This window comes from Bicyclus anynana, chromosome 9 (genome assembly GCF_947172395.1).
Source record: "Bicyclus anynana chromosome 9, ilBicAnyn1.1, whole genome shotgun sequence".
NCBI lineage: Eukaryota > Metazoa > Arthropoda > Insecta > Lepidoptera > Nymphalidae > Bicyclus > Bicyclus anynana.
In genome coordinates this window covers 16,800,365-16,944,543 of record NC_069091.1, presented here as the reverse complement: position 1 = coordinate 16,944,543, position 144,179 = coordinate 16,800,365, and the positions used below count along the sequence as shown (strand labels likewise).

The following is a 144,179-nucleotide window of genomic DNA, read 5'->3' as shown; positions in this document are numbered from 1 at the left end:
TACATCTTCATGCAAATCGTAGCAAAACTTGGGTGGTTTACTATACATTCACGGCCTGAGTGGCGTAGTAGTATGCGCGGTTTACAAGACAGAGGTCCTGGGTTCGGTTTCCGATTGGGCGGATAGAGGTTTTCTTAGTTGGTCCAAGTATGGTTGGTGAGAGACTTCGGCCGTTGCTGGTTACCACCCTATCGGCAAAGACGTACCGTCAAGCGATTTAGCGTTCCGGTGCGATGTCGTGTAGATACCGAAAGGGGTGTGAATTTCCATCCTCCACAGCCCACTTCCATCTTAGAGTGCATCACCAATTACCATCAGGTGAGATTGTAGTCAAGGGCGAACTTGAAAATAATAAAAAAGTAAACAAAAATCAAATTGAATACTATTATACAAACAATAATTATCAGTCAAATGAATACCACACTATCAGATACACAACACAAGACTTATCGTCCTTACTATATATAAGGCATCAGACGAAAGTTATTGGAAGTCATATTTTCAGCGATTGATTCGCAGAAAGAAAAGCTATCATGAAGAAAAAAAAATCTTCAGATTTTGAGAACGCCCATTTTACAATTTTGGCAATTCTTTACGACACAGATAACGGTGATTGTTAAGTTTAAGAATGTTTTGACAAAATGTACCTACTACAAAGTAACCAGGCCACTCTAAATGAGAGTTGCTACAAATATATTTGTTTAATATGGTATCTACATACACGAAGTCGCGCGAAAAGGGAATTATTAGTGGATACAATTATTGTTATTATATTTGGTTAACGAAATCCAACGTTCAAGTTTCATGTTTTGTGGATTTTCCCTTCAAATAGATTTGTTAAATAATAGACGAAACATTCAAATAGAAAATACTAAAAATCATAATAATTAAGATAGCAATCTTAAATATTATGAATTTCATTATTTTCTATTTTAATTTTTTCTATTATTTTCTATTTGAATATTTTATTATTTTCTATTTGAATGTATAGGTAACATTCACCTAGTTAAGTGGTGATACATTGTGATAACGACCGGTATATCCAAGTCAAAAAAGAAAAAATAAATTGCCATGTTCCTATTTGACATCGTTATTTTACGTGTCCTTCGTTTTCGCTTTCCACTGTTTATTTACAATGATGTAATTTTTCACGTTCACCGAAGCATGGTCCTGTTATAACTACCTTACTTCATTTAATTTTACAGTGTTAAACTGCAGTGAAGTGCAACAGATGGTGCGCAGAAGATAGCCGAGTCAGTTGCTTCTTAGAATCTTTGTCACTTCCATATACATATGCGTCTACCGTTTCTTTTAGTCAGTGAAGTATAAAAGTTTATTATATTTGCTCCACCAAGCGTGGACACTTGGTAAATTGGATTTAGATGTTATTATATTACGAGTACTCGGTAAGAGTTTAAACGTCTTTGCGTTATTGAGTGGAACGGCTAAACGGTTTAGGCCGCGAGTATTAAGGAATGTTATTTTAAGAAATAACTGACGCTCCCCGGCTCTGTCGTAACAGCAAATTTTTGAATATTTTTCATGTACAATATAATTGAAAAATTACCAAAATTACCTAAAATGTATAATCGAATATCAATCCCTAATTATGTGAAGCAATATCGTTCTCAATTTCATAATATGTAGTTTGCTTGCTCTCTGTGCTACCGCGCTGCCACAGTATTTAAAAGAAAGACTTTGCCACAATATTTAAAACAAAGATTTACGAATGTTATAAGAAATAACATTCTAAAATTTTGAAAAACCCCAAATGTCACGAAACTATTAATTATACTCTCGATCAATCTCTTAAGTGAGCGTTTTCATCTGAGAAATCACTCGAGTATATTTGCAGACATTCGGCTATTCTTCCCTTATTTCACCGACCGATGCCTACCACCAGACCAGGCCCGCGCCAATTTAGAAAATATAAAATCCTAAACTGATCCGAGCTAGGAATGGAACCCAGGACCTCTTTGTTGGAAACCACAGCACTATCAATTGCGTCAGAGAAGTCGTCAAAATATTTTCGACACATTTCACTAACGCATTTTAAAATATATTATGTTTATAATAATTTTTTTGAACAAGTAATTTTTATAGCTGAAATATCACATCACATCACACTAACTTGACACTACCACACTAATATTTTAAAGGCGAAAGTTTGTGTGTGTGTGTGTATGTTTGTACCTAATTTAAGCTGCGGCTACTGAAGCGATTTGGCTGAAATTTGGAATGGATATAGCTTTTACTCTGGATTAACACATAGGATACTTTCATCCCGGAAAAGTTTATGGTTTCCGCTGGATTCGTGAAAAACTGGATTCCACGCAGACAAAGTAGCGGGCGTCCGCTAGTATTTAGATATAATTTAAGTGTGGGTTCTGATTAAATTGAAATGTGAAAGAAGGACATGTTGCAATTGCATACACACATACAAACACTCACACTCGCACATAAACACACTCATCTGTACATTCAAAGGAAAGAATCTTTCGATCTCGCATCTAATCCAACTCCGCATCTATCTAAGGAAATTGAAATACGATATACAGGGTGATTTTACAGAAAGGGTCATATTAAATATGCACGATGTGTGCTCTAGCTTAGCGGTGTATTTGTCCATATGGAGTTTGTATCAAGGTTCAACTCTCGTTGTTTTATTTTTATAAATTTATTAATGTTAGCAAATCATATGGTGATAATGCATCTAAGATGGTAGGGCATTAACGTGAAATTTTGAGTGGTAATTAATTAAATATGACTAAAGGTATTTGAGACAGCTGTGCTATATTTTATTGCAATGAGTTAAATTGCCATAATTTTCTTTTAAATTTCACCACAATTTTGTTACAATTCATCTATAAAAAGTGCAATGCAAAATTATTAAAAAGTGGATTGCGAGGGGTTGGAATCCAAAAACTCTTGGATTTTCCTATCTTAAAGCTTACAATTGTTAAGGCCTGTCCTTAAAATTCACCCTATATAAGTTGTTCGCTGAATAGCCTCTACGCCCACCTGCAGCGCAATCTCGACCTGGAAATGTTGCAGTTTTGCGATATTGAATCTTGTATTTTATTTATCTTCAAAAACGTATAACTATTATATTCCAAACTTTTTAATGGCAGCTTTTTGACAATGGCAGCGAGGAGTTCTGATCTGATGCTTCTAAAGTTAAGTATCTTCTTCTGATATGTATTGGTATTCTTCAGAAAGTGTCCGTTTATGGCAGGCGTCCACAGATCTGCATCGTACGGATCAAACGCATTGTATTAAACGAATTAGTATTCTTTGTATAGAAACTCATATAAATGCATCCACATACATCCACATTCTCAAACGATCAAGGCTTACTATATTTAAAACTCTTTTACATGGCACAACAATACATGCACAGATTTTGTTTGTGTGGTGTATATGAATGAACGCAAAGTATGACTGAAAGACTGAATGATGTGTGAGGTGGAGAGTTTTTGCTGTAAAGATATTACATTATTACAGTGTGTGTATAAGATTACAGGCAAAAGTATTTTACGTATACTTTCTACTATCTCTTTTTTTCTCACCTATATTCATTTTAGGTACTTGAGTCTGAAAATGTAATAATTCAGTAGGTACATACGCGTTCTAAAATGCCTACAAAAGAGTTGTTTTCTATCGCGAGTCGAGTAAATAGCTAGAATGTCGCAGCAAAATATTCATGGCTCGAATATTCAGTGTACAAGCCACTTCTTTAAGCCCGTTTAAGCCTTTAAGCCGCGGTTTATTACTCCAGTAACGCTGGTAGCGCTAAGAAGGTCGCATTTTAAAGTTCAATCCCTGAACTTTGACTTGTAAATTGTTTATATTTCATGGCAGCTGCTTTACAAATATTTACGTTTAAAGTGTATTGCAGCTCGATTGAATCGATTTTGATGGGTTTCTTTGTTTACTTATAAGTAAGGCATTTTACCAAGAGTCAAACAAAGCTTTTTGGAAAGCTTAGGGTAGCACCCTAATTCACCACCATTAAAACAGCGTGGTAGGCTCAAGTCTGGTCTGGTACCAGACATCGGCCGTACCTACTACGCTAGCATACCATGTTACCGGCAAAGACGTACCGTTAAGCGTTTTAGCGTTCCGGTACGATGTTTCGTAACCGTCACAGGTATGAATAGAATAAACTTGTACTTTTTCCAAGTAAGCACGCTTCCATCTTAGACTTTGTCACTTGATATCAGGTGAGATCGCAGGCAAGGGTTAACTTGTCATTAAAAACAAAAAGCTCCATCAAAGCATTTATCATCGCCAGAGCTCGCCTCAGACATTGCGTGTGTAAATAATTGTACGAGTCTCGCCGTTCGGTTTTCATGGCGACTCTCTCTCGTAAAAACGGTACAGTGATTTGTTCGTAACTCGCAGCCACGCTTGTGATTCTCACCCGAGCACTGTTTACGAAGCGCAGGTACAATATCTCACTTCTGACTTTGCAGAGTTATGTGTGTTTCAGGCAATTAAATATCGGTTCTAACAGTTACACAAAACATCGTAAGGAAACCTGCTTGTCAGTTAAATCTCCACAATATCCTTAACGTGAAGCTTTTTTTATATGAAAATAGTTGACGCCACACGTGTAGTTCCCGTTCTCGTATAGGAATACGGGGATAATATATAGTCTATAGCCTTCCTCGATAAATGGGCTATCTAACACTGAAAGAATTTTACAAATCGAAACTGTAGTTCCTGAGATTAGCGCGATCAAACAAACAAACAAACTCTTCAGCTTTATAATATTAGTTAGTATAGATAGGCTCTCACCTGACGGTAAGTGTAGATGTGGTCAAGGTAGAACGCGCTTGCCTAGAAGATGCCAGTCTTACTCTTCTTACATTTGTTTTCTGTGCTCTTGTCTTGCCAAGGTTGTAAGAATTAGGAAACACAAAGGAGAGTCATGCGTGTAAGAAATGAAGAAGCAAAATGCTTTGTACGAGTGGACCATGGCCTTCCTCTTATGAATTATATGAATGTTCTCTTAAAATAACCAAAAATAAACTGAGGTGATGATACGTTGAAAATATAAATTTAAATGTAATACAATACAATACGAGTATATCTAAGAAGCCAGGGGCAATTTTCAGAAATATTATTATATTACGAGTAAATGCTTAGTTTTCTTTGAAAAGGTCTCTGGTTTAAGATTACCAGATGTCATTGACATCGACGAGCGAATTTTTACGGAGATAAATAAGTTTACACTTTACTGTAAGGTTGACCACACATTGGGTTATTTTATCGATTATAAACAGAATAGTTATTTTTATAACGATCAAGGGTCACGGTCCTGTAGCCAATTGGCACGTCGACTCTCTTTCTACAGACTCTAACGCTTCGAAAACTAAAAAAATATAGTTATGGGAATGACAGATCCGATTGATAAGATGGTCGTGAGACCTGTCGATAGCATTTGTCATTCCCATTTTTTTTGAATTTCCGAAGCGTTGGCGATTGTAGAAAGAGAATCGACGTGCCATATGCTACAGCCCCAGGATCTGAATGAGGAAAGTGGTCTTTTGACTTCGAGGCAAAAGACGCACGTGTCGGGAACAAAAAATACATTATAACAAATATTTTTGAATCAATATCAATGTATTATAATAATCAAATAACAATAATCAATAGAAGCTCACGTTACTTTGCGAAAGCTCATTATTAGTAATACTAAGCCAATTAAAGCTTACAAGTTACGAGGTATTATCACAGGGGACGTTATCTACCTTTCTAATAATAATACAGCATAGGTTAATATTATTAATAACCGGTAAATGGCACAAGCATATGCTTCTCTGATTGAGAGTTACATAATATTTGTTTCTTTGGCCGTAGGGACTCTCGGGCCATGGAGTCGCAGTGCCAAAAATTCCTTCGAATGAAAAATCCTTCCTGGCTTATTTTTTGCGCAAAAGATCAGCCTGGCAGACCAGGGCGGAAATGCAGCCAGTATATTTGTCACCATTCTACGTTGGCATGATTCGTATAGTTATTAGGACATGTTAGCTTAAGTTCCTTATTGTATTCTTTCTCAATTAAAAAGAAAACATTTATATAAAACCCTAAATTGACCCGAGCCGAGAATCGAACCCAGTCTCTTTTGAAAACCGCACCGTCCATGAGGTCGACCAAATCTATGAGAATTTATTTCAAGCGACTCTCAGTTTATATTAAGCTAATGTGCGACAACCTTTCGCTTTTAATAAAGAAACTCATTTAAATTTTGTCAAAAACAAATGAATGAATAAAAAAACTGGTTAGAGGGCGAATTCTTTATGATTCCTTTTAAAAGTAAAAGTGGGTATAAAAAATCCAATTACTTTGAACAGCTAGTCAAGTACTTAGTCTTTGATGGAATCTTTTTAAGGTGTAAGATAATAATTTTCAAGTTAATAGCTTTATCCTCTTATAGCAAACTTTCTGGCTGCATAAACAAGTGGTCTAGGCGCTTGTAAAAGCCAGATCTTCGACAATTTATACAGGGTGTCCCGTAAATATTACGACATACTTTACAGGGTGATAGCTGACATCAAGGTCCATTTTTGTATTTTGTACAAAAACCAATATAACAAAACAAAACAAAAAATTTCGACAAGCATTTATTGCGTTATTTAAGTAGGTGTTGATGTCTTCTATAACCCTGTAAAGTATGCCGTAATATTAACGGGACATCCTGTATAAGCTGATAGTTCGTCGACTAAGATTCTCATCATAGTTGGTATGCAACTGTAGAGCTTAAGCCACAGAACATAAAGAGTGTGGTTTGGTGGTGGTTTAAACCGTATATTTGGCTGTGTAATTGTATACTAAATTTCAGAGTATGGACTATTTTAGATTAGGTTAACGAAGGTTAAACAAACAAAGGCTAGGCTGGTTTAAAAAGGGCAACAGCATTGAACAGTCAAAGACTGCCTCATCTGGCCTCGGCAGAAATCTCCTATAGAAACACGTATATAAAGACATTGTTGAACATGTTTTTTGGACAACATTATCACCATCGCCAACTCTTATGGGAGCAGAGTGGTGGGCCCCTTTACTACGGTGGAAGGAACCTAGCATTCTTTAAATAGGTTGATATTAATGGTGACAATTCCACACTAGTAGAAAATGTAATGTGTTGCATGCTAAGTTTAAAAATTCCAATAAATATTGTCGATAAAGTTTTATATAAGTAAGTTAATGTTAAAGCTTAAATTAATTTCAAAGATAAAGATCGATTATTTGCAGTGGCGGAGAATGGGAAATTTAGATTGCTTTTGTTTGAAATTTAAAGTTTGCAGAATAATTTGTTGTTCGTGCATATGCGCATCCCGACTAAAGTTTCAGACTTGTAATACACTTGAAATGAAAAACCAACTTCAATAAACTTTACGACATTTATTAGGACTTGAAATCTTCACTGATTTATTTTAATAATGGCACTTTATTATATTAAAATACAAAAAAACCTATACCAAATTAATTAAATAATATACACTTTAATTCTGTATTCTAACATAACAGTAGAACAAGATTAGAAACGGGTGAACAAAGCATGAAGATAGTTACTTACAAATTGTGGTCTAATCGCTGAGTAGCGAATTTTTTCGAGGCAACCTTAGTTTTAGGAAAAAAATAATTGTAGTGAGCTGTGTTTTTTCTGATTGTGTATTATATAATTGTGTATTATATAAGAAGTGTATTGTCTTTTATTTAATAAAAAATTGGGATTTTACAGGAAAGTCGATCGAAATACGAGGAGCACAGAATGACTGCCAAAGTCTAGTCCTAGAGGGACTGTTAGGGTTAATGTTTATGTCTATGATAAATTCCCTTGATGATAAACGAGAATACACGAGATTTTTATTTATCTACTTCGTCCGCGTAATATTCAGTTTATCACAAACCCCACTAGAACTTTCGATTCGATTTTGGATTTTTCGAGGCTAAAAAGTGGACTATATATTGATCGATAACCTCCTGTATCTTCAGTGAAAGTCCCATTAAAATCGGTTAAGCCCTTCCAGAGATTGAAACTGGCACTGACTGACTTGAGAATAAAAATTTTAATAAAAAAAATACAACAGACTTCAAAACCTAAAAACGTACCCACTAAACTAAAAAGCGAAAAATAACATCATAATATGTTCTACCTGCTGATCAGTATGAAAGCGGTGCTAAGCCGGTGATGTATTAATTCAAGCCATGTGAGAATATCTTATAGATTTAGATTTTGCAGACAGCACCGCCTTCATACTGATCAGCAGGTAGAACATATTATGATGTTATTTTTCGCTTTTTAGTTTAGTGGGTACGTTTTTAGGTTTTGAAGTCGGTTGTATTTTTTTTATTAAAATTTTTATTATTTTTCCATTTTTAGTGTAAAATTTTATCTCAAACGAATACATCAGACGCCTAATGACAGTCACAACCCATCTTGGTACAAAATTCTCAGCAATACAAATTAATCAAGCCCAAGCACAAGGTAGCTACCGTAAACCGTTAAGGGGTTCCCTTAATTGACCTTGGTCTTCATCATCAGATCCCTAATAACAGACACAACTCATCTAGGTAGAAAGTTCTCAGCAATACGAATTAATCAAAGCCAAACACAAGGTAGTTATTGTAAACTGTTAAGGAGTTCCCTTAATTGTCCTTGGTCTTCAATACCAAACCCCTAAATGACAGTCACAACCTAGCTATGTGGAAAGTTCTCATTAATACAAATAAATCAAGCCCAAACACAAGGCAACTGCTGTAAATCGCCGAGGAGTTCCCTCGTCTGTTTTATGGCTCCATCATCAGATCGATTTTAGACCTTCATGAAATTGTAGTGCTTAAAAGTACTAAATGGAAAAATTTACGAACACACTAGACACCCATATAATTTTTGAAAGTTCCCCTCAATTTCTCCAGGATCCCATCATCAGATCTTGACATGATGGCAATGGGACCAAATGGGGACTATACCGTTTCAAACAAAAAAAGAATTTTTGAAATCGGTCCACGCGTCTATGAGTAATCGGTGTACATACATAAAAAAAAAAAAAAATACCGACCGAATTGAGAACCTCCTCCTTTTTGAAGTCGGTTAAAAACACAGTATTATTTACTAGCCGACGCTCCGCGGTTTCACCCGCATAGCTCCTAAGAAGTCACAAATAACATGCCATTGTAGTGGTAAAAAAAAAACATTCAAAATCAGCTACCCCTACAACACCACAAATAGTACCTTTTTATAATATTAGTATTTATTATTTGTATGTAATGTATAAGCAGCAGGTGACGTTGATTTCAAGAGTATCTCTAATATAGAACTCACAATACCAGTGTAGATGTATCACATAGCATCGTAGCTTCGGCTCCACAGTTGAGGGATAGTAAAGCGGCGTCGAATTAATTTCACTAAGGAGATTACAGCGCCGAGGAAATTGACGTCCTCTGTGGCGCAGCCTGCTCTAAACGTTTGTCTGTACATCACATGTAGCACTAGTCCGGACAGATTACTATCTCCTTTCAATGTATTACTTTGCTGTAGGAATATCTTAACAATCTACTATAACGAAAGGAGAAAATCTAAAAAGAACTCGCCTCAGTAAGTCTTTTAAACTAAACAATTTTTTTTTTGTTTTTTTTTTTTGTTCGATTATTCGCGAAGTTGTGCTTCTTTGTATTTTTTAACTATGAGTAGACATAATCCATTTTATTTATAAGATCATAACACAATAATTTGGATTTTAATTCAAGTTAAAGTTTGTATCTGACCTCTATGCCTAAAAAACTGTTGAATCTTTAATTATAATTTTCCAATTGTTATTACAATCATTTTAAAATAATTAATCGACGATTCAAAATAAACTTTCAGTGCTTTTGTTAAGTAAAATTTATTTAAACATGAATTTGAATTTAAAAATGTAAAGGTTAGACTACTGAACGTGCAAATCTACTTTTTTGAAACGTCAGCAAGCAGTACTTCAAACATTTACATAAGAGCGTCAACTTACAAGCCTTATTCACGTCCAGAGGAAATTTACTTACAGCATTTAGAATTTAAATAGCACTTTCGGAGTCCGGCGTCTCCTTGCCATTCACGTGCACTTTCTTATTTATATGCACTGAATAAGCTCGGCTACATTCATGAATGTTGAACGCGGCACTTGTTAAGTACAATTATTGTATTTTACATGACTAGAAACATACTAGAACCTTTAATCGTAACGTTCCACCGTGTTTACCGTTTTACTTAATAGCGATTCGCTTGTAAACGGGTCGAAGAACACACAAAGGTGATGTACTTTTTCTTAATTAATAACAACATAAAAACAATGGCCGACTTTCGTGGTCTTCTTATACTTATCTTAAATGCATTAGCAAAACTGAATCCCTATATTTTGCACACAAAACTCTAGCGCTTGTACTAATTTAAACTTGGATTAGTACTTGAAGATATGAAAAGTGAACTTTAAGTCCTTCACTTACGAGTATATATGTGTTTTATTGTAAGTAAAAAGTAAAACCAGAACAAGTAACTTGTAGGTATTTCACACATATATTGACCTTAGTGGTTTTATTATTGTCCGTTGAGGAGTGACGTGGCGTCTTTTTAATGTGCATGCAACATTTCAAATGCATGTTTCTACATTGAAACGTTAAGGAGTGTGTAAATGTTTGAATTATTTCAACTCCGTGCCTGTAACTGCAGTAACTCAGGTGTTAAGGCTTTTAATTTAAAATGTAATTTCTTTACATTTTTATTAAAAATTTTAAAACCGACTGATGGAACAAACTGTGTTTTTCACCATTTATATTATAGGATATAGGATATTATAGGAATAGGATAACATACTCGTAGATTTTCGATTGTTATTCAGATAATTGTTATTTATCCCACTAGTGAATAATGGATTTATTTTGCTATGTAGTAATAAAAAGTAAGTGAAGGAAAAACATCGCGAGGAAACCTGCATACCAGAGAATTTTCTTAATTCTCTGCGTGTGTGAAGTCTGCCAATCCGCTTTGGGCCAGCGTGGTGGACTATTGGCCTAACCCCTCTCATTCTGAGAGGAGACTCGAGCTCAGCAGTGAGCCGAATATGGGTTGACAATGATTATGATGATGATGATGATGATGATGATGATGATGATCTTTGAAGTCGGTAAATTTTTTTGTTAAATAGATTTTATAAAGGGATACTTTTTTCTACTAATATTATAAACGCGAAAGTTTGTTTTGATGTTTGTTACTCTGTGACGCCGCAACTACTGCACCGATTTGGCTGAAATTTGGAATGGAAATAGATTTTGTTCTAAATCAACACATAGGCTACCTACTTTTCAATTCATAAAAATCCATTGTTCCCGAGGGATTTGTGAAAAACTAAATTCCACTATATAAATTCCGTATTCCGGCGTGACATAAATTGCAAGTATTTTTTGAAGTAGAAAGTTGTCGAGTATTGCAAAACTCCATCAGACTACGAAGTAGGTCGCCGCTAACTTCTGGAGTCAAACTTCTGCTTCGAACTATCGCCACGTTGAAGACATAAGGTAATTAACGTAGCTTATAATTATTATGAATACTGTTTATACTATATCATCGAAGATGACTTTATAGTTAATCTCATGAGGGGGCTCCACAGGTGTTCAATGACGTATTATAAATGTAGGTAAGACTTTTCTTTACAAGTTGACTACGATCTCACCTGAGCGTAAGTGTTGATGCAATCTAAGATGGAAACGGACTTACTTGGGAGGATGAAGACCTGGACCAATTAAGAAAACCTCAATCGGCTCAGCCGGAGATCGAACCCAGGACCTCCGTCTTGTATGTCCACTGCGCATACCACTGCGTCACGGAGGCCTCAAACTTGGAAACACATTATTGTGTTTGGTATATAGAATATGAATATTCTTAGTTTAACTTTATGAAAAATAGAAATTTATCGCATTCAAAACAGATTATTATAAAAAAGAATTACAGCAAAAATATCTAAACATGCAAAAGCGTCCTTACTACTGAAAATATTATTATCCTTACTTAAAGAAACTAATAAAAAGTAAGTAATGGTATACAAACTACAACGTATTGGATGTTTGATTAGTCTAAATGTTTAGGCAATAGGGAAACTTTCTTATTCTATCACAAATAGTGAAACGATATGCTTCATAATGCGTTTCCATTTTTCTATCAACCTTAAAAAAATATTTGATTGCATAACTAAAAAGTTAAAAAGTTAGCTTGATATGAACATTGAACATGTTATATGGAGGAATGAAAATAATATTACCAAAATATGTTGAAAATGTTAAGACACAAGACGAGAGGAAGACGTTACGTAGAGTTAATTGGATTGTGTGAAAAAGCATAATATGTAGGAAGACTAGAGTAAATTAGATTGTGTGAAAGAGGATATGAAGATGAGTAGATGATAGTAGTTTGACTAATGATAAAAGAGATTATCTTATTTTACCGACTCTACTTATGTGTGTTAAAGACAAGATGCTAATAAGGAAACAGGCCAGTTTTTCAGTATTTAATAAGATATATTTTTAAGAGTGTGCTCAGGAAATATTCGACATCTACCACCATCGCCTTTTTACCATCACACCGCAAGACAGCGGGTGGGTTTTCATCCCTATGTTGTAGATGTCCCTAGAACTCGTGCATAACGCTTTGCGTCTTCTTTTCTCACACTCACGGCTAGGGTTTGGAACACCCTTCCCAAGTCTCTGTTTCCTGAATCTTATAACTTGGGTATCTTCAAAACAAGAGTAAATTTTCTAGGCAAGCGTGTCCCGTAATAGACTGTATCTACACTTACCATCAGGTTTGATCATGGTCCTATGGAGCCTTTTGCCTAAAAAAGCAAAGTTAATGGTAGTACCTACTACTGAGATATCAGAGTCAAATATTATTAACTTATTTATTTCTTATTGTGTGCCGAAACGACATTTCAATCGTATTTTATTAGTTACCTTGATCTAATTAGAATAAATCTTTCATTTGGAAATAATCCACAAAACTTTACAACGTTAATACTGAATGAATATTCGCTTTGTAACGGTAACGTGGCCGGATAGACGCTTAATAAAGCAAAATACACTTTTAATCTCCTTTTACTGGTTTAGCCGGAATATTTATCAGTCTCGAGCGGACGAAATGAGTTAGAAAATTTAATAAAGGATCCGATGATGCTGCTGATTTTTTACGTGAAACTGAAACCTTGGCGCCCGGCGTCTTGTTAATCTCTTATTTATTTATGTTCCCTTTGATATTGTGTTTTTAATCATGTTTACAGTTTGACCTCAAAAACAAATTAGGTTCTGACGCTCGAGAAAAATAGTGAAAGTCGATCCACGTGCCAAGTGAAAAAGCGTAATTTTTTGACTAGAAAGCAATTTTTGATGCTTGTTTTTGAGTTAGGTAATTTATATTTCAGTCATTTTAATATTAATTTGCCTCGTTAGTCCACTACAGATCATGAGGCCCTGGATTTCAGTCTGCGTCAGGTAATAAAAAAGTTGGGATTTTCTCTGTCAATATCTCCGAAATTATAAAGTTGTTGGTGTTACATACACCCCGCACCCGTGCACATTGACGATCTTTACAGAGACAATAGATACGTAGATACGTAGATACGTAATAGAGACGTGATAGCCCAGTGGATATGACCTCTGCCTTAAATTCCGGAGGGTGTGGCTTCGAATCCGGTCCGGGGCATGCACCTCCAACTTTTCAGTTCTGTGCATTTTAAGAAATTAAATATCACGTGTCTCAAACGGTGAAAACGTCGTGAGGTAACCTGCACGCCAGAGAATTTCTTAATTGTCTGCGTGTGTGATGTCTGCCAATCCGCATTGGGCCAGCGTGGTGGACTATTGGCCTAACCCCTCTCATTCTGAGAGGAGACTCTAGCTCAAACAGATAAAATAATTATAGTTATAAGCCTGCCAATCCGCCTTGGAACAATTTTAAAGGGTCAGCTCCAAACTCTCTAGAAGAATGTAGGCCTACATGTCTTGTGTCACATAAAAATATACCGTTAAAAACATACCGATCAAATTGAAAACCTCCTCCTTTATGGAGTCAGTTAAAAATAAATTAAATATGATTATGAAATAATAACTTCTCTTGAACATTTAACCAAAATATGGGTAACCATATACAAGGTTGGCGACACTTCAAAATAATTATCTTAGAAAGTCGCTCCCCACAACTTATTTCTCGGACATTCAGGTCACGTCGAAGTATTACGAAGTGTCATCAAGTTTAACTTTACAATTTTCCTCATTAACTTTTGAAATTTGTTTTGAAGTCTTTTGATGACCGAAATTAAATTTTGTTTTGAGGGAAGACGTTGGGATCCATTTTCTTTCTATTTAACCTCCACGTTTCGAAATCTGGAAAAGCGATCGTGGAGGAAAAAATATGTTATTTTTGATGACAAAGAAAAAGTTTTTAATACGGTTACTCGTCTTCCTTGATAAAAGATACAACCAAAGATGAATGATAATGTTTTACGTCATGAATTTAAATTTTCCTCATTTCTATTTATGATATAAAATACATAACAAGGAATAAATAGCGTAGATATTTATAAACACTGCTTCGTTGTTCAAGTGGTTAGTCTATGTTGCTTCAGTCACCAAGTCTTGGGTTCCAGTCCTAAGTCGTCTTATTAAGTATTGAGATGTGTAGTCTAAGAAATTGTCAGTAAAATACCTCAGCCTGATGTTGATAATGAGGTTAAGCCATCAATCCCGGTTTTAATTATCATTAACACCTAAATATGAATTAAAATAATTTTCATCTTAAGCCCGCAAACGCGCATTAAATCAGTATGGCGCGCCTGATCTCTATATCCCCTCTCCCACAAGAACACGCAACCAAAGTCTATTCTAACGGCCCAGGACAAGTCCTGTAGTGCTAACTTGCGACCAAGTGAAGAACAATAGACAAAATTCGGCGGCGGAGTCGTCTCAGTCCCATCTCTTTCGTCCCAATGCTTTCATTGCGTTAGGATGAAAGAGATGTGAGATACTATAGCAGTATCTCGTTGATCGCATGTTAACACTACTGTAGGCCTAAGATGCAACCCACGACATAATCTCGCTAAGACAAGTCGATCAATAGCGTCGAATCAGTTTCTCTTCCGTTGCGTTGGCGAGAGTGAGGGATATTTCCGGTCAAGCGCTAGTGGTCGATTTGTCTTCACTAGATATTATGTCGTGGCACGCATGTTAGGCTTGCGGGGCCGTTAAAGAAATTATTATTAATTATTATTATTATATCAAAATTGAAATTAAATATCAAGTATTTTAAAGGGTGAAAGAAAAACATCGTGAAAAAACCTGCATACCTGAGAATTTTCTTAATGCTCTACGTGTTTCAAGTCTACCAATCTGCATTGGGTCAGCTTGGTGGTCCAGCCCTGCTCATTCTGATAGGAGACTCGTGCTCAACAGTGAGCCGAATATCAGTTGTTAGTGATGATCATGAATTATTGAAAGATACTATTGTACAAAAAAAAAAACTGCACTATAAGTACCAAAAGATAATAAAATGTGATAGTCATATGGAACAAAAATAACTCGCATTAAAACCAAATAAGTCTGTCATTGTAGAATTGTAGCTCAAAATGGGGAACACGTAGAAAAGCTTCCATTGTTTCAAAAATATAACATGAAGTTCAGTATTAAAATGGACAATTTGCATAATACTTAACGGAATACCGAAATACAAAAGTGGTTTTAAAAGGTTCTCTGCTCAGGCAAATATATTTTATAACATGATAAAAATAAAATAAACAAATTATATTTTCACTAGTAAACGCTCGCAAGTCCGTTCACGTGGAATTTCATTTTAAACTTCACAGGAACTGCTCCTGTAGCCAAGTGGCATGTCGATTCTCTTTCTACAATCGCAAACGCTTCGAAAACTAGAAAAAGTTATGGGAATGACAGATCTTGATCACGTGACCTGTCGGTAGCAAATGTCATTCCTATACATTTTTCTGGCTGTCGAAGCGTTTGCAATCGTAGAAAGAGAATCGACGTGCCACTTGGCTACAGTGGCTGAATTATTTCCCTGTATAATATTTTTAAATAATTTTTTAACTGGTCAAAAATTTTAAATTAAGTTTAGTATTTGAGAAAGCGAAACAAACATACAAACTGATATTCGTATTTGTAATAATTATTATTTAGGATTATTGAGTCCGTATTGAATATTAGAGAATATTGGTCTATCTGTCTTTGTGTTCGTCCGATGGTTAGCCTATGTGGTTTAAGACCGTGAGGTCCTGGGTTCGAATCCTATTATGATATTGAGTTTTTCTTTCATCTATGAAATTTTCAGTTAAATTCTCGGCCCGGAATAGGGAAGTTAGTGGTGTTACACCATCAGCCTCTGACAACACTATAAGCCGTCAGACCCAACTAGTAGGTTTCATTAACATACTGATTATGGTCGTTAATGAAATATTATCACCATTAAGCAGCATGGTGGTCTAAGCTCCATATCCTCTTTCCTATAACTGAGGCATAGCCTTGTACTGGGCCAAATAGGCTTAGGATGATGACAACGATGATCTTCTTCGGTCAATGCTTACCCCAATCTGAAGCCGTGTGCACGCCACTGGGTTTTGATAACGAATATTAAAAAATCCCAAATCAACACTGGCAGACCGCAAATTAAAGTATACGGGATTAACAAACAGTCAAGATTAGCAGAATAATGAACGCGAGACAAAAGCGCCGACCCCGACCCGCCGCTGACTAAATTAATGGACATTTTGGGAATTTTAACCCAACCTTTTATTTAACGACAGATATGAGGGTCCGTCGCCTTGTGGAATCCCTAAAATGATAACTGCCGAACATTATATTAACAATAAGCTCCTGTGAAACTCAATCGACGAAAACAAAATGTATATTACTTACCAACATAATAAATAAAAAAAAAAAAACATCGTCATTATACTATTTTAACGGTACACTAAAGGGCTGGGCCTCCCCCATTATAGGAGGGAATGTATATAAAATTTTCCTTTTAACATACATAGTATACACGTATTAAAGTAAACGGTTTCTTCTAAGCAGAACCAGCCTTCCGACTCGAAATCAGGACCTCGTGATGCACATAGGCTGATCACAGACTGAACCAACAAGGTAATCATTTAACATATATTATTACCAACAAGTAAACATAAAATTGATAAAAAAAAAGAAAATGTATGTATAAAGGAAATACGCGGAAGACATTTTCGATTTTCAAATGTTGTTTTCATTTCGCAGTTCAATTTCCAGAACAAAATATGTTACAACAGTGATGGTATAAATAAGAGGGTATTTGATGATTCTTTGTTAGGCTGTTTTTTGTTAGGCAGCGTAACTGGCGTCACGCTGCTAGTCGCGTTAGTGATTTTGCGCGATAATGTTTTGTGTAATTATTGATCAAATATTGTTTAGTGTGCATGAAGAACATGCATTCTGATAGGATCCTTTAAATCTACACTCAAGGTCACTAGTCCTGAGACCTGCTTGATGTGTTTTCTCTAGCACAAAATGATGGTGCAGTCACTATTTTAACGACACACTACAGGCCTTTATAGATCTTCAATCCACAACGCAGTTTTTTAGCTGCTTAGTATCATTTTAAATCTGCCCAACCCCGGATAGAGAAGTTTTACTGAGAATTTCTAGGAAGAAACTCAATATAACCTATCCCGGCTAAATGAACGCAGGACCACAAACTCTGAAGTCAAATAAGCTTACCACTGAACCAAGCAGGCAGTTCCCTGCGAGAGTAACCGGCAATTTATTTTTATGTAGAAGATAAAAGCTCCGTCTACAACGTAGCAAATACATTTAATATTACCAAACCGCCGCTAGCTGGGATTCCCGAAAGCCAATTTCATACTTTTAATCCGTCTGTTGTCATTTTTTATCCTGTCAATCCTGTGTTTATTTTTGTCTTGTCTCATTGGTATGGATAAAGTGGTTAGCCTGTGAAGCTTCGGACCACTAAATCCGGGATTCTTGTTCTACTTCAGGCTATGAAGTAATGAGCTTTTTCCTTCTAAGAATCAGTAAAAATTCACAGTCAGGAGTTGAGGAGTGCCATGCCACAGTGCGACGCCATTTCAAACGTCTACGTGGTATGCGTCTTCTTCAGAGAGTCCCAGTTCTTTAAGATCCTTTTGTACCGTAGTCAGCCAAGTAGTCAGAGGTCTACTCTACCTCTTTTACCCGTGGCAAAGAAAAGACTCTTGTTAACCATAATATAGCCGTCAGGTCTACGTACGACGTGGCCGTACCATTTTAGTCTGCTTTCTAAAATTTCATTAACATCTGATAATGAATCATCATCATCATCATCATCATATCAGCCGATGGATGTCCACTGCAGGACATAGGCCTTTTGTAGGGACTTCCAAACATCACGATACTGAGCCGCCTGCATCCAGCGAATCCCTGCGACTCGCTTAATGTCGTCAGTCCACCTGGTGGGGGGTCGGCCAACACTGCGCTTACTAGTGCGGGGTCGCCATTCCAGCACTTTGGGACCCCAACGTCCATCGGCTCTTCGAACTATGTGCCCCGCCCATTGCCACTTCAGCTTCGCAACTCGTTGAGCTATGTCGGTGACTTTGGTTCTTCTGCGGATCTCCTCTTTTCTGATTCGATCACGCAGAGATACTCCTAACATGGCTCGTTCCATCGCCCGCTGTGTGACTCTGAACCTTCTTATGAGGCCCATAGTTAACGACCAAGTCTCGGAACCATAGGTCATCACTGGCAACACGCACTGTTCGAAGACTTTTGTCTTCAGGCACTGAGGAATTTCGGACGAAAAGATGTCGCGAAGCTTCCCGAATGCAGCCCAGCCGAGCTGGATTCGACGGTTCACCTCTTTCTCGAAATTGGACCTACCTAACTGGATCATATGTCCTAGGTATATGTATTCGTCTACAATTTCGAGTGCAGCGTTCTCAACTATAACTGGGTGGAGCGATACATGAGCATTACACATTATTTTCGTTTTGGCCATGTTCATTTTTAGGCCCACCTGTTGAGAAACTCTGCTGAGGTCATTGAGCATGGTACTAAGGTCATCCAGAGTCTCTGCCATGATGACTACATCATCCGCGAACCGCAGTTGAGTGATGTACTCGCCATTGATGTTGATGCCAAGTCCGCCCCAGTCCAGAAGCTTAAAGACGTCTTCCAATGCGGCGGTAAATGGCTTCGGAGAGATCACATCTCCCTGACGCACTCCTCGCTGCAACTGGATTGGCCTCGTAGTCTGATCCTGAATACGGACTGACATAGTGGCGTTTTCGTACAAGCACTTCAACGCTTGGATTTACCTGTAATCAATTCGGCATCTCTGCAATGACCTTAGCACAGCCCAGGTTTCCACCGAATCGAAGGCTTTCTCATAGTCCACAAACGCTAAGCAAAGTGGCTGGTTATACTCGTGAGTCTTCTGTATAACCTGCCGCAGCGTATGGATGTGGTCTATGGTGCTAAAGCCTTTTCGGAAACCGGCTTGTTCGGGAGGCTGGAAGTCGTCAAACCTATTAGCGAGACGATTCGTAATGACTCTCGAGAACAATTTGTAAACATGGCTTAGCAGCGAGATGGGTCTGTAATTCTTCAGCAAGGTGTTGTCACCTTTTTTGAAGAACGTTCTGTTCACCACGCTCCTATGCCACGCCTCAGGCGTCGTGCCCTAATGAATATTGAAACATTATTATCTTATGCCCTATCCTAAAGCAGCGTGGTGGGTCTAACCTCCATACTCCCTTTCCTATAAGGAAGGAGGTCTGGCCTTTCTTAGTCGTTAGTGGGCTCTTCAAATAAGCCAATGATAATTAATAAGTGGTTACTAGAAAATATGTCCCAAATAGAAAACAATATCTTTCTGATCACTGGGCTTATAACCTACATGCCCTCAAAATCAGCGTGATATATTAACGCAGTGACGTCACATGGAAAAAGTAACTAATGATAAAAATTCAACCACAGTGTACGAACAGGCATGTAATTAATTAAAACACATCTCATTATTAAAACTGGTATTTTTTTAATAAAAACACAAGCTCAATGGCGGAGCGAACACGTTGCAATTGAGCCGGCAAATGTTGCCAGCACAAAAATATGTTGAATCATTAAACTAACGGCCAGACGCGGCTCTAAATGAATTTGTTAGTGTGTAGTCAGTGGTCTCTCATTAACGGGCGCGTTTTATATCGTACGATATGATGTCTTATACTATAATATACTTATTATGAAAATAGGAACGATTTGATTGTTTGTTTGCATTTATTGGAGTTTACTCCTTAAAAATTGATTTTTCGATATATAGCCTCCGGTATGAAAAAATATGGAAAGTAAAATTCGATGAACGAATGACAGCGTTACGTTTTATGTGCGCAACCTATTCTGCGCACCACCTTTCACCACGCGCTGCCACTTCAACAGCGTGCACATGCTGCGCGGACTGCTGCTCATCCACTTTTCAGGCGTGGGTATTGAGACGCACATGGTGTATGCTACGGGGCAACATACACCTTGTTAAACAGTCGATCTGAAAGAGTAAACTCCATTCATGCGTCGGAGCTGACACACTTTTTTCACACTAAACATTATCATAGCGTAGTGTTCTGCGTTAATCCTAGTCTCTGCAAGCCCTACATCTTAGTCACAATGTAGACTTGGTCGTTTCTTGGATTTGCAACCAAATGACACCCCTCATCAATATTAGGTACGTGCACATAAATGATTGAATGACACTTTCTAATAGGTCCTGGAGTAGCGAGGCAGTCAATTCACACACACACACATATACACACACATACATTGTGGTTAATGTAGGGTTTATAGAGTACTTAAGACTTGACGCAAAACACTACGCTATAATATAGTTAAAGAGTGTTGGGAAAGGGCGTATAGATTTGGCTCTCCATGGGGTCTGATAACTTTTTTACAAAGCGAGTAATCGATAAACATTCGCCTTAATTTCCATGAAAATGTTTTTGGTGGAATATATTTTTCTTTATAGCATTCCAAATAGAACAAGCGAGATTTTGTCATAATATCTATAAAGAGAGCCGTGATAGGCCAGTGGATATGACATCTGCCTCCGATTCCGGAGGATGTGCACTTTAAGAAATTAGTCTCTGACATTTCAGTTGTGTGTTTTAAGAAATTAAATATCACGTGTCTCAAACGGTGAAGAAAAACGTCGTAAGGAAACCTGTATACCAGAGAATTTTCTTAATTCTCTGCGTGTGTGAAGTCTGCCAATCAAAATTTGGCCATCGTGGTAGACTATTGGCTTAACCCATCTCATTCTGAGAGGCGACGCGAGCTCAGCAGTGAACCGAATATAGGCTGATAATGATGATAATTGTTAAATAATTCAACTTATTGGCCAGACTATTTAGATTATATGTTTAGCAGCAAGATAGTTTGGCAGCCGGGTTACAAATCTGAAGTCGTTTGCTGTAAATAGCTTAGATGGTGATGCAGATAGGGGGTTCAACGAACTGACTGGTTTGTGTTAAAAAATATACACAGTGTTGTCCGCGAATGCAGTTAGAATTACTAACTCTTCTAAATTAAATGTACCTACACGTACATGCATATGTTAAACCTCAAATTGTGTTTGTAATAACATTACTTACATTTACATTTGATTAAATGATAATGTGAAATATTAAACTTATTCTTTTAAACCGCATCACAGCAGTATACGAAGAAGCACGTCATTTACTCTTCGATGGACCATTTTGTCGTCACAAAATGGTTTACTTTTACTACAATACAAGTTAATGCCTGATATTTAGGCTGCTTGCCTTACAAGCAGATCGCGGTTCCACCTGCTTAGTTCCCGTTTCTGTGAGAATACGGGGATAAAATAAAGACTATGTTACTCACTGATAATGTAGCTTTCCATTAGTCAAATCGGTTCGGCGTGTAAACGAATTATACAAACTCACATTAGCATTCACAATATTAGTTAGGGATTTTATATTGCTTGAACTCTCTTTGATAACTCTCCGTGCCTGTAAGGAGAGAGATATAAATGATTGGCGCTCGCGTGTACTCCTCCAATCCATTGCAGCTATGAGCCCAATTAATTCTTATAAGCTAATGCTTGAAGCAGTCTCTTTGACAAATAGCTTAGGCTTAGGCTTGCGAGCGTTCGTAAGTTAAGTGCATCGTTCTTTTGCATAAACTAAAGAAATTGTCTTACTTATTATAGAGGTAGTCGTTTTATAAATAATTTAGTAGCAGGGTTCTTTGTTTGTTTATGGAAATACTGCCGCTATGTAGTACATCATTCTACGGTAGCGTTCTACTATCAAGTAGCAACTGTATATTGTACTAGTAACTTCAACTGATCACACATACAACTACCAAAAATGTGTCACAAATCACCGGCAATTAGAGTTCGCGTAAGATAACTTAGCGCGTGACCAAAATCAGAACTAATCAAATTCCGCCATCGTCTATCTCTCTATCTATCTCTAGACGGGAAAAGGAGACCAGTGAAGTTGGCAACTTATCTTGCACGCACTCTATGTAACTAATCTAAATCTAAGAGCCTCAATAGCTCAACGGTAAGAGCGGTCAGACTCACCACCGAAGGGTGGTGGTTCGATCCCCGCCCCGTTGGTCTATTGTCGTACCCACTCCTAATACAGTCTTTCCCGACTAGTTGGAGGGGAATGGGAATATTGGTCATATCTAAAAATATGGCAAATATTCTTTTTAAAAAAAAAAAAAAAAATCGTAATAGTATACCTACTATATGATTGTTGACCTACTTGCCACACTAGATTTGAGATTATGGATGGTTGTTATTTGAAAAATGTCATAATCGGAAGCTCAACATCGATGTTCGATATTCATCACAAACCGAACATCGATTTTGGTTAATATCGATAATTTTATACTTATTGCAATAAAATACAATGAAATCGCTCGAAATGTATTAAATACAGATTTGTTTATTAATAAATAAACCTATATTTGTGAATCGAATCATCGATGTTAAAACATCGATGTTTTTCCTTTCAACATCGATGTTCATCGAGTATCCCTATTTGAGATACACTAGAAAAAACACCGTATGTGACAGGTTCTTAACGTATTTAATTATTTAACGTGTTCTTATTATAAAAAAAATATATTAAAATGATGTTTTGTTTAGGCTCAGACCAACTATTGTACAGGACCTGCCTCGCTATATGTTAATTTTCTGTTAAAGTAAATGATCAACGATCTAATGCGATTATAAAAACTGTCTCTATATCATCGATGTTTCATAGTTGTAATCGTATTCGTCGGTTAAAGAGCTCCGTAAAAATACCTTTTTGTGTAGTTGAATAATATAAAAAAACGGGCAAAAACTTATAGTTTAGTAAAAGATATATACCAAATCTAAGCTCGTTTTCCTTAGAAAATGACAGAAAATTTCGTTTGTGAATATGGGTGCGATACTGGTCCTTCTATTATTGGTCTGAGTGTTTAGGTGACCTTACCGATACAAAAATGGTTGAATGCGTAAAAAAATGCGAACCTCGTTACGCACGTAGACAATGCACGTTTCTTTTTTCAAATCGCTTCAAAAAAGGCAAAGTTTAGAACAAAATCCAATTTTGACTGTACGCTATCTATTCCCGCAGCTCATTTGGAAGTAACACGCGTCCGCGTTGATTCAGATAAATGGCGTCCATTTATCTTGCGAATATTTTGGAACCAATTTAAAAAGGCGGAAACGCGAGTGTTGTGTACATTTTTTAACAGTGACGACTTCTTTTGTTGCCCAAGGGATTGGTTGCTGATAAGGGCGCCTTTGTGTGCTTTTTTTTACTATATTTTATTTGCTATCCGTCTTTTGTATTTTTTTGATTATGAAAACATTATCATTATTTTCTTTTTGTATATTCACTGTTTGTATGCATAGACCGAGAGCTATAGGCTATAGCTATAAATATCTTACTTTATGGTTTTAATAAAATTCAAATCAATTATACTTAAAATGAGAGAACACAAACATTGTCTTTCCCTTTCTTCTGTTCTGTTCCTGTTCCTGTCCGTGAGTAATAGGGGGATAAAATAATATTCGTCGTTATCAACCCATATTCGGCTCTCTGCTGAGCTCGAGTCTCCTCTCAGAATGAGACCCTGGTATGCAGGTTTCTTCACGATGTTTTCCTTTACCGTTTGAGACACATGATATTTAATTTCTTAAAATGCACACAACTGAAAAGTTGGAGGTGCATGCCCCGGACCGGATTCGAACCCACACCCTCCGGAATCGGAGGCAGGGATCAAATCCACTGGACTATCACGGCTAAAATAATATTATTCACAAATAAGGTGGCTTAATAATGGTAAAAGAAATTTCAAAATCTATTCAGTACATCCTGAGATTAACATAAACTATCCCTCTTTGAATTATTAATATAGATTTATTATTAAATATAATGTTAAGCCGAAACTTTTCTATTACTTGAGTACGTCTTTATCTATTTAGCAGACCGTCTTTATTAGCAAATGTCTTACGTCAGCGAGTAAGGAATAGTTGTTACTTGGAAAGTTTGCTTCTAAGAAGTTAGAGGTAGTTTGATGGAGTTAGGATGTTCACGTATCCGCCACTAACTCGATAACGTCTTATGTATTAGAGGGGGGTTCAGGCATGTCAAGGCCAGGCTTTTCCGTGCTTCGAGGCCGTCAGGTAACTATACCTATATCAGGTCTTATCACACTAATCACACTATCAAATTAATATTATAAAGCCGAAAGTTTGTGTGTAAGTGTGAAAGTGTGAAAGTATGTTTGTTCTTTTACGCTGCGGCTACTGAAGCGATTTGGCTGAAATTTGGAATGGAAATAGATTTTACTCTAGATTAACACATACCTACTTTTTATACGAATACTCCATGGTTCCCGTGGGATTTGTGAAAAACTAAATTCCACGCGGACGAAGTTGGCGTCCGCTAGTACTTTATATATACAGATACTAATAGTATAAAGTACAGTTCGTTTATTTATTTGAATGCGCTAATCTCAGGTATTACTAGTTCAAATAAAAAAAAATGTACTTTTTCATAGTTCATTTGTCGAGGATGATTATAGGCTATATAACATAACGCTACAACTAATAGGATTTGCCACAAAAATTTGGCAAATACTGGAAAACATGTTTTGGGTGTCCGTTGTGTGCACAGAGTGCCTAGTGGGAGTTTTCAATATTTTTCATACTGTGACTATCGCGTTAACGTAAACGCGAATTTATAAGGAATTGAAACAGTTTTGCAGTAGTGACACGAGATGGCGCTGTTTCAATTCCTTAGAAATTCACGTTTACGTTAACGCGATCGTCACAGTGTCAAACTGCCACTAGGCCCTCTGTGTACACGCTGAGTAGGAAACGCACGCAACGTAAATATTATGTATGACGGAATAGTTGAATGATTGATTTTGCCACGTGACATGGTATGATAAAGTAACCAAATGCATTTTGTAAAGTCAGCTGCAAAATAACCTGGATATCGACAACACGCATAATTCTCTCACCATAACACATACGGCAATATAGGCTGATGATAATGATGATGATTATATATTACAATCTCCAGGTTTCGCAATACAGTACCCAGCAATACTTTATCAGTGTTTGTTCACGGCTCATTTGCCTGTAATCGCATATAGAATGTAAACAGGCCCACTCGTCGCCTTCCCCGTTGACATATAAAAGGGCCTTTAGCGAGCTATTTGGTGAATAAATAAATTGAATTGGATGCCGTCGCTCGGCGCGGGCCGCGTCTGCCGAGATCTAAATCTACGGGTACACAAACTTATATTTTACCATTTGCAACCAGTGGTGGAGTCATTACTAACGGACTTTGACAAATCTAAATAAATAAAATTAAAAATATACTTATCCGTTATTGTTACTGTAAGATATAAATTGAGGTTACCACACAATTGATGATTGAGTTTTAGAGGCAATTATATCCATAGATTTAAGAGTCGGTACGAAGGTACATTGTAACTCTATGATTGTATCACACAAGTAACTAAAACATACAATTTATTTTACTTTCACACAGGAAATCAAAGAAATTGTAATGAATTCGTCGTCAATTCTCTTTCTACAAACGCTAACGCTAACAAATCTGACGGATAATGTGACCTATCCTATATATAACAAATGTCATTCCCATACATTTTTTAATTTTCAAAACGTTTGCGATAATTGTAGAAAGAGAATCCACGTGCTTTTTAATTATGCTTTTGAACCATTTAAAATAAATAATTTTTCACTTTCTTAACTATTACAATTTGACGGACGCCATGTCTGATTTCTGATAATGAAAACAATAGATATAAATTCCTAAGACAGTGACTATTTTAAATTGTAAGAGCCCTCGCAAATACAACGAATTTCTATGGTACCGCGCAAATAGCTAAAAGTTAAATCACATTAAAATTATTATCTTTTACTCAAAGACTTTTTTCTATTAAAAGGAGTCTGGAGCTCTCAAAGATCTTATTTTAAGTTTGTATGATTACTCGTATTATTTATACATTTAATTATACATTACGGACTAAGTGGCTGCCTCATTCATACCTTTTTTCAAGGCTGAAAGTTTGCTCCTATCATAGGAACGATAATCATTCATGATCCAAATAATTATTATCACAATAAAATTACCTGTCAATTAAGTTTTTAACAGTTTATTTTTACACTATAATTGAATATCCATAATTTGGATTCAGTCTAAAAAAGACCATAACAAAGTTAGCCAGGCACAGAACAAAAGCCTATTAAAGTCAGAGTTCTTTGACTTGGGCATATAAAGTGTCCTTTAGCGTCCTATTTGCTGTATAAATAAATTGAATTGGATTCCGCCGATGCTCGGGGGCCGCGTCTGCACCGAGATCTAAATCTATACAAATTGATGCGATATTTCAACTTTAGTACGGGAACATACGGGAATTATTTGTTAGATCGTTCTCTCGGAGGCGACGCTATACGTATACGTCAAAGCAGCTATTGAGAACTCTTTCAGTTCTGTTTCAATAGCCTGCATACGAGTATAATGGTGATATGAACTTGGATTTTATTACATTTTATATAATATTGCCACTCTTTTATATAGCGAGATATGGTAAAAAGAATGATGTCGACTGAAAGATGAGATGAGTGTGGGGATAACAAAGAATGTTTCAATGTCATGAGAGCTTTTCATCTCATGATTTTCATCATTTAATTTTGAACCGTGATGCCTCAACAGTTCTTTATGGTTATGATGCTGAACTTTAATCTAAAAGTTAGTAAAAGTGGGTAGTCAAAAGTATTTGACTACCCACCTGTTGAACTATTTCGTTCCTACTCACAGCACAATCTTCGCTTCGCAAAAGGAAAGGGGCTTGATCATGTTTACAATATATGGCTAATATTCAAAACTAGGTAATACATGACATATTTTATTTATGTACGTGCTATGTACCTATATATACTGCTTTGGACTGTCATTATTAAATGAATGTAAAGCAAACTTAGTACCAACTTGGACTAAAATGTGCATAGGTAGGTTTCTCCGATAAGAAGGAAGGCTTAGCCTTGTATTGGAGCGTTAAAATAAATTGATAATAGAATAAAATTAAAAGAATCTCAGCCATATCTTTCCCCCTTCTTTCTCCAATTAATCGAAAACCGTGTGCTAACGATAATTCAACGAAAGGGAATTAAATCTAAGGTACTAGATTGTGGCCTCAACCTCTATGCTTTTGAGGTTTAAAGTTGCTGTTAAGATGAGCCAGTTAAGAGCACCGAAGTTTACATCGCCGTATATCCGCCCCGACAATGGCGCAGCACCGTGAATGGTGTCAAATGAAGCGGTGCTCACTGCTCACTGCTCATATTAACTTCGTAAGTTCGAAGACACGTTCCAATGACGTGCGTGCTGCAAAACGTGGTATCTCACGAATAATTTTGTATAATGGGGTAGATTTTTTGGCTATATAACAGGATTTGGATGTATCATCATCATCAATATTTTTAGTTACTTTACAAGTTAGCCCTTGACTGCAGTCTCACCTGATGGTAAGTGATGATGTAATTTAAGATGGAAGCGGGCTAGCTTGTTAGGAGGAGGATGCAAATCCACACTCCTTTCGGTTTCTACACGGCATCGTACCGGATCGCTAAATCGCTTGGCGGTACGTCATTGCCGGTAGAGTGGTAACTAGCCACGGCCAAAACCTCCCACCAGCCAAACCTGGACCAAGAAAATCTTAAAATCAGGAGCTCCGTCTTGTAAATCCACCGCGCATACCACTGCGCCACGGAGGCGGAGCTCAACTCTCCTCTCAGAATGAGAGGGGAGTTGAGTATACAAACAAATAGTCCACCTGCACGCTGTCCTAATGCGGATTGGCCCAAATATTACAAAACTCTATGGAGCTGTTTTGGATGTATATGGCTAGAGTAATGGGCAGCTCAGCAATCAATCAACAATTAATAGTTCTTTAGATGGGAAGCGTAACAAATAAACTCACTTTCAACAGAGAGGTCCAGCCCCTGTAGCCAAGTGGCACGTCGATTCTCTTTCTACGATTGCAAACGCTTCGAAAAATAAAAAAATGTATGGGAATGACATTTGCTATCGACAGCTCACGTGATCAATATCTGTCATTCCCATACATTTTTCAGTAGTGGGTCAGTTTAGGATTTAATGTTTTTTAAATTGGCTCAGATCTGTTGGTAGACATCGGCCTTGGCTAGTTACTTAAGACGTACCAAGCGATTCAGTGTTATATTTGACTTTATACCGTACCAAATAAATACAATGCAGTTTTCCAATGCCCAGTTATTTGTTTGAGGCAAACAAAATCCCCCGACTCCAGCGCTTCTTTTACGTGACACGAGTTACATAAACAGTCATTAGGTATGTAACATAGCGGCGTTACAAAATGAAACGTAATACACGTAGGCGCTGAATTTGCAAAATGAATTTCCACCCTCGCCATGCCGAAAAGTCTAGACTCAGGTTAAACAAAACAAGTTTGTGTTTCCTAAGCGAATGTGGAAGTTATAGGTCAGGAGCCGGTGCAAACTTTTGAGTTGATGCTTGTGTTATAAATATTTCTGCCGCCAAACAGCTTTCAACTTGACTTCATTTTGCTCCAGATAAGTATGGTTGTTGATGCAATTACAAGTACATGAGGAAGTAACGTATGCATAGGTTGAAGAACCTGCTTTGTAGGAAGGTAGTTTAAATTTAGGGTCACAAATTATAGGGCTTTTATCTTGTAACTTTTCCTGCTTGATAATGTTAAAAATAAGTGATAGTATTTCATCAGATGAGCATGTTCTTGTTTTGTCGACTGTAAGAACAAACAGTAAGTATATCATGTGTGTTAAAACTTTGTTTTCTCTCTTAATCAATCAATACTGCTAATTAATGATATTAGAAATAATTAATAAATTTATGGAGAAGGGGAAGCTACCTTAATGGTAGTTTAAATTAACTTAATTTCTAGGTAAAAAATATTTTTAAGCACCTCATAAAAGTGTTTCTATCTCTTTGTCTATAAGTACCGTCTCGTCCTATTCCCCCATTGTAGCCACCCTAATCTGACGGAGCTTCGCCTCGGACGTTTTAATCATGGGTACAGTCGGGTGGCCATGTTACTTATAATTTTTTTTACTATTCCACGAGTAACTACATACCCACTGTCTTGGAATGAAAGTTACTCTTTTGTGATACGACCAACCTTAATGATGCGTATTTAGGCAAATAAGGCACCTAATACACTAGGCGGCCACGATAACAAACAGTGACTACAACGACCAGGTACACTGAAGTAACCATAAACATCGCGCACTTGGCCGCAAACCGGGCCGGTACGTTTAGTCGTGAAGACCAAGCTATACGTAACTTGCGCGACAAAATCGACAAATGGTCGCTTTACGACCGATTAACCATGGTCAACGACTAGTCGTGGCTGTGGCCGCCTAGGTTAGGTTGGTATACGATCACCAATATTGTTTACTTAGCCCTAAGCACAATTAATTGGCAATTTTCTTATGCAAATGACGTTGCCCTAACACAATCCACGTACTAAATTACATTTATATGTATAAAAATATTTAAAAATAAAAGCATTAAAACGATAGATTTGTATTTACCCTACCTATTTACCTATTGAAATTAATTTGAAGGAGCGATTAGCTCCTTCAAATTATTTGAACTATACTCAATTTATTTGAATCATCTTACGCCACTTTTGTATACAAGCTCTATAAGAGATGACGGTAGGTGAGAAAAATGCAATTATGAACACAAAAACGCGGGAATTTTCAGTTTCGAGTGCACGAAATTGCACGTTCCATATTCCTATTACAGTAGCTAGCTGCACATCCGAGTGTCCCATAAAAAGGCTGAAATATGGTCGCCTCAACGTCGCATCGCACCGAATATAATGACCCCTACGCTAACATCGTTACTGTGTGCGTGTGTGTATGTGTGTGCCAATAAAATCGCATTTTGTACGCCTGGCGAGGGCCGGACGACTATGGCCGTAAATTAATATGACTCAATAGAATTTGATGGTGGCTTGTTGATGCTTTCTTTTTTCTTGGCATGTAATGGACACAAATAAAGGATGAATTTTCGTTCGGCTACAATGGCTGGTAAATGACGTTTCAGGAAAGATGCCTTTTTAGAGTTCCGTACTTTAAAAGGAAATAAACAAAACCGTAGTAGGAACACTTTTTTACCTGTCTTTATATTGTTGTTGTTGTATAATATTGTTATTGTTTGTATGTCTGTCTGTCAAGAACTTTTATCTCAGTAAGGCGGGGAGGTAATGCGAGCCCTTTGAAGCTCTAAAAATCAATCAATCAATTTATCTATTTGCATATACATACATGATATATATACAGGTGGTCGGTAGATGTAGATGGTAAATGTATCTTGCCAATTTGGCATGCAAATTATTTATTAAGTATGTGTACCTATGACAATTTCATCACTTAAAATTTACATGTTTACAATAATTTTTTAAGTAAACATTTTAATCAAACTTCCAAGTAAACAAAAGATACAGGTTTACCGCAAAATATAAAATATTTTGATAGTTAAAGTAATCAAAATTAGGATTTCAATTTTTTGGGTTCCTGCTGAATTTGTGAAAAAAACATTTCACGTGAACGGAGTTACGAGCGACCCTTATAGTATTTTCTAAATTCAGATAAAACTTACATCTAAGTTTAAAAACAAATACCTATCTGAGAATTAAGCCCAAAGTTATTCATTTATAAACCAACATAAATATACAAATCCGTTTATGGAAAGGAAAAGTCGAGAGGTATTGGTAAATTGATTATGTTAAAACCAATAAAGCGAGAGGGAATTAAAAGATTTTTAATATCAATGAAATGTATCCATTCTACGTAATGCACTCTCAATAAAATGTGTTTATGTTATGTGTTAATTTTTAATTACATTTACGCAGCCCAGCAGTGGCATGTGTGTGAATGTTTTATTATCTTGGCTTGTTTTGTTGCGTTTATACATGGGCTTAAACCCGATTTAAGTGCTTCGTATACGAGTAAAAAACCTCAATGAATACTTAAAACGTAGAAAACCAGTTATTTGTAGTATAGTTTTACTGCTGTCTCTATTGATATATTTAATCCTACTAATATTATAAACGCCAAATTTTGTATGGATGTTTGTTTGTTTGGATGTTTGAGATGTTTGTTACCCCGCTACTACTAAAGCGATTTGGCTGAAATTTAGAATGGATATAAATTTTACTCTGGATTAACATATACCTACGCTACTTTTTATCCCGAAACAATCCATGAAACCTGATGATTTTTGTTACTCTTTCACGGATTAGCTACTGAACCGAATCACCTGAAATTTGAAGTAGAAATAGATTATAGTCTGGATTACCACATAGGCTACTTTTTATCCCGGAAAAATCCATGGTTTCCGAGAGATTTGTGCAAAACCAAATTCCACGCTGACGAAATCGCGGGCGGGCGGGCGTATTCTTAGTCCTTTATAAATTCGGATCCTCTACTATTAGATATTTTTTTGCAAACACCAGTACCTGTATGTACCAGTAAACCATCATGAAAATCGGTCACAAATGTTGCCGTTAACAGCGACAATTTTTAAATTAAATACATTGCCAATTGGTTGCCTAAAAAACACAGTTTGTAACTCAGTCACTAGTTTAGCTAAACTTTTTTTTTTTTAATATTAGTTAGAGAAAAGGTAGTCTTTTAATGCTCGTCGTCGTTATCAACCCATATACGGCTCACTGCTGAGCTCGAGTCTCCTCTCAGAATGAGAGGGGTCAGGCCAATAGTCCACCACGCTGGCCCAATGCGGATTGGCAGACTTCACACACGCAGAGAATTAAGAAATTCTCTGGTATGCAGGTTTCCTCACGATGTTTTCCTTCACCGATTGAGACACGTGATAAATAATTTCTTAAAATGCACACAACTGAAAAGTTGGAGGTGCATGCCCCGGACCGGATTCGAACCCACACCCTCCGAAATCGGAGGCAGAGGTCATATCCACTGGGCTATCACGGCTCTTTTAATACTAAAAGTATATTTTTTTCAAAATCACTTGTTATGAATTTATGAATCGGACAAAAGCAACAATATTTTTATTTACTATATAGTCTGTTCTTAATTAAAGAGCTTTCAAAGTGTTTTCTCACAAATAAAACTGTAACTAGCCGTATTTATAAAACCTAATCTACAATGCAATGTCTGGATCTAATTTATTTTGTTGTGAGTGCTTTTATGCAGCGAAAGTGGTTTTCTTTGCTTTGGACTTTTTGTGACTTCATCAAACAGAACCAATATCAATTTTGTTAAAAACCTTTAGATTAGAAGAATTGGTATCGCTCCGTTGCGGAAGAGACCTATCCTTAGTCCATTCTACGTACCTGTACATTAAACTATGAAGTTTGAGTATGATATTTGATATAAAAATCACCTTTAGTAAAGGTAGCGTCAGCTGAGAGATACTTTCCCTATATGTAGGTACTCTATTATTTATACTGCCAAATCGTTGTAATTGTCAGCTTTTAGAGGAATATTAAACCTAGTGAAAAATAATGCATTTAATAACAATTTTTAAATCTGCACTACTATATTATAAAGGGATCTACGCAGGTGAAATCGCGAGATCCTGCTAGTACATTATATAATAAGATCTATACTACAGTATTGTAGAGCTGAAAAGTTTGTTTGTTTGTTAGTTAGTTTGTTTGTTTGATTGAACGCGCCAATCTCAGGAACTACTGTTCCGATTTAAAAAAATATTTTTGAGTTAGATAGCCCATTCATCAAGGAAGGCTATATATTATCCCCGTATTCCTACAAGAACGGGAACCACACGAGTGAAACCACGCGGCGTCAGCTAGTTTAAAATAATTATATTTTCATTTATAATTAGTTTACAAATAACATCAACACGGCATGTGTTTTGACTAAAGACTATAATAAAAGCTTAAATAAGCCAGACCCTGACCAGACGAGATAACAGTTCGTCAGTCGATACTCCTACATTTGGTAGCAATAGTAGCAACTGTCTCATAATAATTATTATGGTGAGGAAAATGTAAAATACATTTCATTTAATAAGAGCTGTCTACATCCAATCATAGAGTCCTGAAAGGATAACATTCGTAGTCTCCAATCGATTCTATTCCTGATTTTATAAGATGCGATCACAATTCGACTGTAGTTCGTAAGCAAGCGCAATCGAATGAAACTTTAGAAATGTTAATTTGATTGCACCGGGGTGTCGAGTTACCGCGGGTGAAACACTGTATCAGACATTAGAGGAAACTTTTAAAAGCCTTCCTTATAGCGATCTTAACGCCTCGAACCGATGTGTTGTAGACCAACTATTGAGATAAGTATTTACGTAACATTCCTAGAACGAAATGGCATTGAAGGAGAAATGGAAAGTATTGTTGTACTGGATATATTTAATACGTGTGTAATGTGTTTGGACTTAACACCGAGTAGTCATGAGTCATCCATAGCCGTTGATATCGTACTCTTTAACCGACTTCCAAAAAGTACGAGGTTCTACGTTCGGCTGTATTTATGTTTTTTTTTTAATACAGTTTTTACCACTAATAACCATTATAAGAAGGCCTCTCTCCAGAGTTTTAACCCACCACGCTGTTACAATGTGGGTTGGCGTGCTTAGCACGATAATATTAATTTTACCCTCATTATTGTATGTTATAAAAAAATACTGAGACCCGTGGTTGTACTCTCCGAAGCATATGGGTGTATCACCAATAACTTGACGTCTATCTGAGAGTTTTTACTGAACACTTCAAGCTCAGGAGGGCTATTCAGTAAAAAAATACCTCGCAAGTGCGAGTGTCGAATTCACCTCTCTCTCTCTCTCTGTCTGACACGATACTATAGAAAGAGAAAGATAGAGGTATAATCGAAACTCGTACTTGCGAGTTATACAAAACATCGTTAGATACAGTATAGCGCTACAGAATTTCATAGCCCTACTCAGGACTCGAGCCCAGTACCCGGTGATCTGAAGCTACATAGTCTAAGCACGGAATCACCGAGACAGATAATAATAATTAAACAAGATAATTCTTTTTACTCCAAATGAAGTCTCATTTGTCTTTTGTTAGTTGTTATCCAAGGTCTCTTTCAACAAATAAAGCAATTTTGTAAATTGGATCTAGTCATTTTAAAGACGACCTGTATTTTCTTTAATCCCACGACAAAAACAAGTCTCTGTGATAGGATTTAAGAAGTTTCCCAATTAGATTCGCCGGGATTGGGTCGTGGAAAACAATAGAAACGCGTATTAGATGCTACCCACTTAGGTATTAATTGAATCGTACGCGGAGCACCTAGCTAACTATTGGCAAAGTTGATTGTTTCACTGAAACTTTGATTAGCAATGATTGCATATTCATCGTCGGCCTAGCCCACTTTGAGGCCCGTGTTTTCTTCTGTAAGAGAAAGAGATTTGAGTCCAATGTATTATGTAGGAGATAGGTAATATTTGGTTTTGTTCAGTCTCATGTGTTAATATAAGTGAGTGAAACAACTTCCGTACAAACATTACCAATTTTTTAACTTCGGAGTCATATTGAGAATTTTTAGAAAGGAGATAAAATAAATATAAAGTCCTAATTTATATGATACTAGCCGACGCCCGCGACTTCGTCTGCGTGAAACTCGATGTAAACTTTCAACTACCCCTATCCTACCCTACCCCTAGCCTACCCCTACCCTAACCCTACTCCTACCTACCCCTACACTACTTTTCTGGTTGTTTTTTTACACCTTGTGTCCGAAAACCTCCAATATCTTACGGAACCCTATTTTTTTTTCAAAATAAAATTTAGCCTATGTTACTTGTGTAGCTTTCGGTGAATGAATTTTTTAAATCGGTCCAGTAGTTTTTGAGCCTATTCATTACAATCAAACAAACATACAAATAAAGTTTTCCTCTTTATAATATTACTATAGATTTAAGTACCATAAATAACTTACCTACTGACTGTATTCTTTATAACTAACAAATGCAAAAAATATTAACACATCGCTTCTACGGCGTAAGCCTTATCCTTTATTATAATATTAAAATATAATTAAACTAAAAAAATATTTAATTTACAATCCAAATATATTTTCCTCTAAAAGGTAGGCTCTTTTCTTAAGGTCTGCCATAAATATAGCCTCCCTCAACCGATCGGCCGATACACACCGCAATATAATTTCAATCAAACCCACCGCTGCGTCGGTCTAATTGCGCTTTTGCTTTGCAGTCTGCATCAGCAAAGATAAGTGGGCAATCCGGGGGAAAAATAGAGTTCCAGTTACCCGCCTGCGCGGCGCCTCCCCCCGACCCCTCACGACCCGCCGCGGCAGTCTGTGCCTACCCTTCACCCGGGGTCCACGATTGCACCCCAAACACGAATGGTTTCGCAAAGCATGCTGTACGATGTGAAAGTGATTTAAAGTGCAAGTGATTGTGTGTGAAAGTGAACTGGATCCTAGCATGCCTTGCACGTAAGTGTATCACTTTAATAAGTAGTTATACATAGACGTAACTTTTCGACCGCTCATGTTTATTAATGCGGTAGCTACTAACTAGATATACAAAATGAATATGTATATATAATATAATATACATGAGTTTATCTATATTTTATTATATCCGTAAAGCTAAGGTTTTTTACGATGATGATGTTTTTAACTATAAAAAGGATCGTATTTGATAATTTGGTGTTAAGTATTATATTTTTATAACTAATCCTCTTAATTTCCCACAATAACCTAAATACATACAAAGTACATACGTGAATAAAAATTAAAATGTTACATGAAATAAGTAGACCACAAAAGGCGCGCATTTTCCGGAGGATATACCTCGCTAGTATATTTACAGCTAAATGTTAAGTTAGTCTGAAATACCTACTTTAATATTATAAAATTCATCAAGATTAATAATCCTAAATCTAAGTACTATTGATTAGCGGAAACTCTGTATTCGGTATAGGAGAAATTCTGTATTTTCACAAAATCCAAAATCCAATCCTGAACCATGTTTTTCGGATAAAAAAGCCGATGTAATTGCATGTGTAATCTATTACAAATTTCACTCAAATTGGTCCTGCATTTGCGACGTAAGGGAGTGATATACACACACATACTGGCATACTTAAACCCTTATTAACCCGAGGGATAGATTAATAAGCTTTGGATGGTCGCCTGGAATTACGTTATTAAACAACATACATTGATACAACCAAAGCCGTGGTAGGACCAAAGGCTAGTTCTTAATAATTACTGTAAATGAAGTGCGTTTATTATTTATTTATACCTTATGTTTCAAGGCTCGGTATGACCCTCTGTATACGCATCTATTCACGTGCATAAAAACCCAATATTTATATAATTCATTATTAACTTAAGCCATTACCCACGAGGGGTCCGGGAAGAGTTTTCTGTTCTGTCTTAGCGTTCGAGTTCCATGGAATCTTATTAGAAGGAAGATAATTATATTATTTTATTATATATTTTGCTTAGGTTGTAGATAATAGTAAGGTGTAGGCGTTTGACAGGCGTGTGTGAAACTCCAGCGGCGTTAGCAAAAAACACGTGTATTTATCATCTGTCTAAAAATGATTGCTAATGGTAGGCGTCCACAGATCACAAAGTACGTATCGGCCGCATCGCATTAAACGGATTTTTAATTTAAGGGTAGAATGTTAATTCGTGCGATCTGTACGATGCTGCTCAGTGGACGCACTTATATGAATTTCTATACAAAGAATACTACGATTCGTTTAATGCGATGCGTCCGATACATACGATCTGTGGACGCTTACCAGTAACGATGGTTTATTTGGTGAATGAGTTTTGATGTAACACTCCTAATCACTACATGCATAATAATCTAATAATATTTTAAGAATGCGATCATGCCGTGCTGACGTTTTTTTAGTTATATAAATCCTATAAACTAGAGGATATATCTACACATAATATAGGTATATATTCAGGTATTATATGTTGGTATCTGCTATTAAATATATTGATTGGTTAGCTTACAACAAACGCGTTTGTCGTGTCACTGTACTAATATATCGTAATAATAATAAATAATAATAATAAATAAATACTAATACCAAACGTATTCTAAAGATATAATATCTATAACATAAAATATTGACATGATTGCTTCCTCTTATTAATGACACAATTAATGAATAACATCCTGTCTATAATACCTATCACATCATTCGATTGCCAATATACTTAATTGATTCGGTATATACAATATATCATATTACAATAGAATGTTATTCTAGCTCCAATAGATTCACTAACTGTCACCAGAGGTCCAGCGGGACTTAGGATTACGAGGTCTTGTGTTGGATTATGAACTATTAAGATTTTCTTTCTTATGATGTTTTTTTTTTAAAACCTCTCAGAGGTAAAAATTGGTGGTGTTTTAACGCAGTATGAGATAATCTCGTGAAGAGATATAGACAAAATTAAACCAATGGCGGCGCAACCGGAAATATCGCTATTTCTTTCATTGCGTTGGTACGAAAGAGACGGGAATGGGACAACTCCGACGCCATTGGATGATATTTCTCTTCACTGAACGAATGTTAGCACCTCTGGTCACCATCATTAATTTTTGATAATGGACTTCAATGAATCTCAACCAAAAGCAGTGTGGTGTGATTTAAGTTACATATGGTAATGATATGACTTAACAAATAACATAATAACGTAGGTCGTAGATCATTCACGTGTATGTTGCAATTAACTAAATAAGTAGGTCCCACGGTTGCATAATTTGATATGATTTTATAAAACGAACAAAGTAAGTTTCATAATAAAGACACGAGAGTTGCTTTCAAAGCTATTCACCGTTTTAAAATTTTCAATTCGAAATTTGTAATTTGAAACTGTAAATAGGCCAATAATATTGTAGGCCCATAGAGCAATTAAATGTATAGAGATCTCCTGACTGCGTAAAAAAAACTAAAACAACGTAACCTACCTTATTATATATATAACTTGTTATTTATTTGACTTGTTCAAACAATATTATTTCTACTCCAACTTAAGGACTCCTATCCTACTAATATTATGAACGCGAAAGTTTGTATGGATGTTTGTTTGGATGTTAGTTACTCTTTAACGCCGCAACTACTGAACCGATTTGTCTGAAATTTGGAATGGAATTAGCTTTTACTCTGGATTAATACATAGGCTACTTTTCATGCACAAAAAATCTATGGTTCCCGAGGGATTTGTGAAAAACCAAATTTCACGCAGACAAAGTCACGGACGTCTGCCGCGAAAAAAAAAATTAGCATTTTCTTCTAAATCTCTGTATGAAAGTGGTTCTCTATTTAAGGAAAAGCATTTCTGCATTTCACAAGAAATCGTATGCGGATGAAATCGCTGGTAACACTCAGTGCTATATAATAAAACGGAGTGTGCGAGGAGCGTCGTATATTTGAGAAACTTATTAGATTAGCAAAGGAAGGTGTAGCTTCACCTTAGCATATTTCTCTTTGCAGCGTATGCACGAGTTGTTTCTGAGTGGCTTCTACGAACGCGTTGCCTTCCTCAAAGTCTCGCTGGAAATATAGGATTTGAGTTTTAAGTAAGTATGAGTGTTATTATATGTTGGTATGCTTCAACTATAAATAAATAATAAATAAAAGTAGTTTATTTCGTCAATATAAATCAGTAACAAATATTTGAAAAATTGTACACTTCTGTGACAGAAGGCTCCGCTCTTCCATAACAAGCCGTAACAATTATGTATTTTTTATTATTGGCTTACTACCCGTTGCCCGCGGCTCCTACTAACTTTAATTTGGCGCTAAAAAGTTGATTTTATATGCAGCAGAGACTAGTGACTTCGTCCGCATAAAAATATGTTTATTTTAAATTCGAAAATCAGACTTTCGTATAGAGTTACCGATTACACTCCTCTTTGTGTCAAAATTTAACTGCTGCTTATAGACGAACTGGATGAAATAAACATTAACATGGTGTCTAGTAAGTTGATCAATGCATTTGACCCAAGAGTTAATGCTTATTTGACCCAAAACACTGAGACTAGCCAGCCATCCTTCTTTATAGGTCCACTTACTTTTTTAAGCAGTTAAAAGTCTTATCTTTTATTTAAATATTTTTTTTTTTGTATATATACAATATATGAAATTGAACGACATTTTAATATATTAAAATCTCGTGTCATGGTGTTTGTAGTTGCACTCCTCCGCAACGGTTTTACCGATTTTAATGTGTTTTTTTAGGTTTTTGTAGGTCTGAGCATAGGACGTAAAGTATAGCAACCACTATTCCAATCGTGATTTTAGTGCTTATTTTTGTATTAACCCCCAACCTCAATTTTAATCGTAATTTCAGTGCTTATTTTTGTATAAACTATACTACAATAACATGACACAATAAGGTTTGGTTTAGCTTTCTATATTAAACATAAATTTACACATCAAAAAATTACTCAGTAAACAACAAAAGCAAAACTGATGCAGTGTTCATGTATATATGACATATTTTTCAACAAGTAACATAATTAATTCAAAGTAAAACACACTCGTAGTGAAAAATACCGAGTGTCACAAACTCGAAACGTTGCATCGCATGAAACGCTTTGACAAGATGTCGCTCTCGTCACAACATCATTAAAATTCGCGTCATTTTCGTCCGTGACCTCCCACTCCTCGGGGTAGTGATAAAAACGTGGCATAAAGCTGTCCATCCACCAGATATTAGTTTTTTTTTCTTATTTTAGAGTTTTATTTTTATAATAATAAAATAACAGACCTTGCAAATGGCTCATCTGATGATAAGTGGGCAAACGACACCTATATTTAAACAGGACAATTGTTTTTTCAGACTGCCCTAAATATACCTAATTTTAATCTAAAATGTTTAAAAGCCACCATACTTGTAAACTAAAAATCTCCCTATGAAAGTAGTAAACAATATAGTTAATAAGTTATGAAAATCGATTCAGTTTATCACATATGTTTGAAACATTTCAACTCGGAAGCTTGTTTAGATTTGAATTATGTAATGACAAGTTGTAACTAACTGTATGAATATGTTATAATTTACAAATACATTCTGTATGTTTCAATTGATTATGGTATGATGTTATGAAATTAATATTACGGTAACTAAAGGGAATTTAGTAAGGAGGAAATTGCTGTTTTTTGACTTACTCGTAGTTCGTAGACGAAGACTTCAAGACTTTTGAAACGTCTAGCGTCTTTTACAGTATAAATTGTCACCGAAGATACCAAAGTAATCCTAATTTTATTTTAATCCAAACATACGTCCAAAAATCCTTATTTAAAGCTAGGTAATTTCCAAGATTACGTAAGTACACATACAAATTAAACAAAAGGTTGTAAAACATACCAAATTACATTACCTAAATACAATATTCATGAATACAACGTACAATAGGTAAACTAAAATACATTATTTACCGCATTCAGGGCGTTGTCAATTAGCCTCTACGCGCAGTGCAAACGCTGCCAAAATTTACGTCGAGTACATTAATTATTCCTGATATGTACTACAAATATTTTAGGTCAAACAATAACTGTTCTCATCCTGTAGTACAGCACTCCAGACTTGGCGTACTACACCACACTTGGCAACTCTCCCGTTCTCCTTTCATGATAACGATCTTTTCAATAAAAAGCGGCATCTTTGACTAAAAGGCGAAACGGGAGCGCTCAATTATATCGCCAAACGCAAGGCTAATTATATTATGACCTAGTAGGTATATACAAATTAATACAATTACGTATATCTTAATACATCGTCCTAAAATGCACATTATGTTCTATGTTTGTTATTAGAGTTTTTGGATATAGTTTACGTTACTTATTCATGTGATCTTTAACGCAGCACCTAACACTACACTATTTACTTATTCGAACTGTTTTGTCCATTTCGGTCATTTAACTAACGACGTTTTTTTACATTTTGTAAGTCAGCGCTTGACTGCAATCATGCCTGATGATATGGTGGAACGAGCTTGTCTAGAAAGTGCTAATTCACTCTAGACTTGAATAAACCCATACCCATATAGTAGGTAGAGAAACAGGGATATCTGGAAGGGCATTCCTTAACATAAATAAGGATCGAAGAGTTTGAGTAAGAGTCCAAGTAGCATCAACTGCGTATCTGGTTGAAGATTAATTACTGCGCCTGGCAGTTCTATGATGATAAAAAGAAGAAAGTAAAAAGAGATCGTAAAGTTCCTGGGCGCATTCACCGAAGTAAATCTCGTAAAAAACCGACAGACATGGAACTTTTCGACAATGTTCCAACGATTTCAATTTTGGGTTAGCTAACGCTTCGGTACCAATGTACGAGACCTATCTAGGTCTGTAATAAATATGTTGTTTGTATAAGTATGCAGAATTCTTTTCATCGCCGAATTCATCATTCGCTTGGTAAAACCTGAATATAATTTTGTATAAAGTTATGGATGAAGGAAAAATAAAAAAAAATAGACGCAAACTAAATAGTATACCGAGCGGAAAGATTAGCAAGTAAAATCAGAGTAACGACCGTCGTAAAACAGATGTGTGGCGGCGGCGGGGACTGAGGGCGCGGTGAGGGGGGTCTTTGGCGACGAAAAACTCCTCGTTCAGGGTTGCCATAGCATTGTTTATTGATATTAATGACTCTATCCACGGAGAGATCCATCATTAACACACAAGAGCTCTTCAATGGCTCTATAATTGAGAGCGACGTTCGCCACGGCCACTGGCAAAGTGGGAGGAAAGAGGCTACGGGGCTGCAGCCCAATGCTTTGGTCTGATCAGATCCGCACCACACTCGACTCCACAGTCTAAAACTGAAAGTCATGGGTGGAGGTGGTCACGACCCTCATATATGAGGAACACGACTGAAGGGCAAAATGCCACCATGATACCTAAAGATATGCCACTGGCACACTGGCACTGTCGCAGAAGTCAGTACGCCTGAACGCTTTCTGTCTACACGGGTTCAAGGGCCTGACTCAATTGCGAGAGTTCTTGGATTAGCTTGGGTTGCAGCAAAGCTTCGAAATTGTATCCGACGGGGGATACAATTTCTGATATTTACCCAAGAACTTATAAAAAAAACGCTTTACAAGTGAACACTTTGAGGATTAGCGAAATCATGTTAGCAACGCACGGTGTTGTATTGGCACTACAGGAAATAACATTGTAGGTGCATTAAGAGGTGCATAGACAACTCGAAACGTGAATAAATAAATGCATTTTATTTCTTTTAAAATACAAATAAAGCCTCCAAGAAACTGTAAGGCGACTTTTCCCCAGCCCTGTGTCAGCCCGCACTCAGTCAAAGCCTCCTCACGATAGCGGCCGTGTACGCCGAAACGCTCCGAGGCGAGGGTAGCTCGCAATTTATGGAGAGCGAGTTACGCACAATTCTCACGATTCTTACAATTCTCGAGTAATAAATTTTATTGTTCCTTTTCGCATTGCGTCGCGGAATTGGTTTTACATTTGTTACGCAATCTCACTGAAGCACTTAGGGATAGGTTTTAGTAGGTAACCTTTTTTACCAGATTACGGATGGGATCAGATTGCTAGTCCTACCCACACTTTGCGTTTGCTAGCTCTGTGAGATTTTTCCTTCAGATAAATCGGAACTTACTTTTTAACTTGTGTTGGCGTAGCATGGTGGCTCTAAGCTATAATCTATACTAATATTATAAAGAGATGTTTGTAAGGTTCAACTGGGTAACCTCTAGGAGCCACGATTTCTTGGTTTATTATATTTTGGTGACAGTTTCTAATTTTTTTTTATGATAAGTTTTAATGTACCATAAAATCCTTACTGGGTTTCAATATCACACTTAACTTTACCTTGATATTATAGAGGCTTTATGATAATTTTTCAGACATTTTTGCTTCAGTTTTTTACATTTACTGTAAAAAGACCACTACCGTTAGTTTCTTATTGATTTTTCTATACCGAATTTCAATCTTACACTCACACAAATTTCAACTTTCTAGTGACAAATCTCACAATGCCGTTCCTTTCAACCTGAAGCATAAACTTAGTAAATCTCATGTAATAACTTGATGCTGCTTTAGTAACATAACTTCTGTTTGATGTTTGACAAATAAAGCAGTAATAAAGTAATAGGTATACTTTTGAAGCACACACGGTTCTTCGAAAACTTTAGAATTACTTATTCACGAGACCTACTGGAAATTAAATTATGTGAGACAAGCTTTCTGACTCGATTTCTACAAATATTTGTTGATCTTTTCCTTTAAGAATAATATGTAGTATGTTTAGAAATGTAAACGTACGTTTTGGGATGGTTCCAATATATAGTGCTATGTAAACATAGTAGGTACTTTATGAAATAAATATTTTTGTAATGTAATATATATATAAACCTGTACCGTAATATGACGAAACAGGCACAGGCAATCAATTCTACTTTTGGAGAAATGCCAATAACTCTTGCCTACCTACCACAAAATCAGCACCCTTAGTACGAAATTATAAAGCTAACAAACATTAATTTCGATACTTGAGAAACGTTAAATTTCCTGTCTCCATTCCACGTGGACGTGATTTGTATTTCAGATAAGACAATTTAATAAGTTGCTTGTTATATTTTTATTTTCATTCAAAATATTCAGGTCTTCGTATTTGCATTGCGGAGTTTATGAGTTTAATAGTGAAGTCTGTAATGAAGCTGTAACCAGATCATATATACAACTGAAAAACAAAAAAAGTCATTAGAAAATAAAAAAAAAATTTATAACAAAGAGATCGACCGAGATTGAGAGATCGAGATTTATGTATTTTTAGTACAATTTAAAATATTAAGCAAAATTCGTGTGTTTGTTTTTTTAGCCTTAATAATGATAATATTATTTATTTAAAGGTAAAGATTATTTATATAATGTTTGACTTTTTCCTTTTGACTTTTAAAACAATTTTGCTACTATATTATTTCAATGATAATAAATAAAAAACAAAACGAAATTTCAATATGAGCTTTGATAGTCCGGTGTATACCTCCACTTTTGCAGCCGAATCCGGTTAGGGGCATGCTCCAACTTTTTAGTTATGTGCATTTTAAGAAATTAAATGTCACGTGTCTCCAACGGTGAAGGAAAAGCATCGTGACGAAACCTGCATACTTGAGAATTTTCTTGATTCTCTGCGTGTGTAAAGTCTGCCGATCTACATTCGGCCAGCGTGGTGGCCTAACTCCCCTCCTTTTGAGAGGTGACTTGTGCTCAGCAGTGAGCCGAATATAGGTTAATAATAAAGTATGGTGATTATTTCAATACTTACTACGAAACTGTACTACAAACGACTTATCGTATGTTACTCGTACTACTGACACTGGACGTCCCGAGCATTAACCCCTCCACGGACGTTAGTAAACAAGGTTACTCAGCACAGGCGGATTTGCCAAGTGCGGATTTGCCGCAGTCCGGCGGATTTCGACGAAATACGCTTAAATAACATTTCAGCTATTTAGGTTAGCATTTGACGCTGCGTCAAAACTCATTAGTATTTAATTAACTATAAAATGCTATATATAAGATTAGATTAAGGTTAACGCACGTTCAATTGCAGGCGTTTTTTAACAATAATTCATGTAGACACATATTTTCTGTCTGTGTTATATGTTGATGTCTATATTTATCATGATCAGCATCTTTTGATAATCCGTTATAGGTCACAGAGCTCTCTTTTTCTGGAAAATTTGAAGCTTAGATGCTCCAAAGCTGTTTTCAAGCAGTGTGGTGTGTTAGTGCCAATGTTAGATCACTATCAGATTCTGATGATAGTAACTGAGACCCAAGTCAATCACAAAAAGTCAGTATGTAACAGAATTGTGTTAAAATAATATATTTTGATATGTCACTCTGATAAATCAAGTAGTTTTATTTAGTGACACGTAAGGTGACACTGCGAGCTCATCTTTTTTTATAATGATGATTGCAGTGTAGTGTAAAGTAAGCTTTTAATATATTTTGATAAAATATAACTAAGTTAAGGACCATTTTTTTTATAAAAAAAAATACAATCTTTATATTGAAATAATGTATGCAAGACCTTTAAAAGAAAACGAAGGTAAAAGAAACACATGCAACGGTAGTGTAAAAAACATAGCAGTTCGAGCGGAATTCCCGCAACCCGCATCATTTTAGTTGAACCAAATAGAGCGGATTTGGATTCGGATGAAATATTTTACAAAGCAAATCGTTCGCAATAAAATTGAAACGCTGGTGTACGTTTGATTTAGGTATTGTTAGATTGCCCCACTAATAAATAATGCGGGAAGCAGAAATTGAATGGTTTATTGATTGTGCAAATAATTGATGTTACAGCCATAAACGTTAGTTTACAATTCGGGATCATCCACCTTGGTCGGTTGACATTGGGAAGCTAATCTGAATTGGTTGAAATCTATTGTTTCGTTTAACTTGGTGGTCCGATAATAATTTATGATATTTATTGGATGGATAAAGTAGATTTATTGTACAAAATGATTGCCTCATTGACTTAATTAAATGATATTCTGGGTTTATTTCGAGCCTATCAAAATAAGATTATTGGATTTTTTTCCGTTTTGATGGCCTTCGGGGCGCAGTGGTATGCGCGGTGGATTTACAAGTCGGAAGTCCTAGGCTCGATCCCCAGCTGGATCGATTGAGGTTTTCTTAATTGGTCCAGGTCTGGCTGGCAAGAGACTTCGGCCGTGACTAGTTACCACCCTACCGACAAAGACTTACCGCCAAGCGATTTAGCGTTCCGGTACGACATCGTGTAGAAACCGAAAGGAGTGTAAATTTCATCCTACGACTAACAAGTTCCTTCTTAGATTGCATCTCACTTACCATCAGGTGAGATTGTAGAGAATAAAAAAAAGACTTCTACGCAATTATCATGTCACGTATGGAAAGTCCTTCATTTCTAGAGTTACAGTTTTAAAAGTTTGTTTCTAAATAATAAAAAAATACGAATTTTAATGTGATTTATGATTTTGTTTAAATTCAACCCCTAAAGTGATGAAATAGGGGTTGAAAGTTTACACTGATTTCCACGCGGACGAAGTCGCGGGCGTCCGCTAGTTTCTTTATATTTCTTTCGTGTGACTGGCATATTTTTATCATTTCATATCTTTCTGATATTCTCAGAATTCCCCAGACAATATTCCGTCTCTTGGAAACCATTCGATTATTTTCTTTTGAATGAATGAATGATGAATGAATGAATGAATGATATTTTATTCATGAAAATGTAGGTTTAACATGATGGTACATATTATACAATTGAGCCTTTATACATTTTACCATAACTGGTGTATGAATTATCTTAAATAATTAAATACATTTGAATGAAGAAAAAAAAAGAATCTAAATTAATACAATGTCACAATTAGAAAATAATAAGTTAGAAAATGTCCATGTCCATAAAATAATCTTGAATGTCATAATAACTTTTTTTTAATAATAATTTATAAATTTTACATTTAAATATTGACCAGGGCATCTCTTTTAGACTATGAGGAAGTTTATTATATATTTTTATTGCCATACAAAAAGAACTCTTGGAATATATTGTCAATCTTGTGGGAGGTCTAACCAATTTATTTTTGCGGCATGTTCTCAGATTTGCGTTGTTGGTGTGAATAGAGAATAGACTAGGGTTTTTTTTTACAAAAAGAAGCATTTGATATATGTACTGACTAGGTAATGGAAGAATTTCAAGTTTTTTAAATAAGGGTTTGCAGCTATCCAAAAAGTGCGCTCCGTACATAGACCGAATACATGCTTTCTGACGTATAAATGCTCGATTAGCATCTACTGAATTGCCCCACAAGATTAATCCATATTGCAGTATGGACGATACATAACCATGATACGCTAGTAAGGCAGTCTTTAAATTTGAGGTTCGACTAAGCCGTCTCAGGACATAGGTGAATCGGTCTAATTTTATACATAGTTTGTCCACATGGTCCTTCCAATTACAGTGTTTGTCTAATAAGAGGCCGAGGAATGATACAGTATCTACTTCTTCTATTGGCATTTGATCATATACAATACATAGATTTGATGGAGTACTATTGTAGGTCAGAAATTGAACACATTTAGTTTTTGTTGTATTAACTGATAGGTTATTAGCTTCCAGCCAATCCTTAGTTTTCTGTAATGTGGTGTTAATTTCGTTTTGAAGCATGTTTTTGTCTTTGCATTTAATTGTAATTGTAGTATCATCTGCGTATAGAATGCAGTCATGAGGGATGTGTTCTGGTAAATCGTTGATATAAATTATAAATAATAGCGGTCCTAAGACACTCCCTTGAGGTACACCGTAAGGGTTTAGATTACTATAGCAGCAACAAAACCTTTTACAATGACTATTTGAAGTTTGTTGGATTTCGACACATTGCTCACGCTGGCCTAAGTAGCTTGTTAGCCACTGGAGCCCTTTTCCTCTTACCCCATAACGTTCCAACTTTCTCAGTAGTGTCTTGTGACAAACTAAGTCGAAAGCTTTCGACATATCAAGGAATACTGAAGCCATGTTCATTTTTTCATTTAACCCTTCTGTTATAGTTTTATTTAGTGCGAAACACGCCAATGTTGTACTCCTATTTCTCCTAAAACCATATTGCTGTGATTTTAATATTTTATTACTCTCTAAAAAAGCAGTTATCTTGTTACACACTATTTTTTCGAATATTTTAGACAAGATAGGGACTAGTGTTATGGGTCTGTAATTACTAATATTATTTTTATCGCCTTTTTTAAATATGGGTTTTACTATAGAATACTTCAATTTATTGGGGAATATACCATTCAAGAAAGAAGTGTTTATGATGTGGCTTAACGGAGTCGTCAAATAATCAGCACATAGTTTAATAACTTCAGTATTCAAGCCATCATAACCCGTTGACTTGGAATTTTTCAGTTCTATAATAGTTTTCCGCACGTCATACTCGTTTACAGGATGAAAGAAGAAAGTGTTGGTGTTATTTTAATCTTTCAATCCGACTGCTGCCCGTGGGAGAGACTCTACCGATGCCTACCCACTGATGAGTCAACATAAAAATAATGATAATATTGACATTTTCGATCTGAGGTTCCGTATAATATATTGTATTTTATGATAAGAATTATTGCTTTGATTGTTTTGAGGCTACAGGATTTAAAAACGTGTTTGTCTATGTAAGTTAAAGGAACGTGAACAAAATAGAAACTATTTTTAAATAACTTAGTGTGATACAGTTTGAATTTGAACGTTTCATTTTTATTAACTGAAATAAAAAGAAGTTACATACTTTAGTATACAATTTAGAATTACTAACGCTTCTTCAGTTTCAGACATCTCGTCAGTCTGTCTTGTATTACTAAATACTGCTACAAGTAAAGCTAAGCCCTCAGAAAACAGAACATCTATTTACTAGTAAAGCTATTGTTTGTAATACATGTACTCGTACTCATCACACACATGCACCACCCTAAAATCCTTTGAACAAAGCTTTGGAGCCTTTGTAGCTTCGGATTAGTAGCTTAGTAGGTCCTGAATTTGAGTCCTGTGCCGCTAACATGCGACTAACGAGACAATCTCGTGAAGAGAAATATACAAAACTCAACCAATGGCGCTGAGACGAAAGATAGGACTGGGAGAACTCCGCCGCCATTACTCACGTGGTCAAATGTTAGCGCCTCTGGGTCGATCTGTGAAATACTGAACTGTCTTTCTTCTCATCTTTAATTTTAATACTTCTATAGTATTGATTAGAAAGCACTTAGCATCAAAGTACCAAACACATGTATTATTTTTCACTCCACAACAACCGTTCTCTGATTAAATAAGAGAGAGAGAGAAAGTTCTTGAGAGAACTTCTTGGAATTTCAAACGTTCGCGTGTATCAGCTTGACCTTTCGTGGCAAAAGTGTTAGTGGAACTGACTGTGAACTAGAAAAGATTTCTAAAGGTTATTTTCTCATTTAAAAGAATTGTATAAAGTGTGACACTATTGCGGAAATTATAGAAAAACTTTGTCAGTTAGGTGTGAGAATTTCTGCTACATTTTCCGATTGTACGTTTATTGTATCCTATAAAAACTATACAATGATGTTTTGATAGAACTCTTACTACTAGTTTCCGAGAATTTTAGTTAAAATTAGACCCTTTAACTCATACCAAGTATTTATTTAAATAGTCGTTTATTTTTTTTAATATATATGCAACTGCTAAAATTAAATTTATTGTAGCCTGTGATACTCACAAAAGAATTTTCAAAATCATTTCAGTAGATCCAGAAATAACTTTTTTTATTCTTTACAAGTTAGCCCTTGACTACAATCTCACCTGGTGGTAAGTGAGGATGCAGTCTAAGATGGAAGCGGGCTAACTTGTCAGGAGGGGGATGAAAATCCACACACCTTTCAATTTGTACACGACTTCGTATCGGAACGCTAAATCGCATGGCGTCTTTGTCGGTAGGTTGGTAAGTAGCTACTGCCAAAGCCTCCTACCAGCCAACTTTTTTTTTTTTTATTATTATTCTTTACAAGTTAGCCCTTGACTACAATCTCACCTGATGGTAAGTGATGATATAATCTAAGATAAAAGCGGGCTAACTTGTTAGGAGGAGGATGAAAATCCACACCCCTTCCGGTTTCTACGCGACATCCTGCCAGACCTGGACCAATTAAGAAAACCTCAATCAGCCCAGCTGGAGATCGAACCCAGTACCTCCGTCTTGTATATCCACCACACATACCACTGCGCCACGGAGGTCGTCAACAACGAGTACAACGCCACAAACTTTATCTCTTTATAAATGATAAATAGATGAAGATAGATAGATTATATAGATTCGATGATAAACTAAATCAAAGTGCGCTAACCGGTAATAACTGGTTAGCATACTCGTATACATTCGGAAGTCGCCAATACAAACCGAAGCACCGCAACACGGAGGCTCTAACATGCACTAGCGCTTCTGCCTGTGACATGCAAACGAGGTTATATGTCCCGGCGGATTTGCCGCACGCCGCATGATTTTATGAAACTTAGGCAACGTTTATATTTGACGTGGGGTCATGTCAGCCGGTGACTGGAAACGGGTTTCATTTTCAGCCTTTTTGGACAGAGAGCCTGCGATAGTGAGACTTACCACTTTTTATGGAGAATGGCAGTTACTTAGCATATGTTAAGTATAGAGTTTGGGCTGTGGTTGCTAAGAAAACTATTACTTTCAAAGGTACCAGATAACCGTTCAAGTATTAAGCGTATTTTGTTTATATCTTCCTAATAATAATATAAACATTATAAAGTAATCAATTGTTGAATGATTAACATATAACAATCTCCTGCACTTTAAATTCTACTCGAGTACTTAAAGAAATATAGTCGAATTAGTAAATTAAATTTCGTAAAGGAGTTGAAACGCAGATTCCAACTCTGCTGGGCGTTAGAGAAACTTCGCGATATTTTATCGTCCAAGATTCTCAGTGTTTAATACGATAATTAAGATTTATCGTTCTGAAATATTGTCCCTAATATTATTATGGACCTCACATAAAAGCTCAGAATCACTCAACGGGCGATAGAGTAATCTGTGCCCGGAGTATCTTTACGTGGTTTAATCAGATATGAGGAGATATTCAATTAAAACCACCGTCATTGGTCAACTAACTCAATGCATTAATTAGTAAAACGGCCGGACGGATTTTGACGGCCTCCGTGGCGCAGTGGTGTGCGCGGTGGATTTACAAAACGGAGGTCCTGGGGTCGATCCCCGGCTGGGCCGATTGAGGTTTTCTTAATTGGTCCATTTCTGGCTGGTGGGAGGCTTCGGCCGTGGCTAGTTACCACCCTACCGGCAAAGACGTTCCGCCAAGCGATTTAGCGTTCCGGTACGATGCCGTGTTGAAACCGAAAGGAGTGTCGATTTTCATCCTCCTCCTTACAAGTTAGCCCGCTTCCATCTTAGATTGCATCATCACTTACCATCAGGTGAGATTGTAGTCAAGGTAACTTGTAATGAATAAAAAAAAGACAAAGAAGTTATAAAATTAACAGAAGCAGTAAACCCCATAACACCGACCACAATTCCTAGCGTATTTAAGCCATATGTGGACACCTTAAAATAGTATACAGTACAGTGGATTTGGATCTGTGACGTAGCTAAGCCGCAAAGCGAATCGGTAGCGATAAACTTTATGATGATATTGTGGTTAGCGCTATACGATTATGTGGACTGAATAATTCGCACCAGAATAATATTCAAATATGAAACACATAGTTATTTTGAAGAGCTTTCTGGTAAACAATGTCGCCATATAACTGGATGGTTCTAGGTTCGATTCCCATTTCAAGTGTGTGGGTAAGCGAGCTTCGTTTGTGGGCGTAGTGGGTGGTTTTTCCTGGTTATCAGATTTGTGCGGGACGTCCTAATTTTGACAGGAACAACTACTCAATTTTTTTTAAATATTTTTTACTATTAAAACTAAATATCCGATTTTTTTACATATTTTGCAAAGTAATTCAATATATTTAGATATATCTATAATTATCAAATAACATACATACAGCCGAACGTAGAACCTCCTCCTTTTTGAAAGTCGGTTAAAAATGAACGGCCAATCTTTGAACTTTTCATAAAATAATTGTCTAAACAGGTATATCTTGACAAGGAAAAAAATCTCGATGTTATTGATGATGTGAAAAAAATAAATGATTAGTGTCGACAATTTTGGATATTATCATTATAAATTATCCCTGCTATTTTTCTAATAAAATCGTAGACATAACAAAAACTGAACATAGAGTAGAAAAACCTTTTTGTTTATAGTTCAATAAAAAAAATGGAATATTACCAGCAAGCTCGATACCTACTGACCATTATTTATACCGGGTCGTGCCCGCATCCATCCCTCTTTAAAGCACGTTCCAATACCAATTTTAGGAGGCTTATGAAAGCTGAGTTATAGCGGCCTTCTGTACGAGCCTTTAATGGCCTTCGTTTCATGACCTCTCTATTCTTTAGTACATACTCGTAGTAATTGCAACATACTTATAAACTTGTAAGCTTTTTACAAAATGCAATTTTTGTTAAAAAAAATCTATTTTATATGATATTGGATTTTTTTTTCACATTAAACACAAAATGCGTCTATTAAAATCTCCGTCATGACAATTTGTTAACGTTAACTTTTACGAGTTGCTCCGGCTACAGACCTTTAGTTTTAACTGCGTAGTTTTTACTAATTGAAGTTTCTATTTAAATCATTAGGAAAAACTGTACAATTAAAACTGACGGACGCTATAGGTATACGGACGATTTAACTAAACAGTTCGACTTTACGGATAAAACTGCACAGTTAAATCTGAAGGTCTGATATAGCTCGAAGTTATAAACAGAACTCAATATTTAAAATGTAGGTTTCCGTAGATTAAGTTAGCACTGTAATCCGTAATGTAAAGCACAAAAATACCCCATGCTACGGTAAAGCCGAAAAAAAATCATCCTGACTTTGTCATATAATTTAATATAAATACCTGTGCCAATTTTCAGATGTCTAGTTCTAACAGACTTTGAATTATTTTACTGACAACTTTAATTAAATTAACAACGGAATTTGTATACAATTTTCTTGCTCCGAGTACGTTTTTTAAATTGGTCGGCTGTAACTCTTTAAATGTCAATGGCTTCTTAGATGTTTGGTTTTTCTTTTAATTTAATTATAAATATTTATATTTAGTATCTATAAGCAACCGTTTAGCTAGTAGAGGGTGGGGACACTGGACTTTAATAAAAATTAGCACTTAAAACATTAATATTTCACAAACGAATCCCTTAATGGAAAAATAATGTTAGCAAGCCCCTCACATATTTCAAATACCTATTAAATGATGTCCCCCACTATGAGATAAACGAATAAAAGAAAATCATCTCCACTTTACATGATGAGGAGGAGGGATGTATCGTGAGAAAAAATATTTTTCAAGAGTTCATTTTACGACTTCATTGACATTTTTATTGTAGGTACATACTTATGCTCCAGCTTTCTAGTAGCTAGTAATAGTCTTGGAGTTAACAGACAGACAAACAGAAATGCGACGACAAAAATATAGGCGAAACTATAAGGGACAAAGGAACCCTAAAAATGATTCACTACATTTTAAATAAATATTCGATTAAAAAATATTCTCTTTTGAGGACTTATTACGGCATTTTGTGTGACATTATAGGCACAATTAAATTCTTGGCAGTTTTATCCCCAGATATTATAAACGCGAAAGTTTGTATGGATGTTTGGATGTATGTTTGGATGTTTGTTCCTCTTTAACACTACTTCCATTCCAAATTTCAGCCAAATTGGCAACTAGTCAGCCAATTTAACTTTTTTGAAATTTGGAATGGAAATAGATTTTACTCTTGATTAACACATAGGCTACTTTTTATCCCAAAAAAATCCTTGGATTTACGAGATTTGCGAAAACTGTATAATTTTGATGGTATGAATGTTTGTTACTCTTTCACGCTTCGGCTACAGAACCGAATCACCTGAAATTTGTAGTAGAGATAGATTTTAGTCTGGATTATCACATAGGCTACTTTTGATCCCGGAAAAATCGATGGAACCCGAGGGATTTGTGAAAAAGTAAATTCCACGCGGACGAATTCGCGGGCGTTCGCTAGTAGGGAATACTTTATTTAGTAGTTTTATCTAAATCACTATTTATAGTTTAGATTGTTTTTTATTTAATAAAATATTAGGAATAATTATTTCCACTATGATTTGTAGCTAAACTACGTTAATATGTATTAAATTGGCCATTACGCTTTGCCCAGTATTTTCCTCAAAGGGCGTAGAAACTTTGATCGAACGGTTTTAGTTCCGGCAAACAGTTACCTGATAGAGGTCGAACGAAATCCTTCCCATTATAATTTTAATTCTACCCAATTTTCGGTAGTAACTTCCATTATAAGTTTTAATTAAAATACTGCTGACACTGGTTTAAAAGCAATTTGCGACTATACATGTGTGGGATAGGTCAGTGAAGCAAATACAAAATACCTTATATTTTCTCGTAAACGCCTGATCTCTTTATTTGTTCTACAAATTTAGATTTTTCATTTAATTTCATATTTTACTCTTGACTATTTTACTTCTATAGAATGCATCAGTAACTATAAGCCACCGTGACATAAGCCGCTTACTTTTAGTTGTATCTCCATGAAATAAAACTGTTGTATTAAGATATTTTTAATGTAATTGGAAATCCTTGAAAAGGCTGTTTCAGTGATTAAAAATAAAAATTATAAGCGATAAAATTTAATTATTTATTAGGTACAAAGGGTATTTGGTGGAAATATTAACGAGAACAGACAGAAAAATACGTTTTATTTCTATAATGGTTATTTAACGTTGCCTTTCCATTGTCCGTAATGATATTCACTTGTGGACACTCGATTTTTACTTTTTAGGGTTCAGAACGTAGTACAAAAACGAAACCTTTATAATATCACTCGCGCACAATTTAATGTTTTTTAATTATCTATACTAATATTATAAAGCTGAAGAGTTTGTTTGTTTGCTTGGTTGAACGCGCTAATCTCAGGAACTACCGGTCCGATTAAAAAAATTCTTTCAGTGTTAGATAGCCCATTTATCGAGGAAGGCTATATATTACCCCCATATTCAGGGACAAGAAACATTACATCTTGTGTAGTATGTATGTAACACAAAAATTTTAGTACCAATTTTACTTTGTGGTAAAAGAGTATGCCGCTTATCTAGTGGGCCCCTAAACTACACTCCAAGGCACGCTAGGCCACTACCCGTATTCCTACGGGAACGGGAACCACGCGGATAAAACCGCGTGGCGTCAGCTAGTCTACCTATAAAAATAATGTCTAAGTTAGGACGCATTTTGCTTGAAAATACAAATTCAAAGTAAGGTGAATGTACCAGACAGGAAACACAGACGCCGGATCTTGTCGCCGCTTGACTGCCATGTCACTTAAAATATATAAAAAAGTGACATTATAGCGTTCTACCTTCAGGTTAGCGGGAAATATGTTTGCTTACCGTAGAGCGAAAGCTTATCACGAACAGCAGGGTTATTATGTAACTCGGTGTACCATTCAAGTAAGCAGTCACTACATCGTTTTTCGTCGTATAAATAAACTTGAGATGAAGGGTTTTCATGAGGTTATGATTGAAACTCCGAGTTCTATAGGCTATATTTTATCCCCATATTCTTACGGGAACGGTAACCACGCTGGTGAAACCGCGTGGCATCTGCTAGTTTGTAATACATGACAAAGGTTTGGTCATCAAATGCTTTTAGACTATTAGAACTGCATCGGTAATTAATTATATTGCCTACAAATATACGAAATACTCTTCAAATAATAAAGACAAAATTAAACAGCTTTTCTGTAAATTTCAATGTCTTTTCAACGCTTTATCCTAACTACGCACTTCAAAAGGTCCATAAAACAGTCCCAAGTCACTATGTTTAACCTCTGTTCACTTTATCATTCTTATTTTATGGCTTTTAAAAGTAAATACGAGCTGAATCGTTATAAAAAAGTTCGGCAATAAATTTCCAAGATTATTTATTGCATGAAGCGGAGCTGTATTAATTAATTAATTAATTAAGATTATTGTTATTTTAAGACACTAGCTGACGCCGCGCGGTTCCCGTTCCAGTAGGGTATAAAATATAGCTTATAGCAATCCTCGATAAATGAGCTATCTAGCACTGAAAGCTAAAAAAAATTCAAATCTTACCAGTAGTTCCTGAGATTAGCGCGTTCAATCAAACAAACAAACTCAGCTTTATAATTTTAATATAGATTTTATTCATAACAAACAATCAAATAAAACATGCAAACACGAGCAGATCCAGTACAAATTAAAGATAAAAAGAAGGCTTTGAATTAGTTACCTTTATATAATTCGTTGAAATGTCTCTGTTTTCATAATTTTGTAGCTTAGTAATTATATAGCCTAAATGAATGAATTCATCAAAAAAAGATAAATATAGTACCTGCACAATTTTTTTTTCTTAGAGCCAAGATATTTTTTTATAAAGAATATTTGACCCGAAACTAAAAGGCAAAGACGAGGTTAAACGCCAGTGGCTAATAAAGCCCCAACTCATAACTGTCGTCTATCCCCCGTCTACTTTATCAGTCCTTGCACGGTTTCGTCACAAGAAAGGGCCCGTAAAACTAAAATTCCGTATCAGGTGGCCGCCGTAAAAAGAAAAAGCGGCGAGAAAGCTCCGTACATCCCCTGAAAGTTTCCCATCCCTGCGCTGGGGACAATCAATCATCCCCACGACGTTTATTATGTATTTACGCCGGCTGTAGGTGCGCGAGACGTTTCACGAAGATTTGTACCCGTTTTTTTTTGTTAAATAAAGAAGAACACCGGCGCTAAGTGGAAGATATCTTTTTTTTACGATTTGAGGACCTCTACTCAATTTCGGAGCTTTTTATTACGTGACTACGGAGTGGTTGCGATATTAGCCGGTTATGTTATTTTGTATGTCTATTTTTTGACGACAACAGAGTATGATACGGTTTTATTATGGGGAAGTTAGTAATTTCATGTCAAGCGAAGATTATCTAAATATCGCTTTTTTAGAAGTTGTTCTTTAAAACCAAAAGCCCAAAAAGTCCCTGTTCAATGGATAAGAAGGAGATTAATATTTGAGAGCTGTATTGGATTGTCGCCTGCATTATTGACTTTGTACTCTAAAATTTGGTATAAACTAAAGACTATAAGACTATAATTAAAATTATTTTTTTTACTAGCAGACGCCCGCGACTTGGTCCGCGTGGAATTTAGTTTTTCACAAATTTCGCGGGATCCATGGATTTTTCCGGGATAAAAAGTAGCCTATGTGTTAATTCAGAGTAAAATCTATTAACATTCCAAATTTCTAACAAATCGCTTCTATCGTAGCGGTGTTAAATAGTAACTAACAAACATCCATACAAACTTTCGCGTATATAATAAATAATAGTAAGATTTTTAGGGAACTAGGTATCAAGATTAATTTGAACACATCGCAGATACTGCTTTGTAAGCTGGCAGTAGAGTTATTACTAACCGCCAGACCAAAGTGCTTGCAAAGTTGCACTTGACTAGGCACAATTGCGCCTGATGCAAAACAGTGATGAGGTCTAAGTTGGAGCGCGCTTGCCTCAAAGATGCCTATTCACCCTTGAAGGTGTACAAATCAAAGGTGACGGGAAACAGACGCCGGAAGGGCATTCACACTTTTGAAATATGAGTAGTACTCTTTTTGTGACAGAACTCGTCAAGGGACGCAATATTAAGGGCGATTTGAGACTAGCGTATTTTTTTGGACGTACATGGTCGTTTCAGCATACGCGCGTTACACGCGCGCTACATTACGCGCTTCAAAAAACCGTACTCACGTAAATGGGCATATTTCGGCGAGTTCGCTCGAACCGGTGGTGTTGTGTCACTATCTCTGGGAGATATCTCTTCAATACCTAAGCGCGAGCTGCGACAGGTATTGAAGAAGAAGTGCGTCAAAGCTCGAGTTGAGCGTGTGCCTACATCCTAAAATCCGAAAAATTCCAAAAACGAGCTTATACGCGCGTATTAAACGCTAGTCTGAAATCGCTCTAAAATTAGTATGGCTCACGGTTTCTGTTTTTATTTAAAGTGTATGATTTGTGAAATTACAGCCTACAGCATGTGAAGTTGGTTGTACTTTAATTTCACTGGCAGAGGGCAAAAAAGTGTATATTAAAATAGATAAGATTAGTGTTTAATTGGTCATATAACAATTTGTACCACGTGTTCCCAGCGATTTGCCGTGCAAGTTTGTGTTGATTCAGACGATGCATTCTGATTAATGGTTTTTCCGTAAACGATCCATTTAGAACTCCACTGAACTCAAAATCATTTGTTAAAAAAATCTGGAAATTCATATTTGAGTCGACAATGCCTCATAATTAAAAGATATAATAAGTAAGATTCTAAAAGTGTGTCTCAAATTTCAGAGAAGAATTTTTAAGAAAAAAAATTAGCAAATGGTCAATCTTTTTCCTCTAGTGCGTGAATCTATGCGTGAGTATAATAATAGTCCAATGGGCGGGAATCGAATCCAAGGACCATAAAGATTTATGTTTTTCTCCATAACCGTAGCGCATCACGATTAAGACTACGAAACTTACTAATAATTGTAGAGGCTTTAAAACAGTCTAGGCAGTAAAGTTTTGCCTAAAATGTAAAATGTTTTGTAAATTTGGTGCTAAAATTCGATAATCCCACAGTTATTATAACTGATATCCTAAACCGCGTGTCATAACACAATCTAGCGAGCAGCGCTGATGGCCGTGCTGCCACCGACCGATTAGTTTCACCGCATTTATCGGCCAAACGACTAACTCCCGGGAGATTATCATTAGGAGGATTTGATACATATTTGCGTTAATGGCATTTATATTTACAGTGAACTCAATTTGCTATTTTCCGCTTAAATCTCACTAATCTACCGTATAATTGGTGTGGCTTTTTTAGTTTTATTAGAGCGGAAATTCTGGTTAACATAATCTTCAAAATAGGACAATGGTATCAAAGTTAGATGATAATTTTGTTCTGATAAAAGTATACCTGACTCTGTTAGCTGTGGGTTTCTTCACAGAAAGGGTACGTGTGGAACTCTCATTCAATTTATAATGAAAATTAATTAAAAATGTCTTAGGAACAATAATTGTATTCTGAAATGAATATTTTCGGAGTAAAAAATATTTCTTTTGTAAATAGATTTTAAATTGTGTCCCTTATATCGCGTCCTTATATTATGACCTAGCCAAACTTATTCATTGATAAATACCATGAAGTAGCTTACTAGTGAAGTGCGGAGTGCCAGCCACAATATCTCGTCGATATCAACAGTCTTATCACTACGAATTGCGATTACTTATTTTAAAATGCAAGAATAGATAAAGGCGTGTGTTACATGGATAGTCGGAATTATTTGAATTACTTTGTATGAAAACATAAAAAGTTTATTTTTAGTTAAAAAGAATTAGTTATGCATTTCGGCTTCTGTATGTGGACTTGTCAACCAACACTTTGAAGTTATGGAATGAATGAAATGAATGAATGAATGAATGAATGAATGAAATGAATGAATGAATGAATGAAATGAATGAATGAATGAAAAATCCGCAATACCCTGTATAGAATTTTCTATAATCATCATCATCATCATTATCAACCCATATTCGGCTCACTGCTGAGCTCGAGTCTTCTCTCAGAATGACCTGGCCAATGCGGATTTGCAGACTTCACACTCGCAGAGAATTGAGAAAATTCTTTGTAGGTTTCCTCACGATGTTTTCCTTCACCGTTTGAGACACGTGATATTTAATTTCTTAAAATGCACACAACTGAAAAGTTGCTGCATGCCCCGGACCGGATTCGAACCCACACCCTCCGGAATCGGAGACAGAGGTCATATCCACTGGACTATCACGTTTTTTTCTATAATATTGTTTAATTTGTCTGTCTCATACTCTTTATAAGAATACCTACTTAAGAAGATACATTTATGTAATCTAAATTAGTATTCTGTAATTCAGGTTACCGCGCAAAAGAACGCAGCGTAGAAGTAGCTTCTGAAACCTCTGCGGATTAAATAAAACCAGCTCCAACCAAACTCGAACAAACTGAAACTAAATTACAAATCCGCTTAGAATCAATATTACGGTTACCATACCGGTTTATGTATTCCAAAAGTTTTAGTGGTGCATCCAACCGGAAGGTGACAGTTCGTGCGAATTTTAACTCTATGGCTTACAAAATATACTTTCATTTCCCGCGATACATTTTGTATTGAGTTTCATCTATTGAAAGGTTCTGTCCTTTCCTCTAATGTTGGCTTAGGCACCTTAGGGCTATTTTAGACCCTTCGTAAGCATTTTGTTAGCTTTGCAAAAAACCATTTGCTCGTCCCTTCGTCCCTTTTGCCAGATTCTGGATGATAGATTGACTTGCATTGATAATTTGTAATTTCCATTTGTGTTTAAATCCATTTAAAAAAAATCAGTGGGTAAAATGTAATAAGATTTTGGAAAACTGCTAAAATTTGGTAAAGTTCTCTAGATTTATTAACATTATTATATAATTAAGATTCATTAATATTAGCCTATTTTAACGAAGTACTAAAGGGCCTCCATTCTTACAGAAGAATGTGAAGCTTCGACCCACCACACTGCTTCAATGCGGGCTGGCGGGCGAGGGATAATGTTTGTTTTTGTAACGAACACTAACATATCTATACTAATATTATGAAGCTGAAGAGTTTGTTTGTTTGTTTGTTTGTTTGTTTGATTGATTGAACGCGCTAATCTCAGGAACTACTGGTCTGATTTAAAAATTCTTACAGTGTTAGATAGCTTATTTATCGAGGAAGGCACATACTACATATTATCCCCATATTTCTACGGGAACGGGAACCACGCGGATGAAACCGCGCGGCGTCAGCTAGTTATGTTAATGTTGTTGTTAATGTTGACATGGACTGACGGTACTCGAGAGACCGAGAATGTAAACACCATAAAACTTTCCATCTCCGGGCTGAAAATTTTTACTAAAAATTTCTTAGTAGAGTGATTGTTCAGTATTTAATGGTGTTTAAATCCATTTTAAATCAGTAAACTGTGGCAAGACTTAAGTAGATTGCCAGTACGTAGGCTAGTTCACGTGCAACAATACGACGGTGTTCATGACACAGCCACACCTACTTGTACCGACTCGTAAATCTATCGCCACACCCCATTTTCTTTTTCTTTTTTAATAAAAAGGAACATCCGCTCGAGGACAAGTTAGTGAACCCTTCACACAGTGGGTGTAGAAATAATTTATTTACCGAATAAAATAAAATACATCTCCGTTTGATTGATTATACCCCAGTGTCGACGTGAAAAGGAATTCCCGAAGACTCTGAGTCTTACGTCTAAAGAGGAATTCCTTTTCAGGCATTCCGCATTCCCTTTTTATTGATAATCTCTTAATGTTAGCAATAATTTACAGAATATTATGTTACATTTTACAATGATGAAAGGAACGTAAAAGGTTTTGAATTGTAATGAATACTTATACAAATACTGTGGCTGGTAAATTAATTCTAATGAATGTAAATTTCCTTTTTTCAATTTTGATAAAAGTACAAATGCTCCAAGGAATTGGAGATTTAGCTTGTGTTGTTACTTGGTGGTGTTTTACCGCCGTGCTACGGAAAGAATGTAAGCCGTCGGACCCGGTCATTATCAGTAACAGTATCATTAACATCTGACAATGGTCGTTATAAAATTAACGCCAATTTGGAGCTGCGTGGTGATAGTATTTTTCGTAGAAAGTAATGGTCTCTGGCGGCTCAGGATCTTGATGTTTGGAAGTCCCTACAAAAGGCCTTATCCACACGACTGGAGTAAATCTTCTTTAGCTCTCTCTCACCGTCCGTTCACCTCGCCCGATTACACTTTTCGTAACGCATTCACCGGCTTTCGACTCATGTCAAACGTGTTTAGAAGTTTTAAACTTAAAAAAGTGATCTAACTAGTAGTCTGTCTTTTAATGTTTAATGTCCCTTGGACTCATACGAATCGTTTTGGCGTCTTGAAGTTACCTATGGAATGCGCTTCCAGTTTCCGCTACCCCTACTACCTACAACACGGGTATATTCACGTCAAGAGTGAATAGGCGTCTTCTAGGCAAGCGCGTTCTACCATAGACTGCATCGTCGCTTACTGTCAAGTCCGTGCAGACCAATTATGGTTGCAGCCAAGCGCTCGCGTATATTATGTAAAAAAATAAGACTGACAATACTAGCCACTATGCATTTAAATATATATAATTAATGATTGACTGACTGACTGACTGACATAGTGATCTATCAACGCACAGCCTAAACCCCTGGACAAATCGGGCTAAAATTTGGCATGCAGGTAGATTTATTATGATGTAGGCAATCGCTAAGAATTTTCATCCTGGAAAACGGGTGAAGTCGCAGGCGACCGCTAGTATATGTATGTATATACACACCACATAATATCAATTTCAACAACAAAGCTTTGCCATGGATTTGTTTGTTTTGTTTAGTCGATATTTGTGCCCGTTTCGTGTTCAATGAAGGCTTATCACGCTATTTTGTTTTTTTTTAACCTCACGAAATCACTTCCTGTGTTTAATAGAACAGTAAATAAAAACCCAAGAAAACTTAATGAGTTATTTAAAAAGAAATGACAACAGCCAGTATTTAATAACAGCTATTCGCAGCAATTTCATCCCGCAGGGTAATCCAGTTATAAAATATCTCTCATCTGGGTTTAATCTAAAATTGTTGAGAAATGCGGGTACATACATTTTGATTTCCTATTTAAAATTCTTTATTTAAATAAAAATATTAGTAGCATTTCTTAGATTTGTTGAAATATCGAAATTGAGATTCATTATTAGTAGCCTATATTAACGGAGTATTAGAGTCTCCATTCTTACAAGAGTTTTATGTGAAGCTTAGACATGTTATGTGCATTTTTAAGAAACTAAATATCGTGTGTCAAACGGTGAAGGAAAAACAGACTCTTGCTCAACAGTGATCCGAATATGGGTTTATTAATGATAATGGTGATAAAGTTATGAACGTTACGCAGAACGAGATTAAAACAGCTAACAATGAAGGAATGAACGAAATGAATGAATGGGCTGAACAATGCGATGCGCAGTTTCTAAAACACTAAGGGTTTTATTTACTGGTTATAAGAAATTATTTTTATATAATAAAATAATTAACAATTATTTTCAAGCTATTGTTAAAAATTGTATAGTAATTAATTTCGATTCATCGCAGTATACCGCAATGCTACACCCCGTAGGAAAAGATGTAAATACTTCTTTGTTCATACATTTAATTACGACGCAACAATTAGATCTGGCGCATTCAGACACGATGTGGAAATTTAATGGCGTGCCAGCTTTTGTTCATGCCACTACGAAAATGAATAACCAAGGTTTGAATTAAATGAATAACAAACGGTGAATAGCAACGTGAATAACAACTGCGGTAATTAAAGAAGTGGATTAACTATGGCCGCTCTTCATCACGGCACATCACTGCTTGAAATCTCGATACACTATTCGGTTGGAAAAGTGCTTAACTTTTTTTGTGTTGTGTTATTAGGAAATTTAGGAATAAATAAAAAAATAGGAAAGAAACTGTTTTTTTTGGTTCTATGGATCTCAGTGAATTGAGTTACTTGATCGGATCCATTTGCCAGCAAATTCTTTCTATTGTTTTCGTCAAACTAATAGTTTTCCTAAGGATTTGACATTGATTTAACGTATTTTTTTTTTGATTAAGTACATAAACTTTCGATCATGAAACGGATCTGATAAAATTACGCAATTGCCCACCAAAAAATTTTGAGTATTTCGATATAAATATAATATATAATAAAAATATATAAATATTTCACTTACCAATAATTGAAAGATATCGTTTTTCTGTTAAAGATAGCTATATTAAATAGTTTTGATTTTAACAAAAAACATTGTAATGTTAAATCAAAGAATAATTTATAATTTTTAAATTTTTGTAAAAGCTGGCGGTGCAACTGACAGCCGTCCGCTGCTCCTGTAAACATTTTACATTTCAATTGTCAAAATATTTCTCTCAGGCCTCAATATACAAAAAATATAATATTTTTTTTTATACGGATAACCCGAGATTTCATCCGCGTAGAGTTCCTGATTAAAACGTTTTCTTCTCATGTCCGATTTGATTCAAGTTTAGGTACTGATTATTATTAGAGTCGCATTAAGCTTAGACCCACCACGATGGCAATGTGGACTTGCGAGCTAAGTGATTATTATTTCTGACTGTTTAACTGTCGCTTAAAATGCTGCTAAAAATGTACTGATAGAAACCAAAACTTTAATTTTGCATAACGCAACTTAGAACTCGCACCCACGTGGCTACAGGAAGTCAACATGGCAGTTTTAATTTGTCATCGTGATGGTACGTAACCCGAATATACCAAATTGTACATAGACGAAGTAGCAAGGATCCGCTAGTAAATAAATAAAATAATACAAATAATAAGAACCCTAATGCTAGGTACATAAGTGAGTCTACATAATATTTCAAATATCCGCCTACCTTTTGGCTCTTTGCCAACAAGCGATGCGTGCCCTCGAATCAGAGAGCTCTAACTAGGGTTGCGGCCTTAGCTTGCTTTATTCTTTTGAAAAAAATGTAGCTTCATTTATAAAACGATACAAACTTTCTTTTTAATGAGTTAAATCAATTTCAATAAAAATAGACTTTGTTCTGCCTTTAGTTGTAAAAAGGTAACAGACAAAAAGATGGCTTATAATTTAATATTGTATCTTCAATAGCTTAATAGTTAAGGTACCGGACTTAACACCTTAAACGTTCGATTCTCGCTTTTTGCAGTGATTGTCGTACCCACTCCTAACATTCATTACGACCAGTCGGAGAGGAAGACGAGATCGGTTATATTTTTTGAAATATAAAATTTTATGTCAATAAGGTTGACAACCCTACCCTTTGAGCAGTAACCCCTTCACCGACAACACGTAAACGAGGTTTCCACGTCCCGAACGGATTTGTCGCCGCCCGCACAATTTTGCTGAACTAGACGAGACGTTTTGGAATCCGGAATTGGTAAATATTTGACACATCGGATCCGAATGAATAAAGTAGCAATGGAGGGTGGCGTGGCATTTCCATGCTGGAAATCAGTCTACCACGTTTTCTAACCGGGGCGGAAACTTGCCCTCCCTTTCATCAGCGTTTGAAAGAATTTTGGATAGAAGCAGGCGTTACTTTGCGGAAGTTCATCATGATTATACAATGATTTATTTATTTTGCTATCATCAGGAGATGTTCACTCAACAATGTTGTGTAATTGCACGTTGTAGAGTCCTCAACAACATCTCCTGAGGATGCTTCGGTTTCGGGGTGAAACGTACGTAGAGAGTATTTTGCCGGACCTGGGTGACGTCTTCGCATGGGTTCGTCGACTTTTCGCGTATGATAGCAAAATAAATAAATCATTATATAATTTGAGAGAATTTGTTATTAAAACTGTTAAAAATGGCTGTGATTTTGACACCTCCCGGAAAGAAGTGCTTACCGGGGAAAATGCAACCGAATTTCCCCCGTTGGATCTGCACCTGGTTAAGCCTAGAAATGCTTCGTTGCTCACATATTTACTTATTGTTAAGACTCGAAATGACTCTATTAAAATTGACTTTTTTTAATTAATTAAATTGTTTTATAGTTAGTTTTGTAAATAAATTAAATTAGGTTTAAGATGTGAATGATTTTGATGTATTTATTTTGTTAAAATATTCATTAATTTATGTTTTAAAGAAACATTAATTAATTAGATGACTTAATTCGTTAAGTTACAAACATTCTAAATAAATATATTTACGGCGACGGTCAAAGTGTCCCTGAAAGTCATCCTTATTATGTATCTGCGAGAATTATTCAAATAACCTCGATACCAATTTAAATGAGTAACGAGACATAATCGTTTTATTCAAATATCAGAATCCTAATTCCCAACACAAAAAAATCCCCGAATACGAAATTACGAAATCAAATAAACAATATGTATAACAACAATTTTGCCGCCATGAATATTCATTGCTAATAAAGGGAAAATACGTATTTAGAGAGCGCCGAACACAATGGATGAACGATCGGTTTGTAGGATTACGTACGTTCTCGTACCTGTGAAATTGGATGATTTTATATTTTATATTCTCAACTCGTCAACCAGTATTGGAGCGACGTGATGCTAATCAACTTTATAAGCCGCTGGTTTATGAGAGAACGCCCGTACATTTGATAGTCAGCAATGCTAAAATGGAAAAGGGCTAACTTGGACATTATTTATTTAAGTAAAATAGACATGCTTTTAAATAATGTTTCCAGTGTTCTAACAAAGCGACATTTGCAACTGAACAGCAATGGACGGAAGTTAAATCTTGAAGCGCTTAGATTGGTTCAATCACTAAATAGAAAATTAAAACATATTTTTTAAATAAATAAAGATAACCAAAAAATCTGGAGCTAAATTCATATTTAAACATTTGGGATCAAACAGAGAGATGTAGTTAGATGCTGTTTGCTCAAGCCTTTCTTTATTCTTTACAAGTTAGCCCTTGACTACAATCTCACCTGATGGTAAATGATGATGCAACATGCTTAGATGGAAGCGGGGTAACTTGTTAGGAGGAGTATAAAAATCCACACCCCTTTCGGTATTTTACACAACATCGTACCGGAACGCTAAATCGCTTGGTGACACAAAAGTCTTTGCCCGGTGGTAACTAGCCACGGCTGAAGTCTTTCACCAGCCAGATTTAAGAAAACCTCAATCGGCCCAGCCGGGGATTGTACCCGGGACCTCCGTCTTGTAAGACCACCGCACATACCTCTGCGCCACGGAGGCCGTTAAGGCTACAATGTATAGAATTCTTAAGAGAGACTGTAGTTATCTTGAGGTGGATCCATCGGTTGATAACGATGATGAAGAATTTAGATCAATCGATATGTTTATTTTTTAATAATATTTGCCATATTTTTAAATATAACCACCAATATTCCCATTGCCCTCCAACTAGTCGGGAAATACGGGTACGACAATAGACCAACGGGGCAGGGATCGAACCACCACCCCTTGGTAATAAGTCCGACCGCTCTTACCCTTGAGCTACTGAGGATTGTAATAATACCTACGAGTATGTAGTCACTAAATAAAATAAGCAATTAAAAAGTCACAAAATGTTACCAGTTTGAAATAAAGTTAAAATTAAAGCATTTTTGAACGTTGCATCATTATTTATTACATTAATTTTGTCACGCCGTGATTTATTAAGTTGATGTTAAATTTGGAGCGGACGAGTACGCCGCTCGTCGAATTATAATTATAATTATGTTCGCCGATATACATTATTCCGGTTTTGGGTTCAATTTAAAATTTAAAGGTAAAATAATTACGATGAAATTTCGAATAGATGCAAAAGGTGGGCGTTTCATTGTGAAAGTTCATTCAACATTATTTGTCAATTATAGAGGGTTGGCGCGTTGGTCAGTGGTTAACATGTGGCTTCGGATCACGCGGTCTTGAGTTGGATTCCTGAAGTCATGGAAATACCTACCTACTGAACTTTTCAGCAAAAAATCTCCAGTCCAGAGTCCAGTGGTTGGTTACACCCCCGAGCACGTTAAGCTGCCGGTTCCGGACACTAGCGTTAACATCTGGTAGTGGCAGCGTGGTGATATTCCCGTGTCCCGTCTCCTCTCAGATATACTGTTGCCAATAGACCTGATATAGTGCTAGTCGATCGGTCAGTGCGCCGTGCAATAATTGTTGATATCACTGTTCCACATGACGACAATCTGGTTAAAGCTGAAAAGGAAAAAGTTTCAAAACACTTGGACCTTGCTCACGAGATTACCTCCATGTGGAATCAACTATTATTGTTCCGATAGTTGATTTAAAAAAAAATCTAAATTTTATTTTACGACTTTGTTAACATTTGTAATGTGCATAATCACGTTAAATTTTAACAGCTTTCTAGTAATATTCTCTGAGCTAAGCCGCGGACAGAAGACAGACAGACGGACATGGCGAAACTATAAGGGTTGTGGACTACGGAACCCTAATGAGCCTGATAGACAAAAAGCCTCAAGACAACAATAAGACAGATTTTAATGTATTTACTTATCCCGACATCATGTAGTACCATTGTAGAGCACCGCTGTTATTATTTCCCGGGACGGCGCATTATAAAGAGATTCCCGGCGCTACATAAATTCATACATAGACAGGTATGAATTATGAATGAATTTCCATCCTCATCTCGCATTCAGGCCTGTTAATGTTACACTGGTGTTTGTACTTAGGTTTTTAACATGCTTTTATTACTACGACCTGAATGTAACCTTTACATTTAGGTCGAAGCATCTAACTAACTATACAAATTGGCATCTTTTGATTATTTTTAGTTCATCAGCTAAAACGGCTGAATGCAATTCTACACAAATATAGTTTATTACATGGATTAACACAAGGATATTTTTTCTTGTTTTCATAAATCTCTAAAATTACAGGCACCAGCTGAGCAGTGCACAACATACTTGCATTAAAGTACTGCATATCCTAAGGGTTGTTTTCTTAATGCTTATCAAATGAAGGTTTTCCCAGTTTGGTTATTTTTTCTTACTAGTGCATACCCCGATCGACAAAACTTATGCACACCACTGCACATGAGGTGCACAAGGCGCAGAGCTGCGCTAACAATTAGTGTACCCTGCGAATTGTTGCTTTGTTATAGTCAATTATCTGTTTGTTTTAACGTCAGACCTTGTCAAGAAAAGTACTGTCGCAATGGTTTTTTCTGCCACAGCCACAGCATTGCTGCGTTTCTGTCTGAGCGGCATGGTTGCTGACGTTGACGTATTTACAGGCTTAAGCGGCCTTACACCTACACTTCAGGTTAATGGATACATCGTGGCACTTTGTAGGATGTTTCGTGCATGGCCTGGGACAGGGTGTGCCTGTAACTGCCCTACAACTTCCCTGTGCCTATAAACTGCTCCGTTTATAGGAACTTTACAGTCTAGTTCCTCCTAATCCACTCTACCACAGAACAGCGAGACGCCGTGACAAATCGCATCCTTTTGTTATCGACATCCAGTCGACCCGCATGAAACGTTTTGCATCAACGTTTCTAGTAAGAACTGCTAACATGTGGAATGACCTTCCGGTGTGCGTGTTTCCTGACACGTATAATTTGAGCACCTTCAAGGGAAGAGTGAATAGACATCTTCTAGGCAAGCGCGCTTCATCTTAGATCTCATCATTGTCTTCCATTAGGTAGATTGATTGTAGTCAAGCGCACACCATATTACTTACAACTTGATCCACCAAACATGGCTGTAAATAAATTCGTGTGACTCTCGAAGGCAAATTAAGCTTTTACTTAAACTTCACTAAATCTGGATGGATACTATTACAATAAACTTTCATTTAAAAAGCTTCGAGTTTATGGTAATAAATTGCATAATTAATTGTTGTCACTCACAGCGAAACAACTTCTTGTTCTTGTCTTCCTTAGTTATTAAAATATTATATATTCTGAAAAGAGTACGTAACTGCTGAGTTTGTTTGTGACTTCTGAAAATTGCATAATTCAAAATTATTGTAGTAATACAATTACGCTCAGTAAGGTGTGCATAACATCTATTTGCATTTTTGATTTAGTAAAAAACACTTGCACTTAGTTTTAAAAGCAGTTAGTAAGTACCTGGCACAAATTACAGTTTACAGTTGTTTTTCTACTCAAGGACAGCCGCGGCGTTGCAGGCTTATAATTCGATATTTTCTGGGTAACTTTCTTTATAAAAAAGTAATAAAAAAAATATCTCTGCTTACAACATAAAATTAAAGCTTTTAAAGAATATAACCTAGATTTATAAGAAATACTCTTGAGCAGCCTCTTTATCTGGACCCCAGAGGTCATTTTCAATCAATATATTGTAAAAGGTAGCTGTATAGTATGCTCCAAACATCTAGTTCGCTATGAAGTTACAGTTTAACTGCCCATATGCTATAACTCCGCTGAGATATGTTTTGAACACAGCGCAGCCAATACGCCTCGAGTTCAGCCCCTGCATTTTGTAAACTTACAATGCTGTGATATCTTTGATTCCATGGTAACTTCGTTGTTTGTAAAATTTTAATTTCGGTATCCTTTAATCTACAAATTCGAATAAGACGTGTTGTAGGCGAAAAGTTCGTCGACTAGTGTAGAATACCGCACCCAGCGGACTAGATGTTTTGCAGATCATTAACACACATTAAAAATAAGGGCAAAAATCACACAAACATACATAATATTATAGATATTTCTAAAGTCTTTTACCTTTCTTATAGTTGGGCAAATCACCTTTCTCATAGTTGGACAAAAAGGCGTTAAATAAATGATATTATCATTTTTACGGTCCATAAATCGACCGGCGGCGCAATGAAGCGTCCGTAGAACGTTTCCATTTTACTTTGTAATGAGGAAATATAAAATTCTTTTGATGTTACACTTTTGGTGAATTAACATTTAAATTGATCATTTGGGCACAATAAATTTGTTATAAATAAAATCATTATTATTTTTTCCCACAAAAACATTACAACGAAAAACATACATTTTCAACATTTTATCAACATTTTATCAATATCGATTAGATTTTAATAGGGCTTTGATTGTTTAAATCTTTAATACTTGATAAAAAGAGGCGTTACTTTTGCGGAAGTTCATCATGATTATATAATGATTTATTTATTTTGCTATCATCCGCGAAAAGTCGACGAACCCATACGACAAAGACACCCAGGTCCGACAAAATACTCTCTACGTACGTTTCACCCCGAAACCGGAGCATCCTCAGGAGATGTTGGCTCTACAACGTGCAATTGCAAAGTAAATCTTTAATATGTAGAGAAAAGTTTGATTTTTATAAGAATCGACAGTAGTTCGGTTTTCCTCGAATAAAATGTTTAGCGTTCAACCCTGACGCCTGCAGCGCAACTTGCTTTGAGAGAAGCGTCTTTGCCTTAAGAATGTTATCGATGTTTGAAACACTCCGCTAAAGAATTTCTATGTTACTTACAGGGTGTCCTATCTCCTGATTTTCCGACTCTTTTTCCGCGATCAGATTACTGAAGCTTAGCGGAAGTTTCAGAAGAAACGACCTCTTAGGGTATATTTTTCTTTCCCAATAGAAAATCTCTTAGTTTGTATGGGCGGAAAGTTTTTTCTTCGATTGATCTTACTCGTAACTAACAAAGTCTTGCATGTTACTTCGTTCTTTCATCAGTTAAGGGTAAAGTTTTTCAGCAAATAACATTAATGTAACTATTTCAAAATGGCGGTAGGTATTTATTTGTAGAGTAAACGGTCGCTGTAAGCAAGATTTGGTAATCAATCGATTTTTACTTAATGCGTCTACATAATTATAGTCTGTGCATTATTTTCTTCACTGCACTCAACTCTATTAGTGACTAATATAATTTATACATAATTAGCTAACGCCCGCGACTTCGTCCACGTAGAACTCTACTATTAAAGCTTGTACATATTCAACCGTGCAGTGTTTTATTATATCTCAAAAGGATAAGGCAGCATTTTCGATGAAAGCTTGAATTTTCCCGAAACTTGCAACAATTATCAATATTTTTAATCAATTTACACAACATATTGACAATTTATATACCAAAACCTTTCTTATTAATCACTTTATCTATTGGTGAAAACCGCACAAAAACTCGTTCAGTAGTTTTTGAGTATAGCGCGAACAAACAGACAGAGACGCGGTAGAGGGCTTTCATCAGAAAATACTGCATGCATGTACACTAGGTATTATTACTAAATCATAACTAAAAATATTCAAAAATATGCAAAAATGGTTAATTTGATTCGTTTTATGTGCTACAAAAGTTATCGGCGACACGTGTTTGCTAAAAGACTTATTTGTCAACTAATATGACTCATATACTGCTAAATAAACAGTCAAAGCAAATATTTATCATATACTCGTTTGACAAATACGAATACGCAAACCTAAGTAAAGTGTATCGAAACTTGGGCTAAAATATTGCTGCAATATGTATGAAACATCGTATTCCCCATTTGGTATTTAACACATTCGCTGCGGTACGAGGTCAATTGACCGCGTATTCAAGAGTTAGGAGGTCGATGGACCTCGTGCCGGACCACAAAGAGTTCTAGTATGAGGTCAAAAACCTTGTACCGCACCAGAGGAAAGTATAGAAAAATCAGTGCCGCAGCGAACGTGTTAAGAAAATCACCATTGGCTTTTCCATAACGTAAAAAAAATGTAAGAACGCTTCAATAATACTAAAATACAAAGTTACGAATTTGATAATGACGATAAAAGGAAACGAATTGTTCCCAATTGCTCCAAATTGTAAAATAAACAAACTTTTAAGACGACTAAGCCAACGACTAAGCTTACTTTTAACAATGAAGGGCTTAACAAAATAATAAAGGACTTCGCAACAATATAGACCCAAGTAATAAGCCCCAACTTCTTAAGCCTCTCGCGCTTTGTACGAGTACCTATGGAACCTTTCTAGGAACCGTATTATATCTAATATCGAGGACATTTTTCATAAAGGATACAATTATGTAAATACAATATATATTGTTAGATACAGATCGGTGGACTTTCGAGGACACTCGGATATGATACGTAGAAATGTAGCTAAAATCCTTAGTAAGTTCTATATCAAGATCTCCAGGACAGTTCTGGTCAAGTTTTGAGGAAGATAGACTTCGTGACATGCACGAGCCACGGACTTTTTCAGAATAAAAAGTAGTATATGTGTTAATCCATGGTATCCCCGTTCCAAATTTCAGCCAGATTATGAAAGAGTAACATAACATCCATTCAAACTTTCGCATCTGTACTATAAAGCGGAAGAGTTTATTTGTTTGTTTTAACGCGCTAATTTCAGGAACTACTGGTCCGATTGGAAAAATTCTTTCAGTGTTAGATAGCCCATTTATTGAGGAAGGCTATATATTATTCCCGTATTCTTACAGGAACCGGTACCACGCGGGTGAAACCGCGCGGCGTCAGCTAGTTCAAAGTATTAGCGGGATAATAGTAATAATAAAATTACGAAAACAATTTCGTATTTTTTTTGTATTCAAGTAGTAAAAAAAATGTATTTTGTGTATATTACTACTACTTGTTATAATTTTATATGGAATTTAAACTGACCACAGCTGTAGATAGTTGAACATAATGCCCTAATGCTACAGAACGACATCATTACTTTAGATAAGGTAAATCTTGAGGTCCCATATTTCAGACGGACAAAAACAAATAGTTGGCTGTAGTAGCGCTTTATGTAAGCTTATGCTGGGCCACGAACCTGACGCTCGAGACTTCTATAGCTAGCAGCACATCTAAGGGCTGGCACCTGATGAGGTGCATTAAAACTACGATTATTGCTGTCTAACTGTTATTGACATTACTGTCAAATAATAAAGACAGTTAAATAACATGACAAAGAAAAGAACGCTGTGACATTGCCTGGGTACGACTTACACCGTGGTCCCTACTTTACATAACCCTTACATGTGCTTCTTATTTTACTGGAAACCATTGAAGCACAACAATGCTGCTGAGTGGCAAAAATAAGACAAAAATGTTACTTCTCCAGACTTGCTATGCTACTTACTTTATCAAAAAAACAGTTCTTTGTGTACTAGCTACTAGAACAAGCATAATAAATTAGGATAGGTGTGTGATCAGCTTTACATAGAGAAAATCAATAGACTTATCAGAAGATCGTCTTTACTCGTGCGGACCTTAAGCCACAGGCTTAGGTGAGCGTTAAGTGGTGTGGAACAGATCGCTCTGAGATAGTGTAACTGGTTAACTACCCTCATTGAGTGCGGCTTCTTGACCTTGACTTGACACGACTATGAAGTGATAGTTGCGGTTTCATCGATTTGTGTGATATTGTTTTAATCAGAGAATGTGTAGTATTAAAAATTGTCATAAACTTAACATTAATTATTAACTTATGCCCTTTGAATCAAATGCAGAGGTCATTTTTTTTTTAATTCTTTACAAGTTAGCCCTTGACTACAATCTCCTGATGTTAAGTGATGATGCAAATCTAAGATGGAAGTGGGGTAACTTGTTAGGAGGAGGATGAAAATCCACACTCCTTTTTGGTTTCTACACGGCATCGTACCGGAACGCTTAATCGCTTGGCGGTACGTCTTTGCCGGTAGGGTGGTAACTAGCCACGGCCAAAGCATCCCACCAGCCAGATCTGGACCAATTAAGAAAATCTCAATCCACCTAGCCGGGGATGGAACCCAGGACCGTCTTGTAAATCCACCGCGCATACCACTGCGCCACGGAGGCTGTCAACGGCTCGTAAAAAAATATCTATTTTTGTTTGTAAAGTGAGTGTGTATCCACCATTAATTTATCTCAAATCCCAAGCAACATGGCTTCATTTCATTAATTCCGCAATTCATTTGTGTGTATTCCGCAGCGGTTTGTCCGTCAGAAATGTTTTAACTTAGTTATAATACGTCCGCCTCAGCTTCCGATCCAATTGTGCTCATATTTCTTGGCGGAGTTTCTTAATGAGGATTTCGATTCCCTCCTCAATTTCTGGGACCGGAAAATTAGCTTTATCCCATCTAGGGTTGCCACATTATTGAAATAACACTCAGAAAGGGACTGGGAAAATACACAAAGGTAATGTAAGACGAGAGTTTGTTTATTTAAACGCGATAGAGTATGAAATCGATCGGATTTGATTTGCTTTTCATTTGTGACAGAATAATTAATTATTATAACGATTTATTAAAATTGAAAACAGATGAATACTAATAAATAGGTTTATATAAAAACCATCCACGCGGATGTTAATTATTTTTTTCGCTACATCTGATCTCATTAAAAAAGATATATTTAATTAAAATGTCTGTATCAAAAGAGTCTTAAATGCTAATTTTTATCTGTGCTAAGTAGTTGTAGACTTTTTTTACAATGTTCCTGCGTTATCCAAAAAAACTTTGTTACTGGTTCTTGTAACTCAAGTTTCTAGGCTTAGTAGTGAAATTAATTAATTAAGCAGCCAAGACAGGTTAATTATTTATTAAAAAAAATTGTAAATGTTTAATAAATAAATACATCATTGGTGGCAACCCTGTAGCCAAGCTATCTTTTTTCTTGCGGGCAAGAATCAATCAACCACGAGTTGGTTTTTGTTGCTGATTAAAACGTTACGATGCTGGATTTACGTATTTTTTCATATAAATTAGGGAAACCTCAGAGGATTATAATGAAATGAAAAAAATATATAATACAAAATGAGAAAAAAAATAATTGGAATACCTGACTTAATCATACCGTGAATATAAGCTTTCAGTTAATATCTCTGAAAGAAATAATTAAAAATAAGTTAGCCGTATGAATATTGAATCTTATTATTCTTTGTTGTTAATATTATATTACTAGCCGACGCCTGCGGTTTCATTCACGTAGTTCAAGTTCCCGTGAGAATAGGGGAATAAAATATAACCTATGACACTCAAAAAGACGTAACATTTTATTAGTCAAACAATTTATAAAATCGGTTCAGAAATCGGTCCATAAACTTTACTTCTGTATAATATTAGTAGTAAATTAAATATGTTTTATAGCGAAGCCTATTTAGCTTTTTTACCTTAATAGCTCTTCAGTTAAGAGTCCAATTAAGACAAAGGTTCAAAATATTCATAATAATTGAATAATGCAAATGCAAATCCATTTATTTCAAGAACGCTTAAATTCACAAGCTTTATTTTAAAAGAGAGTTTATCGAGGAATATCCAGGAAGAATGAGACCCTCCTCCTTTTTTTGAAGTCGTTTAATAAGTCTCATATAAAATAATAGCATTCAAGTATTCAATTACTATGCTATTACCATATTTTTTTAAACCACGGGGTACGGTTATTCTAACTTTAAAGAGCGATGTTATCCCCAAACTGTTTTTTTATTAAACTAGCTAACGCCCCGTGGTTTCGCCCGCGTAGTTTTACTTAAATTAATAGGGAAAGAATATATAGTTTATGTTACTCGCTGAAGATACCTTTCTAACAGTAAAAGAATTTTTAAAACCGGTTGAATAGTTTTGGAATTCAATCGTAACAAACTTTGCTTAGATTATATTAGACTACTAGCGGACGCCCGCGACTTCGTCCGCGTGAAAGTCGTTGAAAACTTTCAACTAACTATCCCCCCCCTAGGAACCCCTATCCTACCCTACCCTAACGTACCTCTACCCTACCCCTACCCTACCCTATCCTAACCCTACCCTACCACTACCCTACCCCTACCCTACCCTACCCTACCCTACCCCTGCCCTACCCCTACCCTACCCCTACCCTACCCTACCCCTGCCCTACCCCTACCCTACCCTACCATACCCGTACCCTACTCATTAAGGCTGCACTTCTTTATTTATTCCTCCCACCGCGAGTCGCGCCGAGCGCGGCAAAACTAATAAACCGTTACACAAAAATAATCTTTAAAGCATGAATTAGTATTCACGCGCGATGGCTTAGCGTATTTAATGTATAACTTTGGTGTATCTTTACCGATTTTTATGATTCTTTTTTTATTGAATAGGTAATAATATTAACATTCTTATTTGGGATGAGTGATAGGTGTTATAAACATAAGAGTAGACAAATATAATTAGAAAGCTCCGAACTGCTAAGCTATCGGGAGTTACACGTGTTATTGTGAGTCAACCATAAAAGATAGACATATATATGCTGTTGTGTTTTTATAGATAATTTTAAGGAGAACATTTCCGTCATACATGATTTCTATGTAGCTTTTACCATTAAGGCTGTACACGCGACGGAAGCTTAAAAAATTGAGTAACTTCTCCCGTTTTCTCAACATTTCTCTTCACTGCTCTGCTCCTATTGATCATAGCGTAATGAAAAGTATACTATAACCTGCCCAGGAGTATGTAAAATAATTGTACCAAGTTTCGTTTAAATCCATCCAGTAGTTTTTGTTTCTATAAAGAACATACAGACAGACAGACAGACAGACAGACAGACAGACAGACAGACAGACAGACAGACAGACAGACAGACAGACAAAAATTTTACTGATTGCATTTTTGGCATCAGTATCGATCACTAATCACCCCCTGATAGTTATTTTGGAAATATATTTCATGTACAGAATTGACCTCTCTACAGATTTATTATAAGTATAGATTGTATTCAAGACACTATATTAATGTTACCGACCTGCTAGCCTATTCACTATTTTGGTGTTTATTATCAACCTAATAAAATAAACATCAAATCAATAAACAAAATGTCATCTACCTACTGATGATAACCACCAGTAAGCACGGGATGACATTTGTTACACGGAATCTCATGTCAAAAATAGTGAATTAGCTTGCTGGTTCATAATGAAATCACGTCATAATTTATACTTGTAAGCAATGAATAGTTGTTCAATACTGTTGTATTGGACGACATAGTCGTGCAACCATAATATTATTATTGCATGCGAGAGATATTCGTTGTGGCAAACAGAGAAACAAAAAGCCTGCGAGCATAGCTGTGTCGGTTTTCCAACGCACATCCAAATAACAACATTGCTCGCTTCGAATTCGGATCGTAATAGGCTCTATGTCGGCTCAATGTAAAATTCAAGGTATTGTGGTAAAGCGGGATTTCAACCTTATTTCTGTTTATGCCAGCATTGAATCATCAGTCATTATATCTTTCATCACTGTCTCGTTTGTCCGCTGACTAGCAAATGCGGCTTCAACTTGCCGCTTATCTTAAGGCGATGCTTATTGATGAAGCATCGCCTTGACGCAGTATAGTTTTGCATATTATATTTTAAATGGAATGCCACATAAAAGCAATGTGTCGTCGCACGTGTCGTTTCAACGGAGCTTCGTTGCGACAACGAAGCACTATGTTACATACATTAACAATATTTATAATCTGTATTGTTTGTGTACTTGTCAATGTCAATGGTATGTTACTTGTCTGTCTAATTGTCTTGTCTATTGTCTACTGTCATGTCATAAAGTCTGCTCACTTTTTTTATCCTATTAAATAATATAATCGTAAAGCATCCGCGGTCTTATTTATTATTACAAACATTACACAGTAATTCATTTGTTTCGATCCGATGTTGAGACTGACTGGGTGTGTGCGTCGTCTACTTGCGCTTTGAGGTTGTGTGTCGTCGCAACGCAGGTGTGGCATACAAAGCATTGATCCGTTGCGACGTCGCAAATGCACTAATGAGGTATCTTCCTTACTTGTACTGTGCTTGTACGTCGTCCGATTATTTGCGTATTTGACGTCCAGATGGTAACTTACCTTCTATTCCTTTTGTGTGTGTAAGTGTGTATGTTTACTCTTCCTTTACGCTGCGGCTACTGTGGCGATTTGGCTGAAATTTGGAATGGAAATACATTTTACTCTGGATTAACACATAGGCTTTTGATAACATAACTTTTCATCCCGGAAAAATCCATGGTTCCCGCGGGAATTGTGAAAAACTGAATTTCACGCGGACGAAGTCGCGGGCGTCCGCTAGTTTACTATACTTACCAAAGAACGGAAGAGAAATCAATGTTTTATGTGACCTAATAATAAAGTAAGCTAACGACTATGCTTTCGCGGTCGAATACATTTTCATTCTACTGTAGTGATATATTTTCAGTATGTTTAGGTCTTAATAAAGATCTTCAATGGCCTCGTAGTCACAAAGAGCGGGCTTAAGACGTTCGGAGCCTTATTACGAGCCTCCACTGTATTGTCCGATATCGACAGACCCTTTATTATGTCTTCAAACCTTTTTTATCTAAAAAATAAATTCACCTTTTAAGTTATTCGACCTAGAAATATTGCCGGGTTCTTGTCTTTGAATTTTTTAATTCTTCATCATCATCACTTTTGAGATGAAAATGACGATGATAGCATATTTTAAAGTAGGTACTTAATTTAAATTCTACTTTATGTTTTTATTTCATTATGCTAGAACTTTTCCTCATGGAAGAGTCATTGAATTTAGTCCCACCAAGCTGCTCCAATACTGATTGGCGGGCTTAATAATAAAATTAACTAACCGACACTCCGCGGTTTTACTCGTGTAGTCCCCGAACCCGAATATGGGTATAAAATAACGTAGCTGGTAAAATATTTTTTTAAATCAGTTCCGTAGATACCACCTCACAAACTGAAAAACTTTACCTCTTTACTAATTAGTAGTATAGATCTGTGTACAGCTTAACGAGCTCTCTCAAGGAACTAACAACCCTATCAACTTTCTAACTCCAAGCAGAAGCTGAACAAAGAAAAACTCAATACGCCATATTCCAACCCAGGACCACGTGATTCGAAACCACATACTAGCCACTCGGCAACAAGGCAGTTATGATGTGCTGTATCGATTCGCAATTAATCTCACACCGCCTGTTACCGACATTGTTCGATCTGTGAACATTTTCTGGAGTCGGTCAAATGGTCAGCCAAATAGTTACAAATGGACAAATAAAACGCTGTCCGCCATTTTATTTGCAGTTTGACGGCTACGCCATTTGTTACCTCCCTATTCCCGAAACGGCCGCACACCGCGTCTATTTGTTAAAGGATTAACAAGTTTAAATTAAACTATTGAAAAATGCCCGACATTTATATCTTTCGTGAGAAATTCCTTCGTAAAATAAATATTTAAAACATATTAAGCAATCAATCTTGTATGTAAATTCTCTGTTCTGTAGAGTGACCTATTATTCTTAGGCTCTAACATACACTAGAGTACTTGCCAAGACAAATGAGTCCAATCTAGATGGGTTTATTTTGTTTAGTTGAAGAGTTCCCCTGAACACTTTCCACAATCAGACCAGCTACTTGGTTCCGTATTTCATTGTAATCGAATATATGCAATAAAGAGTCTAATCGTGCGCCAGGAATTATGTCTAGATTAGCTTTTCAAGGTCATACCCGCATACTAAGGTATATAATAATTTTACTTCAAAGACTGTTGGTGACGCTGACTCTACGCAACTGAGAATTTATAGAATAGCTTGTAATAAGCTTTTCTATCTTCTACTAAAAGTTCACGTACCTATAATGAAAGTTTACACTGATTTTCTCTCGGACAAAGTTGCGGGCATCTGCTAGTAAAAAATAAATAAATAACACCTGCCTTCAGTAGATTATCCCTCTTGAACACACCCTGGGGTCTTTAAGGTTTAGTTTATATTCTGTAATTATATCATTCTGTGCCGTTAAGGATTACTTTGGAGACATAGTACCTGCCGGCTCAATGTTCTCAAAGATAAACGATTTGGTGCTGAGTCATTAAGCTAAGTTAGTATAGATCTCCGCATTAATTTCCTTTTCCTGAGCTCCTGTGGATCTACTGGCTCTGTCATTAAATTTTAGGTTAAAACTAAAGGCATTTAGTTTGTAAGTATAACGTCAATTACTAGGTATCGGGTCTTCTTGTTTTGTGGTACTTTTTAGGTATTTTCTGCTATGCAGTACTGTGCTGTAGGTAGTGCCTAAAAATATAAAGAAAGATACCGATATCGATATAACAGGTTAGAAATCTCCAGACTGTCAAGTCTGGAGCTTTCTAACCTGTTACATTCCAATCCTACATTATCACACGCAGTTAAAACTCTATATTAGGCTAGTTGACACATTTTTAAAAGGGTCTTAAATTGTTTATTATCGTTCTACTACATTGATGAGTTCCTTAAAGATAAAAGCGCTTGGAGGCCATTGGATCAGCTTCCACATTCACACAAATAGTAAAACTATATGAAATTGTAATGTTATCATCAATTGTAAATTAAAATACTGTATGATTTTTTAAAAAGAGCAACTGTTGAGTTTCTTGCCGGTTTTTTTTTCAGCAGAACCTGCCTTCCGAACCGGTGGTAGAATCTTTACAAATAGTCACATGACGTGTCAAAAGTGCTTGTAAACTGAGCATACTTGAAATAAATGATTTTTGATTTTGAAAATAAAGTACCTATCATTTGAGACAAGAATACATAATTTTTTTTATTAATATTTTTGGATAAAATGCTATCGGCCATAACATTACGTCACGTAACTCTTAAAAAATGTAACAAGAGTCAACTACTTTATCGTCTACCTGCGGTAGGAGTAGGCTGCCAAGCTTTCACCCTTTATAGAATGAAGGAAGTCTGGATATCGCTAGGCCCTTAGTCCGCTAGGTGTCATTAGATTACTACAAACAAAATCAGAAGCAAGTCGAAGGCAAAAGCCAGTATGTCAATATTAAACGGAGTTCCCAAAGGAATATAATATGATGTTGATTTAGCAGTTGCTACGGAGTCGACGCCAAACCCTTCTCATTTAGAGATTCAATATGCTCGATTCACGATATAATTGCGCCGATGTTCCGCGAACTTCTTTATGAAGACTTTCGTTCCCCATCGGCATTGAGAGACTGAAAAATTAACTTTGTTCCGAACAGGAATTAATCAGATACTTCTGGGATTGTAACAAAGATTTGAGCGAGAATAAAAGACAACATTTTCTTAACCTACTACGCAAAAGTATGGTGGTATGACACATTTACATAATAATATAGTTCATGTCTGTCTATTATATTATGATAGAATAGCTCGTTAACAGATGGACAGCAGTTTTTTAATACAAAGCTATATCAGAAAACTGCTGTACACCAACGCAAAAAGATGTTATAGGTTTAACCGCTGTATTGTGCATGTCGGTCTGTGTATCTTTTTATGGAACAGTAGGTCGTAAACGGGTAAACTGATTTGGATGCGGTTTTTGATTGGTTTTTCAATAATCGAATATGTTCGATCATCATACATACATAACATTATAAATGCGAAACTCTACCTCTCTGTCTGTCTGTATCTGTCTGTGTTGCATTTGAATGGCTAAGCCGTGATCCAATTTTGGTTAATTATGGTACAAACGGGAACTTGGAGCAGAACATAGGCTACTTTTTATCCCGGAAAAGTCCATGATTCCCACGGGATTTGATAAAAACTGAATACGTAAACTGAGTAACGTAGGTATGCTTTTAAATTTTCGGAATTTACTTAATTCCGAAAAACCTCAATAACTCTATGACCTGAGATCTTATACGATTCCAATTCCACTGGAGCATTGACATACTCATTTGAAGAAGAAAGGTTTTACTTAGTTGGGCAAAAGGAAACTATTTATCAAGTTTAAATAAACCTACCCAATATTGATTTAAAAACAAAATAAAAACAACTCTCTTTCTCCAAATAGGGAAAAAAACAATACACCAAAAGTAGAGTAATATTCTATTTGTTTCCGTGTTAACCATTGATGTATTAGCTCGCAGTGATGGATGGTGCAGGAGCGAGGAGCGAGGCGAGGAATGGATGAATGATCGATGAGAGTGTCACTGTTATGGGTACACGTGAATGGGCTTTTAGTGATCTGTCTACCTTATGAGTACAGGGGAGGTACCAGTTAAAAAATACTTCTTTAAAAAACTGTACAAGAGTTATACAAGTTTCAAAAGATTAAAATTTAACCATACAGGATGGTTACTCATGTACGATCTTATTTATTTAATGATAAATAAATAAACTAAAGTAAACCCCATTGTATAGATGATGTCAAAAGTCTACTGTTAAATTAAGTGTCGGCGTTTTTTAGCAGAACCCGCCTTCCGAACTGATGGAAGAGTTTATAAAAGTAATCAAACTTGACGTTTCAAAAATTTTTGTAAACTAAGCCCACATAATACGCTTTTTCGGACTTTACCAAAAGACAATCTAATTACATCACAATTGTTGAAATCCTTAACGGCATGCTAACGAATGAGACCGATCATACATAAGCTATATAAACTTAACCCTGTTCCGGTATTCATTCTCTTTCCGGGGTAAAAAAGATACAAATCATGTCAAGAATCTCCGCCTTTTTTCAAATCGATGAAAAGTCTATCTCAAGGATGCGTATAACAATGTTGGAACATGTCCAAAACTGTGTCCAACATAAACATGTCAGGGGGATACGGCTACATGTTATTGGGGCTTGCATCCTGTGCGTGAGTTATTGCGAACATGCCGAAACGATTATGGTTATGACGGCTTGTGCGGCTTCGTCTGGGCAGATGCCATCGATGACTGGGACTACACTGTGATGCCATTGCCAAGTACATTACCGTTACCTATCTATAGCGTTTGGATATCAATACACATTCCTCTGAGCTAACCAGTTCATTGGATGTATCTCGTGTAGGTATACCAGTCAATCCGCATTTGGCTACTCGTAGCTTGGCGAACTATGACCTAATCCGTTTAACTATTAGAGGAGATTCGTGCTTAGTGTTACTGATGAGGCAAAGATAGTTTGATTTTGCGAAGTTGATATATTATGATGAAAGCGACTAAAGCCTTTCTCTGTACACATTTGCTTGTCCCACATTACTTTTCATTATTTTCCCATTTTCGTAAAATTCTAATTCTAATTCATTAAGTATTTACAAAATATTATAGACCGCTGCTTTTAGTGTCTTACAAATCCGTCAAAATACACACAATTTTGGTGTATCGACACTGGAGCATCTTCAGAAGATCTTGTCTCTATATTCTATTAACTCAAATGAGATCTGGTAGTAGCCTTTCGTTCGTGACTAGTTACTAGATGAAGTTATTTTAATATCCTAACATCAAAGTCATGCCGCCAAGTCCCAGTACAATACTACTAAAAACCTTCAAAATGACGATAAATAATAAACACTGTCCAGCTTAAGTAAATTAAGTCCAACTTAAGTGATTGGTAGAAACCAGATAAAAGATTATGATGTGTATTATACATAACTCTTAATTAGCTAATTATCTAAACAGGTATTATTTTAGCATCTCAACCGAATGTTGTGTAAACCTGCCATAAAGGCGTACGACCCTTGACGCCCGTAGGCAGAAATTAAAGGGAATAGGGTAGTATTCGCATATCATTGCCATAACCATAAAAGTCGTATAATATTCCATTCGCGGCGCTCAAAGGGTTGGAAGAGCCTTAGAAAGGGATTTTCGATAAAATCTATTTTTATTTTATAGCTTTGATTGAAATTAACTGGCCCGTAGCATCGTAGCCAATATTATGTTTGAGTTTTTATGTGTTTCAGAGATTCAAGTCTAATTTTTAAATTGTATTTAAATTATTTCATCTTCCAACTCTATCTAAAGATGAATTCAAACCTAGAATGCCATTAAATACTCATAACTACGCTAAATTAATCATCATCTTCAGCCGATGTACGTCCAATATGGCATCTTGAAAGGACTTCAAAATACCACGGGCTTTAGCCGCCAGCATCCAGCGAGTCCCCGTTACCCGCTTGACGTCATCGGCCCACCTAGTTGCGGTTCGCCATTCAAACTTCTTGGGACCCGTCCATCAGCTCGCCAAACTATGTACCGTTTCGATTTTCTTCGCGACTAGTTGGTCTTTGGCAGTTATTTTGTTCTTTAGTTCTAAATACCCAGACGGAGTACCATTAAAACAACTGAAAATTTTATCTTTATACCGTTGATACCTGTAATAACTGATCGATTAATTTATTTGCAAACTGCAAACAAAGACGATGGTTACGTTTAAATCTACTTGGAACTAAGTCCGTAAGCTTCAAAAGTGTCCAAAAGTATGCATGGAAACATTAGAGATATGCAATTTATGCATAGAATAAGTTCTCGGGTGCAGGTGGCTCGTCGTGCGCTTTTGACGCGGGATTTTATCGAATCCATTTATGTTTGGAATGCTTTGAATCCACCGGCGATTGGATATCGAACATCTCGGCCGCTTTGAGAGATATTACTTGGACTGCTTCTGATCTAACTTTGAACATTGATTGAAAATTGAACTTGAGATAAATAGTACATGGATTGCTAGCAATCAAAATTTGCTGTAAATTATTAAGATAAAGTTCCTTTTAAATTGTATTCTATAATTATTTAATTTATGACATTTCCTTATTAAATATTAAATAGTGTTCTTGTTAAAATTCACTCTGATAATATTAGTGCCTAATAGTGTATTTTATACGTCTGTTTAATAAGTAAATAGATTAATTTCTGGTAACAATTTTGGTTCATCAATATGCACATATGATAATTAGTAATGTTCAAAATAGATAGAAACAATAGTCATACAAATCCTATCAAAACATAAATGTGAAAATGGGAGCCAAAAATTAATGTGTGTCGTTATCGGCTTGCCGACAAAAGAATACCTAATAGACTCGAGTCCGATCGTAGCCAATCACAATCCTACCTGCAAAGACGTAGGTACAGTCAAGCGATGTAGCGTTCTGGTACGATGCCTTGATCTTAGACTGCCACTAATTAACATAAGATGAAATCGCAGTTATGGGTTAAAAAACACGAAAATCGTTATAATTGATTTGTAGAAGTTCGTGGTGTAGCTGCACTTTTTGTTTTTATATAAATTCAGGAATTTACTAGAATTTTCGAAATCATGAGAATGAATTTGTCTGTAAGAAAGATATTTGTTTACTTTAATTTTAAAATATCTTTTTATTGTTTACTAAATACAATTTACATTGTGTTAGCTGAAATGATAATTATTTTTCTTCTAAACAAGACTTTCAAAACCAAATCTCAACTGTACAACAATATTTCACACAAAACAGCGCCATTGTTGGAATGAGGAACAAGTGATAAACTTTTAATCGTGTTTCCGAGTTTCAGGCGCTGCAGATAAAGGCCTAAACATATAATTATGAGGCGACATTTGCGAAATGAGTCTCGAAATTTTCATATCCTTTGGTGACAATGCAGATGGCTTTTCAGTTTTTGTGTATATTGAAATATAAATTTATATCTGGTTTTATCCGACTGACCTTGATTCCTTGAATGGTTTCCTAGCAAGTTTATACAACACAACACCGAGTTGTGTTATATCAACTTGCTAATTGCTTCACTATTCGTGTTTCCCAGTAGAGTAGGTAACTAAACATAGCTTACCACAAGGCCAGATACCAGCCAATTCAGAGTTAGTTGCTATATAGTATGAAATAGTAATCCATCTACCTGTATTAAGAGCCCTATGTAAGTTTATACGATAATTTTGTAAAATTACATGTTTTTAAAAGATTGTAGGAAAATTAAGAGAATTAACAAATTAAAAAGAAAATTTCAATCACTTCTTTTTATGATAGATGGGGTGAAGATTTTAATTGACTTTTACATTATTTATTCACATGAAACGATGCTGCTAAATTGAGCATTTGATAAACCAACTCTAACATTTCGTTTTACGGCCGGAGTGTATTTTAAATCGCCATAATCACGTTAAAACCGCGTAAAGCGTAAAGTTAAATTAATGTTGGACGAAATAATAATATTATTATTTCCAGCACGGTTTATTATCCCGCTGCGAAATGAATAGCAAATTTAATTTAGTTTTATTAAATTTGCTATTCATTTCACCGCATAATTGAAAACGGCTACAAAATAGATTAATACTTTGAAATATTAGTTGACAAAACAGAAAAGAATTCAGAATATCCATTGTGTAAGAGCACCAGAGCACAGTAGATATATTACAAGCAGTAGTTGGACTTCATACTAAAGGTCGAAACGCGAGCTATACCTACGCAGCTCGTACGTGGGGTGATCGTGGGGTGAAGACCGTTGCGACTGTGCCGCGGTGACGAACGCAGTGTATTGGATTTTTTAATTATGACGACTAGGAAAAAAGTTATTATTTTTATAAAGTTTGATTAATATTTTGTATGCTAAAGGCATAATTTAATAAATATATATATAAATAAATGCTTAAATGATAAAATTGTGTAAATAGGTAAATGACGTAAACGTTAATATAATATTATTAAATAATTATTTATTAACGTCTTCATTTAGGTTGTTTTCTTTGATTATTATGTAATACATAGATTTAAATCTTATGACATGTATGTTTTGTATACCTGTATTTTAAGGTAATAAAGAAGTTACGTAAAGAAGTTGTTTGAATTTAACAACATTATTGTGTTGCTCATACTTTAATGTATTTGAATAAAAAAAGTAAAGAGCCAGCTGATATCAATATACCTATCCAGATTTTTTTATTAAACTACTAGCGAACCCGGTCAATCTCAATTTGTTTTTTGTAGTTCCTTCCCTACATGCCAAGTCAGGGTCAATTTTTTCAGGGTCTATTCTATAGTGTGGGGGTATCGTTATCGGTATTTTTGTACATTACATAAGGGGTTAAAGTGCTAACATAATCTACGGAACCCTACACTGCGCGTGGCCCGACACGCACTTGACCGATTTTTTATTATTTGGTCACCTAGTGTGGTGGTAATAGATAGATGGCATCACCAAAATAAATATATGAAGGTCCTTCAAGATCATTGATTAGTATCAGCCTTATTTAAATCTACCAATCAAAAAACAACACGCATTTTATTGATCACTTCCTATTTTACTACAATTTACAAAGTATTTTATTTGTTTATTTAAAAAAAAGTATATTTACAATCACATAACTAAATGGAAACACAAAGTTGGCAAATGTAATTAAAATGCTGGAGGCAGGCAGCCCTATCACATGTTTACGGAGCGCGCGGCTGTAGGTATTTATTTCAAAAATATGGCCGAGTTATTATACTGCTTGTAATATATCTACTGTGACCAGAGCGTATTTCATGACTTTCTGTTGGAATTCACTAAAACGGTTTTAATTATTGAAATGTAACAGTTATTATTTTTTTGTTATTACAATTTAATCTACTGTTAACGAGAACATATACGAGCATGATTGGAAACGTTTAAACAATCGATTATTCAAAAAGAAAAATATTTATTTATGAAACATTGTCCTGGTCGAGCTGTCTCGTGATTTTTGATATTATTTCAGCTAAATTACGCTACAGTGACGTAACATAATTAAAAACATTCACTCGATTTAACTGTATGATCACGCCTTATCACGTTTAACGTGCTTTTCGAAGCACGGAGTGAGTCACCATCATTTTCTCCGTGCTGCTACTGAGGAGAAGGAAAATTTTATATAATTCATCCAATAATATAAAGACTTATTACTTGAATCTCGAACTTGATGATCCGAATCCGCTTAAATTAACCAATAGACTAACGAGACAGTTTCGTGAAATTTGTTTATTTTATTGAAAAAGATTTGGTTGGATCAAGGGTACTGGGATACCGAAGGCAATCAATTTGAAGTCCTACCAGTTGCTTGGAAATTCAAAAGAGCAGTGGGTTAATAGTGTTTTTAAAAATTTTTGTATGCAAATTGTTAAAAATAAAAATAATGAATATGTAAATAAATGAGAGGGAATGAATTTGACGAAGAAAGAGTGGCTGTAACCAGAGCGAATAAAATGCATTAAAGGGCAATGCGTCGTCAGATAAAAGGAGCATTGTGTGGGCGCCGTAAATAAGCGCGCAGTAATTACGCCGCTGACGCAATCATTGCGGCCCTAATGAATGGATGGGATTTGTCACCGCTTTTCCTTTCTTCCGGCTTTCCTTTTGTTGTGAGCCTTTGAATATTTATATTTTGTAAGTCGCGCACTTAATTTTTTTTTTACCATGAGTATCAGCTATTATTACAGTTAGCTTACCAATTTTGTTTCGTCAGTTTCTATTACTGCTTCGTTGTTTATTTAGCTTATGAGTCTTCGGATCACGGAGTCGTTGGTCGGATTGTGAAGTGTGCTTTTTAATCTTAAGTTTTCAGTAAATTCTCAGCCTGGATTTAGGAACTTGTTTGTACTATACCCTCGTACACGTTAAAGCATTGGACCCGTTTATATTAATACCTTCTGATAATAATTGCTAAAGAGTAACCTTATCACACACAAGCTCCCGCATCGGGATCGAGCTTCAAAGCCTGGCCCTTAAATTTTTTTTTTGTTGGCTGTTAAAATTTGCTAATAATGGCGGTGGCTTTATTTTAAATAGCATTGAACAATCTATCAATGCTATTCAATATTATAAACCGTGTTGCCATGGCTGGAATGGCACACCATTGCTGTTATTCTTTCTGTACTGATTTTTTCATAATCATCATCGTCACTCAGTATAGACGTCCACAGCTGAACATTGGCCTCTTTTAAGGACTTCCAAACATCACATTTTTGAGCAACCAGCATCCAACGGCTACATGCAACCCTCTTGATATTTCGGTCCACCTAGAGGGTCGACCAACATCATTTACATTGCGGGGTCACCATTCCAGCACCTTAGGAACCCAACATTCATCGACTATTCGAAATATATTCCTCGCTCATTGCAACAACTCAAAGAGTCGCAACTCTTTGAGTTTTGTAGTTGGCTTTAGTTTTTTTGTGGATCTCATTTCCAAATTGATCACGCAGAAATGCTCAGAGCGTAGGTTGCTTCATTTTCGCTTACCTTATAATAAATATTATTATATAATATCTTAAACAATTTTCTGCCAACGGTAGACGTATAAATAAAGCTTCCAGATTTAAACTTGCTTAATTGTTAAATCTAGGATCGGACTCTCGTCCGGGAGATTTGAATGAATAATTCCCGGACGAGGCGGAGTTTATTGTCATAATTTTCAAAATAATTTCAAGAGAGTAGACCCGGCCAGGCCACACAAAGGCGTAGAGCAAATAAAATGCATAAACTGGACAAATGCGTCCTCAGATAAAAGGCGCCATTGTGTTGGCTCCGTAAATAGGAGCTGAGTAATTACTCACGCCGTCGCAATAATTGCGGACTTGCTGAATGAGTTGGGGTTTTTGAACGCCTTTATTTTAGTACTGGCTACTATTTAGCACCCAACTACGGTGTAACGTGTGGAATTGTCAGGACCTAGTGTTTGAAATAGTTTCGGAAATGTTCTTGCCGGCTGTTGTCCTTGTTATCTTCAGGTGCTCTCAGTACAAAGTAGCGCTTTTCAGTATTTTGATTTTTGATTTTGATTTTGAGTTATCATTTAGATTGAATGAGACACTGACTTTTTAAAATAACTGATTTTTATAATAATTTAATTGCAGAAACACACATTGAAACCCTCTTATAAATTAGCATCATATATCTAAGGCCATCAAAATTAGGCTAATGATCAAGTGACTGTGTAATGAAGTGATCACAGTATTATTATTTAAACAACATTTTCTCAAAAATAATGGTTTACTTTTTCGTCTAAGTCCAAGAGCTTACACACATATTTTCACAACATGATCAGTGATAGATCTTCCGTTACTTTATACTCGTCGAAGTAATATTCGCCTATATAAAAAGTTTAGCAAAAAGTGGATTTAAAAAATAAGAAAACCAATGTTTAACAAAGGTTTCACAATATCAATTTCCTTGAATGGCACCTTGAGCGGAGTCACGCACTTGTGAACGTTGTGTGTAGAGTTAAAGGATCCTTTGACAGTTAACAAACACTTTTTCCACTCAAGTTCCTCTTACCATAAAGAATTACACAACAAGAAATGTGAACGACTCGAACGCCACAAGCATACTGAAACCGACTGTGACACGAGCGCCTAGTATCGCAAGTCATTCCCGCCAACTGAACGCTATCCCTGTCTAACTACCTACTCTTTACGGAAACAAGTCGCGCCACCTAGCGTCTGCACGATGCAACACAAGATCGAGCGACGTCACATACGTCTCAGACTACTATTTCCTATACAAGTTTTTTTAGAATTTGAACTTTATTTTTATGAAATGCCAAAAATGTCACTAACAACGAAGTAACAGAATGCGGGGCTAGTTTGAATATCTAAATCGAAAAGACGAGCGTTGTCAACGTATTCCCAGCTTAATTCTCAGATAATTAAGCTGAGGTTGAATCAAGCTATGCTCTGACAAACAGTCCCATATTCTCATTTACGTGAACTCCCGAAGGACGGTTCAATCGTACTTGTATTTTCCCGTACGATGAATTCTACATTTGAAATGTTGAGGACCTGATGAGACGCTTTAGACTCCATTCAGATTGGTGCAGATTGGAAGCGCAGTAGCGTGGCATGTTGTAAATAATATATTGAACTTTAAATTTAAGAAATAAACATGACTATAGCTTGGCAAATTCGTTCGTAACACTCCCTAAGGTCGGCGCGGGCAGGGAGGGGGGTAGCGATGCCCGCGCATTCGACTTCATACCAAGCTATAATTGACGCTCGTCTTTTCGTAAAGGAATTTTCAAAATCGGTTAGTTAGATCCAGGGATTATCCCGTACAACCTCGTAAACTTATAAACTTTATCTTTTATAACCTGAAAGTACCTACGAGTATACTCCTTTGGCTCAGTCCAGGAAGGGCGAATTCACCGCGATTCTCTGGCGCGTATTACGCGCGACCGTTGGGTCCACAATGTGCGTACCAACGCGCGAGCATTTGGGGAGGAAACATGGAGTTCGCTCTAGAGTTCGCGCGTTAACTGGACGCAACAAGGCGTCTCTAGTATCTCGACTCGCGTGCAATACGCGCGAATTAAGCGCACGTCGAGACTGGTGTAGTGCACGCGATTTACGCGCGGATTTAGAATTCGCGCGATGCTTGTGGACACGATGTATTGATGTCTAGTACTTCAACAACGCGCGTATGAATTCGCGCGATACGATTCGCGACGAATCCGCCCCTTCTGGACAAGGACTTTGGCTATAGCGGCCAGAGTGTACTTTCAATTGAACCACAGTCCCATTACCGACAGTGTTGAAATTATCAACGATGTTGCGTATGATTTTACAGCTTTCACCTTGTTTATACAAAGTCGTTGTTATCTAATTCTTAATATTGCGCGATGTATTCTATACATTTATGAAACACGATCCTCGAATAATTGCCATTGGGATTTAAATATTACAGATTGATTTCTGATAAAAGATAGGATTACGCGCTCACAAGAGGACCCGCCATTGATCAAAGTGAGACGAATGAAACCTAATCCAACAATGCCGACAATTCAGAGCTTGAGGAGAAAAATCAATTTGTAATTCTTGGAATGAGTTTCGATAGCACTCGGAGCGTGTTCGGTTTATCGTGTGAGGTGGTTTACGAATTACTGTGTAATACGGCTTTACGATTACCATAATAAATACAATCTGATATCTAGGTTTATTTCATCATATTCATTACAACCCATATTCGGCTCAACGCTCAGCACGAGTCTTTTCTATACGAATGAGAGGGGTTACGCCTTAGTACACCACGCTGGCCAAATGCGGATGGGCAGACTTCACACACGCAGAGAATAGGTATGCAGTTTTCCTCACGGTGCTTTTCCTTCACCTTTTAAGATACATGATATATAATTTCTTAAAATGCACAAAACTGAAAAGTTGAAGGTGCATGCTCGGGACCGGATTCGAACTTACGCCCTCCGAAATCGGAGGCAGAGGTTATATCCTATATAAATATGCAATTGACTTAGTCACTATCTGCGCTGCGAATTAGCTGATATACTCTCGTAATATGTGTAGTGCGCATAAATCATTAACTAAAGGAATCATCATTATGGGTCTATTTTAACTGTCCAGTACAGGATCCTCCTTCAAGGAGAGAGGATATGGAGCTTAGACTTACCACCCTGCTTCAATACGGGTTGGTGGGTAGAGTGAATTTGTTTCTTGACTAGTTACTAACTTCACAACTACCAGTACTACTAAATTTTAAGTTAAAATTCTCAACCCGGAATTTCAACTGAAAATTTGTTACAACAAACAAAAAAGACCGTTTCAGGGTTCGAACCCAGGATCTCGTTATCTGAAACTGTAGGCTACCTAACATACTCAGTGCTACGTAATAACTACGCCAGACTTTAAAAAAATATTTTCTTTACAAAAAAATTTAAGTGGAATATATAACATTTATTAAATAAACTTTCCCTCGTTCGTTAATATTTTCATAAGTAAAGAGACAAATTCAAATGGTAAACTCGGCTAAGTACACAGAAAGAAGAAAACAAGCCGAGCTAAAATGTTAACTAAACTAGACTAAAGCAATGACTACAAATGAGTACGAACTTATCCAAACCCTCCTCTGTGGACGGGCTTTAAAATTAGACGTTTAAAATGTAAGTGGGGTTGTGAAATATATGGATGAAATAATATCTTTGCTGGGACGCTTAGGGCCTGTTCACACTGGGAATCTGCGGACGAATTCAATGCGAATACAGCGAATACGGTGCTATTAAAACGCCGCAAGTGTGCGATACTTTCTTGAGATGGTAAAGATACCTAATTATAAAATCAAGAACAAACGAATTTGTAAGGATCCATTATTAAGTAATGATTGGGAGTGTGTTGTATTACGAATTAATGCACATGATTTTAAAGTTATGAAAGTACGATGTCTTTTTAAGATCATTTTTAGTGTGGAATGAGAAAGTATTATTTAAAACTAGCGGATGCCCGCGACTTCGTCTGCGTGGAATTCAGTTTTTCACAAATCCCGCGGGAACCATTGATTTTCAGGGATGAAAAGTAGCCTATGTGTTAATCCAGAGTAAAATCTATTTCCATTCCAAATTTCAGCCAAATCGCTTCAGTAGCCGCAGCATAAAAGAGGAACAAACACACTTACACACAAACTTTCGCCTTTATAATATTAGTGTAATAAAACCAAATGCATGCTAGAAGCTTTAAGTATTTTATAATTATTTAGTATACTAAGTTATGTTTAATATAGGTCAATATACAACAGTGCACAACATGATACTTATGATGGCGTATTCCCTGCTTTTTCGCTCTGATTTCGCCCCGTATTGTAACTTCGCCACTCACTAGACGCCAATGTGATAAAGTCTTAAGAGCTGAGACGGACTGAATATTTAAGTATATGATACCATAAAATTACTCTGCCAAATAGTTTTGATACAAAATACGCGGAAGGATTTCTAACAAATTTCACGAGTTTCACAAAATTCTCAGCTAAAATTTTGCTTGGCTCAAGTGATGTTGGTATTTGTGGGTAAGATGAGAAAGCAAACAAAATTCAAGCAACTAATTTGTTCACATACTTAGAGATCTTTATCTAAAGCCTGAACTATACATAATAGTAAATGTACCTAAAATATTATTTACCTGTGTAAGTTTGTGTCTATCTATGGCATAGAACCTTTTCAAAGATAATGTGATAATGCGTTTTATTCTAGGTATTAAATGTTGAAAATCATTGATCGACCAACCTATACCGACCTCAAGCTAAGTGGAATACCGTAGCCTATAAACAGAGCATTACTTCGCAGAGCAAAGGACCCGTCCTACAAGCGCCGCCATGTGTCCACCTGAGGCGTAGATATAATAATGTAGTTGACTCATATCAAATTTAATATAAACCATAATAATTTCGTATAGTACTTGGAATAAGGGTCCGAAAAATATCGATATTAATTAATAAAAGTTAAGGATTTCTTATAAAACTTAATTTAAAAATCATGTATTTTATAAAATTTCCCAAACGTCAAAAACGCTGTCGTCTATTTTGTGACTTCACAGTGTTACTTGATTTACTAACTTGCTCCGTTCGTAAGGGATTTGTTATTGTGACGTCATGAAATAGTTGAAATATAGACCATCATGGCCGACAGGCGTTTTGGCTCGTATTGTCAAAATCATATTTAAAAACTAAAATTTTCATGTAATCACGTCGCAAAAAAAAATTAATCTTGTAGAACGATAATGAACTGTTTAAAACCATCTTAAAAAGAGTGTTATCTAGACTATTAATTACACAGGCTACCATGCTCTTCAGTCCAAAATTAAAAGTATAAATTTTTATTTCAAGTGGGCTTAGAAAACACAGACAATAAAAAAATAAAGACCATAACAAAGCAAATCTACATGGTGGTGTTACTTCCTCGTACGCGTTGTAACACAAAAAGCTCTGCTAAGGATACACTTACAGGCACAATATAACACCGTATTTTAGTGTAAAAACAAAGAAGCGCAGCAAGTCACAACCGCTAGAAAGATCATAAATGTACACGACACGGGTTTTAATAACCATGAAATTAGAGCAACATTTTTGGCACAAAATGCGGGCGCGACGTCACTTCCATCCCTTGTTACTGGGAGGCGACGCGACGCCCGCCTCGCGTGATCAGAAATCTGAGAGAAACGTGTTTTAATTCAGCAAGTTTCCTAACTAGGTCCCCGTCGCTGCCCTGGGTTCTTGCAGAATTGATTAACATTCGATTTGCTTTAGTTTGCGAAAGGGCTAAGGCTTTCAACGAAGCAATTTTAGTCAGTGAATGAGTGAATCCTACCCAATGGTATTTTATACTAGAGACTAGCTGATGCCGCGCGGTTTCACTCGCGTGGTTCCCGTTTGCGTAGCAATATGGGTATAATATATAGCCTACCTCGATAAATGAGCTATCTAACACTAGAATTTTTCAATCAATCAAACAAACAAACTCTTCAGCTGTATAATATTAGTATAGAAAGTATAGATAGGGCACTAGTGCATCAATACTGAGGCGAACAAATGTGCAAAGGTAATTGTCTTAATTTCATTTAGTCGCTTATTAAACAAATAAATTTATTTAAACACATAATACCTAACTATTGTCTACAATGCCGAGATGTGTATTTAGCAAGTGTAATAGTTATATATACATCAATTTAAAATGTAAGTAAATACAAAATTGTGCATGTGTGCGCTCATTGGAGTCGCTAAATTCGGATTACTTTTTGTGGTGATTTTGTAGGGACGTAACACAAAATAATCATTGATCTTTAGTTGGCCCAGACTTTAAAAGTAGCTCACGTATTTGGACGGTTGATTAATAATGTATCTCGTAAGTGCGAGTTTCGAATTTAACTCTATCTCTCTATATAATACGATACTGTTGAAAGAGAAAGATAGATATGAATTCGACTCTCACAAAACATTGTTACAGAATAGCCCTGCAGGGCCCTTAACACCTTATGGTAGAAGAAGGTGCTGACTAGCTTTTGATTTTGATATGATAAATTTAATTAACCCATAATCGGCACATGCTGAGCACGAGTCTTCTTTCAGAATAAGAGGGGTTATGCCAATAGTCCACCACGCTAGCCCAATGCGGATTGGCAGATTTCACATACGCTGACAATTACGAAAATTCTTTGGTATGCAGGTTTACCCACGATAGTTTTCCTTCACCGTTAGAGACAATTGATATTTAATTTCTTAAAATGCACACAACTGAAAAGTTGCATGCCCCGGACCGGATTCGAACCCACACCCTCCGGAATTGAAGGCAGAGGTCGTATCCACTGGGCTATCACGGCTACACTAGCTTTTATCATTCTTAAAATTAGATACGTCTGGCTATTTTGGCTTCATCGTTTATGTAGTAGGATATAGATACCTGCCCAATATATTAATTATGCATCAATTACGTAATCAAGTTATCAAAGCCTAAGATAAGCCGAGCTAATGGCGCGCCGCCGGTCTTATCTCCGCCGCTGAAAAGATTAATGACGTTGATAAATCGTCTGAACCCAGAGTTAATCTACCTAAGACTGCTCAACTTAAAACTATCTTAGGTACCACCGCTTTACGAAAGGCTTCTCTTTGGAAAATAACTTAAGGCGAAACTAAGCCATGCGGTAACGATTTATTGCTAACGGACGCTCACGATTACTATGTATCTGTACTGAACTTTACTGATCTATGTACTATGTACTTTAATATATTACTGTACTAGCTGTCCCCGCGCGGTATCACCCGCGTGGTTCCAGTTCCCGTAGAAATACAGGGATAATATATAACCTATAGCCTTCCTCGATAAATGGGCTATCTAACACTGAAAGAATGTTTTAAATCGGACCAGTAATTCCTGAGATTAACGCGTTCAACCAAACAAATTCTTCAGCTTTATAGATTGTACTTTATAGAGACGTGATAATTGTGACCTAATGGATATTATCTGTTTTCGATTTGGAGGACGTACTTTCGATTCCGGTCCGGAGCATGCACTGCCAACATTTCCGTTATGTGCATTTTTAAGAAATTATATATCACGTGTCTCTAACGTTGAAGAAAAAACATCGTGAGGAAACCTGCATATCGAAAAATTTTCTTAATTCTCTACGTGTGTGAAGTCTACCAATCCGCAATTAACCAGCGTGGTGGCTAAGGCCTAACTCCTCTCATTCTGACAGGAGACTCGTGTTCAACAGTGAGCCGAATATGGGTTGTTAATGATGATGATTGTACTATATACTACGAGAATACTGTGTTGCGTTGGGAACTTCTAGTCTTCATGGTTACAATAAAATAACAGAAAAGCATCACTAGCTGGCGCTACAATGATAACCTTATTTTTAATGGTCAACAAAAGGAATATATCATCCTATAAAAGGATCTTGAGCTTAGACTCACCACGCTGCTTCTATGTGGGTTGATGGGCTTAGGATGAGACTATAAGGTAAACAGATTAACCACTGAATCAATGAGGCTAGCTAATAGTATGAAAGGGTAAAATGAACTCCAAATTACGAAATGGCAATCACAATAGTAAATTACGATGCCGTTTATTATCTCGTCCAAATTGGTGTGTTCATTCAATTTCATTTAAATTCTGTTTATTCAGTGGGAATTCATTCATATTTTTTTCACGTTTTGAAAATGAATGTTTTTTTGTCATAATAAAGACACCGCAATCCCAGTCAATTGAGTTACTAACCGTCGAGACATCTATACTAATATTATAAAGCTGAAGAGTTCGTTTTTTGTTTGATTGAACGCGCTTATCTCAGGAACTACTGGTTCGATTTGAAAAATTCTTTCAGTGTTAGATAGCCCATTTATCGAGAAAGGCTATATATTATCTCCATATTCTTAAGGGAACGGGAACTACGCAGTTGAAACCGCGCGGCGTCAACCAGTCGATAATAATAATCGGTGCCGGATAGGTGTAATGAGCTATGCCCTTATTTGTCTTACTTGTAAATACTAAACGCTCATTCGCACGAGAGTTTTTAAACGGACATTATAAAAGCGTTCAAATATAGTATGAAGTTAAATGAAAGACAATTTCTAACGTCCAAAATTGAAAATGCACTGCGCGAAGAAAAGCGTCCTGTTTAAAAAACGTTGTCGTGTGATCATATACTTAGGAATGCATTTGTTGTACTTGAACGCTTTTAACGTGCATCAAAAAAACTCCCGTGCGAATGAGGGCAAATTAGAGTTAAAAACTCGCGACCATGCGCTGTATGGAAACAGCGCATAACAAATTAATATAGTGAATTATTGAACCTTTTATGTCCCAATTGAACTCTAACCGGGGTTAGGGCGAACTCAATATCCTTAATTCATGTTAAAATGGAGGTGTGAACACAATAATTACGAATCACTTAACATCGGTTGCACTGGGAGTTGTGAACTGGAAATTTGCAGCTCGATTTTCCGAGCTCGATATTGCGCGTAAAATAATTACGAGTTTGGTGCTTCTGTGTTAATATGATTGCAGTTAGGGCGGGCGGTTGGAATTTTGCCTCTAAATTTTATTGAACTATCGTTTTGTGAGCGCTGAATGGCTTTGATGCCTAATTATATTATCTGTTTCATATAACAATTAATTTTATTACCTTTTTCGATATTATGATGAACAGTTACTATAATTACAACTAGACTAGACTATATCGCAACTAACATAGTGTGAAATTCAGTTTTCTACAAATCATACGGGATCCGTGGATTTTTGGGATAAAAAGTAAAAAGTTACTTGCTAATCTTCTAAATCTACCAATGAAAGTCCCGTCTAAATTGATTATGTTTTAATTAATAAAGTATTCAGAGATTAGCCCAGGCAAACATACAGAAAGACAGCCAAGAAATTTAAAAAAGGTTGTGTTTTAGTGTGATGTGTAAATAGAAGTGTGTGTAAGCACTTGAAAAAACACAGTTATTTTGAAATCACAGACATATACTTCAATTTTTAACCGACTTGAAAGAGGAGGAGGTTCTCAATTCGGTCGGTATTTTTTTTATGTATTACTCAAAGACGCCTGGACTGATTTCAAAAATTCTTATTTTGTTTGAAACGGTATAGTCCCCATTTGGTCCCATTGCCATCATGTCAAGATTTGATGATGGAATCCTGGAGAAATTGAGGAGAACTTTCGAAGTTTTTATGGGTGTCTAGTGTGTTCGTAAACTTTTCCATTTAGTACTTTTAAGTACTACAATTTCATGAAGGTTTAAAATCGATCTGATGATGGAGCCATAAAACAGACGAGGGTATCTCGGCGATTTACAGCAGTTACCTTGTGTGTTGGGCTTGATTAATTTGTATTAATGAGAACTTTCTACATAGATAGGTTGTGACTGTCATTTAGGGGCTTGGTGATGAAGACCAAGGACAATTAAGGGAACTCCTTAACAGTTTACAGTAACTACCTTGTGTTTGGCCTTGATTAATTCATATTCCTGAGAACTTTCTACCTAGATGAGTTGTGTCTGTTATTAGGGGTCTGATGTATTCGTTTGAGATGAAATTTTACACTAAAAATGGAAAAATAATAAAAATTTTAATAAAAAAAATACAACCGACTTCAAAACCTAAAAACGTACCCACTAAACTAAAAAGCGAAAAATAACATCATTATATGTTCTACCTGCTGATCAGTATGAAGGCGGTGCTTAGCCGGTGTTGTCTTAATTTAAGCCCTTTCTGACAGGACCACATGAAACGACACTGTCTGCAAAATCTAAATCTATAAGATATTCTCACATGGCTTGAATTAATACATCACCGGCATAGCACCGCCTTCATACTGATCAGCAGGTATAACATATTATGATGTTATTTTTCGCTTTTTAGTTTAGTGGGTACGTTTTTAGGTTTTGAAGTCGGTTGTATTTTTTTTATATTTAAATGTATTGATGATATAATAATTAAATACGATCATGTTTTAACAACTCCACAGTTGTATCAAAGCACGACAGTCTATGTATTTAATCCCCGTTGGACTAATCGTCGTAGGCGTATCTAGTTTTAGTACAATATTTCCACTTATAATATATCTTAACGTAATAAAACTTATAAAAAATAAAAACAAAGGGAAAAGTAATTTATAACTACATTTACAATTAATTTTAATATAGGTAATATAAATTAAAATCTACAGTGCGCTTGCTTGCTCATCATCATCAGCCGATGGACGTCTACTGCTTGCTTGCTCACTTTAATAAAATATAAGATTGTATTCAATGAATACGTACAAGCTGATTACAAGTTGTGAAAATTTTTAATTTAATTTCACCCTTAGAAATGAATTTGCATAGTTGTAAAATCATTTTTCTTTTTTCCCGATAGTCTGCGAAATTGCAATCGAAGCGAGAACAAACTAATCAGAAGCCTCAAAACAGCTGAGTCTTTTAAATTAACCGTTTAAATGTGAGCGAGAACATGACATGGGAATGGAGTCACATCGGGGTCAGATTACACCCCGAGTAGAATTTCATTAAAGTGCATAAAGTGGTTCTTTGTTGTATCATGAAAATTGCTGAATCTAGTGAAAAGCGAATGAATTGATGAAGCTCTATGGAGCGTATAAAGGATTGTATTAACTGTTTTTTTTAAATACTTTAACTATTCACTTCAATGGTTTGATGCAGATAACATTTTTCAATTGGATTCTATATACGAGTATGTTTTTAGGTTTTGTTTACGATACAACCGCTGATTTTTATTTCAAGTATTCACTTAAACCAATTATTTTATCGAAAATAGAGATACCCAATTTGTTTAGAATTCAATACAGTAAAATATTTTTAGTATAAAATGTGGCTGCCGTAACATCAAATACGGGCTACCACATAATATTACCTATACATTTTTTTTTTTTGGGAATTTTTTTAAAGTACAATTTAATTCTACCTCGACGATTTCCAGGTGTATCATACGAGAAAGTAAATCGCTTGGCGGCACATCTTTGCAGGTAGGGTAGTAACTAGCCATGGTCAAAGCCTACCAGATAAAGTAACAAATCAATGTAACTACTACATCAGTCCAAAGCAACAAGAATTCTGACAAAGCCTCATATTTAAGAATGTAAATGCTTTAGGATACATAGCAATCCAAATAATAACGTTCAGCCATCACCTCCAAGTTCATTTTGAAGAAGAAGAAGAAATACTTTACTGTACACCAAAATACAGTAATAAATAAAAACAATAAAAAAAATATTAATCTAATCTATCAGGCCACCCCTGTCGAGAGGACTTGCGAAGAAAGCGTGGGAAGGTGCAATACATTTTATACAATAGTTACAAATATATATATATATATATATATACATATATATATAATACATATATTATTTAGATATTTATTACACAAACATACTAAATTTATAAAATACACTACTTTTGTATGTATAAAAATGAAATAAATATAAATAAATACCTCAAAATATTATTTTAATATAATTTGAACATTCTGACATGGATTCGGCGATGTCAGGCCCACCCCTGTAACTCAAGTCAGGAGTAAGTAATCCGTCCTTACGTGATCGGATGTCTGAGAGTCAGAGGGTAAAAGCGTTTTAATCTTTAAGGTTTTCATACCGTGATGTTTTTAACCCGTAATGTTAGGAAATCAACTGACGTAGGTAGTTATAGTTATTTTTGCTAAGTAACTGGATCATCATTATTAAATACTAGCTGACGCCGCGCGGTTTTACCCGCGTGATTCCCGTTGCCGTAGGAATACCGGGATAACATATAGCCTAAAGCCTTCCTCGATAAATGGGCTATCTAACACTGAAAGAATTTTTCAAATCGGACCAGCAGTTCCTGAGATTAGCGCGTTCAGTCAAACAAACAAACAAACAAACAAACTCTTCAGCTTTATAATATTAGTATAGATTTTAAAGGCTATGCCTTCTACAGAGCTATGTCATCTTTCGTTTTAGAAATGAGGTCTAAGAGCACACACATTAGGCTTGATATTTTTATAGCCTCAATAGCTCAACGGTAAGAGCGGTCGGACTCATCACCGAGGGGTGGTGGTTCGATCTCCGCCTCGTTGGTCTATTGTCGTACTCACACATAATACAGTCTTTCCCGACTAGTTGGAGAGGAATGGGAATATTGGTCATAATTAAAAATATGGCAAATATTCTTTAAAAAAAAGGTTTAGTGTAATCTATACTAATCTATACTTCTATACTAATATTATAAAGAGGTAAAGTTTGTAAGTTTGTAAGTTTGTCACATTTTTTAAATGGGGTAATCTTCGGAACTACTGGTCCGATTTTAAAAATTCTTTCACCAGTAGAATGTTACATTATCGGGGAGTGCTATAGGCTATATTTTATATTGATATCATATATATTAGCCGAGTTATCACAGTTTTTGTCATACTGGTCGGACTGAAAATCCTCTTAAATAGACTTATTCGCATGCGCTGCCTTAACTATTGTGTAAAATTGAAATTAATGTATGGAGACTTTATGTATCTTTAAAAGTTCTACAAAAAAGTCCGCGACACCATATATCTATCTTCTATATATTAGCAGATATAGTACCTTTTGTGTTTTAAAAATTATTAATTTTATATACTTAGGTTTACGTCATTATTTATACAACTAAACTTTAATCCTTATTAAAATAAATTATTTTATAATCACAAGGATATTATGGAGATAAGATTTGCCCTTTACAGTATGTTAATTACTTAAATAGTTTCGGAGATAATACAAAATTTCTAAAAGACGCAGAAATTCCGCCATATGACGCTCGGCGCTTTCATTTACGTAGTTCCCGTTCCCGTGTGAATATGGGGATCAAACATAGCCTATGACACTCGCAAATAACGTAGCTTTCTATTGGTAAAACAATTTTCTAAATTGGTCCAGTAGATCCAGAGATTACCTCCTACAACCACACGAACTTTACCTCTTTATATTATTAGCATAGAAGTCTCTATTTCTCTTGGTCATACCACTACTCTCGAAGGACTGGACCGATTTTACTAAGGGTAGGAGTAAGATAGGGAAGTTACAGGGTAGGGTAGGGTACGGGTAGGGAAGCGTAAGGGTAGTGTAGGGGTAGGGTAGTGGTAGGGTAGAGGTACGGGTAGGATAGGGAAGTGGTAGGGTAGGGGTAGGATAGGCGTGAGATAGGGGTACGGGTGGGATAGGGGTAGGAAAGGGATAGGGTACAGGGAGGGTAGGGGTAGGATGGGAATAGGGTGTAGGTAAGGTAGGGGTAGGGTAGGGGTAGGTTTGGGGTAGGGTAGGGGTAGGGTGGGGGTAGGGCTAGGGTAGGGTAGGGGTAGGGTACATGTAGGGGTTGGGTAGGGTAGGGTTGGGGTAGTGGTAGGGTAGGGGTAGGGTAGGGTAGGGGTAGGGTAGGGTAGGGGTAGGGTAGGGTAGGGGTAGGGTAGGGTAGGGGTAGGGTAGGGTAGGGGTAGTAGTAAAGTTGACATCGAAATTTACGCGGACGAAGTCGCGGGCGTCCGCTAGTATTGTATACGATTAATCCATTGATCTAATTCATCGATTCGAATCTTGAACTATAATATTTGCACTTTCCCGTTCTCTAGTCCATCTACAGTGAAATCTTAGTCCTTCACGAAACATACTTTAGTCCTGGTCTTATACCTACCAAATGTACAAAAAAGTATATTTCATTAAAATCAGTCAAGCAATTTTGTGTGACTGCAACCACAAACACCGTGACACGAGACTTTTATATAAGTATTAGATTTTATAGCTGGGCATTTTCGTTGTATTTTACACCCTTTATTATTTTTATATTGGGTGAAATTCATTTTCCCTACCCTTAGTTATATTAAAAAAGATGACTCAGCAAACACTGTAGATTAGCAGGGGTGAGGTTGCTGCTATAGACGTAAAAGGCATTAACCGACTTCAAAATAAGGTAAAGCTAAACACGAACACCGGACCACTAAAACAACCGAAATGTGGGTGTCTACCACGAGTAGTATGAGAATTACTTTAATGCCGTATATCAAAATTTTGATTTAGTTATTAGGTTAATTTGGTTCGTAATGGCTCAGACCAGACCAAGATTCTGTTGGACTTGTATAGCGCTTAATTTCACCAACAAAATTGTCTGTCATTTTTTTGAGGGGGACGACGTAAGCTCACACATCAAAAATATTTAACACCAATAAATATATCCATTGCCTACACTACTTACTTTATATCGTAATACACACACGTCTAATTTTAACACACTGAAACATCTATTTTATAGACGCAGTTTGTATAAACACGGTAGATCATGATCATATAGTTTTGACAGAGTGTTAACATTTAGCGAGGCAGGTCCTACAGAAGGTAATTGTCTGAGATTAATGGCTATGTGATTAGTTTGTACGCCGTAGAAGTAGGCGCGAGAGGATTTCTTTATAACTTACTTAGAGACGTTGGCTTTACTAGATCTGCAGCAACTTCTATATTAGAACGGGTATCCAAAGCTCCTCTAGTAAGATATTGGCTAAGGGACGGAGAATTACACAAGCGGAGACGGAGAGTGTTAACTGTTAAGGACGACTTTAACCTCACAACCATCATCGGTCAGTACCGAGGATCTGCTCGGAGGTTTTCTCTCTGCCACGCGATGGACCCGGCACGCGCATGGATTGCTAAGATATTCGTCTCAGAATATTTTATATTAAATAACAGACTTCTTTAGAAAGAAAATTTTATCATAAAAATGTAGATACAGTCAACCCAAATGAATTTGTATACTTTTAGAAGGCGGTACATAATCCGCACTAAAGAAAGGTGGTGTGGTGGTTTGTAAAAATATTATAAAAAAGATGAAGCAATTATGGGGCCTTAAAATAGTGCTGACGATGATAATGAAACGTTTTTAGTTTCCTATCATCATAAATAATTGATATAAAAATATTACAAAATGATATAACTAGAGAGAGTCTTCGATAAATCCATCTCATTTTATGAAGCGTGTAAGTTTGTTAGCCCTTCCATATTTTTTAAGTTTTTGTGGAGTTTGTGGACCGTGGTGGCTTTGGAAGGTAGCAGGTTTCAAAGGCTCCATTGTCCATAAGTAGAAGCACAGGCTAACGAGACAAAATGAGGTATGTCTAGCTCCCGCAGGCTCTAGGTCCATTACTCATCCATAGACAAACTAAGTGAAAGGGTCTATATGTCAACGTCATCAATCTTTTGACCAGCTCAGTTCAGAACACGAGCGTTCCATTAGCAAGGCTTAGTTGCGTAGATAGCAATAATAAATTAATTCATCTACTACGACACTATTATTGGGTATGACTGATATTTGTTACGTCATCGTCTTTGTTTCACGATCGATGATTTCGATCGGCTCTAATTAATCTAAAATCTCAACAAAACTCTCAACAACAATTTTGACGGATACTAGACAGAGGTCCTGGGTTCGATTCCCGGCTGGGCTGAATATGGTTTCTTAATTGGTTGACATCTGGCTGGGGTTTTTTGATTGGACGACGTTTGGCTGGTGGAAGGCTTCGGTCGTGGTTTCTAGTAACAAGCCACGGCTACTCTACTGACATAGACGTACCGCCAAGCGATTAAGCGTTCCGGTAAGATATCGTGTAGAATCAATATCAAAATGTTCAGAAGTGATGTCATAATACATATTACTAGCGGACGCCTGCGACTTCGTCCGCGTGGAATTCAGTTTTTCACAAATCCCACGGGAACCACGGATTTATTCCGGGATGAAAGTATCCTGTGTTAATCTAGGCTATTATCTATCTTAGTTTTAAATTTCAGCCAAATCTGCTCATTGGCGATAAATAGTAACAAACATCCAAAAAATCTTTCGCGTTTATAGTATTAATAGAATTCATGAATAGAACTTTATTTTACTTTATATTCTTTTATGGAACATCCCACCGTACCCGTATAATTTGAAAATTAAAATTTCAAATGAAAACTCAATTTCGAGATTACGAAAACTGGAACACAGGCGGATACAGTTTTCACAAATAAATTGAAAAACTCTTCCGAACTATTGCCTTTGGTAGCGTGGTTCGTTGCAAAGTTTACGTAGCATCTGAATCATTCAGAAGTCAAAAGAGAAAATTTCAAATTCCACGCCACTTCAGACGCGCGCTGTAAATATACAGATGAACATAAACAAGATATTGTGGAGCCACGGAACGGAACACGAAAGTATTTTGGTGCCGTTTCACACGTATACCGCTTACATCGCTACGTGCCCACAGAAAACTTAGTGCGAGTTCTACTGCTCGATGATGTTGATCGTTTTCGAGAATTTCGTGGTTTCACTAAACTATAGTAATTTACAAGCAGGGGACTGCTGGATGCTGGAGGCCGAAAACCGTAGTGTTGGGAAGTTCATAATTATTTCAGGTTCAAAATTGTATAAATATGTTCAGCAGTGAACGTGCATTGACTGATAATGATGATTAAACTATTATGGGCCAAATAAGAGGACTCAAGATTTGCTCTGCGGCAATGGAAGTATGCTCGGAATATCTCTGCGTGATTAAATCAGAAAAAATAAAATAATAAAAACAGAAATTATGTTATGATCACTTATTTCAAGTAGACTTAGTTTACAAGCGCTTTTGAAACGTCAAAGTTGAGAGTTGAGTAAAGACTCTACTATAATGAACTCAATACTCGTGAAGTCGAATAAACTCGTGCTAGGAGTGTACCGTAATATTCACTGTCGACGTACACCGCAGATGTATCCTGAAATTTTTGAGAATTCCTTTTGCTGTTTCCATAATGGAATAAATTACATATTTTAGTATATATTTCCACACTAGCTGTTTACCTAGAACTTCTATTTAGTAACCTTTCTAGGACTATATGTTTATCGCAAAAGCTGCTAAGTAGTTCGGGGTATTATATATCATATCTAAATTGTTTTACCTAGCAATCAACATAATATACACTGTACAGTATTATTGTCTATGAACACTGACATGCACAATGTTCTTTATTGAATCTAGGGTAAATACATATGGTAAAAATAGTCAATTCTTCGTCTAAAATGAACTTTTAATGAGTAGTCAGAGCATTTTTACAAATACAATATTATAAAGATTACTCCATTGTCAATGGATAAACGTAAGATGTCCATATAGATAACATCTAAGTGCGAATTTTTCATTTAATTTAAGTACACTAGACAAAATTTGTGTGTGGATAAGTGAAATGCCAGGTCAAAATAAAAAATCCTCAATAGCTTCACGATCACGAAGGACCAAAATTCAGCAATTATTCAGAAGATAAGTCATAGGTTTGATTCCCGTCAGATTCATTACTCGAACCCAGTACCACATAATCCGAAGCCACATAGACCAACCACTGCACCAACGAGGAAATTAATTCGATTAAAAGGACATTACAATAATTACCTCTACTCACATTGAAGCTCAAGTTCTAGTCAAGGTCTCACCGCGAATGCCAAGTGTCGACATGGTCGGGCTCGGAAGCGGTGAATCATCGAGGCGTCGCGCCTTTGACACTTGGACTGGATTTTATCGATTCCATTTGCGTTTGAAAAGGTCGGGATTGCTAGCGATTACAAATCGAATGTCTCATTTACTTTCAAAATATATCTGTGATCACCTTGCATTTTAAACTGACTGCAAAAGGTTTGTTGTTTTTCGACCGTAATGTGACTTGGATTTCGATACATTTCGAGACAAGTGTCGATACGTTTGTCTTTTTTTCACCTGATGGTAAATGATGATGCAGTCTAAGATAGAAGCGGGCTAACTTACGGTTTCTACACGACATCGTATTGGAACGCTAAATCGCTTGGCGGTACGACTTTGCCGGTAGGGTGGCAATTAGCCTCGGTTGAAGCCTCCCACCAGCCGGGGATCGAACCCAGGACCTCCATCTCCAACCGCGCATACCACTGCGCCACGGAGGCTGTGAAATCTAATTTAAATATCAGTGAAGTGCCAATGGACGGAACAAATAGTTCGAAGAGCCGAAAGTGTGGTGTTGGTTGTTTGGCAGTCCCTAAAAAAGGCCCACGTCTTACAGCTGTCCATCGGCTGAATGTTGATGATGATATTACATTATTTTCGAAAAAAATCCGCAGATGTTTTTTTTCATCGATCTAATGGGTATGATAAAACTGATTATCTGTAAAAATATTGAAACTATAGCTGAAAATTGTTATAAAAACTTTTCAGGAAGATTCTAACACAATATTTTTTTAATGTCTCCTTCTAAATGAGTGATGGTGACTGTCACAACTTTACAGTGAAAGTTCGTCATGACAAATTATCAATCATCGTACCAAGCAATGTTATTTTAGTGTTCAAACCTTTAATATTGAAAATTATGGGTTATTATATGAAGTAAATACTCAAATATAAGTTATAAATTAATGCGAAAGGTAGACAATAAATCATACAAAATGAGAGCATGAAAAGCCAACACTGTGTACTAGTCACTCGCTATGTATGAAGCTCTATACTTCAACGCACAATTAATTATAGATTAAGTCCGTTTTATAGATTGACCGCGTCTTTTTCGGACAGGCTACGCTACGGTGCTACGTACGCTACGTAGCCGCTCTGTCTTCACGCTGATAGATGAGTTTTGAGCTTTACTAGGCGTATCTAACTTCAAGCAGAGGCGTCCCAAAAACGTCCTTTACGATCCAGACTATGACATGACAACCGACAATGCTTCCCAGGCAATACAATCACAAGCTACACAGCGTCTTCGCTGGCGAAGACGAGGTCCCCGATATCTAACGTCCGGACGTGGGTTTTCTAACTCACGATTTTGGTGGCGTCCAGATTGATTCACTCAGGTCACGGTTACCCCTTCCCAAATGGCCCTCGAGGTCCGAGTCTCATGGGAGATGCCCTTAGAGTCGTCCTCTATGCCCTTCGTTCCGTCCTCTATCTTTATTTCAGCCTTCAGGTCTCATCGGGCGACGCTTCTGCGCTCGCCCAAACCCCCCGGAGTCACCGTAGTGGTCTCACATGGAGCCATCGGCACTTACGTAACACGAAAAAAATAAAAGGCGTTTCGTTATAGTCCTTCGGTCCAGAAACAACAGATATTCATAGGAAGTCGGACAAAATGTCCTATAAACCTAGTGAGTCATGATGGTGAGACGGTCACCCTTCAAGCCATCTTCCAGACTACGCTGTGTCCGATAACAAAATATTATGCCGCTTGAAGATTGACCGACAAGGTAACCACTTGATTTATTATATCTTTGTTTGTCTTTGCTGCAAAATCGGTTGAGGTTGTATTTTTTTATAAAGTTACATAAAATAAAAAATTAAAACCTGGGATTCGAATATAACAGTATAGATAAACCAAGGTATTCAAAATTAAGTACTAACCTTACCGGACTATTTTAAAGGAGCATTATTTTTATCGATTGCACCGAAATCTAGAAGAGATTAGAAGCTTGGCCTTGCCTGCCATGCTTAATCTCCTAGTACAGTCTCTGTTAAGGAGGAAGGCGCTGGCGCTGTGGTTCATACATAGGCTGATGACGATGATTAGTTACCAGTGCATGCAGTGATTATGGCTTTTAAAGTATAAATATAAATCTCATCGACTGAGTCACCCGGTTCCTAGTAATCAGTGTGCAATGGTTTTGAAAAACAAATCAAGTTCTTAGACTCACAATGAGTCCACGTTAAATTAAAAAATGAGTTTGGAGGTATTAGGAAAGATTTTCAAAAATGGGACTACATTTGCTGCACATTCTCACGGCTTTGCTCTTGTTAACTGTTGGTTTACGCGTGGCGGTAAGTTATTTTTTTAAATATTAGTCATGTCTTTACACTTGACAACTTTTTTGTTTGTTTACCCTTCTCACTATTACTTATCGATAAGCTCCTAGTGGCAACGACCACAACTTACGGGCGGGGAACGAACCGAAGGCCTCGTAAATTAATGATTAAGCCCCTTAACCATTGAGCTATTGAGGCTTCAAATTCTCGAGTTATTTCAGAGATATTTGAGGCACCACCAAAACTTGTTCAATACGAGTACCGGAATTCAAAAATGCAGACTGACTGAAGGGTAAAGGGGCTTTATCAACCCTTAAAGGAATTTTCGGAATGGGGTGAATTTAAGTTATTGTGGTCGGTGACCATGACAACGGTATACATACAATAAAGCAATTTCACCAGATGACGTAAAGGAACATCGTTATTATATTATGTATGTACTATAATAACGATTTCGATGGCTCGTCTGGTGAAATTGCTATCATTATAATTGGTTTACTATAATGTTGCTCTATATTAAGGAAATAATTTTCATCATACATAATATAGAACCCATAAAAGTATAACGAACAAATAAATTCACTATTTCGCTATATACAGTTTCGCTATTTTATAACACAGTTCCTACCATACAGAATCATCTTCTCTTCTGACACGATGTTCTAAATAGTGAAAGATAGAGACATCGTTATGGTCTAAGACCCGGCATTAGAAATATTACCCTCATCTGTTATTTATTAGTGATGAGAAATAATGATAGACTATATTCAAAATATACGACTATATAGATAAATTGCGGCTTGACACATTTTTCATACAAAATCTAGGAAACCATGAACTAGATCAAATGCAACTGTAACTGTATTACAATTAAATTAAGCATAAGATAAACTTTCATTTGATATATTAAACTACAAATTAACCGATGAGGGTACTTATTTATATAACATTAATTAACTGTTTATATTTGGCAACCCCTCAGTTGCAGTGTGAAAACAGTCAACTTTTACATTTTCGATTATGTTGAATATATTCTTTTAACTAGTCTTACGTCTTTGCCCCAATTTCGAAAAGGGTCTCTCTGTTGAGAGCCACATAACTACCAAAGAGGTCGCAAAGATTACTCTAGTTATAAAAAACTTTTTAGTCACATAATCTGAATGTATGATGTGTTTTTCATATTACAGCGAAGGTATAACATTGGTAAAAAGTACACAGACCAAATTGATTCTGTATTTCCACGTGTAAATAACTGGTGTACCACTTCATGTCCAAGTTATTGGGCTCCTCCGAAGAGGAAATTCTTTAAATTCCTAAAGAAAACAAGTGACATTGGCTTAAAAAAAGAAAAGGTAAAGAAACGAGATTTAACTGAAGAGGATCGAAAGAAAAAAGAGCTGGCTAAAAAAGAAGAAAAGTTTCTTAAACGGAGAGAAAGGGAATTTCAAAAAATACTGAAGGCGAGAAAAAAGGAGAGAGAAAAAAGAAGAAAGGACAGAGCAAAGAAAAGGGCAGTTAAGTTAAAAATGAAAGAGAAAACACAAAAACAAATCAAAAATAACATGATATCTAATGAGTGATAAATAAAAGTTTTGTTTTATAAGTACTTCTTAACCTAATAAATACAACTTATACCTGTTCATTGTTATAAATACGTAATAGTAGGTATAATCAACCAAAAATCAAGAAATGATCACCCTAAGTTTAGTATATGTATAAGCTTTATATCCGCTCTTCTACGAGTATAAATAAAGGTAGACCTGGCCCTGACCATATAATAGGCTCATAATGGTTACGATGTAATTATTTTAAATGAATATTTGCCATATACATTATCAATATGACTTATAATTATATTTCCGTTCCCCTTCGATTAGTCGACAAAACTGTTTTAAGAGTGGGTATGACAATAGTTCAAATCCATGACCTCTAGATAACCTCTATCTTGGCCCCTTTAGTTGTTAGTATATCTCTGTTAATTTTGAAACGATAACTTTTGAATTAGTTCAGATTTCGATCTCTCACAAACAGCCACACTTTCAAATTAAAACTGCTGAGAATGAACTAATGAACATTCAGACAGAATTATACATATGTCATCCGCCAGATTCGTGCAATCCTACATACCGAGTGCACATCACTGGCGCTTCTAATGCGCACTTTAATGAAATTCCACTCTCGGCTTTAATCCACGCTAGTTAGAACTTTATGAAATGGCCCATTTTCATGTACGTTCATTAAGTTGTTTGGCGATGTTAGATGAGTTTGGAATTAAAAAAATTAAACCGTTTCAGCCTTTGGTGTACACTGATCTAGTATTTAAAGGTTTTCTTTTAAAGGTTCCTAATAATTAAGTTAAATAACTTTACTGGTGCAGAACTTCATAATTATTTCTTATTTTCAGTATATTTTTACACTAAGTATAATTGTTTGTGATGTGATCGTTCAGGACACACCCGATTAAGGACTTTTCAAAACTAAAAATTACAGAAGCGAGAATTCCGTGATAATAATTCATTTCATTGTAAATTATCATGTTTTTTACATTAAAAAAATATGCTATGGTATAATATAAGTACGGGAAGTCACTGAGTGGGTGATGGAATGAGCTATGCTCTGAGTATCTCTACGTAATCGAAAATCACATACCCACTCATAACTGAATGAGTCGCGAAATGGAAATGGACGGGACAAATACTTCGAAGAGCTGATGGACGTTGGGCGCTCAAGGTTCTGGAATACCGACGCCGCACCGGCAAGCACAGCGTGGTGGACCAATGACATCAAGTAGATCATGGGAGCCACTGGATGCAGATATTTCAAGACCGACCGTTTAGTTATCCTTACAAGGGGTCTATGTCAAGCAGTGTACGTCCATACTATAACATCATGATTACGATGATAATGATGAAGTAAAGTTAAAACTTAACATTAAAGCTATGGGAGCTTATAGCACATAATTATTTATTTAAATATTTGATGTACAAGCAGACATTTATATTCGGTACAGATTTAACTTTTTATTATGAGTCATTTGGTACAATCACTACTCAAATCCCTTTGTTACGCAATCTCACGACAGGATTAATTTAAATTGATTCACCTGCTATCGACTTCCATGGCAGGGATTGTGAGATTTTCTTTGAAGCTGAGACTTCCATTTAAATTCCTGGCGTCGTTTGCTCAGGTTTTATTTATTTTATGGGGACTAATTGTCGATTTCCTCGGGGACTTTAATCTTCTTATTTCAGGTAGATACCACGCAATTAGCACAAATGGGGGGACAAAGACTAAAGCAGCATAAAAGCTGTATGTATAGTAACTATGTTCGTAAGTATTGATCTTTTCGATAGGTTGAAACTATACCTGCTCTGCGTTTTGATGTAGATGGAGCTGTACCTACCATGAGAATCATAATAGAGAGAGAAAGAGAGAGAACAGCAATAACATTTTCTTTCAACGCCATTTAGCGATCGATAAATTGAAATAAATAAAAAAAAACTTTATATAATTTTTTGCAATTGATTACTATCAAGTTAATTGTCCTTGAGTAGCTTCATCATTATGAGACGCTCAACTTTTATATTAACGAAAATTTTTGATTCTGGTAGCTAATAGGGTTACTGGGTCATAAACATTTCTGAGCGTAGGAACGAGATAACGTCCCGCGCAATTTGTAGGACAATGTGGCTGTTAAATTGTACAACTATTTAGTTAGTAACAATTTTTGATAACCGCGTAGGTACTGATACAAGTTGGGAGGAGGGGAGTTTATCAAAAATTGTTACTAAATACAGCTGTTTTCTTTACTGTTGCTTATCTAATAACAATATAACAATATTTAACAGCAACATCGTCCTACAAATTACGTAGTACGTTATCTCGTTCCTACGCTCAGAAATGTTTATGACCCGGTAACCCTGTTAGCTACCAGAATGAAGAATTTTCGTAAATGTTGAGCTTCTCATCAAGATGAAGCTACCCACGGAATATTAACTTGATAGTAATCAATTGGAATATATTTATTACAATAAATAAATTTACACAGCACAGAAACAAAAAACAGTAGGTATCGAAAAAGATAAAATACATTTCAGCAGATGAAAGTAAAACATTATCCGCAAAATACAGGCAGTCAAAGTCACTGGAATCTTAAAGTGTGATAATACCTTAATATTGTGGTAACACAAACATACAATCTAATCAAATGGGGTTTAAATCCGATCAATATCGTCTGAGGTTAAACTTGAGTCACGCGGGAGACGCGAGAGCTTGCACGGAGTTGGTAATTACTCAAAACTAGGCGAATCAGATATATTCTAGCGCTTAAACGGAACTCGTTTAGCTAAATTGGTTTCTATACGGAATTGTTCCGAACGGAGATCGTTAGGATAAAATAAAAATAGTTGTTTATTTTAACGCTGTATTGGACGGGATTTTATTGTGTTCTTTCTTAGATTTGTGTTGTGTTTTAGATATATACAGATGCGGCTTCTTATGTACATTTATACAGACTTTAACAGTAAACAAACTATTCCAGTCATCATCACCATTAACAATCACTGTTGAGCACTAGTCTCCTCTCAGAATTAGTGAGGTTAGGCCAAAAGTTCACCATGCTGGCTGAATGCGGATTGGCAGAATTCACACACGCAGATAATTAAATGTTGTTGTTTATTGAATGTTTTTCCTTCTCCATTTGAGACACGTGATATTTAATAGATATCTTAAAATGCACACAACTGAAAAGTTGGAGCTGCATGCCCCGGACTACGTTCGAACCCACACCCTCCGGAATCGGAGGCAGACGTCATATTCACTGGCCTATCATGGCTGGGCTATGCTATATTGTTTTCAAGTTGGTTGTATTGAATATTGGCTTTTATAATTGACAACACACAATTATCATATCAACCCTGTTAAAAATAGGTTCGTAATACTTTCTTTTGACTTGAGAGCATAGTAAGACAATAAATATCGAAGCCAACACGGTACCCGGCAAAAGGTGCTCCAAAATAAAAACAAAATACAATCCAAATATCCCACAATATACGGTCGGAGTTTGATTTAATGATCGTTCCGTAATCAAGTTACTGCCGTTTCCAATTTCCATACCTCCATTTCTAAATGCAAATACACACGAGAATATAAATTCGCCCTCGTCCCCGAGGGGTTGAGAGGGGCACGGGGGAGAGGGGATAGCCAAGGGTAGGTTGGGGAGGTAAAATTCAATTAATCACTAACGCTTAGTTTTACCACATGATGGGTTGGCTTTATAGTTAATGACACTTTTGCGATTAGAAGCTTTCTTTTAATTAGACGGTAATTATAACGCTCCGAAACACAGGGCTTTTTTGTATTAAGGCCAGGATTCAATTAACTCTAGCTATAAAGAAATACATTTAACAGAATGTAAAATGTACATTTACAATTTTCATCATCATTTAATATTAAGATTAGAATTAAAATTATTGATGAATTTACTACCGCCAAGTAAATAGACGACGACCGTGACGCAGTGGTTTGCGCAGTGGATTTACAAAACGGAGGTCCTGGATTCGATCCCCGGCTGGGCCGATTGAGATTTTCTTAATTGGTCCAGGTCTGGCTGGTGGGAGGCTTCGGCCGTGGCTAGTTACCACCCTACCGGCAAACACGTACCGCTAAGCGATTTAGCGTTCCGGTACGATTTCGTGTAGAAACCGAAAGGTGTGTAGATTTTCATCCTCCTCCTAACAAGTTAGCCCGCTTTCATCTTAGACTGCATCATCACTTACCACCAGGTGAGATTGTAGTCACGGGCTAACTTGCCAGAAATACTGTATTCTGATCTGTATGTTTTTGATATATACAGTTACGACTTCCTACTATGCACATTTAAAGCTAAACATATACGTATATTTGCAAAGTATATTAGTAGTAGAGCTTTTTGAGATGTACTTCCCCGGACGATATATATATATATATATATATATCGTCCGGGGAAGTACAGCCGCCATGTTCTTTTCATTGCTGTGTTACCATCTGAAGGGCTTGGTTGTCGGTGTAATAACGATCACATGAGGGTAACATACAATACAGAGTTAACACCGCACTTTAGCCAGGACGCAGCACTTTGTAGACCATGTTTCTTGTATGCCCTAAGAAGTTTTGGTCGGTTTTCCACTTACCATCAATTGGACAAACTTAGTCCATCAGTTACTATATTAGTAAAGTTTATTTTTACCTTCTAATAACTACTGAGTTAGTGAAGGCCATTTTTTCCAGTGACACAGGCACAGGCGTTGTTGGATGTGCTCAGTAGGTAACTCTCACAAAAGTTAAAAATATTTTTTCCTATACATAGACGTGCGAAAGCATGGCACAAATTGTACTTTACATTACATGTATAGATAAGACGGTTCAGATTTTTACAGAATGATGAACTGATATCGCAAAAAATAAGCATCAAACTGATACCATAGAAAGTAGGTAGGTATGTCGAAAACCAATAAACATTTTTCCAAACGATAAAGTATAAGAAATCACTCGATATATTTACGACCACCAACGCTGACGCTTCGAAAACTTTTATTGGGATGTAAACAAACATAAAAAAAAGTTTCTCATTCCCTCGAAAATATTTCACAAGAACCATAATACGAGCCATCTCAAACAGTTTATGTTTACTCCGCATTACCATAGAATTCTTTTTATTAAAGTAACATACTCGTCCTATATTACTACCAGAGATATTCAAAGGTTATTTTAGCAACAAACAGGACTAACCTGTTAATTTATGGTCAATAAAAAATGCTATTTGGCCTTGTTTTTACAACTCTTTTAACTCAGAATTTTTACAACTCTTTTATCACACATAATATTACAGGCATGTATTGACAAACTAGCGGACGCCCGTAACTCCGTTCGCATGAAATTATGTCTTTCACAAATCAAATAAGTCATACAAAGTATGATGTTTATATTCTGATCTCAAAGTATGATGTTTATCACTGTACCAAAAATTATCTAAATTGGTTCAGTGATTTCAGTGCATGAAAAGTTAACAGGCTTTCGCTTCTATAGTATTATAGTATTAGTATTGAATCATATAACTATTGCGTGTATTTTTATAATATATCTGCAATTCTCTAAAAATTATTGGGATTATAAAAACACATTTTATTTTATTAAATCATGGAAGCATAACTTACGAGTATACTCGTATGTAGTTGAACACATACAATGTACATGTAAACATACCGTACAATTATAGAAATATGTAGTAACTATGTATGGTATACAATATAGTACTTGCAAAGAGTGTTCGCAGAATCCTTTCTACTGTTTATTGAAATCTCGTCGGCAACAGAAAATAGGATAGACGTCAAGATGTTTTTTTTTTTGTTTAAATGAACGCTTCTGTACACTTTATGTGTTTCTTTTGCCAAAATATTTTATACTGTACAAATAACGCAAATATTCAAGATAAAACACAGTAAGTAACACAAAACACTTTTAGCTTTAATATTCTGTTATTTATAAGCATAATATATAAAGGTATTTTAAAGAAGGCTATGTTATCTTTATACTAATATTATGAGGAAGTTTAATTTGTGAAATTGTAGGCGGTAATCTTTGGATCTGCTGAACCGATTTTACAAATTCTTTAAATACCAATAACAGAAAGCTACAGCTTAATAGAAACAGGCTATATTTTATACCTGTAATCCCAAGGACATGGGAACTACGCATAAGAAACCGCGGGGCATCGTTTTAACTACATTACCGTCTGGAAGACACTGAATTAGCGAATAGCCCACCGGAACCAATCAAGAAAGTAGAAGATAAAAATGCAAGTGCTTTTACGTAACGTACGTTAGTGACGTAATTGCCGCGACACCGCCGTTTTTAACAAACAAAAGTATCAGAAAACGGCAAATAAGAAAGTACAGGCTTCCCTGGAGCGGAGTGGGCCGACACAAATAAATAATGCATCGCATGCATAATGTAGGCGGCTTTTGGCAAGATGTGGGTGAACTAAAATTGGCCAAGTGCGAGCTACTTGAGGAAAAAAACCATTTGTTTCCCACTGTTTGCTTAAAACGATGCATACATTTGTGTAACTGCGGAAGTGGTATGATTTCAAATGATGAGCGTTAAAATACTCTGCGGTTACTTTATTTTTCTTTCGTATATTTCACAAAAATATCCTCTTTAAACTTTACATGCATAGTATGAAAATATAGGGAAATACCAAAGCAAATGACTTATAGCGACTTTATCGCTAACAATTTATTCCAGGCCTCTTTAGGCGTACGAAAATACAGAAACAAATGGCAAGTATACACAACTCGGCTTTTTATAGATTAAGATTGTTTTTTTTTTAATAAGTTAACGTTTTGACTTCAATATCATTTGATGTTAAGTTTAACATCCGAAAATGATCGGCAGAGAACCAAACAAAGATTTTATAGGATACTAGCTGGCACCGCGCGGTTTCACCCGCGTGGTTCCCGTTCCCGTAGGAATACGGGGATAATATATAGCCTATAGCCTTTCTCGTTAGATGGGCTATCTAACACAGAAAGAATTTTCAAATCGGACCAGTAGTTTCTGAGATTAGCGCGTTCAATCAAACAAACAAACCCTTCATCATCATCATCATCATATCAGCTGATGGACGTCCCTTGCAGGACATAGGACATTTGTAGGGACTTCCAAACATCACGATGCTGAGCCACCTAAACTCTTCAGCTTTATAATATTAGTATAGATGTCACTACCGCGTCAAAACTGAGGCGAACAAAAGCGGATAATTGTCCTATATTCATTAAATCGCATAATAAACTGTAAGTTATTTAAACAAATAATACTTAAATATTGTATACAATGTCAAGGAACAGTAAAAATTGTATACACATAAATATATAATTAAATTAAACACAAAAGCATATTGTGTGCACTCAGTAAAGTAGCTAAATTTGAATCACTTTTTACGGTTATTTTGTAGGTACAAAACATATCTTTAGTTTAGAATATCGTTGGAATCAAAACACTAAACCGCCAACCCGCATTGAGCAGTGTGGTCCGGGCATGAATAGGCTGACGTTGTAATGCTTCTTTTGATAAAGGCAATCAAAAGGCATCACTAACTGTACCAGAGTGGTAATAACTCGGGTAACAATAAATAAATCTATAGACCATGTTATTTCATTACAAAGGTAGGCCCTTTAAACAATATATTTGCCCCAGTTCTAGCTCACTGTTCAAAGTTAATTCAAAGGCTTAACATTTTGTATTTGTACGTTTTTGTTAATAATACGTATGTTTCAGCCATTCGGGTAACTTAGTATTTGTATTTAATTAAATCCTCGGTTTGAATAAACGGAATCTTGATAATTTAATTTATTTGTTAAAGTGTAATATATTTTCATCCTTGTGATACTTTAAAGAACTAAACTCTAAAGATGAAATCACTATTTTGGTACCACACATTATCTTTAGCATTATTTAATATATTTTATTGTATTGTGTGTGTGTGTGTTCAATAAATAAATTTTCTTTCTTTCTTTCATTGTTTTTCTTTTGCTTAATTTTTTGTAAAATTAATGCTTCTATTGTTAACCTTTAGCAGAATCATATCAAATTATTAGTTTGCGGAAATTGCAGGATATTATGTTGGAATTAATTTGTTTTAAGTATCTTAATATAGTTTATGAAACGAATATTATTTTCGCCGTATTAACGTTTAAATCTTTTAAACTACGCATCGGAATTTAATACGATTTCATCGTTAGATAGAGTGATACATGAGGAAGATTTATACGTATAATTTAAACTTGTTTTTCATGCAGACGAGACTGCCGACTGCCTGCTAATATAAACTGTTACTTTCTGATAGATAATGTCTTTTACTGAAGGAGGAAAGATGATTCCTCAGAGAGCTTATGATTACCAGACGTAGCTCCATTAGGAAGGTCTAGATATTTGTCAAAACAGTATGTTTGACAAGCATCCAGCCTTCCTAACTATTTACCTAGTAGTTAATTATGGAGTGTGGACTTGTCAAATGAGTTATGTCTGGCTAGCGCAGGTCCATAACAGACATTGCACGTGTGCACTACCTGTAACAATACACTGGCTACTTTGACCAAAGCAACAATACACCGGCTTCTTTGCCCGTAGCAACAATACTACTTTTTTAATAATCTAACCATAGGTACCACACGGTAGCCAATTATGAAGTTTGGAGAAATTTTCAGTCTTTATGTAAAGAAGCATATCTGGCTACTGTTCTTAGTCTATAACAGGCATAACGCGTGTGCCCGTAGCAAAATACGCCGGCTACTTTGCCAGTAGCAACAATACTACTTTTTAACAGACTTCCAAAAAAGAGTAGGTTCTACGTTCGGCTGTATGTATGTTTTTTTTATGTATGTGCAGCGATAATTCCGCCATTTATAGACCGATTTTAAAAATTCTTTTTTTGTTTTTAATACTCTTACCATAGGTAGCCAATTATGGACTTTGGAGAAAATTTCAGTTTGTATAAAAAGAAGCATAACTGGCTACTGTTCTTAGTCCATAACAGGCATAGCGCGTATGCCCGTAGCAACAATACGCCAGCTACTTTTTCAATATTTCCGAGCAATTTCCACAATGTCATTCACTGACCTACTTCCCACTTCTTTGATCTCGGCTTCAGAATCTTGTCGCCCCACCTGCTTCCCCCGTCGGCAATTATGGGCCGGCCATCTCCCATTGTTCTTGGGACAGCAACAACTCAATATCTAAAGCGATTTTCCTTTGTTTTTATTTTCATATACGACAACAATATCCTATAATCTATTTCTAACGCATTTTCGTTTATTAACAAGTCCGTGGATTAACTGTCTCGTTGGTTTAGTGTTACGGATATTGAGGTTCAAGGTACAAACTTCATTGTTTTTTTTTTACAACAAATTAACCCTTGACTCCGGACTCATCTGGTATTACGAGTAAGTGAAGTGTTGTTCTTAGTAATGGAGTTTTTACCTTACACTGGTGTTTTACTCGTACTCGACATCATACTGAAGTATTAATTTTTAGGATCAGTATAAAAATTCTGTGATCTGTGTCTATAGGAACCTCTCGCAGAGGAATAACATAAAAAAACTACTGTTTTATGCTTTAAATTTGCCTTGATGCCTTTCAAAACAACTGACTTTTTTAATTAACGCTTCCACGGTACGCTGAAACAAACAAAACGCTAAGCTACTAAGAGGCAAACAATTTACAAGAAGCATGATTTCAGAGAAAGTTAATTCCAAGTTCCTTCAAAGATTGCGCTCATAAATCACAATTCGATAACTTTATTGATTTGGAGAACAAAGAACCTGAACAAACGAAATAATATAAGCTTACAAGAAAAGTTAGGTGCGCAATTCCTTGCTTTATTGTTAAGCAAAGAATCGCGCACATAACTTTTCTTGTCTGAGACGTAAGGTTTTTAGAAATATTTGTAAATTGGCAAGCAATTAGCGGTCTTGTCTGGACGGTTTTCAACATGTATGCACAAATAATGCAGAATGCTTTCCTATAATCGAATGTAGATTACAAGTAATACTATAACTTCCTCATGTTCAGTGGTTAGTCTGCGTGTTTATGTATTTTTGATTACGAGGTTCTGGGTTCGAGTCCTGGGTAGGGATCTGAAATACTGAACTTTTCTTTCTTATTAGAAATCTGCAGAAGAAGAAGGTCGGAGACCGCGTTAAACTTCTGTAGTAATCGTTAGAATGAGTTTTATGTTAACTCCGCCATTGAATTGGAAAAGCGGTGGATCTAAGCTAAATATCCCATTTCCTACAAGGATGCCTAGCCCTGTAGTGGGTTCAAACAGGTTGATACCTTATGATGATGATGAATAATAAATGGTTTTTAGTATATAGTTGAAAATATGAGAATTCATGCCATCATAAAACTGTATGGACGTTTTTCTCTACATTTTGAATAAAAACTTGGAAATCTTATAAAGAAAGGTTTTATTTTTAGATCTTGTTCTCTTGAAAAGAATCCGCCATAAAACGTGTAAATTATTCCAATAAAGATTTGCATTAATTCAACGAGAATTTTCTTTTGTTCCAGATAATGCTCACCAAGTTCGTCAACGCCCGAGTGCCTTGAGGCAACATGAAAGTCAAGCGGTGTCTAGACGCGAGGCTAATAGCCTTGTGTACGACGTGCATCTTGCTCCCCGCCATCGCCTGCCCCACCCAGTGCATATGCAAATGGAAGAACGGCAAGCGATACGTCGAATGCACCGACAGAGAGCTAAAGGCGATCCCTGACTCGCTAGACTCCGAGACTCAAGTCCTAGACTTCACCGGCAACGATCTGCAAGTTCTGCAAAAGGAAACGTTCCACAAACTCGGACTGTTGGACTTGCAGAAAATTTATCTGCAGAGATGTCGCTTGCAGAAAATCGATAACCATGCCTTCAGGGGGCTCGCCAACCTAGTCGAGTTGGATCTCTCCAATAATTACATTACCGTCGTCCCGTCGAGCAATTTCGTGTTCTTCCCGTCTCTAATGCGACTGTCGCTGAACAACAATCCCATAACGAGTATAAAGATGCATTGCTTCCAACATCTATCCTACCTCAACACTCTGGAGCTGAGCAATTGTAAGATAGAGAACGTCGAGCCGGAAGCGTTCTCCGGTTTGAAACATTTGGAATGGCTCCGATTGAACGGCAATAGATTGGCGAGCGTGCAAGGCGACAACTTGTTCCCTGACACGTTGCGGGGGATCGATCTCCAGAACAACAATTGGAATTGCGATTGTAATTTGAGAGATTTACACAACTGGCTGTCAAATTTCAATATGCCGCACGCGGTCGAGCCGATTTGCTCGCTACCTGAGCGTTTGAAAAAACGTACGATCACGAGCGTAAATGAATTCGATTTAGCGTGCCTGCCGAAACTGACCCCTACCACCGTATACCTAGAGACGAACGTCGGGAACAACGTGACCCTGGAGTGTATCGTGAAGGCCGTGCCCGAGGCCAAGTTACAGTGGTTCTATCAGGGACAACTTATTCGGAATTATTCAACGTCCGCCGCGGAGCCTCATCACGTATTTCACGTCGAGAGCGGTGTTATAGACAAGAAGAGTGAGTTATATATTTTCAATATCGGGAACGATGATAACGGTACTTACGCGTGTATCGCCGAGAATTCCGCGGGGAAGGTGCGCGCTAACTACACGATCAAGATATTAGTGAAGGAGGAGCCCGTCGTCATCGTAGTCACGTTCCCTCATAGACACTTAGTGGTGATAATAACGATAGTATTCCTAATTATAGTGTTACTGATAGCAATAATAGCGGTCGTATTATTAAAATTTAAAACGGACACGAGGAGTAGAAAGAAAAAGGAGAGCGGAAAAGATGTCGCACTATGCAATCAAATTTTACCGTCTAGTAGAAACAACGGCTCTCTGCCCAAGAACAATGGAAGCGTCATAGTAAACGCACACTCACACCACGCGCTACATTACACCGTGCAAACGAATCGAGAGTACGAGCCGAGCGATGCTTACCAAAGCAATAATATGAAAGGCTTCGTCGACAGGAATCCCGACCTAATTAGCGATGCGGAAACCGTCGCTAACAATGCACAAAATGAAAACACAGCACTTTCGGTTTACAAAACGCAAACCGCCGCCGACACTTTCGAAGAAGAGACCACGTTCACTGCTCAGTCGATGCCGCGTCAAGTCACGTGGCAGGACCAGCAGACCCTGGCCAGCATGCCCATGAGCATGCCTCCTAACGCTATGTACCAACACTCGGCGGACGTCCATCTCAACCCTGGCTGTTTCCTAGACAGCGAAGGCTACCCTTACGACTACGGCCTCCCTAAACACCCGTGTCGACCGCCAATTATGTCAAACTATTCAGTAATCGGGCCGTTTTACCAAACTCTTCCCCACAATAGGCCGAAGGGACAAAAGTTAGTCTGCAAATTCGCAAAAGACAACGAGTTTAACGCGGCGCCGCCTACGTGTCCCAATTTCGAGGTATTCAACGGTACTAATGTGCGCCGCACTCTGGAGGGTTATCCGGTCCCTCGGAACCGTCCGATCGCATTCGTCGGAAATGGAACGGTGTATTATAACGAGGAATTCGTACCTTCGCCGCCGGAGGGTTACAAGACCGAGCCGGTGCAGTGTTGTGCTTCGACCGAAACGTGTTCAAACTGGAACGCCAAAGGGACCTGTGCCGTGATGGTCCCGATGGTGCCGGAAGGACCGGGGCGGTGTTACCAGGTGGAGACCAGGTGCGTCGACACGCAGACGTCGGACGCGCGGATGCCTGGCGAGGGGTCCGAGGGCGGGCTGAAGCCGCTGCCACAAGTATCGAACGCCAAATGTGCGTCGGATATCTGTTCAGAAAGCCCCGACGAGGGGTACGTGGGGGACGCGAACGACATCTGACGACGTCGTCGGAACGATAACGCGTAAACAGGGCAATTTAGACGCTACTAAAGTGATAAAGCGACTGAATATGAGAATAGTATTGTATATAATATGCTTACCGAGTATACACGGACGGAACATTTCTGTGTATCGTGCACAATCATTGAGAATCAAATTCTGTACATCATAACGTTTTATACGTACTCATTTCTATTATATATATTTTTATAGGCGAATAAATTGTAAGCTTAGACAATCCTCTCTGATCCCTTGTCATGTTAATGTTGTTTTGTGAACAACTGTACCCATCCTCTGATATAATATTTAGATTTTTTATACAAATACATTTTTAGAAATAAAAACAGAGTCCTTTATGTAAAACTACTTGCATTCACATTTTGAAGAAGATTGAAATTATAAGCATTTCATACTGCTAACTAGACAGAGAGCATTTTAATATTTACAAGGATCTACTAAATCTATAGTCATTTCATATAAAATTTCTATTTCGAGAAAGGCACAAAACTGCCCTCTCCAAATTAAAATTCTTAAACTTCTCTTATAAATTTGTTTTATAGTAAAAAATAATATTTTACAAATAAAAGAAATTGTTATTATTTTTAGTAAATAATTTTATAGTAATGCTAGTCACGATACCAAATTTTTGACTAATAGTTTACAATATTTTTCATTTTATAATTTTGTAATAAAGAGCTTTTTAAACGAACAGTAATTATAATGTGCCAATATAAATGCTCAGTTTAATCCTTTACTGTTTACAATTTGTTTATATAGCAGTAAAATGTTTCAGGTGATTTTTTTTTTTAATTTTAAGAGCTTAGAACCAGTAAGAACTGTATCGGACGGAGCTTCTGAGACGGCAAAGCTACATTGAATTAATGTTGGTCCTAACATAATGCAACGATGTGGTGTAAGATGTATCCAAATATAGTCACTTATATTCGCTAAACAAAGAAAACATTTAATAAACTTGTAAACTCTAAACATGCTAGTTGTAATACTACGAACTTCCTAACTCTATTTTCGTAACCTGAACTAAGATTTGAAGTCCTGAAAGGACTCCAAGCTGAAAGTCCTTTAAAGAATGATCAGCAAAGTTGAGAAGTTTGAGGTATTACAACCCGGTATCTCACAGAGCATGTTAAGACAAGTACAAAGCAAGACAAAAATTAAATGAACTTTGTTGTTAATCATTATAAAGGAGTAGGTATTACAAACTGAGCCAACAAAGCAGGTACGTGGTTGTATATTGATATTATGTTGCGGAATTTCAGGCATTCGCTACTTTTAAATTTGTGCTTATAATTGTAATTTTGAATTAATTAGGCTGATGCAAACAAAGAAACGTACCCGCTGAAATCATGATGGCAGTGCAGCAAATAGAAACTTTTATTCCCCAGTTAGCAGTTAATTTCAGTCTGCCATTTTGAATGGTTAAGTTAATAAAGCCACTGAATGAATACATAGCGGCTACGCGGAACGTACCTACATTTTAAAACTAAATTAAATAAAGCTCATTATCCCGCGGCAATTGCTAAATAAATTTTGAAATAACTTCATTAAACGGCGTCGTTTTACGATTGTCGTAAAACTTTTGACGTTTGACGTTTTAATAAACGGCTACAAGGGTCATAAAGGGGCTCTAAATCACAGATGAAAATACAATTCACTCGACAAAATTTAATAAACGCTCAATTTATGTTTTGGTAGCGAAAAAGCGGCGCATTTCTGTCCCGGATAGGTTTGCGGTTGAATTGAATTCGGCTAAGTTTGTTTTGGGCTCTAAAATTTGCGCACATTTGGAGCCTTTGTAGCCTTACTTTGTAATTTACGTATCGTCATTTAGCATTCAAAATTGCGAAAACGAAATTCTGTCAAAAATATTTTATTTAAACAATAAAATACGTGTTTTGTGTAGTTATTGCTGAAAATTGAGAAAATATAAAATTCATTTTATCTACAAGTGATGTTAAATATTGGACACAGTCCTAAAACAGCAAACAATTTTTTTAAACAACCTTATTTTAGGTTATGTTGCACAACAATAAGAACTACTTAATAGAAATCAAAATCAAAATTCATTTAATTCAAGTAGTAGTAAGTCAAGTTTGACTATTTGTAAAGGTTTGGTTCACCGGTTTGGAACTATCCAATCAAATTATCCTACAAGTAGATCTACTATGTTAGTATCCCTACTTGATGCAAACATATTAATTAATACCCCCCTCGGATATATTGAGGCTAAGGTTATTGTGTATTAAATCCTCTAAGGCCATATTTTCTTCAAAGTAAAGTAAACTTTAAATAGTAGTGATTTCGTCCACTTTACTTTAAAAAACTATTTTCTCCAAAGTAAAGCTCAAATTTTAATTCACAATGGTCGTTAAGGTACAAAGTTGCATTACGTTATGACTAATCTTTATGTATCTAATATAGATTCCAAAAAGCAATATGTATTACCTGTTATTAAAAAACTAAGTATTAAAATTAAGAATGACATTGGTTGTAACTGAAGTAATAATTTTGAAGTGTTTATGTTCACAAAAGCTATAACTATTTACTATGACCAAAGATACACCAAATTCTGTACTACTAATTGATAAATAAGTAAAGTAGGAACTTCGCTGACTTATTTTAGCCATGCAGAGTTAAGTATAAAGCCATTGTGACAAGTAGCGCTACATGTCGTAGTAAGATCTCCTGTGCTACGACGCTACAAACATGCTACGAAGACTACACAATCCACCAAATAAAATTAAACAGTGAGGTTTCAACTTTATTTGACATGTACCGTAACTATAGAGCTAAATTCATTGATTTTCTACGTTCTAGTGTAACAAAGTAATAAAATTTCATAATCTAAGTAACCTGTAAATATTATGTAAATATTAGATTTTACTACAAAATACTTTCTAATGGAAAGTATGTATGTGAAATGTTCAAGTATTTTGCGACATTAAAACATTGAAGTCGTAATAATTAATTAACTTTTAAAGCTTGCGGGCTTATGCTGTATAATTTTATGACATTTAAGTGCTTGGTCGCACGTGATTCAAGTAAATATAAAGAGAGTGCACAGTAATTTCTGTTCCGTAAGTAATTTTAGAAATATTTTATAGACGTAGTGAAACCTTGCAATGGTTTGTAAGTTATTGAATTCTACTAAATATTATTTACCTGTTTCATTGTTTATTTAGTGACGGTTATAGGTAATTGATTTTTATATTTCTTTTATTGACAGTTAATGAACTGTCAATGTAAAATTGATTTTTACGTTAACCATTCATTAAATTGGCTGGATTTGATAGCCGATATATACGAATGCTTTGTTTATAATTACATAAAATATGTCGCAGCTGAGTTGCACCGTCAAATTAACTGTCATGAAATATTACAGCAAAAGACCGATGAGTATACGTAGAGCAGTCATGTTTATAAGAATTTGCGAGTTACTCGCAAAAAATAAAGTAAAATATTTAAGAAATTAAATATTTAAGATTTCTTCTATAATGTTTGGATGTTGCAAAATATTTGATCTTAGAGAAACTAAAGCGCAAAACACACGAATGAGAGTATGTTGGTTTGACTTGTCTATGGACAAGTTGTTACAATGTTATATGTGAAATGTAATGGATTTAATAGACAATTTAAAATTTCAACCTTCTATTTTGCATTGATTGACCTAAATAAATTTAAGTAACACTAAACTTATAACGACTAAAATCGAATATTTTCGCAAAAATATAAAAACGATCAGTGAGCGGAAAAAAACTCACAACGCGTTGTGGTTACAATAAAACATCCACATGGCGAAGTTCGTGTTATGGCTCTAATGAAAACGCGCACGACGCGTTGTGGTAATCACAGAAAGACCAAATAGCGAAAGTTGTATAGTAGCTGACATGCTATTCGATCTCAACGCGTAGTGGCAATGAAGAAAGCCATGACGCGCACTACTATTACTTTCAGGTCGTCGTTTCTAACAATTATAGGTAAAAATAAGTTAAAATGTATTTAAGTCAATTGATCCTGAATTCCGGGACAGTATGTGACTTGTCGCTTATTTCTCTTTGGCTCATACCCCTCATTCGCATGAGAGTTTTTTTAACGGACGTTTAAAAAACGTTCAAATATAGTATGAAGTTAAATGAACTGTCGCTGAAACGCTGTCCTGTGAACATGTACTTGGGAATGCATTTGTTGTATTTTAACGCTTTTTAACGTCCGTTAAAAAAACTCTCGTGCGAATGAGGGCTTAGTTGCAGTGTATTTATTAAGATCTAAATTTGGCAACCCGACTAGACAGCAGCCAGTACTCTCGCGCGTGTGTGGTGCGCCATTAAATCGATATCAGGGTATCTCCCTCGAAATAGCTCCGTTGGTTCCTGGCACTTGTTTCGTAACAATCTATTTCCACCGACACTCACCGGTCTATAGACACCGTTCGGCTGGATTTGTAAAGGTATAAAAGGATTATTTTGAAACGGCACGACTTTGATCCACGCCGAATATAACAATAAAAAGTTCAAAACCTGTTCTATTGAAAACGGTTTGAAGTTACGTTTATTTTTATTTTTTGCTATGAGTGTGACCTGCATCACATAAAATCATGAATAAATTATCAGAAAAACATGTACGTAAAACTTTACACCTACGCCGCAGGTTGATGGACACAGTTTATTTATTTACATACTTAAACTAACAACATACTTATAGAGAAATGCACAAACAAGTTTGGCATTTTGTAGGCTATGTTCATTGCATGCCCTGTGGAGTGTTGCTATTTATTGGTGAGGGATTTCCACTTACCATTAGGTGGGTGGTGGGTGGGTGGTTGGTCAAGGCTTGGTCCAACAACAATTATTATCTAACTAACTGATAACATTTTTGTTTTCTTTAAAGTATATTTGCCATATCTTTTTAAATATGACCAATACTTTCCCCTCCAAGTAGTCAGGAAAGACTGCATTAGGAGTGGCTACAACAATAGTTCAACGGGGTGAGGAACCACCACCCTTCGGTGATGAGTCCGACCGCCTTACCGTTGAGCTATTGTTGCTATAAATTATTTTAAAAATATACTGAAGCTTTAGAAATCTAAAAGTAAACAACTTAAGACTCATAAGTTTACATTACTTTTATTAACTTGGAATTTTCCAAAATATGTAAACGATGTACTTAACATATTAAACAAAAATTTGATGTTTATAAACCTGCTTCATAACATGATGCATCAACTGTGTTATAAAGTTCACAGTAGTATAATATTCGCGGCTGGAAATTTCTAGAAAGTTTCACCTTATATGCACGTAACGAAGAAAGTGCCAGGGCTAACTATAGGGAAATATTTATACATAATGTGTCTATCTTTTGTAAGAAAGTTTTGTTGTTTTTACTGTTTTGTTTTATCGCGTATAACTGTGCGCGCAGAGGGACTGGATTTGAACGGCGAGTTGATTGCAGAATTGCTGTTGGGTTGACGATACCTTGATGGGTATCATCAAATACAGTGTGCGGTCAAATACAGTCCATTTGCACAATCACTGAGTTGTTTTCATACGATAGCACGAGCAGTTGATGGGCGTTATGGTCGCTGCTACCAATAAGATACTTCTAACTCAATCGAGTCCCAAATGTTGAGTCACCTACAAGGCAGACCAAAGCTTGAGTTGATTTAATTTTACTCTTAAGATCCGAAATAGAAACGACTTTATGTTTAATATATGAAAATTTAATAGTGTAAAGAATATATAATTATGTTAAAAAACATAACGTGAGTTGGTATCCGAAAAAATCCTGGCCAGCATTGGCGTTACACGCAGCGCAAAGTTGTAAACAGTTTGGCCAGGATTTTCTTAGTCAATCTACTCGCAACAATTTGTTTTGTTAAATATAAATATTATTTTTTATTATACTTTTCATCCAATAAGCATATGAGTGAAAGTCGTTTCAAATTCGGATCCTCGGGTCTTCAGAAGTTTTCCGGCCAAAGAAAATACTGTGAATTAATTTGACTCACACTTCGCAGATGTGGTGAGTTATTGGTATTCTGACAGCGTTTGCATACATTCATAAATCTGTTAGCGAAGCGGTTTACGCTCGTCAACTGCGCGCGAAAATGTTTTCGTGCGAAAAGGCTCTTATGTATAGCAATAAATAATCGTTGACCCCATAGCGAGCTGCGTGCAGTCTGAGTTGCTCAATTATTTACTATAGAATTGTTAGTTTCGTTAAAATATCGATTTACCACATACCTCCTGTTTAAGTGTAACTCCATTAATTATTAAATAATTGTTTAAAAACTTTACCTATGTACATTGTACATAATTATTTATATCATCATCACGACGAATGTCAAGCACAGTCTACAGAGAATTCATACACCACGGGCTTGAGTCGCCTACAATCGTGATAATGTCATCAGTCCAGTTAAATTACCCTAGAATTAATAAATACTTTCATCATAATTTACAACCCATATTTGGCTCACTGTTGAGTACGAGTCTCTTCGGGAGCGGGATTGGGCTTTAGTCCACCACGCTGGCCCAATGCGGATTGGCAGACTTCACATACGTAGAGAATTATGAAAATTCTCAGATATGCAGGTTTCCTCACGTTGTTTATCCTTCACCATTTGAGACACATGATATTTAATTTCTTAAAATGCACAAAATGATAATTCCTAAGATGAATGATAGCGACTCTTTGTCAGTGCAGTTTCCAAAGCAATATCTTTACCTCATTTCTAGTACACTTCTGTACACGTCCTGTAACCAAAATAAAGTATTTAGTATTTCCAACCATTTCATTCGTCAATAATTTTTGCTTAAGCAAAGAAAATGTTATATTATACACATCTGGTACGCAAGACCAAATAATATTTTCATTTTCATTATTCATATTTTACAGATTATTGTGATTAACAAAAACATTGGTATGGTATACAATTGTATGTACAAGTCAAATATTTATAAAATTTATATACGTAGGTATATAAGTATTATACAAAAATATGTCCGTTTAACCATTTAACACAGTAACAATGTTTTAATGACTACCTATTAATTTATTAAAACCACATCATGATAATGTTTATTTACTTATTATTAAGTACCAATATTTCAAATTAATAACTGTATCGTATGCAATTAAAATATTTCATGAGCTGGTAAATTGTAATTCATTACTTTATTGTCGGAGGCACATTGCTCATTTAATAAGCATATTGGAACATCACATATTATTAATCATATATACAAATTATATATAAATAAATCAAATATATGTTTGTATATCCTCCTCTACTCATCTTTTATTGTGATAACACTTTGGTAAGTTCTGCTCACGTACGAGAAGGTTTCTAATTCTTATTTTCATATTGTCGGCTTGCCGATAAAATAAAGTTGAATTATTTTTATTTCATTGTAATGAAAATTACACCAAAAACGTACGCTTATGATTAAATGTAATTAATGTTATATTTTCGGCATTCTGTATTTACTACAAATGTATTAGTGTTATTGTGTGAATGTCCATATTATCCAGCGACGTCAATGATTTTATACTATTAGATATGTCACTAGCGCGTCGAAACTGAGGCGAACAAAAATAGCAAATTTACCTACCTACCTTCTGATTAGCTTGAATGCGGTAACAAGTTAGTGTTGTGTTAATTAAAGCCGTATCTGAAAGGCTTTAATTAACACAACACTAACTTGTTACCGCATTCAAGCTAATCAGAAGGTAGCATATAGTACGATGTTATTTTGCGCTTTTTAGTTTAGTAGAAACATTTTTGTGATTTGGAAGTATCAGTATTTTTAGCATTTTATTTAATTTTTTGCGGTGAATTTGTAGGAACGTAACAAATCTAATAGTATGAAACCAGTATGGAGAAAAAAAATTCCAATTTGTACAATTTTACATAGCGTACCAAACATAGTTAAAAACCTGGTAGCCAATTTTGCTTGTTATGTATTACAATTTGTCAATATTGTGATTCATTCGTATTGATATCTAGTAAAAAAGATATTTAAATATTATTTTTTAAGTAAAAAGAGAATGAAATATGACTATTGTTTTTACAAAACAAACATTATGTTCGGACATAATAGGAGCAAAGCTTCTGACTGCACGCAGTTCAAAAATCATTTTATAAATTTCATAAAAGCAGACTGGATAGATTTTTCGATATAAATAGCACAATATCACAGTGTTACTCTTAGTAAAAATCAAAATGTAGTTGTGCATGACTTTGGAATAAAAAGTGTATTTTTATTGAACGTCTTTTATTTCAACGAAACTGAGCAAAGTCTTTTGTTAAATCCATACAAAATAAAAGATTCTTTTGTTCTTTGTTGTTCTTTCTTTCTTGTGTTTCTCTTGCAATTGACCCTGCGTTTGGCTTTCCTTGTTCAAAGTTCCTTTCTCAAAGTTCAACATTTATTTGAATTAAGAGCATAAATATTAATTAAACTAATATAATAATTTAATCTCAGAAACTCCGAAATCTCAGAAACTCTGGATGATTTTAATACCATTGTGCACGGTTCTGAAAATAAACATGGCCAAAACATGTGTAATGCTCATGTATCGAAATCGTACTCAAAATGTAGACGAATACAGATACCTAGGACATATGGTCCAGTTAGGTAGGTTCAATTTCGAGAAGGACGTGAACCGCCGAATCTAACTAGGCTGGGCCGCATTCAGGAAACTTCTCTACATCTTTTCGTCTAAAATTCCACAGTGCCTGAGGCTAAAAGTCTTCGAACAGCGCGTGTTGCCAGAGATGACCTACGGTTCCGAGACTAGGTCGCTAGTTATGGGCCTCATAAGAAGGCTCAGAGTCACACAGCGGGCGATGGAACGAGTGCTAAGAGTATATCTGCGTGATCGAATCAAAAATGAGGAGATCCCCAAAAGAACCAAAGTCACCGACACAGCTCAACGTGTCGCGAAGCTGAAGTGGCAATGGGCGGCACATAGTTCGAAGAACCGATGGCCGTTGGGGTCCCAAGGTGCTGGAATCACGGCCCCGCACCAGAAAGCGCAGTGTTTGTCGACCCCCCACCAGGTGGACTAACGACATCAAGCGAGTCGCAGGTATTCACTCGATACAGGCGGCTCAGTATCGTGATGTTTGGAAGTCCCTACAAAACGCCTATACCCCGCAGTGGACGTCCATAGGCTGAAATGATGATGATGATGATGATGATGATGATGAATAATTTAATAATTACGAAAAAGCTTATCAAAGTTTCAAAATGTCTTTATTGAATTATTTACAGTGCGCAGATGTGAAACTTATGGAACAACTTTTTTATTTATTTAAAAAATTAAAACCAATATTTTTCTTCATTGTGCTCGTAAGCGGTTACCGGCTTTTCTGAGCATTGCACATTCCATTACAAAATATCTTAAACCAAATAAATTATTGCTTGGCAACATTTGTATGGATCAGTTAAAGAGCCATTAGAAGAGCAATTTTAATAAAAGTGCATATTTTCAAATTGTATATTTCAAATTGATCAATATCATCATGCCAACATGTTGTAGCTTTCCATTGATCAAAGATTTTTTCTTGGTCAAAGAATTGGTTAGTAATTTCAGAGTCTATTCAATGAAAACAAACAATCAAATTATTAAATCTTTCTTCTATAAAATATAGTTATAGGTACTTCATACACTTAGAGTAGATTAATTTCAGCACGAAAATTATACGCTGTGACTGAAATTCCATCGGGACGACATTATTATTACCGCCAAATAAAAGAGTAAGTGAAGATGTGGGTTATTTTTTAAAAATTTAGTCCAAGGACGGCTCATATATCGAGAATGTCTTGTTGTAAAAACCCGGGAGCCCAGAGCTCGTTATCAATAAAAAAAAACATAAAAATTGCTCGTCTGTGGCTAAGACTCACGTAATTACTTAGCCGTTTTTTATCCCTTGTGACTGTGCTTCGACTCCGATCAGTTTTTACGACTGTAATACTGTGAAGGTTTGTTATATGAGGAATATACTTTTTTCCCTAGGGATATTTTTTAGAAGAACATTGTAAACGTCGATTTATTTTCCGTCTTATATTGGTGACCCGGTTGACATGCCTTGACATAACATTGATACTATACATTGTGATAGTATAGCGTAAAGTAGGTCAAACTATGGCAAAGACATTTTGGTTACATTTAACAAATTTTATATTATTACTGCCAGTAGTTCAATAACGAATATTAATATCGCCCTAAGCCCACATTGTAGCGGCTTGGTGAGTTTGGGCTCCATTTTTCCTTTCTTATAAGGAAAGCCAAAGCTCCGTAGTTGGACAATTAAACAAGATTGAGGATTATATACTTATTATTTATATATGTTAATTAGTGTAAATTTATGTAAATATCATTTTTAATTTTTTAACACTTAATTTTTAAATGTTAGTGCGACCTGCACTTTATGCATGATGATGCTTTATAAAGATATATGTGTTTCAATGCACTAGTTTTTAATTCTGTTTGATTCTGTATAGATACATATAGTTTTATTGGTTTTCCAAATAATAAATGAATAAATAAATATTATAATAATACGAGTTTATAAATACAAAAGTGACTTTGTTTGTTTGTTTTTTGGTTAAGCCGTATAAACTATTTTAACAATTCTTTCACCTAGCGAATTCTTTCTAAAGCTACATTATCAGCGAGTAACGTATTTAAACCGTTTTATTTCAGTATCCCATCGAAAACTACGCAGATGAACCCATGGGGCGTCCGCTATTATAAAAATATAATATTTTCCAGTTTAAGTGACTAACTTTTAATAAAAGTTTTTTACGTTTTCCATCGTCTAAAGTCTAAACAGTTGAGCCATAGAGGCTTCAAAAGTAATCAAAGTCTCGCCGGGCTTGTAAATGCATAAGCAAAGTTAACAATTTATTCATGTCAGCCAACTTTGGCCAAAACTTTCGTGCGCTATCACCAAGGTTCCGGAAGATTCTTTGCTGAATTATTACGGACAAGGTTGTTTTAAGACTAACGTCTTTTAGACTTCTCTGGTGCCTCGTGTTTTTGTTACTACGAGGTCCTGGGTTTGATTATCGGCTTGTGTCAATTTATGCTTTTTAGTAGGAGTACTAAAACCGAACCCTTATAGGTCCACTCGCGTGTCCAGTCTGTCTATCATAGTAAATGAGTTTCATCGGTTCTTAAGATTCAAACACTGATGTTTGACTTTTATTTTTATTTTTTTTAAAAGAATATTTGCCATATTTTTTATAATATGAACAATATTCCCATTCCCTTCCAACTAGTCAGGAAAGACTGTGCTAGGAGTGGGTACGACAATAGACCAACGGGGTGAGGATTGAACCCCTCGGTGATGAGTCCAACCGCTCTTACCTTTGAGCTATTGAGGCTTAACTTGAATAGATTAATTTAGGATTTTTTTTATTCTTTACAAATTACCTTGCCTTGACTACAATCTCACTTTATGGTAAGTGATGATGCAATCAGGCTACTTAGTAGGCGTCGGATATAAATTCACACCTAATTCGTTTCGTCTGTCTAGGAACTTTGCCGGTAGGTTGGTAACTAGCCACGGCCGAAGCCTCCCACCAGCCAGACCTGGATGATATAGGTATACTGTGGCAATCGCTATTAGATTCGAATTGTAATGATTATGACCGGATTGGTGTTATATACACGACATTATTAAACCTTAATTAAAACTTAAATTCCAGACTACCTCATCATCATCATCATATCAGCCGATGAACTTTGTAGTGCGGGACCAGCATCTTGGGACCCCAACGTCCATCGACTCTTCAAACTATGTGCCCCGCCCATTGCCACTTCAGCTTCGCGACTCGTTGAGCTATGTCGGTGACTTTGGTTCTTCTGCGGATCTCCTCATTTCTGATTCTTCCATATTATGGAATTTTTTCTAAGCTTGTTTCATCGCCCGCTGTGTGACTCTGAGCCTTCTTATGAGGCCCATAAGAAGGCTCAGACTCCCCGGACTGCCTATATAGAAATAAGTGGAAGAACAAAACTGCCAATAATTTATAACGCAAGCCAAATTTAACCCAGGACCACATTATCTATAGCCAAAAAGGTGTATCACTGTTCCAGCAAGGCACCTTAAATGGTCGCTAAGAGAAATACTTTTCATTCGTTACAATGTACAACTATACACGCTTAAGAAACAAGAGAGGCCGTAAATTACGGTTCCGCGTCGGCCAAGAGCCCCTTTGTTACGAGCTGGCTTAAAAAAGTAAAATAACTTTAAATGCTCCCTCAGCAGAAGTTAGGTCTTTACAGTAATGGAGATATGCTGTTTGAGAAAAGCACCTTTTTAAGGAAGGAGGTATAAAGCTGCAGAGCCCGGTAGTCTTTTCATGGGCTATGTACAAATATGCGTCTTTAAAGTCAAAATTTAATTAGGCTTAGTTTACAAGCATTTTTGAGACATTAGGTTATGTGGTGAGGTTAGAATTGGTTCCCAAACTATTTTTTCTCATACACCACTATTATAGGACTCTAAAGGTGATTGCAAATATAAGAAAAACTAATGTAGAACAAAGGTTATGATTCACAACACTTGTCAGGACAACTTAATTAACAAATCAAACTGTAACCAAAATAAGACCCTAGAATGGCAGAGAATGACCTTGAGTGGAGTCACGTACTTGTGAACGATGTGTGTAGGGTTAAAGGTACCTTTGACTGTATACAAACACTCCCCTTTTCCACTCAAGTCACTCTCCCCGCCTATCCCAAGTAACCCATAAAGAATTACACAACAAGAGATGTGGACGGCTCGAACGCCACGAGCACACTGAAGCCAACACGAGATCGAGCGACGTCATATCCGTCACAGACTACTATTTCCAACACTAAACGGCGATAACACCACTTGCGAAGTCTAGCTGGTTCCGGTGGACCCTGTGCAGCTTCATTTCTACCATTTCCAAAATTTCGAAAAAATATGTAGGTATATTTAAATATGGAAATTTGCGTTACGGCTTAATTCCAACCAAATTAAAAACAAAATCATCAGTTTTCGAGAAAAAAAGTGAGATTGATTGCTGAATTAATTTATTTATTGTGCTGTAAGTGGATGTAAAAAATCAAAGTTGGCCAATCTTACTTTATTTTTTAATATCTAGACACAACGCCAGGACTCAAAAAAATTCTTACTTATTTTATTTAGAAAACGCCCCAAGTATGAAACTAGATACAATTTCATGGACCCTCGCTTGATTACCAACTGTGAACTCCCATTCTTTTTGTTACGACAACATAGACCCCTGTTGAGTCTCTCGTGGACCACTTTGGGAACCAATGTGTTAGATAGTGGTGATAATTAAAATTAAATTAGTTAGGATGGTTCTAAATGCAAAATGATCTGAGAAGAGCCCACAACATACCACCACAACCAGCTTATTTTGGTTTATCACTATTTTACAATGTTTAAGTAGCCAGCCATATAGAGCTAAAGCAATCCAAGGAGTTGCTAATTGCCAATTTCACGTTTTTTTTTTTAAATACACAGAATAAATAAGAATACTTTTATTTACTGTGAATTGGACTAAGATCCTGCTTAGCTATGAATACTTCATTCTAAGAAGTATGAAAGTTTGTCAGTCTATGCTCCTACTAATTATGTGACTACTGTTAAATTATGGAATTTGATCTGTGGTGCCTTTAAAAGGTAGGTTTTAAATGTCCAGAACCGTTCAAGTATAAATTCATCATCATCGTCATTAACGACCCTCATTCAGCTCACTGTTGAGTTGAGGTAACTGGTCCATTCAGATAGTGATTACGCTAATAGTCCACCACGCTGGCCCGATGCAGATTGGCAGACATTCACTATGATTTTTCATCACCATTGATATTTAAAGTGCACAAACTGAAAAGTTGGAGGTGCATGTCCCGGATCGATTTCGAACCTACGCCCTCCGAATATTTACAAGCGATTGTCTTCAACTTACTTATCACCAGGTACACCATTTTTTTGGTCCGTTAATAACAACTTTAAAAGACTACCTTTTAGTAAAATCGGAAACAACATTTTTTTTTTCAAATATACTCAAATATTAAATATACTTCAAATACTTATCTAATATAGATGTAACTTTTGGACGTATAATATAAAAGTATAAAGACGGTTTTATCGCAGCACCTGGTTTTGTAAATGGTAACAAGAACTTAGGAACTTATTCATGTTGGGAAACTTTTATACTAAAAATTTCACGTGATATAACAAGGCGAATGTTTGAATAAAGTTGTAGGAGCGAATTTTTTTTGAAAATTTTAGAAATTGTTCGAATTACGTCGTGGAGTAACGAAGCGAAATGTGTCGCTATATTTTATAACGTAGGATTTTATATTATAATTGAAGTCTCAGTAGTACTACGGTCACAGAGACGAACTCTACCCATACGTTATGGGTTCGGTTCTTATCCACAATGACTATTTACATACTCATTTCTTTTTTTAAGTCTTTACGGTTGTGGTGGAACGAAATTATTTATCGTATTTTAAAAATATGTAAAGACTTGCAGACGACTTGCAATTTCACCCGCGTAGTTCCCGTTTCCGTGATATTGCGGGGATAAAATATAGCCAATGACACTCGGAAATAAAGCTGCTTTCTATTGGTAAAAGAATTTCCAAAATGAGTTCAGTAGATCCAGACATTATCTATCCCCTAAAACCTCACAAACTTTACCTCGTCATAATATTATAGTAATAGTAAATTATGGTATAGTGTATATAGAGAGCCGTGATAGCTCAGTGGATATGACCTCTGCCTCCGATTCCGGAGGGTGTCGGTTCGAATCCGGTCAAGGGCATGCACCTCCAACTTTACAGTTGTGTGCAAAAATTAAATATCACATGTCTAAAAGGAAAAACGTCATGAAATCTGCAGAGATTTTTCTTAATTCTTTGCGTGTGTGAAGTCTGCCAATCGGCATTAGGCCAGCGTAGTGGACTATTGGCCCCTCTCATTCTGAGACGAGATTCGAGCTCAGCAGTGAGCCGAATATGGGTTGATAATGATGATGATGTATATAGTATAGTTATACTCTTAACTTAGCCAAATTGGTTTCGAAATGGAAGTACCAATGAATTGACAGGCAATAACTTGTGTTCTTTGTTCCAATATTTCGCAATTTCTTTACAAACCAGTCACCCGTGACCTTTCTCGTGCTCTTATGTCCAGACTCTATTATTTTTATTCAATTCTCTTGTGTCAATAGCAGAGCCTCTTTGAACCGTTCGGGAATTAAACAATGCCTTAGTTAACACGACTTGGCCTGTGACTTGGTCCGCTTTGTGTTTTGTTGGTGTTTACTTTTTTTTATAAAAGAATATTAGCCATATCTTTTTATAGTATGACCAATATTCCCATCCCTCTCCAACTAGTCGGAAAAACTGTGCTAGGAGTGGGTACGACAATAGGCCAACGGGGCGGGGATTGAACCACCACCCCTCGGTGATGAGTCTAACCGCTATAAGTTTACTGCTTGAGAAACTACTTTTAGCAATCTACGAAGTGGTTTACAAACAATAAGAAAGCCAATGTCGAACAATGATTCACAACATTTGTCAGGACAACTTAATTAACAAATCAAATCAAACTGTAACCAAAATAAGACCCTAGAATCGCAGAGAATGACCTTGAGTGGAGTCACGCACTTGTGAACATTGTGTAGGGTTAAAGACGTCTTTGATAGTTAACCAACACTCACTTTTTCCACTCAAGTCACTTTCCTTGCCTATTCCAAGTAACCGATAAAACATTACATAACAAGTGATGTGGCCTTCTCGAACGCTACGAACACACTGAAGCCGACCGGACAACGAGCGCCTTATATCGCAAGTCGTTCCCGCCGATCGCTACCTCTCTCTAAATCCCTACTCTTTACGAAACAAGTCCCATCACCAAGCGTCGGCACGAGCCAACACAAGATCGAGCGACGTCATATCCGTCCCAGACTACTATTTCCAGCACTACAATTATTTTAACAACACTTATAATTAATTAAGTAATTTATTTCGTGGAACAATAAATTAAACAAAACGAGAATCACAACACGAATCATTAAATAATTATTATAATAATATCAAATAATTTTCTCTATTGCTATTTATAATACAGAGCCAAAGAGAAATATTTTTACTATTCCTACCGCTACCGCTCTTTAGGAAAACATGTAACGAATAAATAATAAAGAATAAATATTGGAATATCACAATTGATAACGGAATAATACACCTTAACCTGTCGTTAGTAGTAGAAAGTCCTTGAGATCGTAGTGTTTTAATTTTGAATTTATAAGTTATCGGACGCTCAGTCTAATTGGGTGGTTTTCAGTTTTTTTTTTTAATAACTTTCACCCTGCGATTGGTTTACCTGTAATAAATTTCTGAAACCATCCTTAGTAGCTTGAGGATTAACTTAAATAGAAAAAGTTTTATTTTTAATAATAATAATATACTATTGTTTACTCATATTGTCAGTTTGAATTAAATAGGCTCTGAAAATTGCTGGACCGATTTGAATAATTCTTTCACCATAGAATCCTACATTATCCCCTTATGAGCTTAGGCTATTCATCCCCGTATTCGCACAGGAATGAGAATGACGTGTGTGAAACCACAGAAGGTCTGCTAATTATTTTATGTCTTATAATACATTAAATGTACGAACACCTTGTGAAATATAGGTTTGTAAAACATTTGATTTATTTACTGAAGGAGAGTTACTTAGCTGACACTAACTTTACTAACATTAGTTAAGAGTTACACAACTTAAACCTTAATAAAATATTGTAAAACTTTGCTCATACGTTGTCAGAGGTACAAAAAAGAACCAAGTATAAACAACTAATTTTCACGGATAAAAAGTAACTTCATGACATTACTGGAAAGTTCACCTGGCCTAATATAAAATGTTTTATATAAAATTACACTATTTTCTAGGTATTTGTGGTATTAATGTTGAAAAAAAGCAATTTTATAAAATGTTTAAACGTTCTATCTTGTTACTGATTTCAAATTAACATAATTACTGGGGTCCCACCGACCCATCCCTTTCATTTACTACACCCAAGGTTAAGGTCATCGAAAGGTTGAGATAAAAAAACAAATGAAAAGTAAAGTAATACCCTCAAAGTAATATAAGAATTCGAATAAAAAGCTCACTCGCTTTGACTTTGTATAAGTTATTCAATTTTCAATTTAAATAATAAGGCAGTTCAGTAGTATTGTATTACTTATAGGATTATTGGACGCTTTCGTTTACTTATTTTGTTTTTCTCTTACAATCATACTTATAATATTACTAGCAGACGCCGCGTGGTTTCACCCGCGTGGTTCCCTCTCCCGTAAGAATACGGGGATGAAATATAGGACTTAAGGATAGTGTAGCTTCCCAACAGTGAAAGAATTTTCTCAAATCGGTTCAGTAGCTCCAGAGCCTATTCAAAACATACAAACAAACAATCAAATCTATTCTCTTTATAATATTAGTATAGATTATTGACGATAGATTATTGACGATTGATTTGACGAAAAAAGCCACTTTATTTGTGAGTGACATAGGCTATAAATTTATCTCCGTATTCTCACGGGATGATATGATATGACCTCTGCCTCCGACTCCGGTGAGTGTATAGGTTCGAATCCGGTTCGGAAAATGTACCTCCAACTTTTCAGTTATGTGTGTTTTAAGAAATTAAATATCACGTGTCTCAAACGGTGAAGGAACATCGTGAGGAAACCTGCATGCCTGACAATTATCTCAATTCTTTGCGTGTGTGAAGTCTGCCAATCCGCATTGGATGAATAGATGAATGTAGAGGAAACTCGAGCTCAGCAGTGAGCCGAATATGGGTTGAAAATGATGATTCTTATGGCAGGAACTACACGGGTCACACCGCGAGGCGTCGGCTGGTCTACAATAGAGAAATAAATGGATATATTTCTTTCATACTTTCAACCCAACCCTCTATCTTTCAACTATTGGACCGGATTTGATAACATCTGGCACAGAGATAGCTTGGCCAGGGATATTTCCGTTGGGATTTTTAAAACTGAATTCGGGCGTGTGCGGTCAATGACAAAAGCTCAATAACGACACAAATAGCACAGTTGGCGAATATGTTTGTTTATCAGGGTTTGTTTTGAAAATTTGTAGATAGTAATTATTTTAATTTGTATTTTGTTACCTACAGACATATAAAACTACTAGATGACTCAATTGATCGTAATTCGGAAACAATTCCTGCAATATCTGGCGACAGCTTTGCTACTTACGAGACATTTTTCTTTCAGGTGTGCCCTTTTCAATAACTTTTACAACAATAGACAATAGACTTGAGCTTGACAATATCCATGCGTGCAGGAAATAAATGGTATTGGTTTGCCTAGAAAGTGCTTACACAACCTGTTCTCTAAGGTGTTTAGATTTCAGTGGCAAGAAACAAAGACACCGGGAACGTATTCTACAGCTGTTCGGATAAAAATCGTGACGTTTGGTGCGGATCGCACCAAATACCACACAAACGTATGTCAACCACGTAGGGATACCATTTTTACGGCGGCGTTTCGCTGGTCGCTGATGGTGGTAGAAGGGAGAAGCAAGATCGTAACAACACTTTTGTTACAAAATAAAAAAATAATCTTTGGTATATAATAAAATAATATAATTTTTTTATTTTTTATTTTATTTTAGTTAAATTTTTAGTTAATTCTCTGGAGAATATAAATAAATTAATATTTAAATATTATAGAATACCTTCCTTCCGGATCCATAGTTAGACTGACTCCATAACAATATTGCAATGTGATCAAAGATAGGAAAATATACTTATTTTGTATCCTATCAAACATAAGGGTACTCATTTAGATTTCATATTATGTGTGTCACGCATACTAGAAATCAATAAAACTTGTTAATATAATATTAATATAAACTTATACGTATAAACCTTTTTCTTAAAAAAATAAACCTATTCCTCTTGAATGACTATGTAATCTCTTCCTTATTCTGAATGTATAATGATGAAAACCACATAAAAATGCATAGTTTAAAAGATCTAAGCGTAAAATGACTTTGTTTAATACCACGTGGAGAAGATAAGTAAGACATAATCTTAGCATTTTTCTTGTTAACCGTAGTGCGCAATTATTATAAAGAATTTTTTGTCCTCTATTTACTTATGGAAGAGCCCTCAGCGAGCTACAACATTGTGTGTATCAATCCACTTCCCGACCCTTGCGGCGTTCGGATTTTATTTTATCCCTCTTGTGTCAGGTAAGAGTCTCCGCCCATTACATGATGAGAGAGATATAAATATTATTTGCAGTTATAATGCTTTATTATAACATAACGGAAAATAATATTATATTTTATATTACTCATAATGTTTTATAATCAATTTATTTATTAATTTTTAAATTGTGAAAACACTCAATATTTGATTATAAAAGTCCGTCTTTTGACAACATTGAAATCACTAAGCACGAGGGCCATGCATCGTCTGTAACAAAGTTTAAAAATTTTTTTTAATAAAATTATGTC

At 36.1% G+C, this 144,179-nt stretch overlaps 1 protein-coding gene across 2 annotated transcripts; it reads left to right on the top strand.

The window, feature by feature from the left end:
* Positions 1 to 36,011: 36,011 nt before the first annotated feature.
* Positions 36,012 to 125,685, top strand: LOC112043683 (uncharacterized). 2 transcript variants are annotated; one of them, XM_024079203.2, is made up of 3 exons: positions 36,018 to 36,142; positions 39,178 to 39,263; positions 122,237 to 125,685. In XM_024079203.2, exon 3 carries the CDS (start codon positions 122,282 to 122,284, stop codon positions 124,586 to 124,588), a length of 2,307 nt encoding a protein of 768 aa, XP_023934971.2. In that variant the 5' UTR covers positions 36,018 to 36,142; positions 39,178 to 39,263; positions 122,237 to 122,281; the 3' UTR covers positions 124,589 to 125,685. The 2 variants fall into 2 exon arrangements, with proteins under 2 accessions (XP_023934970.2, XP_023934971.2); XM_024079202.2 differs by lacking the exon at positions 39,178 to 39,263 and having other exon boundaries at positions 36,012 to 36,142.
* Positions 125,686 to 144,179: the final 18,494 nt, after the last annotated feature.

Excerpts from the sequence above, each read along its gene's own strand:
- LOC112043683 (XM_024079202.2), top strand. The coding sequence starts at position 122,282 with ATGAAAGTCAAGCGGTGTCTAGACGCGAGGCTAATAGCCTTGTGTACG.